Genomic DNA, 144,179 nt, shown 5'->3' with positions numbered 1-144,179 from the left:
AATGCAAGTCATTGGCTTTTGCACTCTAAACGTTATGGGGTAGGTTCTTGAATTCAGCTTGCAACTGAGTTTTCCATAGCACTAAGTACTCTACATGCAATATCTATACATTTCCAAATCACCCCGAGTAGTTATGTACACAGGTTTAACACAAAGTGCATTGAATAAGAAGTAATGCTTTCAGCTCAATGGAGCATAGAGTTCAAATTTACTGAAAACTGCTATGTGCTAACTTTATGTAAACCTTATTAGTTTGCTTCCTATAGGATGTAGAGTAGTCTGCAACCAATTTTATGTGTGTGCTCCCAAAGTTTGTGAAGTTACTTTCAGTAGAATCACCTTTATTACAAACTAGAACTTTAGCGTTTACTGAATGAAAGCAAGTCGTTCGCTGTTGCACGCTAAACGTTATGAAGTAGTTTCCTAAATTCAGCTTGTATTTGAGTATTCCATAGCACTGAGTACGCTACATGCAATATCTATACAGTTCCAAATCACCCCAAGTAGTTATGTAGTGAAACTTAACACTAAATGCATTGAATAGAATGTAATGCATTGAGCTCAATGGAGTGTACAGTTCAATTTTGCTGAAAACTACTAAGTGCTAACTTGATGTCAACCTTCTAAATTTACTCACCCTATGATTTAGAGTAGTCTAAAACCAACTTTATGAGTGTACTGCCAATGCACCAGAAGTTACATTTAGTAACATCACCCTTTCTACACTGTGGAACATTGGCGTTTACTGAACTAAAGCAAGTCATTGGCTGAAAAACTCTACACGTTATGAGGTAGGTTCTTCAATTCAAATTGCAACTGAGTTTTCCATGGCACTAAGTACTCTACATGCAATATCTATACAGTTCTAAATCACCCAGAGTAGTTATGTACACATCTTTAACACAAACTGGATTGAATAAGAAGTAATGCTTTCAGCACAATTGAGCATAGAGATCAAATTTCCTGAAAACTGCTATGTGCTAACTTTAAGTAACCCTTATTAGTTTGCTTCCTATAGGATGTAGAGTAGTCTGCAACCAATTTTATGTGTGTGCTCCCAAAGGTTGTGAAGTTACATTGAGTAGAATCACCTTTTTTACACACTGGATCTATAGCGTTTACTGAATGAAAGCAAGTCATTGGCTGTTGCACGGTAAACGTTATGAGGTAGTTTCCTGAATTCAGCTTGCATTTGAGTATTCCATAGCACTGAGTACTCTACATGCAATATCTATACAGTTCCAAATCACCCCAAGTAGTTATGTAGAGAAACGTAACACTAAATGCATTGAATAGAATGTAATGCATTGAGCTCAATGGAGTGTACAGTTCAATTTTGCTGAAAACTACTAAGTGCTAACTTGATACAAACCTTCTAATTTTCCTCACCCTATGATTTAGACTAGCCTGCAAGCAATTTTATGAGTGTACTACCAATGTAGCAGGTTGCATTCAGTAACATCACCCTTTTAACACAGTGGAACATTGGTGTTTACTGAACTAATGCAAGTCATTGGAAGTAGCACTCTAAACGTTATGGGGTAGCTTCTTGAATTCAGCTCGCAACTGAGTTTTTCATAGCACTAAGTACTCTACATGCAATATCTATACAGTTCCAAATCACCCCGAGTAGTTATGTACACAGCTTTAACACAAAGTGCATTGAATAAGAAGTAATGCTTTCAGCTCAATGGAGCATAGAGTTAAAATTTCCTGAAAACTGCTATGTGCTAACTTTATGTAAACATTATTAGTGTGCTTCCTATAGGATGTAGAGTAGTCTGCAACCAATTTTATGAGTGTGCTCCCAAAGTTTGTGAAGTTACTTTCAGTAGAATCACCTTTATTAGAAACTGGAACTATAGCGTTTACTGAGTGAAAGCAAGTCATTGGCTGTTGCACGCTAAACGTTATGAAGTAGTTTCCTAAATTCAGCTTGTATTTGAGTATTCCATAGCACTGAGTACGCTACATGCAATATCTATACAGTTCCAAATCACCCCAAGTAGTTATGTAGTGAAACTTAACACTAAATGCATTGAATAGAATGTAATGCATTGAGCTCAATGGAGTGTACAGTTCAATTTTGCTGAAAACTACTAAGTGCTAACTTGATGTCAACCTTCTAATTTTACTCACCCTATGATTTAGAGTAGTCTAAAACCAATTTTATGAGTGTACTGCCAATGCACCAGAAGTTACATTTAGTAACATCACCCTTTCTACACTGTGGAACATTGGCGTTTACTGACTAAAGCAAGTCATTGGCTGTTGCACTCTAAACGTTATGAGGTAGGTTCTTGAATTCAGCTTGCAACTGAGTTTTCCATGGCAGTAAGTACTCTACATGCAATATCTATACAGTTCCAAATCACCCCGAGTAGTTATGTACACAGCTTTAACACAAAGTGCATTCAATAAGAAGTAATGCTTTCAGCTCAATGGAGCATAGAGATCAAATTTCCTGAAAACTGCTACGTGCTAACTTTAAGTAACCCTTATTAGTTTGCTTCCTATAGGATGTAGAGTAGTCTGCAACCAATTTTATGTGTGTGCTCCCAAAGGTTGTGAAGTTACATTCAGTAGAATCACCTTTATTACAAACTGGAACTATAGCGTTTACTGAATGAAAGCAAGTCATTGGCTGTTGCACGCTAAACGTTATGAAGTAGTTTCCTAAATTCAGCTTGTATTTGAGTATTCCATAGCACTGAGTACGCTACATGCAATATCTATACAGTTCCAAATCACCCCAAGTAGTTATGTAGTGAAACTTAACACTAAATGCATTGAATAGAATGTAATGCATTGAGCTCAATGGAGTGTACAGTTCAATTTTGCTGAAAACTACTAAGTGCTAACTTGATATCAACCTTCTAATTTTACTCACCCTATGATTTAGAGTAGTCTAAAACCAATTTTATGAGTGTACTGCCAATGCACCATAAGTTACATTTAGTAACATCACCCTTTCTACACTGTGGAACATTGGCGTTTACTGACTAAAGCAAGTCATTGGCTGTTGCACTCTAAACGTTATGAGGTAGGTTCTTGAATTCAGCTTGCAACTGAGTTTTCCATGGCAGTAAGTACTCTACATGCAATATCTATACAGTTCCAAATCACCCCGAGTAGTTATGTACACAGCTTTAACACAAAGTGCATTCAATAAGAAGTAATGGTTTCAGCTCAATGGAGCATAGAGTTCAAATTTCCTGAAAACTGCTATGTGCTAAATTTATGTAACCCTTATTAGTTTGCTTCCTATAGGATGTAGAGTAGTCTGCAACCAATTTTATGAGTGTGCTCCCAAAGGTTGTGAAGTTACTTTCAGTAGAATCACCTTTATTACACAGTCGAACTATAGCGTTTACTGAATGAAAGCAAGTCATTGGCTGTTGCACGGTAAACGTTATGAAGTAGTTTCCTGAATTCAGCTTGCATTTCAGTATTCTATAGCACTGAGTACTCTACATGCAATATCTATACAGTTCCAAATCACCCCAAGTAGTTATGTAGAGAAACGTAACACGAAATGCATTGAATAGAATGTAATGCATTGAGCTCAATGGAGTGTACAGTTCAATTTTGCTGAAAACTACTAAGTGCTAACTTGCTGTAAACCTTCTAATTTTACTCACCCTATGATTTAGACTAGCCTGCAAGCAATTTTATGAGTGTACTACGAATGTAGCAGGTTGCATTCAGTAACATCACCCTTTCTACACAGTGGAACATTGGCGTTTACTGAACTAATGCAAGTCATTGGCTGTGGCACTCTAAACGTTATGGGGTAGGTTCTTGAATTCAGCTTGCAACTGAGTTTTCCATAGCACTAATTACTCTACATGCAATATCTATACATTTCCAAATCACCCCGAGTAGTTATGTACACAGGTTTAACACAAAGTGCATTGAATAAGAAGTAATGCTTTCAGCTCAATGGAGCATAGAGTTCAAATTTCCTGAAAACTGCTATGTGCTAACTTTATATAAACCTTATTAGCTTGCTTCCTATAGGATGTAGAGTAGTCTGCAACCAATTTTATGTGTGTGCTCCCAAAGTTTGTGAAGTTACTTTCAGTAGAATCACCTTTATTACAAACTGGAACTTTAGCGATTACTGAATGAAAGCAAGTCATTGGCTTTTGCACGGTAAACGTTATGAGGTAGTTTCCTGAATTCAGCTTGCATTTGAGTATTCCATAGCACTGAGTACGCTACATGCAATATCTATACAGTTCCAAATCACCCCAAGTAGTTATGTAATGAAACTTAACACTAAATGCATTGAATAGAATGTAATGCATTGAGCTCAATGGAGTGTACAGTTCAATTTTGCTGAAAACTACTAAGTGCTAACTTGCTGTAAACCTTCTAATTTTACTCACCCTATGATTTAGACTAGCCTGCAAGCAATTTTATGAGTGTACTACCAATGTAGCAGGTTGCATTCAGTAACATCACCCTTTCTACACAGTGGAACATTGGCGTTTACTGAACTAATGCAAGTCATTGGCTGTTGCACTCTAAACGTTATTGGGTAGCTTCTTGAATTCAGCTCGCAACTGAGTTTTTCATAGCACTAAGTACTCTACATGCAATATCTATACAGTTCCAAATCACCCCGAGTAGTTATGTACACAGCTTTAACACAAAGTGTATTCAATAAGAAGTAATGCTTTCAGCTCAATGGAGCATAGAGTTCAAATTTCCTGAAAACTGCTATGTGCTAACTTTATGTAACGCTTATTAGTTTGCTTCCTATAGGATGTAGAGTAGTCTGCAACCAATTTTATGAGTGTGCTCCCAAAGGTTGTGAAGTTACTTTCAGTAGAATCACCTTTATTATACAGTCGAACTATAGCGTTTACTGATTGAAAGCAAGTCATTGGCTGTTGCACGCTAAACGTTATGAAGTAGTTTCCTAAATTCAGCTTGTATTTGAGTATTCCATAGCACTGAATTCGCTACATGCAATATCTATACAGTTCCAAATCACCCCAAGTAGTTATGTAGAGAAACTTAACACTAAATGCATTGAATAGAATGTAATGCATTGAGCTCAATGGAGTGTACAGTTCAATTTTGCTGAAAACTACTGTGCTAACTTGATATCAACCTTCTAATTTTACTCACCCTATGATTTAGAGTAGTCTAAAACCAATTTTATGAGTGTACTGCCAATGCACCAGAAGTTACATTTAGTAACATCACCCTTTCTACACTGTGGAACATTGGCGTTTACTGACTAAAGCAAGTCATTGGCTGTTGCACTCTAAACATTATGAGGTAGGTTCTTGAATTCAGCTTGCAACTGAGTTTTCCATGGCAGTAAGTACTCTACATGCAATATCTATACAGTTCCAAATCACCCCGAGTAGTTATGTACACAGCTTTAACACAAAGTGCATTCAATAAGAAGTAATGGTTTCAGCTCAATGGAGCATAGAGTTCAAATTTCCTGAAAACTGCTATGTGCTAAATTTATGTAACCCTTATTAGTTTGCTTCCTATAGGATGTAGAGTAGTCTGCAACCAATTTTATGAGTGTGCTCCCAAAGGTTGTGAAGTTACTTTCAGTAGAATCACCTTTATTACACAGTCGAACTATAGCGTTTACTGAATGAAAGCAAGTCATTGGCTGTTGCACGGTAAACGTTATGAAGTAGTTTCCTGAATTCAGCTTGCATTTCAGTATTCTATAGCACTGAGTACTCTACATGCAATATCTATACAGTTCCAAATCACCCCAAGTAGTTATGTAGAGAAACGTAACACTAAATGCATTGAATAGAATGTAATGCATTGAGCTCAATGGAGTGTAAAGTTCAATTTTGCTGAAAACTACTAAGTGCTAACTTGCTGTAAACCTTCTAATTTTACTCACCCTATGATTTAGACTAGCCTGCAAGCAATTTTATGAGTGTACTACGAATGTAGCAGGTTGCATTCAGTAACATCACCCTTTCTACACAGTGGAACATTGGCGTTTACTGAACTAATGCAAGTCATTGGCTGTGGCACTCTAAACGTTATGGGGTAGGTTCTTGAATTCAGCTTGCAACTGAGTTTTCCATAGCACTAATTACTCTACATGCAATATCTATACATTTCCAAATCACCCCGAGTAGTTATGTACACAGGTTTAACACAAAGTGCATTGAATAAGAAGTAATGCTTTCAGCTCAATGGAGCATAGAGTTCAAATTTCCTGAAAACTGCTATGTGCTAACTTTATGTAAACCTTATTAGCTTGCTTCGTATAGGATGTAGAGTAGTCTGCAACCAATTTTATGTGTGTGCTCCCAAAGTTTGTGAAGTTACTTTCAGTAGAATCACCTTTATTACAAACTGGAACTTTAGCGTTTACTGAATGAAAGCAAGTCATTGGCTTTTGCACGGTAAACGTTATGAGGTAGTTTCCTGAATTCAGCTTGCATTTGAGTATTCCATAGCACTGAGTACGCTACATGCAATATCTATACAGTTCCAAATCACCCCAAGTAGTTATGTAGTGAAACTTAACACTAAATGCATTGAATAGAATGTAATGCATTGAGCTGAATGGAGTGTACAGTTCAATTTTGCTGAAAACTACTAAGTGCTAACTTGCTGTAAACCTTCTAATTTTACTCACCCTATGATTTAGACTAGCCTGCAAGCAATTTTATGAGTGTACTACCAATGTAGCAGGTTGCATTCAGTAACATCACCCTTTCTACACAGTGGAACATTGGCGTTTACTGAACTAATGCAAGTCATTGGCTGTGGCACTCTAAACGTTATGGGGTAGGTTCTTGAATTCAGCTTGCAACTGAGTTTTCCATAGCACTAATTACTCTACATGCAATATCTATACATTTCCAAATCACCCCGAGTAGTTATGTACACAGGTTTAACACAAAGTGCATTGAATAAGAAGTAATGCTTTCAGCTCAATGGAGCATAGAGTTCAAATTTCCTGAAAACTGCTATGTGCTAACTTTATATAAACCTTATTAGCTTGCTTCCTATAGGATGTAGAGTAGTCTGCAACCAATTTTATGTGTGTGCTCCCAAAGTTTGTGAAGTTACTTTCAGTAGAATCACCTTTATTACAAACTGGAACTTTAGCGTTTACTGAATGAAAGCAAGTCATTGGCTTTTGCACGGTAAACGTTATGAGGTAGTTTCCTGAATTCAGCTTGCATTTGAGTATTCCATAGCACTGAGTACGCTACATGCAATATCTATACAGTTCCAAATCACCCCAAGTAGTTATGTAATGAAACTTAACACTAAATGCATTGAATAGAATGTAATGCATTGAGCTCAATGGAGTGTACAGTTCAATTTTGCTGAAAACTACTAAGTGCTAACTTGCTGTAAACCTTCTAATTTTACTCACCCTATGATTTAGACTAGCCTGCAAGCAATTTTATGAGTGTACTACCAATGTAGCAGGTTGCATTCAGTAACATCACCCTTTCTACACTGTGGAACATTGGCGTTTACTGAACTAATGCAAGTCATTGGCTGTTGCACTCTAAACGTTATTGGGTAGCTTCTTGAATTCTGCTCGCAACTGAGTTTTTCATAGCACTAAGTACTCTACATGCAATATCTATACAGTTCCAAATCACCCCGAGTAGTTATGTACACAGCTTTAACACAAAGTGTATTCAATAAGAAGTAATGCTTTCAGCTCAATGGAGCATAGAGTTCAAATTTCCTGAAAACTGCTATGTGCTAACTTTATGTAACCCTTATTAGTTTGCTTCCTATAGGATGTAGAGTAGTCTGCAACCAATTTTATGAGTGTGCTCCCAAAGGTTGTGAAGTTACTTTCAGTAGAATCACCTTTATTATACAGTCGAACTATAGCGTTTACTGATTGAAAGCAAGTCATTGGCTGTTGCACGCTAAACGTTATGAAGTAGTTTCCTAAATTCAGCTTGTATTTGAGTATTCCATAGCACTGAATTCGCTACATGCAATATCTATACAGTTCCAAATCACCCCAAGTAGTTATGTAGAGAAACTTAACACTAAATGCATTGAATAGAATGTAATGCATTGAGCTCAATGGAGTGTACAGTTCAATTTTGCTGAAAACTACTGTGCTAACTTGATATCAACCTTCTAATTTTACTCACCCTATGATTTAGAGTAGTCTAAAACCAATTTTATGAGTGTACTGCCAATGCACCAGAAGTTACATTTAGTAACATCACCCTTTCTACACTGTGGAACATTGGCGTTTACTGACTAAAGCAAGTCATTGGCTGTTGCACTCTAAACGTTATGAGGTAGGTTCTTGAATTCAGCTTGCAACTGAGTTTTCCATGGCAGTAAGTACTCTACATGCAATATCTATACAGTTCCAAATCACCCCGAGTAGTTATGTACACAGCTTTAACACAAAGTGCATTCAATAAGAAGTAATGGTTTCAGCTCAATGGAGCATAGAGTTCAAATTTCCTGAAAACTGCTATGTGCTAAATTTATGTAACCCTTATTAGTTTGCTTCCTATAGGATGTAGAGTAGTCTGCAACCAATTTTATGTGTGTGCTCCCAAAGTTTGTGAAGTTACTTTCAGTAGAATCACCTTTATTACAAACTGGAACTTTAGCGTTTACTGAATGAAAGCAAGTCATTGGCTTTTGCACGGTAAACGTTATGAGGTAGTTTCCTGAATTCAGCTTGCATTTGAGTATTCCATAGCACTGAGTACGCTACATGCAATATCTATACAGTTCCAAATCACCCCAAGTAGTTATGTAGTGAAACTTAACACTAAATGCATTGAATAGAATGTAATGCATTGAGCTCAATGGAGTGTACAGTTCAATTTTGCTGAAAACTACTAAGTGCTAACTTGCTGTAAACCTTCTAATTTTACTCACCCTATGATTTAGACTAGCCTGCAAGCAATTTTATGAGTGTACTACCAATGTAGCAGGTTGCATTCAGTAACATCACCCTTTCTACACAGTGGAACATTGGCGTTTACTGAACTAATGCAAGTCATTGGCTGTTGCACTCTAAACGTTATTGGGTAGCTTCTTGAATTCAGCTCGCAACTGAGTTTTTGATAGCACTAAGTACTCTACATGCAATATCTATACAGTTCCAAATCACCCCGAGTAGTTATGTACACAGCTTTAACACAAAGTTTATTCAATAAGAAGTAATGCTTTCAGCTCAATGGAGCATAGAGTTCAAATTTCCTGAAAACTGCTATGTGCTAACTTTATGTAAACCTTATTAGTTTGCTTCCTATAGGATGTAGAGTAGTCTGCAACCAATTTTATGAGTGTGCTCCCAAAGGTTGTGAAGTTACTTTCAATAGAATCACCTTTATTATACAGTCGAACTATAGCGTTTACTGATTGAAAGCAAGTCATTGGCTGTTGCACGCTAAACGTTATGAAGTAGTTTCCTAAATTCAGCTTGTATTTGAGTATTCCATAGCACTGAATACGCTACATGCAATACCTATACAGTTCCAAATCACCCCAAGTAGTTATGTAGAGAAACTTAACACTAAATGCATTGAATAGAATGTAATGCATTGAGCTCAATGGAGTGTACAGTTCAATTTTGCTGAAAACTACTAAGTGCTAACTTGATATCAACCTTCTAATTTTACTCACCCTATGATTTAGAGTAGTCTAAAACCAATTTTATGAGTGTACTGCCAATGCACCAGAAGTTACATTTAGTAACATCACCCTTTCTACACTGTGGAACATTGGCGTTTACTGACTAAAGCAAGTCATTGCCTGTTGCACTCTAAACGTTATGAGGTAGGTTCTTGAATTCAGCTTGCAACTGAGTTTTCCATGGCAGTAAGTACTCTACATGCAATATCTATACAGTTCCAAATCACCCCGAGTAGTTATCTACACAGCTTTAACACAAAGTGCATTCAATAAGAAGTAATGGTTTCAGCTCAATGGAGCATAGAGTTCAAATTTCCTGAAAACTGCTATGTGCTAAATTTATGTAACCCTTATTAGTTTGCTTCCTATAGGATGTAGAGTAGTCTGCAACCAATTTTATGAGTGTGCTCCCAAAGGTTGTGAAGTTACTTTCAGTAGAATCACCTTTATTACACAGTCGAACTATAGCGTTTACTGAATGAAAGCAAGTCATTGGCTGTTGCACGGTAAACGTTATGAAGTAGTTTCCTGAGTTCAGCTTGCATTTCAGTATTCTATAGCACTGAGTACTCTACATGCAATATCTATACAGTTCCAAATCACCCCAAGTAGTTATGTAGAGAAACGTAACACTAAATGCATTGAATAGAATGTAATGCATTGAGCTCAATGGAGTGTACAGTTCAATTTTGCTGAAAACTACTAAGTGCTAACTTGCTGTAAACCTTCTAATTTTACTCACCCTATGATTTAGACTAGCCTGCAAGCAATTTTATGAGTGTACTACGAATGTAGCAGGTTGCATTCAGTAACATCACCCTTTCTACACAGTGGAACATTGGCGTTTACTGAACTAATGCAAGTCATTGGCTGTTGCACTCTAAACGTTATTGGGTAGCTTCTTGAATTCAGCTCGCAACTGAGTTTTTCATAGCACTAAGTACTCTACATGCAATATCTATACAGTTCCAAATCACCCCTTGTAGTTATGTAGACAGCTTTAACACAAAGTGGATTGAATAAGAAGTAATGCTTTCAGCTCAATGGAGCATAGAGTTCAAACTTCCTGAAAACTGCTATGTGCTAACTTTATGTAACCCTTATTAGTTTGCTTCCTATAGGATGTAGAGTACTCTGCAACCAATTTTATGAGTGTGCTCCCAAATGTTGTGAAGTTACTTTCAGTAGAAACACCTTTTTTACACAATGGAACTATAGCGTTTACTGTGTGAAAGCAAGTCATTGGCTGTTGCACGCTAAACGTTATGAAGTAGTTCCCTAAATTCAGCTGGTATTTGAGTATTCCATAGCACTGAGTACGCTACATGCAATATCTATACAGTTCCAAATCACACCAAGTAGTTATGTAGTGAAACTTAACACTAAATGCATTCAATAGAATGTAATGCATTGAGCTCAATGGAGTGTACAGTTCAATTTTGCTGAAAACTACTAAGTGCTAACTTGATATAAACCTTCTAATTTTACTCACCCTATCATTTAGACTAGCCTGCAAGCAATTTTATGAGTGTACTACCAATGTAGCAGGTTGCATTCAGTAACATCACCCTGTCTACACAGTGGAACATTGGCGTTCACTGAACTAATGCAAGTTATTGGCTGTTGCACTCTAAACCTTATTGGGTAGCTCCTTGAATTCAGCTTGCAACTGAGTTTTTCATAGCACTAAGTACTCTACATGCAATATCTATACAGTTCCAAATTACCCCGAGTCGTTATGTACACAGCTTTAACTCAAAGTGCATTCAATAAGAAGTAATGCTTTCAGCTCAATGGAGCATAGAGTTAATATTTCCTGAAAACTGCTATGTGCTAACTTTATGTAAACCTTATTAGTTTGCTTCCTATAGGATGTAGAGTAGTTTGCAACCAATTTTATGTGTGTGCTCCCAATGTTTGTGAAGTTACTTTCAGTAGAGTCACCTTTATTACAAACTGGAACTATAGCGTTTACTGAATGAAAGCAAGTCATTGGCTGTTGCACCCTAAACGTTATGAAGTAGTTTCCTAAATTCAGCTTGTATTTGAGTATTCCATAGCACTGAGTACGCTACATGCAATATCTATACAGTTCCAAATCACCCCAAGTAGTTATGTAGAGAAACTTAACACTAAATGCATTGAATAGAATGTAATGCATTGAGCTCAATGGAGTGTACAGTTCAATTTTGCTGAAAACTACTAAGTGCTAACTTGATGTAAACCTTCTAATTTTACTCACTATATGATTTAGAGTAGTCTAAAACCAATTTTATGAGTGTACTACCAATGCACCAGAAGTTGCATTCAGTAACATCACCCTTTCTACACAGTGGAACATTGGCGTTTACTGAACTAATGCAAGTCATTGGCTGTTGCACTCTAAACGTTATGGGGTAGGTTCTTGAATTCAGCTTGCAACTGAGTTTTCCATAGCACTAAGTACTCTACATGCAATATCTATACATTTCCAAATCACCCCGAGTAGTTATGTACACAGGTTTAACACAAAGTGCATTGAATAAGAAGTAATGCTTTCAGCTCAATGGAGCATAGAGTTCAAATTTCCTGAAAACTGCTATGTGCTAACTTTATGTAAACCTTATTAGTTTGCTTCCTATAGGATGTAGAGTAGTCTGCAACCAATTTTATGTGTGTGCTCCCAAAGTTTGTGAAGTTACTTTCAGTAGAATCACCTTTATTACAAACTAGAACTTTAGCGTTTACTGAATGAAAGCAAGTCGTTCGCTGTTGCACGCTAAACGTTATGAAGTAGTTTCCTAAATTCAGCTTGTATTTCAGTATTCCATAGCACTGAGTACGCTACATGCAATATCTATACAGTTCCAAATCACCCCAAGTAGTTATGTAGTGAAACTTAACACTAAATGCATTGAATAGAATGTAATGCATTGAGCTCAATGGAGTGTACAGTTGAATTTTGCTGAAAACTACTAAAGCTAACTTGATGTAAACCTTCTAATTTTACTCACCCTATGATTTAGAGTAGTCTAAAACAAATTTTATGAGTGTACTACCAATGTAGCAGGTTGCATTCAGTAACATCACCCTTTCTACACAGTGGAACATTGGCGTTTACTGAACTAAAGCAAGTCATTGGCTGAAACACTCTACACGTTATGAGGTAGGTTCTTCAATTCAAATTGCAACTGAGTTTTCCATGGCACTAAGTACTCTACATGCAATATCTATACATTTCCAAATCACCCAGAGTAGTTATGTACACATCTTTAACACAAACTGGATTGAATAACAAGTAATGCTTTCAGCACAATTGAGCATAGAGATCAAATTTCCTGAAAACTGCTATGTGCTAACTTTAAGTAACCCTTATTAGTTTGCTTCCTATAGGATGTAGAGTAGTCTGCAACCAATTTTATGTGTGTGCTCCCAAAGGTTGTGAAGTTACATTGAGTAGAATCACCTTTTTTACACACTGGATCTATAGCGTTTACTGAATGAAAGCAAGTCATTGGCTGTTGCACGGTAAACGTTATGAGGTAGTTTCCTGAATTCAGCTTGCATTTCAGTATTCCATAGCACTGAGTACTCTACATGCAATATCTATACAGTTCCAAATCACCCCAAGTAGTTATGTAGAGAAACGTAACACTAAATGCATTGAATAGAATGTAATGCATTGAGCTCAATGGAGTGTACAGTTCAATTTTGCTGAAAACTACTAAGTGCTAACTTGATACAAACCTTCTAATTTTCCTCACCCTATGATTTAGACTAGCCTGCAAGCAATTTTATGAGTGTACTACCAATGTAGCAGGTTGCATTCAGTAACATCACCCTTTTAACACAGTGGAACATTGGTGTTTACTGAACTAATGCAAGTCATTGGCTGTAGCACTCTAAACGTTATGGGGTAGCTTCTTGAATTCAGCTCGCAACTGAGTTTTTCATAGCACTAAGTACTCTACATGCAATATCTATACAGTTCCAAACCACCCCGAGTAGTTATGTACACAGCTTTAACACAAAGTGCATTGAATAAGAAGTAATGCTTTCAGCTCAATGGAGCATAGAGTTCAAATTTCCTGAAAACTGCTATGTGCTAACTGTATGTAAACCTTATTAGTTTGTTTCCTATAGGATGTAGAGTAGTCTGCAACCAATTTTATGAGTGTGCTCCCAAAGTTTGTGAAGTTACTTTCAGTAGAATCACCTTTATTAGAAACTGGAACTATAGCGTTTACTGAATGAAAGCAAGTCATTGGCTGTTGCACGCTAAACGTTATGAAGTAGTTTCCTAAATTCAGCTTGTATTTGAGTATTCCATAGCACTGAGTACGCTACATGCAATATCTATACAGTTCCAAATCACCCCAAGTAGTTATGTAGTGAAACTTAACACTAAATGCATTGAATAGAATGTAATGCATTGAGCTCAATGGAGTGTACAGTTCAATTTTGCTGAAAACTACTAAGTGCTAACTTGATGTCAACCTTCTAATTTTACTCACCCTATGATTTAGAGTAGTCTAAAACCAATTTTATGAGTGTACTGCCAATGCACCAGAAGTTACATTTAGTAACATCACCCTTTCTACACTGTGGAACATTGGCGTTTACTGACTAAAGCAAGTCATTGGCTGTTGCACTCTAAACGTTATGAGGTAGGTTCTTGAATTCAGCTTGCAACTGAGTTTTCCATGGCAGTAAGTACTCTACATGCAATATCTATACAGTTCCAAATCACCCCGAGTAGTTATGTACACAGCTTTAACACAAAGTGCATTCAATAAGAAGTAATGCTTTCAGCTCAATGGAGCATAGAGATCAAATTTCCTGAAAACTGCTACGTGCTAACTTTAAGTAACCCTTATTAGTTTGCTTCCTATAGGATGTAGAGTAGTCTGCAACCAATTTTATGTGTGTGCTCCCAAAGGTTGTGAAGTTACATTCAGTAGAATCACCTTTATTACAAACTGGAACTATAGCGTTTACTGAATGAAAGCAAGTCATTGGCTGTTGCACGCTAAACGTTATGAAGTAGTTTCCTAAATTCAGCTTGTATTTGAGTATTCCATAGCACTGAGTACGCTACATGCAATATCTATACAGTTCCAAATCACCCCAAGTAGTTATGTAGTGAAACGTAACACTAAATGCATTGAATAGAATGTAATGCATTGAGCTCAATGGAGTGTACAGTTCAATTTTGCTGAAAACTACTAAGTGCTAACTTGATATCAACCTTCTAATTTTACTCATCCTATGATTTAGAGTAGTCTAAAACCAATTTTATGAGTGTACTGCCAATGCACCAGAAGTTACATTTAGTAACATCACCCTTTCTACACTGTGGAACATTGGCGTTTACTGACTAAAGCAAGTCATTGGCTGTTGCACTCTAAACGTTATGAGGTAGGTTCTTGAATTCTGCTTGCAACTGAGTTTTCCATGGCAGTAAGTACTCTACATGCAATATCTATACAGTTCCAAATCACCCCGAGTAGTTATGTACACAGCTTTAACACAAAGTGCATTCAATAAGAAGTAATGGTTTCAGCTCAATGGAGCATAGAGTTCAAATTTCCTGAAAACTGCTATGTGCTAAATTTATGTAACCCTTATTAGTTTGCTTCCTATAGGATGTAGAGTAGTCTGCAACCAATTTTATGAGTGTGCTCCCAAAGGTTGTGAAGTTACTTTCAGTAGAATCACCTTTATTACACAGTCGAACTATAGCGTTTACTGAATGAAAGCAAGTCATTGGCTGTTGCACGGTAAACGTTATGAAGTAGTTTCCTGAATTCAGCTTGCATTTCAGTATTCTATAGCACTGAGTACTCTACATGCAATATCTATACAGTTCCAAATCACCCCAAGTAGTTATGTAGAGAAACGTAACACTAAATGCATTGAATAGAATGTAATGCATTGAGCTCAATGGAGTGTACAGTTCAATTTTGCTGAAAACTACTAAGTGCTAACTTGCTGTAAACCTTCTAATTTTACTCACCCTATGATTTAGACTAGCCTGCAAGCAATTTTATGAGTGTACTACGAATGTAGCAGGTTGCATTCAGTAACATCACCCTTTCTACACAGTGGAACATTGGCGTTTACTGAACTAATGCAAGTCATTGGCTGTGGCACTCTAAACGTTATGGGGTAGGTTCTTGAATTCAGCTTGCAACTGAGTTTTCCATAGCACTAATTACTCTACATGCAATATCTATACATTTCCAAATCACCCCGAGTAGTTATGTACACAGGTTTAACACAAAGTGCATTGAATAAGAAGTAATGCTTTCAGCTCAATGGAGCATAGAGTTCAAATTTCCTGAAAACTGCTATGTGCTAACTTTATGTAAACCTTATTAGCTTGCTTCCTATAGGATGTAGAGTAGTCTGCAACCAATTTTATGTGTGTGCTCCCAAAGTTTGTGAAGTTACTTTCAGTAGAATCACCTTTATTACAAACTGGAACTTTAGCGTTTACTGAATGAAAGCAAGTCATTGGCTTTTGCACGGTAAACGTTATGAGGTAGTTTCCTGAATTCAGCTTGCATTTGATTATTCCATAGCACTGAGTACGCTACATGCAATATCTATACAGTTCCAAATCACCCCAAGTAGTTATGTAGTGAAACTTAACACTAAATGCATTGAATAGAATGCAATGCATTGAGCTCAATGGAGTGTACAGTTCAATTTTGCTGAAAACTACTAAGTGCTAACTTGCTGTAAACCTTCTAATTTTACTCACCCTATGATTTAGACTAGCCTGCAAGCAATTTTATGAGTGTACTACCAATGTAGCAGGTTGCATTCAGTAACATCACCCTTTCTACACAGTGGAACATTGGCGTTTACTGAACTAATGCAAGTCATTGGCTGTTGCACGCTAAACGTTATGAAGTAGCTTCCTAAATTCAGCTTGTATTTGAGTATTCCATAGCACTGAATACGCTACATGCAATATCTATACAGTTCCAAATCACCCCAAGTAGTTATGTAGAGAAACTTAACACTAAATGCATTGAATAGAATGTAATGCATTGAGCTCAATGGAGTGTACAGTTCAATTTTGCTGAAAACTACTAAGTGCTAACTTGATATCAACCTTCTAATTTTACTCACCCTATGATTTAGAGTAGTCTAAAACCAATTTTATGAGTGTACTGCCAATGCACCAGAAGTTACATTTAGTAACATCACCCTTTCTACACTGTGGAACATTGGCGTTTACTGACTAAAGCAAGTCATTGGCTGTTGCACTCTAAACGTTATGAGGTAGGTTCTTGAATTCAGCTTGCAACTGAGCTTTCCATGGCAGTAAGTACTCTACATGCAATATCTATACAGTTCCAAATCACCCCGAGTAGTTATCTACACCGCTTTAACACAAAGTGCATTCAATAAGAAGTAATGGTTTCAGCTCAATGGAGCATAGAGTTCAAATTTCCTGAAAACTGCTATGTGCTAAATTTATGTAACCCTTATTAGTTTGCTTCCTATAGGATGTAGAGTAGTCTGCAACCAATTTTATGAGTGTGCTCCCAAAGGTTGTGAAGTTACTTTCAGTAGAATCACCTTTATTACACAGTCGAACTATAGCGTTTACTGAATGAAAGCAAGTCATTGGCTGTTGCACGGTAAACGTTATGAAGTAGTTTCCTGAATTCAGCTTGCATTTCAGTATTCTATAGCACTGAGTACTCTACATGCAATATCTATACAGTTCCAAATCACCCCAAGTAGTTATGTAGAGAAACGTAACACTAAATGCATTGAATAGAATGTAATGCATTGAGCTCAATGGAGTGTACAGTTCAATTTTGCTGAAAACTACTAAGTGCTAACTTGCTGTAAACCTTCTAATTTTACTCACCCTATGATTTAGACTAGCCTGCAAGCAATTTTATGAGTGTACTACGAATGTAGCAGGTTGCATTCAGTAACATCACCCTTTCTACACAGTGGAACATTGGCGTTTACTGAACTAATGCAAGTCATTGGCTGTGGCACTCTAAACGTTATGGGGTAGGTTCTTGAATTCAGCTTGCAACTGAGTTTTCCATAGCACTAATTACTCTACATGCAATATCTATACATTTCCAAATCACCCCGAGTAGTTATGTACACAGGTTTAACACAAAGTGCATTGAATAAGAAGTAATGCTTTCAGCTCAATGGAGCATAGAGTTCAAATTTCCTGAAAACTGCTATGTGCTAACTTTATGTAAACCTTATTAGCTTGCTTCCTATAGGATGTAGAGTAGTCTGCAACCAATTTTATGTGTGTGCTCCCAAAGTTTGTGAAGTTACTTTCAGTAGAATCACCTTTATTACAAACTGGAACTTTAGCGTTTACTGAATGAAAGCAAGTCATTGGCTTTTGCACGGTAAACGTTATGAGGTAGTTTCCTGAATTCAGCTTGCATTTGAGTATTCCATAGCACTGAGTACGCTACATGCAATATCTATACAGTTCCAAATCACCCCAAGTAGTTATGTAGTGAAACTTAACACTAAATGCATCGAATAGAATGTAATGCATTGAGCTCAATGGAGTGTACAGTTCAATTTTGCTGAAAACTACTAAGTGCTAACTTGATGTAAACCTTCTAATTTTACTCACCATATGATTTAGAGTAGTCTAAAACCAATTTTATGAGTGTACTACCAATGCACCAGAAGTTACATTCAGTAACATCACCCTTTCTACACTGTGGAACATTGGCGTTTACTGACTAAAGCAAGTCATTGGCTGTTGCACTCTAAACGTTATTGGGTAGCTTCTTGAATTCAGCTCGCAACTGAGTTTTTCATAGCACTAAGTACTCTACATGCAATATCTATACAGTTCCAAATCACCCCGAGTAGTTATGTACACAGCTTTAACACAAAGTGTATTCAATAAGAAGTAATGCTTTCAGCTCAATGGAGCATAGAGTTCAAATTTCCTGAAAACTGCTAAGTGCTAACTTTATGTAACCCTTATTAGTTTGCTTCCTATAGGATGTAGAGTAGTCTGCAACCAATTTTATGAGTGTGCTCCCAAAGGTTGTGAAGTTACTTTCAGTAGAATCACCTTTATTATACAGTCGAACTATAGCGTTTACTGATTGAAAGCAAGTCATTGGCTGTTGCAAGCTAAACGTTATGAAGTAGTTTCCTAAATTCAGCTTGTATTTGAGTATTCCATAGCACTGAATACGCTACATGCAATATCTATACAGTTCCAAATCACCCCAAGTAGTTATGTAGAGAAACGTAACACTAAATGCATTGAATAGAATATAATGCTTTGAGCTCAATGGAGTGTACAGTTCAATTTTGCTGAAAACTACTAAGTGCTAACTTGATGTTAACCTTCTAATTTTACTCACCATATGATTTAGAGTAGTCTAAAACCAATTTTATGAGTGTACTACCAATGCACCAGAAGTTACATTCAGTAACATCACCCTTTCTACACTGTGGAACATTGGCGTTTACTGACTAAAGCAAGTCATTGGCTGTTGCACTCTAAACGTTATGAGGTAGGTTCTTGAATTCAGCTTGCAACTGAGTTTTCCATGGCAGTAAGTACTCTACATGTAATATCTAAACAGTTCCAAATCACCCCGAGTAGTTATGTACACAGCTTTAACACAAAGTGCATTGAATAAGAAGTAATGGTTTCAGCTCAATGGAGCATAGAGTTCAAATTTCCTGAAAACTGCTATGTGCTAAATTTATGTAACCCTTATTAGTTTGCTTCCTATAGGATGTAGAGTAGTCTGCAACCAATTTTATGAGTGTGCTCCCAAAGGTTGTGAAGTTACTTTCAGTAGAATCACCTTTATTACACAGTCGAACTATAGCGTTTACTGAATGAAAGCAAGTCATTGGCTGTTGCACGGTAAACGTTATGAAGTAGTTTCCTGAATTCAGCTTGCATTTCAGTATTCTATAGCACTGAGTACTCTACATGCAATATCTATACAGTTCCAAATCACCCCAAGTAGTTATGTAGAGAAACGTAACACTAAATGCATTGAATAGAATGTAATGCATTGAGCTCAATGGAGTGTACAGTTCAATTTTGCTGAAAACTACTAAGTGCTAACTTGCTGTAAACCTTCTAATTTTACTCACCCTATGATTTAGACTAGCCTGCAAGCAATTTTATGAGTGTACTACGAATGTAGCAGGTTGCATTCAGTAACATCACCCTTTCTACACAGTGGAACATTGGCGTTTACTGAACTAATGCAAGTCATTGGCTGTGGCACTCTAAACGTTATGGGGTAGGTTCTTGAATTCAGCTTGCAACTGAGTTTTCCATAGCACTAATTACTCTACATGCAATATCTATACATTTCCAAATCACCCCGAGTAGTTATGTACACAGGTTTAACACAAAGTGCATTGAATAAGAAGTAATGCTTTCAGCTCAATGGAGCATAGAGTTCAAATTTCCTGAAAACTGCTATGTGCTAACTTTATGTAAACCTTATTAGCTTGCTTCCTATAGGATGTAGAGTAGTCTGCAACCAATTTTATGTGTGTGCTCCCAAAGTTTGTGAAGTTACTTTCAGTAGAATCACCTTTATTACAAACTGGAACTTTAGCGTTTACTGAATGAAAGCAAGTCATTGGCTTTTGCACGGTAAACGTTATGAGGTAGTTTCCTGAATTCAGCTTGCATTTGAGTATTCCATAGCACTGAGTACGCTACATGCAATATCTATACAGTTCCAAATCACCCCAAGTAGTTATGTAGTGAAACTTAACACTAAATGCATTGAATAGAATGTAATGCATTGAGCTCAATGGAGTGTACAGTTCAATTTTGCTGAAAACTACTAAGTGCTAACTTGATGTAAACCTTCTAATTTTACTCACCATATGATTTAGAGTAGTCTAAAACCAATTTTATGAGTGTACTACCAATGCACCAGAAGTTACATTCAGTAACATCACCCTTTCTACACTGTGGAACATTGGCGTTTACTGACTAAAGCAAGTCATTGGCTGTTGCACTCTAAACGTTATTGGGTAGCTTCTTGAATTCAGCTCGCAACTGAGTTTTTCATAGCACTAAGTACTCTACATGCAATATCTATACAGTTCCAAATCACCCCGAGTAGTTATGTACACAGCTTTAACACAAAGTGTATTCAATAAGAAGTAATGCTTTCAGCTCAATGGAGCATAGAGTTCAAATTTCCTGAAAACTGCTAAGTGCTAACTTTATGTAACCCTTATTAGTTTGCTTCCTATAGGATGTAGAGTAGTCTGCAACCAATTTTATGAGTGTGCTCCCAAAGGTTGTGAAGTTACTTTCAGTAGAATCACCTTTATTATACAGTCGAACTATAGCGTTTACTGATTGAAAGCAAGTCATTGGCTGTTGCAAGCTAAACGTTATGAAGTAGTTTCCTAAATTCAGCTTGTATTTGAGTATTCCATAGCACTGAATACGCTACATGCAATATCTATACAGTTCCAAATCACCCCAAGTAGTTATGTAGAGAAACGTAACACTAAATGCATTGAATAGAATATAATGCTTTGAGCTCAATGGAGTGTACAGTTCAATTTTGCTGAAAACTACTAAGTGCTAACTTGATGTTAACCATCTAATTTTACTCACCATATGATTTAGAGTAGTCTAAAACCAATTTTATGAGTGTACTACCAATGCACCAGAAGTTACATTCAGTAACATCACCCTTTCTACACTGTGGAACATTGGCGTTTACTGACTAAAGCAAGTCATTGGCTGTTGCACTCTAAACGTTATGAGGTAGGTTCTTGAATTCAGCTTGCAACTGAGTTTTCCATGGCAGTAGGTACTCTACATGTAATATCTAAACAGTTCCAAATCACCCCGAGTAGTTATGTACACAGCTTTAACACAAAGTGCATTGAATAAGAAGTAATGGTTTCAGCTCAATGGAGCATAGAGTTCAAATTTCCTGAAAACTGCTATGTGCTAAATTTATGTAACCCTTATTAGTTTGCTTCCTATAGGATGTAGAGTAGTCTGCAACCAATTTTATGAGTGTGCTCCCAAAGGTTGTGAAGTTACTTTCAGTAGAATCACCTTTATTACACAGTCGAACTATAGCGTTTACTGAATGAAAGCAAGTCATTGGCTGTTGCACGGTAAACGTTATGAAGTAGTTTCCTGAATTCAGCTTGCATTTCTGTATTCTATAGCACTGAGTACTCTACATGCAATATCTATACAGTTCCAAATCACCCCAAGTAGTTATGTAGAGAAACGTAACACTAAATGCATTGAATAGAATGTAATGCATTGAGCTCAATGGAGTGTACAGTTCAATTTTGCTGAAAACTACTAAGTGCTAACTTGCTGTAAACCTTCTAATTTTACTCACCCTATGATTTAGACTAGCCTGCAAGCAATTTTATGAGTGTACTACGAATGTAGCAGGTTGCACTCAGTAACATCACCCTTTCTACACAGTGGAACATTGGCGTTTACTGAACTAATGCAAGTCATTGGCTGTGGCACTCTAAACGTTATGGGGTAGGTTCTTGAATTCAGCTTGCAACTGAGTTTTCCATAGCACTAATTACTCTACATGCAATATCTATACATTTCCAAATCACCCCGAGTAGTTATGTACACAGGATTAACACAAAGTGCATTGAATAAGAAGTAATGCTTTCAGCTCAATGGAGCATAGAGTTCAAATTTCCTGAAAACTGCTATGTGCCAACATTATGTAAACCTTATTAGCTTGCTTCCTATAGGATGTAGAGCAGTCTGCAACCAATTTTATGAGTGTGCTCCCAAAGGTTGTGAAGTTACTTTCAGTAGAATCACCTTTATTATACAGTCGAACTATAGCGTTTACTGATTGAAAGCAAGTCGTTCGCTGTTGCACGCTAAACGTTATGAAGTAGTTTCCTAAATTCAGCTTGTATTTGAGTATTCCATAGCACTGAGTACGCTACATGCAATATCTATACAGTTCCAAATCACCCCGAGTAGTTATGTAGTGACACTTAACACTAAATGCATTGAATAGAATGTAATGCATTGAGCTCAATGGAGTGTACAGTTCAATTTTGCTGAAAACTACTAAAGCTAACTTGATGTAAACCTTCTAATTTTACTCACCCTATGATTTAGAGTAGTCTAAAACAAATTTTATGAGTGTACTACCAATGCACCAGAAGTTACATTCAGTAACATCATCCTTTCTACACTGTGGAACATTGGCGTTTACTGACTAAAGCAAGTCATTGGCTGTTGCACTCTAAACGTTATGAGGTAGGTTCTTGAATTCATCTTGCAACTGAGTTTTCCATGGCAGTAAGTACTCTACATGCAATATCTATACAGTTCCAAATCACCCCTTGTAGTTATGTAGACAGCTTTAACACAAAGTGCATTCAATAAGAAGTAATGCTTTCAGCTCAATGGAGCATAGAGTTCAAACTTCCTGAAAACTGCTATGTGCTAACTTTATGTAACCCTTATTAGTTTGCTTCCTATAGGATGTAGAGTACTCTGCAACCAATTTTATGAGTGTGCTCCCAAATGTTGTGAAGTTACTTTCAGTAGAATCACCTTTTTTACACAATGGAACTATAGCGTTTACTGAGTGAAAGCAAGTCATTGGCTGTTGCACGCTAAACGTTATGAAGTAGTTTCCTAAATTCAGCTTGTATTTGAGTATTCCATAGCACTGAGTACGCTACATGCAATATCTATACAGTTCCAAATCACACCAAGTAGTTATGTAGTGAAACTTAACACTAAATGCATTGAATAGAATGTAATGCATTGAGCTCAATGGAGTGTACAGTTCAATTTTTCTGAAAACTACTAAGTGCACACTTGATATAAACCTTCTAATTTTACTCACCCTATGATTTAGACTAGCCTGCAAGCAATTTTATGAGTGTACTACCAATGTAGCAGGTTGCATTCAGTAACATCACCCTTTCTACACAGTGGAACATTGGCGTTTACTGAACTAATGCAAGTCATTGGCTGTTGCACTCTAAACGTTATGGGGTAGGTTCTTGAATTCAGCTTGCAACTGAGTTTTCCATAGCACTAAGTACTCTACATGCAATATCTATACATTTCCAAATCACCCCGAGTAGTTATGTACACAGGATTAACACAAAGTGCATTGAATAAGAAGTAATGCTTTCAGCTCAATGGAGCATTGAGTTCAAATTTCCTGAAAACTGCTATGTGCTAACTTTATGTAAACCTTATTAGTTTGCTTCCTATAGGATGTAGAGTACTCTGCAACCAAGTTGATGAGTGTGCTCCCAAATGTTGTGAAGTTACTTTCAGTAGAATCAGCTTTTTTACACACTGGAACTATAGCGTTTACTGAGTGAAAGCAAGTCATTGGCTGTTGCACGCTAAACGTTATAAAGTAGTTTCCTAAATTCAGCTTGTATTTGAGTATTCCATAGCACTGAGTACGCTACCTGCAATATCTATACAGTTCCAAATCATCCCAAGTAGTTATGTAGAGAAACGTAACACTAAATGCATTGAATAGAATGTAATGCATTGAGCTCAATCGAGTGTACAGTTCAATTTTGCTGAAAACTACTAAGTGCTAACTTGATAGAAACCTTCTAATTTTCCTCACCCTATGATTTAGACTAGCCTGCAAGCAATTTTATGAGTGTACTACCAATGTAGCAGGTTGCATTCAGTAACATCACCCTTTCTACACAGTGGAACATTGGTGTTTACTGAACTAATGCAAGTCATTGGACGTTGCACTCTAAACGTTATTGGGTAGCTTCTTGAATTCAGCTCGCAACTGAGTTTTTCATAGCACTAAGTACTCTACATGCAATATCTATACTGTTCCAAATCACCCCGAGTAGTTATGTACTCAGCTTTAACACAAAGTGCATTCAATAAGAAGTAATGCTTTCAGCTCAATGGAGCATAGAGTTAAAATTTCCTGAAAACTGCTATGTGCTAACTTTATGTAAACCTTATTAGTTTCCTTCCTATCGGATGTAGAGTAGTCTGCAACCAATTTTATGAGTGTGCTCCAAAAGGTTGTGAAGTTACTTTCAGTAGAATCACCTTTATTACACAGTCGAACTATAGCGTTTACTGAATGAAAGCAAGTCATTGGCTGTTGCACGGTAAACGTTATGAGGTAGTTTCCTGAATTCAGCTTGTATTTGAGTATTCCATAGCACTGAGTACGCTACATGCAATATCTATACAGTTCCAAATCACACCAAGTAGTTATGTAGTGAAACTTAACACTAAATGCATTCAATAGAATGTAATGCATTGAGCTCAATGGAGTGTACAGTTCAATTTTGCTGAAAACTACTAAGTGCTAACTTGATACAAACCGTCTAATTTTCCTCACCCTATGATTTAGACTAGCCTGCAAGCAATTTTATGAGTGTACTACCAATGTAGCAGGTTGCATTCAGTAACATCACCCTTTCTACACAGTGGAACATTGGTGTTTACTGAACTAATGCAAGTCATTGGCTGTTGCACTCTAAACGTTATGGGGTAGCTTCTTGAATTCAGCTCGCAACAGAGTTTTTCATAGCACTAAGTACTCTACATGCAATATCTATACAGTTCCAAATCACCCCGAGTAGTTATGTACACAGCTTTAACACAAAGTGCATTCAATAAGAAGTAATGCTTTCAGCTCAATGGAGCATAGAGTTAAAATTTCCTGAAAACTGCTATGTGCTAACTTTATGTAAACCTTATTAGTTTGCTTCCTATAGGATGTAGAGTAGTCTGCAACCAATTTTATGAGTGTGCTCCCAAAGTTTGTGAAGTTACTTTCAGTAGAATCACCTTTATTACAAACTGGAACTATAGCGTTTACTGAAAGAAAGCAAGTCATTGGCTGTTGCACGCTAAACGTTATGAAGTAGTTTCCTAAATTCAGCTTGTATTTGAGTATTCCATAGCACTGAGTACGCTACATGCAATATCTATACAGTTGCAAATCACACCAAGTAGTTATGTAGTGAAACTTAACACTAAATGCATTCAATAGAATGTAATGCATTGAGCTCAATGGAGTGTACAGTTCAATTTTGCTGAAAACTACTAAGTGCTAACTTGATATAAACCTTCTAATTTTCCTCACTCTATGATTTAGACTAGCCTGCAAGCAATTTTATGAGTGTACTACAAATGCACCAGAAGTTACAATCAGTAACATCACCCTTTCTACACTGTGGAACATTGGCGTTTACTGACTAAAGCAAGTCATTGGCTGTTGCACTCTAAACGTTATGAGGTAGGTTCTTAAATTCAGCTTGCAACTGAGTTTTCCATGGCAGTAAGTACTCTACATGCAATATGTAAACAGTTCCAAATCACCCCGAGTAGTTATGACCACAGGTTTAACACAAAGTGCATTGAATAAGAAGTAATGGTTTCAGCTCAATGGAGCATAGAGTTAAAATTTCCAGAAAACTGCTATGTGCTAACTTTATGTAACCCTTATTAGTTTGCTTCCTATAGGATGTAGAGTAGTCTGCAACCAATTTTATGTGTGTGCTCCCAAAGTTTCTGAAGTTACTTTCAGTAGAATCACCTGTATTACAAACTGGAACTATAGCGTTTACTGAATGAAAGCAAGTCATTGGCTGTTGCACGCTAAACGTTATGAAGTAGTTTCCTAAATTCAGCTTGTATTTGAGTATTCCATAGCACTGAGTACGCTACATGCAATATCTATACAGTTCCAAATCACCCCAAGTAGTTATGTAGAGAAACTTAACACTAAATGCATTGAATAGAATGTAATGCATTGAGCACAATGGAGTGTACAGTTCAATTTTGCTGAAAACTACTAATGCTAACTTGATGTAAACCTAATTTTACACCCTATGATTTAGAGTAGTCTAAAACCAATTTTATGAGTGTACTACCAATGCACCAGGTTACATTCAGTAACATCATCCTTTCTACACTGTGGAACATTGGCGTTTACTGACTAAAGCAAGTCATTGGCTGTTGCACTCTAAACGTTATGAGGTAGGTTCTTGAATTCATCTTGCAACTGAGTTTTCCATGGCAGTAAGTACTCTACATGCAATATCTATACAGTTCCAAATCACCCCGAGTAGTTATGTAAACAGCTTTAACACAATGTGGATTGAATAAGAAGTAATGCTTTCAGCTCAATGGAGCATAGAGTTCAAACTTCCTGAAAACTGCTATGTGCTAACTTTATGTAACCCTTATTACTTTGCTTCCTATAGGATGTAGAGTACTCTGCAACCAATTTTATGAGTGTGCTCCCAAATGTTGTGAAGTTACTTTCAGTAGAATCACCTTTTTTACACACTGGAACTATAGCGTTTACTGAGTGAAAGCAAGTCATTGGCTGTTGCACGCTAAACGTTATGAAGTAGATTCCTAAATTCAGCTTGTATTTGAGTATTCCATAGCACTGAGTACGCTACCTGCAATATCTATACAGTTCCAAATCACCCCAAGTAGTTATGTAGTGACACTTAACACTAAATGCATTGAATAGAATGTAATGCATTGAGCTCAATGGAGTGTACAGTTCAATTTTGCTGAAAACTACTAAGTGCTAACTTGATGTAAACCTTCTAATTTTACTCACCATATGATTTAGAGTAGTCTAAAACCAATTTTATGAGTGTACTACCAATGCACCAGAAGTTACATTCAGTAACATCACCCTTTCTACACAGTGGAACATTGGCGTTTACTGAACTAATGCAAGTTATTGGCTGTTGCACTCTAAACGTTATTGGGTAGCTCCTTGAATTCAGCTTGCAACTGAGTTTTTCATAGCACTAAGTACTCTACATGCAATATCTATACAGTTCCAAATCACCCCGAGTAGTTATGTGCACAGCTTTAACTCAAAGTGCATTCAATAAGAAGTAATGCTTTCAGCTCAATGGAGCATAGAGTTAATATTTCCAGAAAACTGCTATGTGCTAACTTTATGTAAACCTTATTACTTTGCTTCCTATAGGATGTAGAGTAGTCTGCAACCAATTTTATGAGTGTGCTCCCAAAGTTTGTGAAGTTACTTTCAGTAGAATCACCTTTATTTCAAACTGGAACTATAGCGTTTACTGAATGAAAGCAAGTCATTGGCTGTTGCACGCTAAACGTTATGAAGTAGTTTCCTAAATTCAGCTTGTATTTGAGTATTCCATAGCACTGAGTACGCTACATGCAATATCTATACAGTTCCAAATCACCCCAAGTAGTTATGTAGTGAAACCTAACACTAAATGCATTGAATAGAATGTAATGCATTGAGCTCAATGGAGTGTACAGTTCAATTTTGCTGAAAACTACTAAGTGCTAACTTGATGTAAACCTTCTAATTTTACTCACCCTATGATTTAGACTAGCCTGCAAGCAATTTTATGAGTGTACTACCAATGTAGCAGGTTGCATTCAGTAAAATCACCCTTTCTACACAGTGGAACATTGTTGTTTACTGAACTAATGCAAGTCATTGGCTGTTGCACTCTAAACGTTATTGGGTAGCTTCTTGAATTCAGCTTGCAACTGAGTTTGACATAGCACTAAGTACTCTACACGCAATATCTATACAGTTCCAAATCACCCCGAGTAGTTATGTACACAGCTTTAACACATAGCGCATTCAATAAGAAGTAATGCTTTCAGCTCAATGGAGCATAGAGTTAAAATTTCCTGAAAACTGCTATGTGCTAACTTTATGTAAACCTTATTAGTTTGCTTCCTATAGGATGTAGAGTAGTCTGCAACCAATTTTATGTGTGTGCTCCCAAACGTTGAGAAGTTACTTTCAGTAGAATCACCTTTATTACACAGTCGAACTATAGCGTTCACTGAATGAAAGCAAGTCATTGGCTGTTGCACGGTAAACGTAATGAGGTAGTTTCCTGAATTCAGCTTGCATTTCAGTATTCCATAGCACTGAGTACTCTACATGCAATATCTATACAGTTCCAAATCACCCCAAGTAGTTATGTAGTGAAACTTAACACTAAATGCATTGAATAGAATGTAATGCATTGAGCTCAATGGAGTGCACAGTTCAATTTTGCTGAAAACTACTAAGTGCTAACTTGATGTCAACCTTCTAATTTTACTCACCCTATGATTTAGAGTAGTCTAAAACCAATTTTATGAGTGTACTGCCAATGCACCAGAAGTTACATTCAGTAACATCACCCTTTCTACACAGTGGAACATTGGCATTTACTGAACTAATGCAAGTCATTGGCTGTTGCACTCTAAACGTTATGAATTCTTGAATTCAGCTTGCAACTGAGTTTTCCATAGCACTAAGTACTCTACATGCAATATCTATACAGTTCCAAATCACCCCGAGTAGTTATGTAGTGACACTTAACACTAAATGCATTGAATAGAGTAATGCATTGAGCTCAATGGAGTGTACAGTTCAATTTTGCTGAAAACTACTAAGTGCTAACTTGATGTAAACCGTCTAATTTTACTCACCATATGATTTAGAGTAGTCTAAAACCAATTTTATGAGTGTACTACCAATGCACCAGAAGTTACATTCAGTAACATCACCCTTTCTACACTGTGGAACATTGGCGTGTACTGACTAAAGCAAGTCATTGGCTGTTGCACTCTAAACGTTATGAGGTAGGTTCTTGAATTCAGCTTGCAACTGAGTTTTCCATGGCAGTAAGTACTCTACATGCAATATCTAAACAGTTCCAAATCACCCCGAGTAGTTATGTACACAGGTTTAACACAAAGTGCATTGAATAAGAAGTAATGGTTTCAGCTCAATGGAGCATAGAGTTCAAATTTCCTGAAAACTGCTATGTGCTAACTTTATGTAACCCTTATTAGTTTGCTTCCTATAGGATGTAGAGTAGTCTGCAACCAATTTTATGAGTGTGCTCCCAAAGGTTGTGAAGTTACGTTCAGTAGAATCACCTTTTTTACAGACTGGAACTATAGCGTTTACTGAGTGAAAGCAAGTCATTGGCTGTTGCACGCTAAACGTTATAAGGTAGTTTCCTGAATTCAGCTTGCATTTGAGTATTCCATAGCACTGAGTACTCTACATGCAATATCTATACAGTTCCAAATCACCCCAAGTAGTTATGTAGAGAAACGTAACACTAAATGCATTGAATAGAATGTAATGCATTGAGCTCAATGGAGTGTACAGTTCAATTTTGCTGAAAACTACTAACTGCTAACTTGATATAAACCTTCTAATTTTACTCACCCTATGATTTAGACTAGCCTGCAAGCAATTTTATGAGTGTACTACCAATGTAGCAGGTTGCATTCAGTAACATCACCCTTTCTACACTGTGGAACATTGGCGTTTACTGACTAAAGCAAGTCATTGGCTGTTGCACTCTAAACGTTATTGGGTAGCTTCTTGAATTCAGCTCGCAACTGAGTTTTTCATAGCACTAAGTACTCTACATGCAATAACTATACAGTTCCAAATCACCCCGAGTAGTTACGTACACAGCTTTAACACAAAGTGCATTCAATAAGAAGTAATGCTTTCAGCTCAATGGAGCATATAGTTAAAATTTCCTGAAAACTGCTATGTGCTAACATTATGTAAACCTTATTAGTTTGCTTCCTATAGGATGTAGAGTAGTCTGCAACCAATTTTATGTGTGTGCTCCCAAAGGTTGTGAAGTTACTTTCAGTAGAATCACCTTTATTACACAGTCGAACTATAGCGTTTACTGAATGAAAGCAAGTCATTGGCTGTTGCACGGTAAACGTTATGAGGTAGTTTCCTGAATTCAGCTTGCATTTGAGTATTCCATAGCACTGAGTACTCTACATGCAATATCTATACAGTTCCAAATCACCCCGTAGTTATGTAGAGAAACGTAACACTAAATGCATTGAATAGAATGTAATGCATTGAGCTCAATGGAGTGTACAGTTCAATTTTGCTGAAAACTACTAAGTGCTAACTTGCTGTAAACCTAATTTTACTCACCCTATGATTTAGACTAGCCTGCAAGCAATTTTATGAGTGTACTACCAATGTAGCAGGTTGCATTTAGTAACATCACCCTTTCTACACAGTGGAACATTGGCGTTTACTGAACTAATGCAAGTCATTGGCTGTTGCACTTTAAACGTTATGGGGTAGGTTCTTGAATTCAGCTTGCAACTGAGTTTTCCATAGCACTAAGTGCTCTACATGCAATATCTATACAGTTCCAAATCACCCCGAGTAGTTACGTTCACAGCTTTAACACAAAGTGCATTGAATAATAAGTAATGCTTTCAACTCAATGGAGCATAGAGTTAAAATTTCCTGAAAAATGCTATGTGCTAACTTTATGTAAACCTTATTAGTTTGCTTCCTATAGGATGTAGAGTAGTCTGCAACCAATTTTATGAGTGTGCTCCCAAAGTTTGTGAAGTTACTTTCAGTAGAATCACCTTTATTACAAACTGGAACTATAGCGTTTACTGAATGAAAGCAAGTCATTGGCTGTTGCACGCTAAACGTTATGAAGTAGTTTCCTAAATTCAGCTTGTATTTGAGTATTCCATAGCACTGAGTACGCTACATGCAATATCTATACAGTTCCAAATCACCCCAAGTAGTAATGTAGTGAAACTTAACACTAAATGCATTGAATAGAATGTAATGCATTGAGCTCAATGCAGTGTACAGTTCAATTTTTCTGAAAACTACTAAGTGCTAACTTGATGTCAACCTTCTAATTTTACTAACCCTATGATTTAGAGTAGTCTAAAACCAATTTTATGAGTGTACTGCCAATGCACCAGAAGTTACATTCAGTAACATCACCCTTTCTACACTGTGGAACATTGGCGTTTACTGACTAAAGCAAGTCATTGGCTGTTGCACTCTAAACGTTATGGGGTAGGTTCTTGTATTCAGCTTGCAACTGAGTTTTCCATAGCACTAATTGCTCTACATGCAATATCTATACAGTTCCAAATCACACCGAGTAGTTAAGTACACAGCTTTAACACAAAGTGCATTGAATAATAAGTAATTCTTTCAGCTCAATGGAGCATAGAGTTCAAATTTCCTGAAAACTGCTATGTGCTAATCTTTATGTAAACCTTATTAGTTTGCTTCCTATAGGATGTAGAGTAGTCTGCAACCAATTTTATGAGTGTGCTCCCAAAGTTTGTGAAGTTACTTTCAGTAGAATCACCTTTATTTCAAACTGGAACTATAGCGTTTACTGAAAGAAAGCAAGTCATCGGCTGTTGCACGCTAAACGTTATGAGGTAGTTTCCTGAATTCAGCTTGCATTTGAGTATTCCATAGCACTGAGTAAGCTACATGCAATATCTATACACTTCCAAATCACCCCAAGTTGTTATGTAGAGAAATGTAACACTAAATGCATTGAATAGAATGGAATGCATTGAGCTCAATGCAGTGTACAGTTCAATTTTTCTGAAAACTACTAAGTGCTAACTTGATGTCAACCTTCTAATTTTACTCACCCTATGATTTAGAGTAGTCTAAAACCAATTTTATGAGAGTACTGCCAATGCACCAGAAGTTACATTCAGTAACATTACCCTTTCTACACTGTGGAACATTGGCGTTTACTGACTAAAGCAAGTCATTGGCTGTTGCACTCTAAACGTTATGGGGTAGGTTCTTGAATTCAGCTTGCAACTGAGTTTTCCATGGCAGTAAGTACTCTACATGCAATACCTATACAGTTCCAAATCACTCCGAGTAGTTATGTACATAGCCTTAACACAAAGTGCATTCAATAAGAAGTAATGCTTTCAGCTCTATGGAGCATAGAGTTAAAATTTCCTGAAAACTGCTATGTGCTAACTTTATGTAAACCTTATTAGTTTGCTTCCTATAGGATGTAGAGTAGTCTGCAACCAATTTTATGAGTGTGCTCCCAAAGGTTGTGAAGTTACTTTCAGTAGAATCACCTTTATTACACAGTCGAACTATAGCGTTTACTGAATGAAAGCAAGTCATTGGCTGTTGCACGGTAAACGTTATGAGGTAGTTTCCTGAATTCAGCTTGCATTTCAGAATTCCATAGCACTGAGTACTCTACATGCAATATCTATACAGTTCCAAATCACCCCAAGTAGTTATGTAGAGAAACGTAACACTAAATGCATTGAATAGAATGTAATGCATTGAGCTCAATGGAGTGTACAGTTCAATTTTGCTGAAAACTACTAAGTGCTAACTTGATGTAAACCTTCCAATTTTACTCACCCTATGATTTAGACTAGCCTGCAAGCAATTTTATGAGTGTACTACCAATGTAGCAGGTTGCATTCAGTAAAATCTCCCTTTCTACACAGTGGATCATTGGCGTTTACTGAACTAATGCAAGTCATTGGCTGTTGCACTCTAAACGTTATGGGGTAGGTTCTTGTATTCAGCTTGCAACTGAGTTTTCCATAGCACTAAGTGCTCTACATGCAATATCTATACAGTTCCAAATCACCCCGAGTAGTTAAGTAGAGAAACTTAACACTAAATGCATTGAATAGAATGTAATGCATTGAGCACAATGGAGTGTACAGTTCAATTTTGCTGAAAACTACGAAGTGCTAACTTGATGTAAACGTAATTTTACTCAACCTATGATTTAGAGTAGTCTGCAAGCAATTTTATGAGTGTACTACCAATGTAGCAGAAGTTGCATTCAGTAACATCACCCTTTCTACACAGTGGAACATTGGCGTTTACTGAACTAAAGCAAGTCATTGGCTGAAACACACTAAACGTTATGAGGTAGGTTCTTGAATTCAGCTTGCAACTGAGTTTTCCATGGCACTAAGTACGCTACATGCAATATCTATACAGTTCCACATCACCCCAAGTAGTTATGTAGTGAAACTTAACACTACGTGCATTGAACAGAATGTAATGCCTTGAGCTCAATGGAGTGTACAGTTCAATTTTGCTGAAAACTACTAATGCTAACTTGATGTAAACCTTCTAATTTTACTCACCCTATGATTTAGAGTAGCCTAAAACTAATTTTATGAGTGTACTACCAATGTACCAGAAGTTCCATTCAGTAACATCACCCTTTCTACACTGTGGAATATTGGCGTTTACTGAACTAAAGCAAGTCATTGTCTGAAACACTCTAAACGTTATGAGGTAGGTTCTTGAATTCAGCTTGCAACTGAGTTTTCCATGGCACTAGGTACGCTACATGCAATATCTATACAGTTCCACATCACCCCAAGTAGTTATGTAGTGAAACTTAACACTACGTGCATTGAACAGAATGTAATGAATTGAGCTCAATGGAGTGTACAGTTCAATTTTGCTGAAAACTACTAAGTGCTAACTTGATACAAACCTTCTAATTTTCCTCACCCTATGATTTAGACTAGCCTGCACGCAATTTTATGAGTGTACTACCAATGTAGCAGGTTGCATTCAGTAACATCACCCTTTCTACACAGTGGAACATTGGTGTTTACTGAACTAATGCAAGTCATTGGCTGTTGCACTCTAAACGTTATGAGGTAGGTTCTTGAATTCAGCTTGCAATTGAGTTTTCCATGGCAGTAAGTACTCTACATGCAATATCTATACAGTTCCAAATCACCCCGAGTAGTTACGTACACAGCTTTAACACAAAGTGCATTCAATAAGAAGTAATGCTTTCAGCTCAATGGAGCATAGAGTTCAAATTTCCTGAAAACTGCTATGTGCTAACTTTATGTAAAACTTATTAGTTTGCTTCCTATAGGATGTAGAGTAGTCTGCAACCAATTTTATGTGTGTGCTCCCAAAGTTTGTGAAGTTACTTTCAGTAGAATCACCTTTATTACAAAATAGAACTTTAGCGTTTACTGAATGAAAGCAAATCGTTCGCTGTTGCACGCTAATCGTTATGAAGTAGTTTCCTAAATTCAGCTTGTATTTGAGTATTCCATAGCACTGAGTACGCTACATGCAATATCTATACAGTTCCAAATCACCCCAAGTAGTTATGTAGTGACACTTAACACTAAATGCATTGAATAGAATGTAATGCATTGAGCTCAATGGAGTGTACAGTTCAATTTTGCTGAAAACTACTAATGCTAACTTGATGTAAACCTTCTAATTTTACTCACCCTATGATATAGCGTAGTCTAAAACCAATTTTATGAGTGTACTACCAATGCACCAGAAGTTACATTCAGTAACATCATCCTTTCTACACTGTGGGACATTGACGTTTACTGACTAAACCAAGTCATTGGCTGTTGCACTCTAAACGTTATGAGGTAGGTTCTTGAATTCATCTTGCAACTGAGTTTTCCATGGCAGTAAGTACTCTACATGCAATATCTATACAGTTCCAAATCACCCCGAGTAGTTATGTAGACAGCTTTAACACAAAGTGGATTGAATAAGAAGTAATGCTTTCAGCTCAATGGAGCATAGAGTTCAAACTTCCTGAAAACTGCTATGTGCTAACTTTATGTAACCCTTATTAGTTTGCTTCCTATAGGATGTAGAGTACTCTGCAAACAATTATATGAGTGTGCTCCCAAATGTTGTGAAGTTACTTTCAGTAGAATCACCTTTTTTACGCACTGGAACTATAGCGTTTACTCAGTGAAAGCAAGTCATTGGCTGTTGCACGCTAAACGTTATGAAGTAGTTTCCTAAATTCAGCTTGTATTTGAGTATTCCATAGCACTGAGTACGCTACCTGCAATATCTATACAGTTCCAAATCACCCCAAGTAGTTATGTAGAGAAACGTAACACTAAATGCATTGCATAGAATGTAATGCTTTGAGCTCAATGGAGTGTACAGTTCAATTTTGCTGAAAACTACTAAGTGCTAACTTGATGTCAACCTTCTAATTTTACTCACCCTATGATTTAGAGTAGTCTGCAAGCAATTTTATGAGTGTACTACCAATGTAGCAGGTTGCATTCAGTAACATCACCCTTTCTACACAGAGGAACATTGGTGTTTACTGAACTAATGCAAGTCATTGGCTGTTGCACTCTAAACGTTATTGGGTAGCTTCTTGAATTCAGCTCGCAACTGAGTTTTTCATATCACTAAGTACTCTACATGCAATATCTATACAGTTTCAAATCACCCCGAGTAGTTATGTACACAGCTTTAACACAAAGTGCATTCAATAAGAAGTAATGCTTTCAGCTCAATGGAGCATAGAGTTAAAATTTCCTGAAAACTGCTATGTGCTAACTTTATGTAAACCTGATTAGTTTGCTTCCTATAGGATGTAGAGTAGTCTGAAAATAATTTTATGTGTGTGCTCCCAAAGGTTGTGAAGTTACTTTCAGTAGAATCACCTTTATTACACAGTCGAACTATAGCGTTTACTGAATGAAAGCAAGTCATTGGCTGTTGCACGCTAAACGTTATGAGGTAGTTTCCTAAATTCAGCTTGTATTTGAGTATTCCATAGCACTGAGTACGCTACATGCAATATCTATACAGTTCCAATTCACCCCAAGTAGTTATGTAGTGAAACTTAACACTAAATGCATTGAATAGAATGTAATGCATTGAGCTCAATGGAGTGTACAGTTCAATTTTGCTGAAAACTACTAAGTGCTAACTTGATGTAAACCTTCTAATTTTACTCACCATATGATTTAGAGTAGTCTAAAACCAATTTTATGAGTGTACTAACAATGCACCAGAAGTTACATTCAGTAACATCACCCTTTCTACACTGTGGAACATTGGCGTTTACTGACTAAAGCAAGTCATTGGCTGTTGCACTCTAAACGTTATGAGGTAGGTTCTTGAATTCAGCTTGCAACTGAGTTTTCCATGGCAGTAAGTACTCTACATGCAATATCTATACAGTTCCAAATCACCCCGAGTAGTTATGTACACAGCCTTAACACAAAGTGCATTGAATAAGAAGTAATGCTTTCAGCTCAATGGAGCATAGAGTTAAAATTTCCTGAAAACTGCTATGTGCTAACTTTATGTAAACGTTATTAGTTTGCTTCCTATAGGATGTAGAGTAGTCTGCAACCAATTTTATGAGTGTGCTCCCAAAGGTTGTGAAGTTACTTTCAGTAGAATCACCTTTATTACACAGTCGAACTATAGCGTTTACTGAATGAAAGCAAGTCATTGGCTGTTGCACGCTAAACGTTATGAAGTAGTTTCCTAAATTCAGCTTGTATTTGAGTATTCCATAGCACTGAGTACGCTACATGCAATATCTATACAGTTCCAAATCACCCCAAGTAGTTATGTAGAGAAACGTAACACTAAATGCATTGAATAGAATGTAATGCATTGAGCTCAATGGAGTGTACAGTTCAATTTTGCTGAAAACTACTAATGCTAACTTGATGTAAACCTTCTAATTTTACTCACCCCATGATTTAGAGTAGTCTGCAACCAATTTTCTGAGTGTACTACCAATGTAGCAGAAGTTGCATTCAGTAACATCACCCTTTCTACACTGTGGAACATTGGCGTTTACTGAACTAAAGCAAGTCATTGGCTGAAACACTCTAAACGTTATGGGGTAGGTTCTTGTATTCAGCTTGCAACTGACTTTTCCATAGCACTAAGTGCACTACATGCAATATCTATACAGTTCCAAATCACCCCGAGTAGTTAAGTACACAGCTTTAACACAAAGTGCATTGAATAATAAGTAATTCTTTCAGCTCAATGGAGCATAGAGTTCAAATTTCCTGAAAACTGCTATGTGCTAATCTTTATGTAAACCTTATTAGTTTGCTTCCAATAGGATGTAGAGTAGTCTGCAACCAATTTTATGAGTGTGCTCCCAAAGTTTGTGAAGTTACTTTCAGTAGAATCACCTTTATTACAAACTGGAACTATAGAGTTTACTGAAAGAAAGCAAGTCATTGGCAGTTGCACGCTAAACGTTATGAGGTAGTTTCCTAAATTCAGCTTGTATTTGAGTATTCCATAGCACTGAGTAAGCTACATGCAATATCTATACAGTTCCAAATCACCCCAACTAGTTATGCAGAGAAACGTAACACTAAATGCATTGAATAGAATGTAATGCATTGAGCTCAATGGAGTGTACAGTTCAATTTTGCTGAAAACTACTAAGTGCTAACTTGATACAAACCTTCTAATTTTCCTCACCCTATGATTTAGACTAGCCTGCAAGCAATTTTATGAGTGTACTACCAATGTAGCAGGTTGCATTCAGTAACATCACCCTTTCTACACAGTGGAACATTGGTGTTTACTGAACTAATGCAAGTCATTGGCTGTTGCACTCTAAACGTTATGGGGTAGCTTCTTGAATTCAGCTCGCAACAGAGTTTTTCATAGCACTAAGTACTCTACATGCAATATCTATACAGTTCCAAATCACCCCGAGTAGTTATGTACACAGCTTTAACACAAAGTGCATTCAATAAGAAGTAATGCTTTCAGCTCAATGGAGCATAGAGTTAAAATTTCCTGAAAACTGCTATGTGCTAACTTTATGTAAACCTTATTAGTTTGCTTCCTATAGGATGTAGAGTAGTCTGCAACCAATTTTATGTGTGTGCTCCCAAAGGTTGTGAAGTTACTTTCAGTAGAATCACCTTTTTTACACACTGGAACTATAGCGTTTACTGAATGAAAGCAAGTCATTGGCTGTTGCACGCAAAACGTTATGAGGTAGTTTCCTGAATTCAGCTTGTATTTGAGTATTCCATAGCACTGATTACTCTACATGCAATATCTATACAGTTCCAAATCACCCCAAGTAGTTATGTAGAGAAACTTAACTAAATGCATTGAATAGAATGTAATGCATTGAGCTCAATGGAGTGTACAGTTCAATTTTGCTGAAAACTACTAATGCTAACTTGATGTAAACCTTCTAATTTTACTCACCCTATGATTTAGAGTGGTCTAAAACCAATTTTATGAGTGTACTACCAATGCACCAGAAGTTACTTTCAGTAACATCAACCTTTCTACACTGTGGAACATTGGCGTTTACTGACTAAAGCAAGTCATTGGCTGTTGCACTCTAAACGTTATGAGGTAGGTTCTTGAATTCAGCTTGCAACTGAGTTTTCCATAGCAGTAAGTAGTCTACATGCAATATCTATACAGTTCCAAATCACCCCGTGTAGTTATGTACACAGGTTTAACACAAAGTGCATTGAATAAGAAGTAATGCTTTCAGCTCAATGGAGCATATTCAAACTTCCTGAAAACTGCTATGTGCTAACTTAATGTAACCCTTATTAGTTTGCTTCCTATAGGATGTAGAGTACTCTGCAACCAATTTCATGAGTGTGCTCCCAAATGTTGTGAAGTTACTTTCAGTAGAATCAACATTATTACAAACTGGAACTTTAGCGTTTACTGAATGAAAGCAAGTCATTGGCTGTTGCACTCTAAACGTTATGAAGTAGTTTCCTAAATTCAGCTTGTATTTGAGTATTCCATAGCACTGAGTACGCTACATGCAATATCTATACAGTTCCAAATCACCCCAAGTAGTTATGTAGAGAAACGTAACACTAAATGCATAGAATAGAATTTAATGCATTGAGCTCAATGGAGTGTACAGTTCAATTTTGCTGAAAACTACTAAGTGCTAACGATATAAACCTTCTAATTTTACTCACCCTATGATTTAGACAAGCCTGCAAGCAATTTTATGAGTGTACTACCAATGTAGCAGGTTGCATTCAGTAACATCACCCTTTCTACACTGTGGAACATTGGCGTTTACTGAACCAAAGCAAGTCATTGGCTGAAACACTCTAAACGTTATGAGGTAGGTTCATGAATTCAGCTTGCAACTGAGTTTTCCATGGCACTAAGTAGGCTACATGCAATATCTATACAGTTCCAAATCAACCCGAGTAGTTATGTACACAGCTTTAACACAAAGTGGATTGAAGCAGAAGTAATGCTTTCAGCTCTATGGAGCATAGAGTTCAAACTTCCTGAAAACTGCTATGTGCTAACTTTATGTAACCCTTATTAGTTTGCTTCCTATAGTATGTAGAGTACTCTGCAACCAATTTGATGAGTGTGCTCCCAAAGTTTGTGAAGTTACTTTCAGTAGAATCACGTTTATTACAAACTGGAAATATAGCGTTTACTGAATGAAAGCAAGTCATTGGGTGTTGCACGTTAAACGTTATGAAGTAGTTTCCTAAATTCAGCTTGTATTTGAGTATTCCATAGCACTGAGTACGCGACATGCAATATCTATACAGTTCCAAATCACCCCAAGTAGTTATGTAGTGAAACTTAACTCTAAATGCATTGAATAGAATGTAATGCATTGAGCTCAATGGAGTGTACAGTTCAATTTTGCTGAAAACTACTAAGTGCTAACTTGATGTCAACCTTCTAATTTTACTCACCCTATGATTTAGAGTAGTCTAAAACCAATTTTATGAGTGTACCGCCAATGCGCCAGAATTTACATTCAGTAACATCACCCTTTCTACTCTGTGGAACATTGGCGTTTACTGACTAAAGCAAGTCATTGGCTGTTGCACTCTAAACGTTATGAGGTAGGTTCTTGAATTCAGCTTGCAATTGAGTTTTCCATGGCAGTAAGTACTCTACATGCAATATCTATACAGTTCCAAATCACCCCCAGTAGTTATGTACACAGGTTTAACACAAAGTGCATTGAATAAGAAGTAATGCTTTCAGCTCAATGGAGCATAGAGTTCAAATTTCCTGAAAATTGATATGTGCTAACTTTATGTAACCCTTATTAGTTTGCTTCCTATAGGATGTAGAGTAGTCTGCAACCAATTTTATGAGTGTGCTCCCAAAGTTTGTGAAGATACTTTCAGTAGAATCACCTTTATTACAAACTGGAACTATAGCGTTTACTGAATGAAAGCAAGTCATTGGCTGTTGCACGCTAAACGTTATGAAGTAGTTTCCTGAATTCAGCTTGTATTTGAGTATTCCATAGCACTGAGTACTCTACATGCAATATCTATACAGTTCCAAATCACCCCAAGTAGTTATGTAGAGAAACGTAACACTAAATGCATTGAATAGAATGTAATGCATTGAGCTCAATGGAGTGTACAGTTCAATTTTGCTGAAAACTACTGCTAACTTGATATAAACCTTCTAATTTTACTCACCCTATGATTTAGACTAGCCTGCAATCAATTTTATGAGTGTACTACCAATGTAGCAGGTTGCATTCAGTAACATCACCCTTTCTACACAGTGGAACATTGGCATTCACTGAACTAATGCAAGTCATTGGCTGTTGCACTCTAAACGTTATGCGGTAGGTTCTTGAATTCAGCTTGCAAATGAGTTTTCCATAGCACTAAGTGCTCTACATGCAATATCTATACAGTTCCAAATCACCCCGAGTAGTTATGTACACAGCTTTAACACAAAGTGCATTGAATAATAAGTAATTCTTTCAGCTCAATGGAGCATAGAGTTCAAATTTCCTGAAAACTGCTATGTGCTAATCTTTATGTAAACCTTATTAGTTTGCTTCCTATAGGATGTAGAGTAGTCTGCAACCAATTTTATGAGTGTGCTCCCAAAGTTTGTGAAGTTACTTTCAGTAGAATCACCTTTATTACAAACTGGAACTATAGCGTTTACTGAATGAAAGCAAGTCATTGGCTGTTGCACGCTAAACGTTATGAAGTAGTTTCCTAAATTCAGCTTGTATTTGAGTATTCCATAGCACTGAGTACGCTACATGCAATATCTATACAGTTCCAAATCACCCCAAGTAGTTATGTAGTGAAACTTAACACTAAATGCATTGAATAGAATGTAATGCTTTGAGCTCAATGGAGTGTACAGTTCAATTTTGCTGAAAACTACTAAGTGCTAACTTGATGTCAACCTTCTAATTTTACTCACCCTATGATTTAGAGTAGTCTAAAACCAATTTTATGAGAGTACTGCCAATGCACCAGAAGTTACATTCAGTAACATCACCCTTTCTACACTGTGGAACATTGGCGTTTACTGACTAAAGCAAGTCATTGGCTGTTGCACTCTAAACGTTATGAGGTAGGTTCCTGAATTCAGCTTGCAACTGAGTTTTCCATAGCACTAAGTGCTCTACATGCAATATCTATACAGTTCCAAATCACCCCGAGTAGTTATGTACACAGCTTTAACACAAAGTGCATTGAATAGTAAGTAATTCTTTCAGCTCAATGGAGCATAGAGTTCAAATTTCCTGAAAACTGCTATGTGCTAATCTTTATGTAAACCTTATTAGTTTGCTTCCTATAGGATGTAGAGTACTCTGCAACCAATTTTATGAGTGTGCTCCCAAAGGTTGTGAAGTTACTTTCAGTAGAATCACCTTTATTACAAACTGGAACTATAGCGTTTACTGAATGAAAGCAAGTCATTGGCTGTTGCACGCTAAACGTTATGAAGTAGTTTCCTAAATTCAGCTTGTATTTGAGTATTCCATAGCACTGAGTACGCTACATGCAATATCTATACAGTTCCAAATCAACCCAAGTAGTTATGTAGTGAAACTTAACACTAAATGCATTGAATAGAATGTAATGCTTTGAGCTCAATGGAGTGTACGGTTCAATTTTGCTGAAAACTACTAAGTGCTAACTTGATGTCAACCTTCTAATTTTACTCACCCTATGATTTAGAGTAGTCTAAAACCAATTTTATGAGAGTACTGCCAATGCACCAGAAGTTACATTCAGTAACATCACCCTTTCTACACTGTGGAACATTGGCGTTTACTGACTAAAGCAAGTTATTGGCTGTTGCACTCTAAACGTTATGAGGTAGGTTCCTGAATTCAGCTTGCAACTGAGTTTTCCATAGCACTAAGTGCTCTACATGCAATATCTATACAGTTCCAAATCACCCCGAGTAGTTATGTACACAGCTTTAACACAAAGTGCATTGAATAGTAAGTAATTCTTTCAGCTCAATGGAGCATAGAGTTCAAATTTCCTGAAAACTGCTATGTGCTAATCTTTATGTAAACCTTATTAGTTTGCTTCCTATAGGATGTAGAGTAGTCTGCAACCAATTTTATGAGTGTGCTCCCAAAGTTTGTGAAGTTACTTTCAGTAGAATCACGTTTATTACAAACTGGAACTATAGCTTTTACTGAATGAAAGCAAGTCATTGGCTGTTGCACGCCAAACGTTATGAAATAGTTTCCTAAATTCAGCTTGTATTTGAGTATTCCATAGCACTGAGTACGCTACATGCAATATCTATACAGTTCCAAATCACCCCAAGTAGTTATGTAGTGAAACCTAACACTATATGCATTGAATAGAATGTAATGCATTGAGCTCAATGGAGTGTACAGTTTAATTTTGCTGAAAACTACTAAGTGCTAACTTGATGTCAACCTTCTAATTTTACTCACCCTATGATTTAGAGTAGTCTAAAACCAATTTTATGAGTGTACTGCCAATGCACCAGAAGTTACATTCAGTAACATCACCCTTTCTACACTGTGGAACATTGGCGATTACTGACTAAAGCAAGTCATTGGCTGTTGCACTCCAAACGTTATGAGGTAGGTTCTTGAATTCAGCTTGCAACTGAGTTTTCCATGGCAGTAAGTACTCTACATGCAATATCTATACAGTTCCAAATCACCCCGAGTAGTTATGTACACAGGTTTAACACAAAGTGCATTGAATAAGAAGTAATGCTTTCAGCTCAATGGAGCATATTCAAACTTCCTGAAAACTGCTATGTGCTAACTTTATGTAACCCTTATTAGTTTGCTTCCTATAGGATGTAGAGTACTCTGCAACCAATTTTATGAGTGTGCTCCCAAATGTTGTGAAGTTACTTTCAGTAGAATCACCATTATTACAAACTGGAACTTTAGCGTTTACTGAATGAAAGCAAGTCATTGGCTGTTGCACGCTAAACGTTATGAAGTAGTTTCCTAAATTCAGCTTGTATTTGAGTATTCCATAGCACTGAGTACGCTACATGCAATATCTATACAGTTCCAAATCACCCCAGGTAGTTATGTAGAGAAACGTAACACTAAATGCATTGAATAGAATTTAATGCATTGAGCTCAATGGAGTGTACAGTTCAATTTTGCTGAAAACTACTAAGTGCTAACGATATAAACCTTCTAATTTTACTCACCCTATGATTTAGACTAGCCTGCAAGCAATTTTATGAGTGTACTACCAATGTAGCAGGTTGCATTCAGTAACATCACCCTTTCTACACTGTGGAACATTGGCGTTTACTGAACCAAAGCAAGTCATTGGCTGAAACACTCTAAACGTTATGAGGTAGGTTCTTGAATTCAGCTTGCAACTGAGTTTTCCATGGCACTAAGTACGCTACATGCAATATCTATACAGTTCCAAATCAACCCGAGTAGTTATGTACACAGCTTTAACACAAAGTGGATTGAATAAGAAGTAATGCTTTCAGCTCAATGGAGCATATTCAAACTTCCTGAAAACTGCTATGTGCTAACTTTATGTAACCCTTATTAGTTTGCTTCCTATAGGATGTAGAGTACTCTGCAACCAATTTTATCAGTGTGCTCCCAAAGGTTGTGAAGTTACTTTCAGTAGAATCACCTTTATTACAAACTGGAACTATAGCTTTTACTGAATGAAAGCAAGTCATTGGCTGTTGCACGCCAAACGTTATGAAATAGTTTCCTAAATTCAGCTTGTATTTGAGTATTCCATAGCACTGAGTACGCTACATGCAATATCTATACAGTTCCAAATCACCCCAAGTAGTTATGTAGTGAAACCTAACACTATATGCATTGAATAGAATGTAATGCATTGAGCTCAATGGAGTGTACAGTTCAATTTTGCTGAAAACTACTAAGTGCTAACTTGATGTCAACCTTCTAATTTTACTCACCCTATGATTTAGAGTAGTCTAAAACCAATTTTATGAGTGTACCGCCAATGCGCCAGAATTTACATTCAGTAACATCACCCTTTCTACTCTGTGGAACATTGGTGATAACTGAACTAATGCAAGTCATTGGCTGTTGCACTCTAAACGTTATTGGGTAGCTTCTTGAATTCAGCTTGCAACTGAGTTTTCCATGGCAGTAAGTACTCTACATGCTATATCTATACAGTTCCAAATCACCCCGAGTAGTTATGTACACAGGTTTAACACAAAGTGCATTGAATAAGAAGTAATGGTTTCAGCTCAATGGAGCATAGAGTTCAAATTTCCTGAAAACTGCTATGCGCTAACTTTATGTAACCCTTATTAGTATGCTTCCTATAGGATGTAGAGTAGTCTGCAACCAATTTTATGTGTGTGCTCCCAAAGGTTGTGAAGTTACTTTCAGTAGAATCACCTTTTTTACACACTGGAACTATAGCGTTTACTGAATGAAAGCAAGTCATTGGCTGTTGCACGCTAAACGTTATGAGGTAGTTTCCTGAATTCAGCTTGTATTTGAGTATTCCATAGCACTGATTACTCTACATGCAATATCTATACAATTCCAAATCACCCCAAGTAGTTATGTAGAGAAACTTAACACTAAATGCATTGAATAGAATGTAATGCATTGAGCTCAATGGAGTGTACAGTTCAATTTTGCTGAAAACTACTAATGCTAACTTGATGTAAACCTTCTAATTTTACTCACCCTATGATTTAGAGTAGTCTAAAACCAATTTTATGAGTGTACTACCAATGCACCAGAAGTTACATTTAGTAACATCAACCTTTCTACACTGTGGAACATTGGCGTTTACATACTAAAGCAAGTCATTGGCTGTTGCACTCTAAACGTTATGAGGTAGGTTCTTGAATTCAGCTTGCAACTGAGTTTTCCATGGCACTAAGTACGCTACATGCAATATCTATACAGTTCCAAATCAACCCGAGTAGTTATGTACACAGCTTTAACACAAAGTGGATTGAAGCAGAAGTAATGCTTTCAGCTCTATGGAGCATAGAGTTCAAACTTCCTGAAAACTGCTATGTGCTAACTTTATGTAACCCTTATTAGTTTGCTTCCTATCGGATGTAGAGTACTCTGCAGCCAATTTTATGAGTGTGCTCCCAAAGGTTGTGAAGTTACTTTCAGTAGAATCACCTTTTTTACACACAGGAACTATAGCGTTTACTGAGGGAAAGAAAGTCATTGGCTGTGCACGCTAAACGTTATGAAGTAGTTTCCTAAATTCAGCTTGTATTTGAATATTCCATAGCACTTACGCTACCTGCATATCTATACAGTTCGAAATCACCCCAAGTAGTAATGTAGTGAAACTTAACACGACGTGCATTGAACAGAATGTAATGCATTGAGCTCAATGGAGAGTACAGTTCAATTTTGCTGATAACTACTAACGCTAACTTGATGTAAACCTTCTAATTTTATTCACCCTATGATTTAGAGTAGCCTAAAACCAATTTTATGAGTGTACTACCAATGCACCAGAAGTTACATTCAATAACATCACCCTTTCTACACTGTGGAACATTGGCGTTTACTGAACTAAAGCAAGTCATTGGCTGTTGCACTCTAAACGTTATTGGGTAGCTTCTTGAATTCAGCTTGCAACTGAGTTTTCCATGGCAGTAAGTACTCTACATGCAATATCTATACATTTCCAAATCACCCCGAGTAGTTATGTACACAGGTTTAACACAAAGTGCATTGAATAAGAAGTAATGCTTTCAGCTCAATGGAGCATAGAGTTCAAATTTCCTGAAAACTGCTATGTGCTAACTTTATGTAAACCTTATTAGTTTGTTTCCTATAGGATGTAGAGTAGTCTGCAACCAATTTTATGAGTGTGCTCCCAAAGGTTGTGAAGTTACTTTCAGTAGAATCACCTTTATTACACAGTCGAACTATAGCGTTTACTGAATGAAAGCAAGTCATTGGCTGTTGCACTCTAAACGTTATTGGGTAGCTTCTTGAATTCAGCTTGCAACTGAGTTTTCCATGGCAGTAAGTACTCTACATGCAATATCTATACATTTCCAAATCACCCCGAGTAGTTATGTACACAGGTTTAACACAAAGTGCATTGAATAAGAAGTAATGCTTTCAGCTCAATGGAGCATAGAGTTCAAATTTCCTGAAAACTGCTATGTGCTAACTTTATGTAAACCTTATTAGTTTGTTTCCTATAGGATGTAGAGTAGTCTGCAACCAATTTTATGAGTGTGCTCCCAAAGGTTGTGAAGTTACTTTCAGTAGAATCACCTTTATTACACAGTCGAACTATAGCGTTTACTGAACTAAAGCAAGTCATTGGCTGTTGCACTCTAAACGTTATTGGGTAGCTTCTTGAATTCAGCTTGCAACTGAGTTTTCCATGGCAGTAAGTACTCTACATGCAATATCTATACATTTCCAAATCACCCCGAGTAGTTATGTACACAGGTTTAACACAAAGTGCATTGAATAAGAAGTAATGCTTTCAGCTCAATGGAGCATAGAGTTCAAATTTCCTGAAACCTGCTATGTGCTAACTTTATGTAAACCTTATTAGTTTGTTTCCTATAGGATGTAGAGTAGTCTGCAACCAATTTTATGAGTGTGCTCCCAAAGGTTGTGAAGTTACTTTCAGTAGAATCACCTTTATTACACAGTCGAACTATAGCGTTTACTGAATGAAAGCAAGTCATTGGCTGTTGCACGCTAAACGTTATGAGGTAGTTTCCTGAATTCAGCTTGCATTTGAGTATTCCATAGCACTGAGTACTCTACATGCAATATCTATACATTTCCAAATCACCCCAAGTAGTTATGTAGTGAAACTTAACACTAAATGCATTGAATACAATGTAATGCATTGAGCTCAATGGAGTGTACAGTTCAATTTTGCTGAAAACCACTAAGTGCTAACTTGATGTCAACCTTCTAATTTTACTCACCCTATGATTTAGAGTAGTCTAAACCCAATTTTATGAGTGTACTGCCAATGCACCAGAAGTTACATTCAGTAACATCACCCTTTCTACACTGTGGAACATTGGCGTTTACTGACTAAAGCAAGTCATTGGCTGTTGCACTCTAAACGTTATGAGGTAGGTTCTTGAATTCAGCATGCAACTGAGTTTTCCATGGCAGTAAGTACTCTACATGCAATATCTATACAGTTCCAAATCACCCCGAGTAGTTATGTACACAGGTTTAACACAAAGTGCATTGAATAAGAAGTAATGCTTTCAGCTCAATGGAGCATAGAGTTCAAATTTCCTGAAAACTGCTATGTGCTAACTTTATGTAAACCTTATTAGTTTGTTTCCTATAGGATGTAGAGTAGTCTGCAACCAATTTTATGAGTGTGCTCCGAAAGGTTGTGAAGTTACTTTCAGTAGAATCACCTTTATTACACAGTCGAACTATAGCGTTTACTGAATGAAAGCAAGTCATTGGCTGTTGCACGCTAAACGTTATGAGGTAGTTTCCTGAATTCAGCTTGCATTTGAGTATTCCATAGCAGTGAGTACTCTACATGCAATATGTATACACTTCCAAATCACCACAAGTAGTTATGTAGAGAACTGTAACACTAAGTGCATTGAACAGAATGTAATGCATTGAGCTCAATGGAGTGTACAGTTCAATTTTGCTGAAAACTACTAACGCTAACTTGATGTAAACCTTCTAATTGTACTCACCCTATGATTTAGAGTAGTCTAAAACCAATTTTATGAGTGTACTGCCAATGCACCAGAAGTTACATTCAGTAACATCACCCTTTCTACACTGTGGAACATTGGCGATTACTGACTAAAGCAAGTCATTGGCTGTTGCACTCTGAACGTTATGAGGTAGGTTCTTGAATTCAGCTTGCAACTGAGTTTTCCATGGCAGTAAGTACTCTACATGCAATATCTATACAGTTCCAAATCACCCCGAGTAGTTATGTACACAGGTTTAACACAAAGAGCATTGAATAAGAAGTAATGCTTTCAGCTCAATGGAGCATATTCAAACTTCCTGAAAACTGCTATGTGCTAACTTTATGTAACCCTTATTAGTTTGCTTCCTATAGGATGTAGAGTACTCTGCAACCAATTTTATGAGTGTGCTCCCAAATGTTGTGAAGTTACTTTCAGTAGAATCACCATTATTACAAACTGGAACTTTAGCGTTTACTGAATGAAAGCAAGTCATTGGCTGTTGCACGCTAAACGTTATGAAGTAGTTTCCTAAATTCAGCTTGTATTTGAGTATTCCATAGCACTGAGTACGCTACATGCAATATCTATACAGTTCCAAATCACCCCAAGTAGTTATGTAGAGAAACGTAACACTAAATGCATTGAATAGAATTTAATGCATTGAGCTCAATGGAGTGTACAGTTCAATTTTGCTGAAAACTACTAAGTGCTAACGATATAAACCTTCTAATTTTACTCACCCTATGATTTAGACTAGCCTGCAAGCAATTTTATGAGTGTACTACCAATGTAGCAGGTTGCATTCAGTAACATCACCCTTTCTACACTGTGGAACATTGGCGTTTACTGAACCAAAGCAAGTCATTGGCTGAAACACTCTAAACGTTATGAGGTAGGTTCTTGAATTCAGCTTGCAACTGAGTTTTCCATGGCACTAAGTACGCTACATGCAATATCTACACAGTTTCAAATCAACCCGAGTAGTTATGTACACAGCTTTAACACAAAGTGGATTGAAGCAGAAGTAATGCTTTCAGCTCTATGGAGCATAGAGTTCAAACTTCCTGAAAACTGCTATGTGCTAACTTTATGTAACCCTTATTAGTTTGCTTCCTATCGGATGTAGAGTACTCTGCAACCAATTTTATGAGTGTGCTCCCAAAGGTTGTGAAGTTACTTTCAGTAGAATCACCTTTATTACAAACTGGAACTATAGCGTTCACTGAATGAAAGCAAGTCATTGGCTGTTGCACGCTAAACGTTATGAAGTAGTTTCCTAACTTCAGCTTGTATTTGAGTATTCCATAGCACTGAGTACGCTACATGCAATATCTATACAGTTCCAAATCAACCCAAGTAGTTATGTAGTGAAACTTAACACTAAATGCATTGAATAGAATGTAATGCTTTGAGCTCAATGGAGTGTACAGTTCAATTTTGCTGAAAACTACTAAGTGCTAACTTGATGTCAACCTTCTAATTTTACTCACCCTATGATTTAGAGTAGTCTAAAACCAATTTTATGAGAGTACTGCCAATGCACCAGAAGTTACATTCAGTAACATCACCCTTTCTACACTGTGGAACATTGGCGTTTACTGACTAAAGCAAGTCATTGGCTGTTGCACTCTAAACGTTATGAGGTAGGTTCTTGAATTCAGCTTGCAACTGAGTTTTCCATAGCACTAAGTGCTCTACATGCAATATCTATACAGTTCCAAATCACCCCGAGTAGTTATGTACACAGCTTTAACACAAAGTGCATTGAATAAGAAGTAATGGTTTCAGCTCAATGGAGCATAGAGTTCAAATTTCCTGAAAACTGCTATGTGCTAACTTTATGTAACCCTTATTAGTTTGCTTCCTATAGGATGTAGAGTAGTCTGCAACCAATTTTATGTGTGTGCTCCCAAAGGTTGTGAAGTTACTTTCAGTAGAATCACCTTTTTTACACACTGGAACTATAGCGTTTACTGAATGAAAGCAAGTCATTGGCTGTTGCACGCTAAACGTTATGAGGTAGTTTCCTGAATTCAGCTTGTATTTGAGTATTCCATAGCACTGATTACTCTACATGCAATATCTATACAGTTCCAAATCACCCCAAGTAGTTATGTAGAGAAACTTAACACTAAATGCATTGAATAGAATGTAATGCATTGAGCTCAATGGAGTGTACAGTTCAATTTTGCTGAAAACTACTAATGCTAACTTGATGTAAACCTTCTAATTTTACTCACCCTATGATTTAGAGTAGTCTAAAACCAATTTTATGAGTGTACTACCAATGCACCAGAAGTTACATTTAGTAACATCAACCTTTCTACACTGTGGAACATTGGCGTTTACATACTAAAGCAAGTCATTGGCTGTTGCACTCTAAACGTTATGAGGTAGGTTCTTGAATTCAGCTTGCAACTGAGTTTTCCATGGCAGTAAGTACGCTACATGGAAAATCTATACAGTTCCAAATCAACCCGAGTAGTTATGTACACAGCTTTAACACAAAGTGGATTGAAGCAGAAGTAATGCTTTCAGCTCTATGGAGCATAGAGTTCAAACTTCCTGAATACTGCTATGTGCTAACTTTATGTAACCCTTATTAGTTTGCTTCCTATCGGATGTAGAGTACTCTGCAACCAATTTTATGAGTGTGCTCCCAAAGGTTGTGAAGTTACTTTCAGTAGAATCACCTTTTTTACACACAGGAACTATAGCGTTTACTGAGGGAAAGAAAGTCATTGGCTGTGCACGCTAAACGTTATGAAGTAGTTTCCTAAATTCAGCTTGTATTTGAATATTCCATAGCACTGAGTACGCTACCTGCAATATCTATACAGTTCGAAATCACCCCAAGTAGTAATGTAGTGAAACTTAACACGACGTGCATTGAACAGAATGTAATGCATTGAGCTCAATGGAGTGTACAGTTCAATTTTGCTGATAACTACTAACGCTAACTTGAAGTAAACCTTCTAATTTTACTCACCCTATGATTTAGAGTAGCCTAAAACCAATTTTATGAGTGTACTACCAATGCACCAGAAGTTACATTCAATAACATCACCCTTTCTACACTGTGGAACATTGGCGTTTACTGAACTAAAGCAAGTCATTGGCTGTTGCACTCTAAACGTTATTGGGTAGCTTCTTGAATTCAGCTTGCAACTGAGTTTTCCATGGCAGTAAGTACTCTACATGCAATATCTATACATTTCCAAATCACCCCGAGTAGTTATGTACACAGGTTTAACACAAAGTGCATTGAATAAGAAGTAATGCTTTCAGCTCAATGGAGCATAGAGTTCAAATTTCCTGAAACCTGCTATGTGCTAACTTTATGTAAACCTTATTAGTTTGTTTCCTATAGGATGTAGAGTAGTCTGCAACCAATTTTATGAGTGTGCTCCCAAAGGTTGTGAAGTTACTTTCAGTAGAATCACCTTTATTACACAGTCGAACTATAGCGTTTACTGAATGAAAGCAAGTCATTGGCTGTTGCACGCTAAACGTTATGAGGTAGTTTCCTGAATTCAGCTTGCATTTGAGTATTCCATAGCACTGAGTACTCTACATGCAATATCTATACAGTTCCAAATCACCCCAAGTAGTTATGTAGAGAAACTTAGCACTAAATGCATTGAATAGAATGTAATGCATTGAGCTCAATGGAGTGTACAGTTCAATTTTGCTGAAAACTACGAAGTGCTAACTTGATGTAAACCTTCTAATTTTACTCACCCTATGATTTAGAGTAGTCTAAAACCAATTTTATGAGTGTACTACCAATGCACCAGAAGTTACATTTAGTAACATCAACCTTTCTACACTGTGGAACATTGGCGTTTACATACTAAAGCAAGTCATTGGCTGTTGCACTCTAAACGTTATGAGGTAGGTTCTTGAATTCAGCTTGCAACTGAGTTTTCCATGGCAGTAAGTACGCTACATGGAAAATCTATACAGTTCCAAATCAACCCGAGTAGTTATGTACACAGCTTTAACACAAAGTGGATTGAAGCAGAAGTAATGCTTTCAGCTCTATGGAGCATAGAGTTCAAACTTCCTGAATACTGCTATGTGCTAACTTTATGTAACCCTTATTAGTTTGCTTCCTATCGGATGTAGAGTACTCTGCAACCAATTTTATGAGTGTGCTCCCAAAGGTTGTGAAGTTACTTTCAGTAGAATCACCTTTTTTACACACAGGAACTATAGCGTTTACTGAGGGAAAGAAAGTCATTGGCTGTGCACGCTAAACGTTATGAAGTAGTTTCCTAAATTCAGCTTGTATTTGAATATTCCATAGCACTGAGTACGCTACCTGCAATATCTATACAGTTCGAAATCACCCCAAGTAGTAATGTAGTGAAACTTAACACGACGTGCATTGAACAGAATGTAATGCATTGAGCTCAATGGAGTGTACAGTTCAATTTTGCTGATAACTACTAACGCTAACTTGAAGTAAACCTTCTAATTTTACTCACCCTATGATTTAGAGTAGCCTAAAACCAATTTTATGAGTGTACTACCAATGCACCAGAAGTTACATTCAATAACATCACCCTTTCTACACTGTGGAACATTGGCGTTTACTGAACTAAAGCAAGTCATTGGCTGTTGCACTCTAAACGTTATTGGGTAGCTTCTTGAATTCAGCTTGCAACTGAGTTTTCCATGGCAGTAAGTACTCTACATGCAATATCTATACATTTCCAAATCACCCCGAGTAGTTATGTACACAGGTTTAACACAAAGTGCATTGAATAAGAAGTAATGCTTTCAGCTCAATGGAGCATAGAGTTCAAATTTCCTGAAACCTGCTATGTGCTAACTTTATGTAAACCTTATTAGTTTGTTTCCTATAGGATGTAGAGTAGTCTGCAACCAATTTTATGAGTGTGCTCCCAAAGGTTGTGAAGTTACTTTCAGTAGAATCACCTTTATTACACAGTCGAACTATAGCGTTTACTGAATGAAAGCAAGTCATTGGCTGTTGCACGCTAAACGTTATGAGGTAGTTTCCTGAATTCAGCTTGCATTTGAGTATTCCATAGCACTGAGTACTCTACATGCAATATCTATACATTTCCAAATCACCCCAAGTAGTTATGTAGTGAAACTTAACACTAAATGCATTGAATACAATGTAATGCATTGAGCTCAATGGAGTGTACAGTTCAATTTTGCTGAAAACCACTAAGTGCTAACTTGATGTCAACCTTCTAATTTTACTCACCCTATGATTTAGAGTAGTCTAAACCCAATTTTATGAGTGTACTGCCAATGCACCAGAAGTTACATTCAGTAACATCACCCTTTCTACACTGTGGAACATTGGCGTTTACTGACTAAAGCAAGTCATTGGCTGTTGCACTCTAAACGTTATGAGGTAGGTTCTTGAATTCAGCATGCAACTGAGTTTTCCATGGCAGTAAGTACTCTACATGCAATATCTATACAGTTCCAAATCACCCCGAGTAGTTATGTACACAGGTTTAACACAAAGTGCATTGAATAAGAAGTAATGCTTTCAGCTCAATGGAGCATAGAGTTCAAATTTCCTGAAAACTGCTATGTGCTAACTTTATGTAAACCTTATTAGTTTGTTTCCTATAGGATGTAGAGTAGTCTGCAACCAATTTTATGAGTGTGCTCCGAAAGGTTGTGAAGTTACTTTCAGTAGAATCACCTTTATTACACAGTCGAACTATAGCGTTTACTGAATGAAAGCAAGTCATTGGCTGTTGCACGCTAAACGTTATGAGGTAGTTTCCTGAATTCAGCTTGCATTTGAGTATTCCATAGCAGTGAGTACTCTACATGCAATATGTATACACTTCCAAATCACCACAAGTAGTTATGTAGAGAACTGTAACACTAAGTGCATTGAACAGAATGTAATGCATTGAGCTCAATGGAGTGTACAGTTCAATTTTGCTGAAAACTACTAACGCTAACTTGATGTAAACCTTCTAATTGTACTCACCCTATGATTTAGAGTAGTCTAAAACCAATTTTATGAGTGTACTGCCAATGCACCAGAAGTTACATTCAGTAACATCACCCTTTCTACACTGTGGAACATTGGCGATTACTGACTAAAGCAAGTCATTGGCTGTTGCACTCTAAACGTTATGAGGTAGGTTCTTGAATTCAGCTTGCAACTGAGTTTTCCATGGCAGTAAGTACTCTACATGCAATATCTATACAGTTCCAAATCACCCCGAGTAGTTATGTACACAGCTTTAACACAAAGTGGATTGAAGCAGAAGTAATGCTTTCAGCTCTATGGAGCATAGAGTTCAAACTTCCTGAAAACTGCTATGTGCTAACTTTATGTAACCCTTATTAGTTTGCTTCCTATCGGATGTAGAGTACTCTGTAACCAATTTTATGAGTGTGCTCCCAAAGGTTGTGAAGTTACTTTCAGTAGAATCACCTTTATTACAAACTGGAACTATAGCGTTTACTGAATGAAAGCAAGTCATTGGCTGTTGCACGCTAAACGTTATGAAGTAGTTTCCTAAATTCAGCTTGTATTTGAGTATTCCATAGCACTGAGTACGCTACATGCAATATCTATACAGTTCCAAATCAACCCAAGTAGTTATGTAGTGAAACTTAACACTAAATGCATTGAATAGAATGTAATGCTTTGAGCTCAATGGAGTGTACAGTTCAATTTTGCTGAAAACTACTAAGTGCTAACTTGATGTCAACCTTCTAATTTTACTCACCCTATGATTTAGAGTAGTCTAAAACCAATTTTATGAGAGTACTGCCAATGCAGCAGAAGTTACATTCAGTAACATCACCCTTTCTACACTGTGGAACATTGGCGTTTACTGACTAAAGCAAGTCATTGGCTGTTGCACTCTAAACGTTATGAGGTAGGTTCCTGAATTCAGCTTGCAACTGAGTTTTCCATAGCACTAAGTGCTCTACATGCAATATCTATACAGTTCCAAATCACCCCGAGTAGTTATGTACACAGCTTTAACACAAAGTGCATTGAATAGTAAGTAATTCTTTCAGCTCAATGGAGCATAGAGTTCAAATTTCCTGAAAACTGCTATGTGCTAATCTTTATGTAAACCTTATTAGTTTGCTTCCTATAGGACGTAGAGTAGTGTGCAACCAATTTTATGAGTGTGCTCCCAAAGTTTGTGAAGTTACTTTCAGTAGAATCACGTTTATTACAAACTGGAACTATAGCGTTTACTGAATGAAAGCAAGTCATTGGCTGTTGCACGCTAAACGTTATGAAATAGTTTCCTAAATTCAGCTTGTATTTGAGTATTCCATAGCACTGATTACTCTACATGCAATATCTATACAGTTCCAAATCACCCCAAGTAGTTATGTAGAGAAACTTAACACTAAATGCATTGAATAGAATGTAATGCATTGAGCTCAATGGAGTGTACAGTTCAATTTTGCTGAAAACTACTAATGCTAACTTGATGTAAACCTTCTAATTGTACTCACCCTATGATTTAGAGTAGTCTAAAACCAATTTTATGAGTGTACTACCAATGCACCAGAAGTTACATTCAGTAACATCAACCTTTCTACACTGTGGAACATTGGCGTTGACTGACTAAAGCAAGTCATTGGCTGTTGTACTCTAAACGTTATGAGGTAGGTTCTTGAATTCAGATTGCAACTGAGTTTTCCATGGCAGTAAGTAGTCTACATGCAATATCTATACAGTTCCAAATCAACCCGAGTAGTTATGTACACAGCTTTAACACAAAGTGGATTGAAGCAGAAGTAATGCTTTCAGCTCTATGGAGCATAGAGTTCAAACTTCCTGAAAACTGCTATGTGCTAACTTTATGTAACCCTTATTAGTTTGCTTCCTATCGGATGTAGAGTACTCTGCAGCCAATTTTATGAGTGTGCTCCCAAAGGTTGTGAAGTTACTTTCAGTAGAATCACCTTTTTTACACACAGGAACTATAGCGTTTACTGAGGGAAAGAAAGTCATTGGCTGTGCACGCTAAACGTTATGAAGTAGTTTCCTAAATTCAGCTTGTATTTGAATATTCCATAGCACTGAGTACGCTACCTGCAATATCTATACAGTTCGAAATCACCCCAAGTAGTAATGTAGTGAAACTTAACACGACGTGCATTGAACAGAATGTAATGCATTGAGCTCAATGGAGAGTACAGTTCAATTTTGCTGATAACTACTAACGCTAACTTGATGTAAACCTTCTAATTTTACTCACCCTATGATTTAGAGTAGCCTAAAACCAATTTTATGAGTGTACTACCAATGCACCAGAAGTTACATTCAATAACATCACCCTTTCTACACTGTGGAACATTGGCGTTTACTGAACTAAAGCAAGTCATTGGCTGTTGCACTCTAAACGTTATTGGGTAGCTTCTTGAATTCAGCTTGCAACTGAGTTTTCCATGGCAGTAAGTACTCTACATGCAATATCTATACATTTCCAAATCACCCCGAGTAGTTATGTACACAGGTTTAACACAAAGTGCATTGAATAAGAAGTAATGCTTTCAGCTCAATGGAGCATAGAGTTCAAATTTCCTGAAAACTGCTATGTGCTAACTTTATGTAAACCTTATTAGTTTGTTTCCTATAGGATGTAGAGTAGTCTGCAACCAATTTTATGAGTGTGCTCCCAAAGGTTGTGAAGTTACTTTCAGTAGAATCACCTTTATTACACAGTCGAACTATAGCGTTTACTGAATGAAAGCAAGTCATTGGCTGTTGCACTCTAAACGTTATGAGGTAGGTTCTTGAATTCAGCTTGCAACTGAGTTTTCCATGGCACTAAGTACGCTACATGCAAAATCTATACAGTTCCAAATCAACCCGAGTAGTTATGTACACAGCTTTAACACAAAGTGGATTGAAGCAGAAGTAATGCTTTCAGCTCTATGGAGCATAGAGTTCAAACTTCCTGAAAACTGCTATGTGCTAACTTTATGTAACCCTTATTAGTTTGCTTCCTATCGGATGTAGAGTACTCTGCAACCAATTTTATGAGTGTGCTCCCAAAGGTTGTGAAGTTACTTTCAGTAGAATCACCTTTTTTACACACAGGAACTATAGCGTTTACTGAGGGAAAGAAAGTCATTGGCTGTGCACGCTAAACGTTATGAAGTAGTTTCCTAAATTCAGCTTGTATTTGAATATTCCATAGCACTGAGTACGCTACCTGCAATATCTATACAGTTCGAAATCACCCCAAGTAGTAATGTAGTGAAACTTAACACGACGTGCATTGAACAGAATGTAATGCATTGAGCTCAATGGAGTGTACAGTTCAATTTTGCTGATAACTACTAACGCTAACTTGAAGTAAACCTTCTAATTTTACTCACCCTATGATTTAGAGTAGCGTAAAACCAATTTTATGAGTGTACTACCAATGCACCAGAAGTTACATTCAATAACATCACCCTTTCTACACTGTGGAACATTGGCGTTTACTGAACTAAAGCAAGTCATTGGCTGTTGCACTCTAAACGTTATTGGGTAGCTTCTTGAATTCAGCTTGCAACTGAGTTTTCCATGGCAGTAAGTACTCTACATGCAATATCTATACATTTCCAAATCACCCCGAGTAGTTATGTACACAGGTTTAACACAAAGTGCATTGAATAAGAAGTAATGCTTTCAGCTCAATGGAGCATAGAGTTCAAATTTCCTGAAAACTGCTATGTGCTAACTGTATGTAAACCTTATTAGTTTGTTTCCTATAGGATGTAGAGTAGTCTGCAACCAATTTTATGAGTGTGCTCCCAAAGGTTGTGAAGTTACTTTCAGTAGAATCACCTTTATTACACAGTCGAACTATAGCGTTTACTGAATGAAAGCAAGTCATTGGCTGTTGCACGCTAAACGTTATGAGGTAGTTTCCTGAATTCAGCTTGCATTTGAGTATTCCATAGCACTGAGTACTCTACATGCAATATCTATACATTTCCAAATCACCCCAAGTAGTTATGTAGTGAAACTTAACACTAAATGCATTGAATACAATGTAATGCATTGAGCTCAATGGAGTGTACAGTTCAATTTTGCTGAAAACCACTAAGTGCTAACTTGATGTCAACCTTCTAATTTTACTCACCCTATGATTTAGAGTAGTCTAAACCCAATTTTATGAGTGTACTACCAATGCACCAGAAGTTACATTCAGTAACATCAACCTTTCTACACTGTGGAACATTGGCGTTGACTGACTAAAGCAAGTCATTGGCTGTTGTACTCTAAACGTTATGAGGTAGGTTCTTGAATTCAGATTGCAACTGAGTTTTCCATGGCAGTAAGTAGTCTACATGCAATATCTATACAGTTCCAAATCAACCCGAGTAGTTATGTACACAGCTTTAACACAAAGTGGATTGAAGCAGAAGTAATGCTTTCAGCTCTATGGAGCATAGAGTTCAAACTTCCTGAAAACTGCTATGTGCTAACTTTATGTAACCCTTATTAGTTTGCTTCCTATCGGATGTAGAGTACTCTGCAGCCAATTTTATGAGTGTGCTCCCAAAGGTTGTGAAGTTACTTTCAGTAGAATCACCTTTTTTACACACAGGAACTATAGCGTTTACTGAGGGAAAGAAAGTCATTCGCTGTGCACGCTAAACGTTATGAAGTAGTTTCCTAAATTCAGCTTGTATTTGAATATTCCATAGCACTGAGTACGCTACCTGCAATATCTATACAGTTCGAAATCACCCCAAGTAGTAATGTAGTGAAACTTAACACGACGTGCATTGAACAGAATGTAATGCATTGAGCTCAATGGAGAGTACAGTTCAATTTTGCTGATAACTACTAACGCTAACTTGATGTAAACCTTCTAATTTTACTCACCCTATGATTTAGAGTAGCCTAAAACCAATTTTATGAGTGTACTACCAATGCACCAGAAGTTACATTCAATAACATCACCCTTTCTACACTGTGGAACATTGGCGTTTACTGGACTAAAGCAAGTCATTGGCTGTTGCACTCTAAACGTTATTGGGTAGCTTCTTGAATTCAGCTTGCAACTGAGTTTTCCATGGCAGTAAGTACTCTACATGCAATATCTATACATTTCCAAATCACCCCGAGTAGTTATGTACACAGGTTTAACACAAAGTGCATTGAATAAGAAGTAATGCTTTCAGCTCAATGGAGCATAGAGTTCAAATTTCCTGAAAACTGCTATGTGCTAACTGTATGTAAACCTTATTAGTTTGTTTCCTATAGGATGTAGAGTAGTCTGCAACCAATTTTATGAGTGTGCTCCCAAAGGTTGTGAAGTTACTTTCAGTAGAATCACCTTTATTACACAGTCGAACTATAGCGTTTACTGAATGAAAGCAAGTCATTGGCTGTTGCACGCTAAACGTTATGAGGTAGTTTCCTGAATTCAGCTTGCATTTGAGTATTCCATAGCACTGAGTACTCTACATGCAATATCTATACATTTCCAAATCACCCCAAGTAGTTATGTAGTGAAACTTAACACTAAATGCATTGAATACAATGTAATGCATTGAGCTCAATGGAGTGTACAGTTCAATTTTGCTGAAAACCACTAAGTGCTAACTTGATGTCAACCTTCTAATTTTACTCACCCTATGATTTAGAGTAGTCTAAACCCAATTTTATGAGTGTACTACCAATGCACCAGAAGTTACATTCAGTAACATCAACCTTTCTACACTGTGGAACATTGGCGTTGACTGACTAAAGCAAGTCATTGGCTGTTGTACTCTAAACGTTATGAGGTAGGTTCTTGAATTCAGATTGCAACTGAGTTTTCCATGGCAGTAAGTAGTCTACATGCAATATCTATACAGTTCCAAATCAACCCGAGTAGTTATGTACACAGCTTTAACACAAAGTGGATTGAAGCAGAAGTAATGCTTTCAGCTCTATGGAGCATAGAGTTCAAACTTCCTGAAAACTGCTATGTGCTAACTTTATGTAACCCTTATTAGTTTGCTTCCTATCGGATGTAGAGTACTCTGCAGCCAATTTTATGAGTGTGCTCCCAAAGGTTGTGAAGTTACTTTCAGTAGAATCACCTTTTTTACACACAGGAACTATAGCGTTTACTGAGGGAAAGAAAGTCATTGGCTGTGCACGCTAAACGTTATGAAGTAGTTTCCTAAATTCAGCTTGTATTTGAATATTCCATAGCACTGAGTACGCTACCTGCAATATCTATACAGTTCGAAATCACCCCAAGTAGTAATGTAGTGAAACTTAACACGACGTGCATTGAACAGAATGTAATGCATTGAGCTCAATGGAGAGTACAGTTCAATTTTGCTGATAACTACTAACGCTAACTTGATGTAAACCTTCTAATTTTACTCACCCTATGATTTAGAGTAGCCTAAAACCAATTTTATGAGTGTACTACCAATGCACCAGAAGTTACATTCAATAACATCACCCTTTCTACACTGTGGAACATTGGCGTTTACTGAACTAAAGCAAGTCATTGGCTGTTGCACTCTAAACGTTATTGGGTAGCTTCTTGAATTCAGCTTGCAACTGAGTTTTCCATGGCAGTAAGTACTCTACATGCAATATCTATACATTTCCAAATCACCCCGAGTAGTTATGTACACAGGTTTAACACAAAGTGCATTGAATAAGAAGTAATGCTTTCAGCTCAATGGAGCATAGAGTTCAAATTTCCTGAAAACTGCTATGTGCTAACTTTATGTAAACCTTATTAGTTTGTTTCCTATAGGATGTAGAGTAGTCTGCAACCAATTTTATGAGTGTGCTCCCAAAGGTTATGAAGTTACTTTCAGTAGAATCACCTTTATTACACAGTCGAACTATAGCGTTTACTGAATGAAAGCAAGTCATTGGCTGTTGCACTCTAAACGTTATGAGGTAGGTTCTTGAATTCAGCTTGCAACTGAGTTTTCCATGGCACTAAGTACGCTACATGCAAAATCTATACAGTTCCAAATCAACCCGAGTAGTTATGTACACAGCTTTAACACAAAGTGGATTGAAGCAGAAGTAATGCTTTCAGCTCTATGGAGCATAGAGTTCAAACTTCCTGAAAACTGCTATGTGCTAACTTTATGTAACCCTTATTAGTTTGCTTCCTATCGGATGTAGAGTACTCTGCAACCAATTTTATGAGTGTGCTCCCAAAGGTTGTGAAGTTACTTTCAGTAGAATCACCTTTTTTACACACAGGAACTATAGCGTTTACTGAGGGAAAGAAAGTCATTGGCTGTGCACGCTAAACGTTATGAAGTAGTTTCCTAAATTCAGCTTGTATTTGAATATTCCATAGCACTGAGTACGCTACCTGCAATATCTATACAGTTCGAAATCACCCCAAGTAGTAATGTAGTGAAACTTAACACGACGTGCATTGAACAGAATGTAATGCATTGAGCTCAATGGAGTGTACAGTTCAATTTTGCTGATAACTACTAACGCTAACTTGAAGTAAACCTTCTAATTTTACTCACCCTATGATTTAGAGTAGCCTAAAACCAATTTTATGAGTGTACTACCAATGCACCAGAAGTTACATTCAATAACATCACCCTTTCTACACTGTGGAACATTGGCGTTTACTGAACTAAAGCAAGTCATTGGCTGTTGCACTCTAAACGTTATTGGGTAGCTTCTTGAATTCAGCTTGCAACTGAGTTTTCCATGGCAGTAAGTACTCTACATGCAATATCTATACATTTCCAAATCACCCCGAGTAGTTATGTACACAGGTTTAACACAAAGTGCATTGAATAAGAAGTAATGCTTTCAGCTCAATGGAGCATAGAGTTCAAATTTCCTGAAAACTGCTATGTGCTAACTGTATGTAAACCTTATTAGTTTGTTTCCTATAGGATGTAGAGTAGTCTGCAACCAATTTTATGAGTGTGCTCCCAAAGGTTGTGAAGTTACTTTCAGTAGAATCACCTTTATTACACAGTCGAACTATAGCGTTTACTGAATGAAAGCAAGTCATTGGCTGTTGCACGCTAAACGTTATGAGGTAGTTTCCTGAATTCAGCTTGCATTTGAGTATTCCATAGCACTGAGTACTCTACATGCAATATCTATACATTTCCAAATCACCCCAAGTAGTTATGTAGTGAAACTTAACACTAAATGCATTGAATACAATGTAATGCATTGAGCTCAATGGAGTGTACAGTTCAATTTTGCTGAAAACCACTAAGTGCTAACTTGATGTCAACCTTCTAATTTTACTCACCCTATGATTTAGAGTAGTCTAAACCCAATTTTATGAGTGTACTGCCAATGCACCAGAAGTTACATTCAGTAACATCACCCTTTCTACACTGTGGAACATTGGCGTTTACTGACTAAAGCAAGTCATTGGCTGTTGCACTCTAAACGTTATGAGGTAGGTTCTTGAATTCAGCATGCAACTGAGTTTTCCATGGCAGTAAGTACTCTACATGCAATATCTATACAGTTCCAAATCACCCCGAGTAGTTATGTACACAGGTTTAACACAAAGTGCATTGAATAAGAAGTAATGCTTTCAGCTCAATGGAGCATAGAGTTCAAATTTCCTGAAAACTGCTATGTGCTAACTTTATGTAAACCTTATTAGTTTGTTTCCTATAGGATGTAGAGTAGTCTGCAACCAATTTTATGAGTGTGCTCCGAAAGGTTGTGAAGTTACTTTCAGTAGAATCACCTTTATTACACAGTCGAACTATAGCGTTTACTGAATGAAAGCAAGTCATTGGCTGTTGCACTCTAAACGTTATGAGGTAGGTTCTTGAATTCAGCTTGCAACTGAGTTTTCCATGGCACTAAGTACGCTACATGCAAAATCTATACAGTTCCAAATCAACCCGAGTAGTTATGTACACAGCTTTAACACAAAGTGGATTGAAGCAGAAGTAATGCTTTCAGCTCTATGGAGCATAGAGTTCAAACTTCCTGAAAACTGCTATGTGCTAACTTTATGTAACCCTTATTAGTTTGCTTCCTATCGGATGTAGAGTACTCTGCAACCAATTTTATGAGTGTGCTCCCAAAGGTTGTGAAGTTACTTTCAGTAGAATCACCTTTTTTACACACAGGAACTATAGCGTTTACTGAGGGAAAGAAAGTCATTGGCTGTGCACGCTAAACGTTATGAAGTAGTTTCCTAAATTCAGCTTGTATTTGAATATTCCATAGCACTGAGTACGCTACCTGCAATATCTATACAGTTCGAAATCACCCCAAGTAGTAATGTAGTGAAACTTAACACGACGTGCATTGAACAGAATGTAATGCATTGAGCTCAATGGAGTGTACAGTTCAATTTTGCTGATAACTACTAACGCTAACTTGAAGTAAACCTTCTAATTTTACTCACCCTATGATTTAGAGTAGCCTAAAACCAATTTTATGAGTGTACTACCAATGCACCAGAAGTTACATTCAATAACATCACCCTTTCTACACTGTGGAACATTGGCGTTTACTGAACTAAAGCAAGTCATTGGCTGTTGCACTCTAAACGTTATTGGGTAGCTTCTTGAATTCAGCTTGCAACTGAGTTTTCCATGGCAGTAAGTACTCTACATGCAATATCTATACATTTCCAAATCACCCCGAGTAGTTATGTACACAGGTTTAACACAAAGTGCATTGAATAAGAAGTAATGCTTTCAGCTCAATGGAGCATAGAGTTCAAATTTCCTGAAAACTGCTATGTGCTAACTGTATGTAAACCTTATTAGTTTGTTTCCTATAGGATGTAGAGTAGTCTGCAACCAATTTTATGAGTGTGCTCCCAAAGGTTGTGAAGTTACTTTCAGTAGAATCACCTTTATTACACAGTCGAACTATAGCGTTTACTGAATGAAAGCAAGTCATTGGCTGTTGCACGCTAAACGTTATGAGGTAGTTTCCTGAATTCAGCTTGCATTTGAGTATTCCATAGCACTGAGTACTCTACATGCAATATCTATACATTTCCAAATCACCCCAAGTAGTTATGTAGTGAAACTTAACACTAAATGCATTGAATACAATGTAATGCATTGAGCTCAATGGAGTGTACAGTTCAATTTTGCTGAAAACCACTAAGTGCTAACTTGATGTCAACCTTCTAATTTTACTCACCCTATGATTTAGAGTAGTCTAAACCCAATTTTATGAGTGTACTGCCAATGCACCAGAAGTTACATTCAGTAACATCACCCTTTCTACACTGTGGAACATTGGCGTTTACTGACTAAAGCAAGTCATTGGCTGTTGCACTCTAAACGTTATGAGGTAGGTTCTTGAATTCAGCATGCAACTGAGTTTTCCATGGCAGTAAGTACTCTACATGCAATATCTATACAGTTCCAAATCACCCCGAGTAGTTATGTACACAGGTTTAACACAAAGTGCATTGAATAAGAAGTAATGCTTTCAGCTCAATGGAGCATAGAGTTCAAATTTCCTGAAAACTGCTATGTGCTAACTTTATGTAAACCTTATTAGTTTGTTTCCTATAGGATGTAGAGTAGTCTGCAACCAATTTTATGAGTGTGCTCCGAAAGGTTGTGAAGTTACTTTCAGTAGAATCACCTTTATTACACAGTCGAACTACAGCGTTTACTGAATGAAAGCAAGTCATTGGCTGTTGCACGCTAAACGTTATGAGGTAGTTTCCTGAATTCAGCTTGCATTTGAGTATTCCATAGCAGTGAGTACTCTACATGCAATATGTATACACTTCCAAATCACCACAAGTAGTTATGCAGAGAACTGTAACACTAAGTGCATTGAACAGAATGTAATGCATTGAGCTCAATGGAGTGTACAGTTCAATTTTGCTGAAAACTACTAACGCTAACTTGATGTAAACCTTCTAATTGTACTCACCCTATGATTTAGAGTAGTCTAAAACCAATTTTATGAGTGTACTGCCAATGCACCAGAAGTTACATTCAGTAACATCACCCTTTCTACACTGTGGAACATTGGCGATTACTGACTAAAGCAAGTCATTGGCTGTTGCACTCTAAACGTTATGAGGTAGGTTCTTGAATTCAGCTTGCAACTGAGTTTTCCATGGCAGTAAGTACTCTACATGCAATATCTATACAGTTCCAAATCACCCCGAGTAGTTATGTACACAGGTTTAACACAAAGAGCATTGAATAAGAAGTAATGCTTTCAGCTCAATGGAGCATATTCAAACTTCCTGAAAACTGCTATGTGCTAACTTTATGTAACCCTTATTAGTTTGCTTCCTATAGGATGTAGAGTACTCTGCAACCAATTTTATGAGTGTGCTCCCAAATGTTGTGAAGTTACTTTCAGTAGAATCACCATTATTACAAACTGGAACTTTAGCGTTTACTGAATGAAAGCAAGTCATTGGCTGTTGCACGCTAAACGTTATGAAGTAGTTTCCTAAATTCAGCTTGTATTTGAGTATTCCATAGCACTGAGTACGCTACATGCAATATCTATACAGTTCCAAATCACTCCAAGTAGTTATGTAGAGAAACGTAACACTAAATGCATTGAATAGAATTTAATGCATTGAGCTCAATGGAGTGTACAGTTCAATTTTGCTGAAAACTACTAAGTGCTAACGATATAAACCTTCTAATTTTACTCACCCTATGATTTAGACTAGCCTGCAAGCAATTTTATGAGTGTACTACCAATGTAGCAGGTTGCATTCAGTAACATCACCCTTTCTACACTGTGGAACATTGGCGTTTACTGAACCAAAGCAAGTCATTGGCTGAAACACTCTAAACGTTATGAGGTAGGTTCTTGAATTCAGCTTGCAACTGAGTTTTCCATGGCACTAAGTACGCTACATGCAATATCTACACAGTTTCAAATCAACCCGAGTAGTTATGTACACAGCTTTAACACAAAGTGGATTGAAGCAGAAGTAATGCTTTCAGCTCTATGGAGCATAGAGTTCAAACTTCCTGAAAACTGCTATGTGCTAACTTTATGTAACCCTTATTAGTTTGCTTCCTATCGGATGTAGAGTACTCTGCAACCAATTTTATGAGTGTGCTCCCAAAGGTTGTGAAGTTACTTTCAGTAGAATCACCTTTATTACAAACTGGAAGTATAGCGTTTACTGAATGAAAGCAAGTCATTGGCTGTTGCACGCTAAACGTTATGAAGTAGTTTCCTAAATTCAGCTTGTATTTGAGTATTCCATAGCACTGAGTACGCTACATGCAATATCTATACAGTTCCAAATCAACCCAAGTAGTTATGTAGTGAAACTTAACACTAAATGCATTGAATAGAATGTAATGCTTTGAGCTCAATGGAGTGTACAGTTCAATTTTGCTGAAAACTACTAAGTGCTAACTTGATGTCAACCTTCTAATTTTACTCACCCTATGATTTAGAGTAGTCTAAAACCAATTTTATGAGAGTACTGCCAATGCACCAGAAGTTACATTCAGTAACATCACCCTTTCTACACTGTGGAACATTGGCGTTTACTGACTAAAGCAAGTCATTGGCTGTTGCACTCTAAACGTTATGAGGTAGGTTCCTGAATTCAGCTTGCAACTGAGTTTTCCATAGCACTAAGTGCTCTACATGCAATATCTATACAGTTCCAAATCACCCCGAGTAGTTATGTACACAGCTTTAACACAAAGTGCATTGAATAAGAAGTAATGGTTTCAGCTCAATGGAGCATAGAGTTCAAATTTCCTGAAAACTGCTATGTGCTAACTTTATGTAACCCTTATTAGTTTGCTTCCTATAGGATGTAGAGTAGTCTGCAACCAATTTTATGTGTGTGCTCCCAAAGGTTGTGAAGTTACTTTCAGTAGAATCACCTTTTTTACACACTGGAACTATAGCGTTTACTGAATGAAAGCAAGTCATTGGCTGTTGCACGCTAAACGTTATGAGGTAGTTTCCTGAATTCAGCTTATATTTGAGTATTCCATAGCACTGATTACTCTACATGCAATATCTATACAGTTCCAAATCACCCCAAGTAGAGAAACTTAACAATAAATGCATTGAATAGAATGTAATGCATTGAGCTCAATGGAGTGTACAGTTCAATTTTGCTGAAAACTACTAATGCTAACTTGATGTAAACCTTCTAATTTTACTCACCCTATGATTTAGAGTAGTCTAAAACCAATTTTATGAGTGTACTACCAATGCACCAGAAGTTACATTTAGTAACATCAACCTTTCTACACTGTGGAACATTGGCGTTTACATACTAAAGCAAGTCATTGGCTGTTGCACTCTAAACGTTATGAGGTAGGTTCTTGAATTCAGCTTGCAACTGAGTTTTCCATGGCACTAAGTACGCTACATGCAATATCTATACAGTTCCAAATCAACCCGAGTAGTTATGTACACAGCTTTAACACAAAGTGGATTGAAGCAGAAGTAATGCTTTCAGCTCTATGGAGCATAGAGTTCAAACTTCCTGAAAACTGCTATGTGCTAACTTTATGTAACCCTTATTAGTTTGCTTCCTATCGGATGTAGAGTACTCTGCAGCCAATTTTATGAGTGTGCTCCCAAAGGTTGTGAAGTTACTTTCAGTAGAATCACCTTTTTTACACACAGGAACTATAGCGTTTACTGAGGGAAAGAAAGTCATTGGCTGTGCACGCTAAACGTTATGAAGTAGTTTCCTAAATTCAGCTTGTATTTGAATATTCCATAGCACTGAGTACGCTACCTGCAATATCTATACAGTTCGAAATCACCCCAAGTAGTAATGTAGTGAAACTTAACACGACGTGCATTGAACAGAATGTAATGCATTGAGCTGAATGGAGAGTACAGTTCAATTTTGCTGATAACTACTAACGCTAACTTGATGTAAACATTCTAATTTTACTCACCCTATGATTTAGAGTAGCCTAAAACCAATTTTATGAGTGTACTACCAATGCACCAGAAGTTACATTCAATAACATCACCCTTTCTACACTGTGGAACATTGGCGTTTACTGAACTAAAGCAAGTCATTGGCTGTTGCACTCTAAACGTTATTGGGTAGCTTCTTGAATTCAGCTTGCAACTGAGTTTTCCATGGCAGTAAGTACTCTACATGCAATATCTATACATTTCCAAATCACCCCGAGTAGTTATGTACACAGGTTTAACACAAAGTGCATTGAATAAGAAGTAATGCTTTCAGCTCAATGGAGCATAGAGTTCAAATTTCCTGAAAACTGCTATGTGCTAACTTTATGTAAACCTTATTAGTTTGTTTCCTATAGGATGTAGAGTAGTCTGCAACCAATTTTATGAGTGTGCTCCCAAAGGTTGTGAAGTTACTTTCAGTAGAATCACCTTTATTACACAGTCGAACTATAGCGTTTACTGAATGAAAGCAAGTCATTGGCTGTTGCACTCTAAACGTTATGAGGTAGGTTCTTGAATTCAGCTTGCAACTGAGTTTTCCATGGCACTAAGTACGCTACATGCAAAATCTATACAGTTCCAAATCAACCCGAGTAGTTATGTACACAGCTTTAACACAAAGTGGATTGAAGCAGAAGTAATGCTTTCAGCTCTATGGAGCATAGAGTTCAAACTTCCTGAAAACTGCTATGTGCTAACTTTATGTAACCCTTATTAGTTTGCTTCCTATCGGATGTAGAGTACTCTGCAACCAATTTTATGAGTGTGCTCCCAAAGGTTGTGAAGTTACTTTCAGTAGAATCACCTTTTTTACACACAGGAACTATAGCGTTTACTGAGGGAAAGAAAGTCATTGGCTGTGCACGCTAAATGTTATGAAGTAGTTTCCTAAATTCAGCTTGTATTTGAATATTCCATAGCACTGAGTACGCTACCTGCAATATCTATACAGTTCGAAATCACCCCAAGTAGTAATGTAGTGAAACTTAACACGACGTGCATTGAACAGAATGTAATGCATTGAGCTCAATGGAGTGTACAGTTCAATTTTGCTGATAACTACTAACGCTAACTTGAAGTAAACCTTCTAATTTTACTCACCCTATGATTTAGAGTAGCCTAAAACCAATTTTATGAGTGTACTACCAATGCACCAGAAGTTACATTCAATAACATCACCCTTTCTACACTGTGGAACATTGGCGTTTACTGAACTAAAGCAAGTCATTGGCTGTTGCACTCTAAACGTTATTGGGTAGCTTCTTGAATTCAGCTTGCAACTGAGTTTTCCATGGCAGTAAGTACTCTACATGCAATATCTATACATTTCCAAATCACCCCGAGTAGTTATGTACACAGGTTTAACACAAAGTGCATTGAATAAGAAGTAATGCTTTCAGCTCAATGGAGCATAGAGTTCAAATTTCCTGAAAACTGCTATGTGCTAACTGTATGTAAACCTTATTAGTTTGTTTCCTATAGGATGTAGAGTAGTCTGCAACCAATTTTATGAGTGTGCTCCCAAAGGTTGTGTAGTTACTTTCAGTAGAATCACCTTTATTACACAGTCGAACTATAGCGTTTACTGAATGAAAGCAAGTCATTGGCTGTTGCACGCTAAACGTTATGAGGTAGTTTCCTGAATTCAGCTTGCATTTGAGTATTCCATAGCACTGAGTACTCTACATGCAATATCTATACATTTCCAAATCACCCCAAGTAGTTATGTAGTGAAACTTAACACTAAATGCATTGAATACAATGTAATGCATTGAGCTCAATGGAGTGTACAGTTCAATTTTGCTGAAAACCACTAAGTGCTAACTTGATGTCAACCTTCTAATTTTACTCACCCTATGATTTAGAGTAGTCTAAACCCAATTTTATGAGTGTACTGCCAATGCACCAGAAGTTACATTCAGTAACATCACCCTTTCTACACTGTGGAACATTGGCGTTTACTGACTAAAGCAAGTCATTGGCTGTTGCACTCTAAACGTTATGAGGTAGGTTCTTGAATTCAGCATGCAACTGAGTTTTCCATGGCAGTAAGTACTCTACATGCAATATCTATACAGTTCCAAATCACCCCGAGTAGTTATGTACACAGGTTTAACACAAAGTGCATTGAATAAGAAGTAATGCTTTCAGCTCAATGGAGCATAGAGTTCAAATTTCCTGAAAACTGCTATGTGCTAACTTTATGTAAACCTTATTAGTTTGTTTCCTATAGGATGTAGAGTAGTCTGCAACCAATTTTATGAGTGTGCTCCGAAAGGTTGTGAAGTTACTTTCAGTAGAATCACCTTTATTACACAGTCGAACTACAGCGTTTACTGAATGAAAGCAAGTCATTGGCTGTTGCACGCTAAACGTTATGAGGTAGTTTCCTGAATTCAGCTTGCATTTGAGTATTCCATAGCAGTGAGTACTCTACATGCAATATGTATACACTTCCAAATCACCACAAGTAGTTATGTAGAGAACTGTAACACTAAGTGCATTGAACAGAATGTAATGCATTGAGCTCAATGGAGTGTACAGTTCAATTTTGCTGAAAACTACTAACGCTAACTTGATGTAAACCTTCTAATTGTACTCACCCTATGATTTAGAGTAGTCTAAAACCAATTTTATGAGTGTACTGCCAATGCACCAGAAGTTACATTCAGTAACATCACCCTTTCTACACTGTGGAACATTGGCGATTACTGACTAAAGCAAGTCATTGGCTGTTGCACTCTAAACGTTATGAGGTAGGTTCTTGAATTCAGCTTGCAACTGAGTTTTCCATGGCAGTAAGTACTCTACATGCAATATCTATACAGTTCCAAATCACCCCGAGTAGTTATGTACACAGGTTTAACACAAAGAGCATTAAATAAGAAGTAATGCTTTCAGCTCAATGGAGCATATTCAAACTTCCTGAAAACTGCTATGTGCTAACTTTATGTAACCCTTATTAGTTTGCTTCCTATAGGATGTAGAGTACTCTGCAACCAATTTTATGAGTGTGCTCCCAAATGTTGTGAAGTTACTTTCAGTAGAATCACCATTATTACAAACTGGAACTTTAGCGTTTACTGAATGAAAGCAAGTCATTGGCTGTTGCACGCTAAACGTTATGAAGTAGTTTCCTAAATTCAGCTTGTATTTGAGTATTCCATAGCACTGAGTACGCTACATGCAATATCTATACAGTTCCAAATCACCCCAAGTAGTTATGTAGAGAAACGTAACACTAAATGCATTGAATAGAATTTAATGCATTGAGAATGGAGTGTACAGTTCAATTTTGCTGAAAACTACTAAGTGCTAACGATATAAACCTTCTAATTTTACTCACCCTATGATTTAGACTAGCCTGCAAGCAATTTTATGAGTGTACTACCAATGTAGCAGGTTGCATTCAGTAACATCACCCTTTCTACACTGTGGAACATTGGCGTTTACTGAACCAAAGCAAGTCATTGGCTGAAACACTCTAAACGTTATGAGGTAGGTTCTTGAATTCAGCTTGCAACTGAGTTTTCCATGGCACTAAGTACGCTACATGCAATATCTACACAGTTTCAAATCAACCCGAGTAGTTATGTACACAGCTTTAACACAAAGTGGATTGAAGCAGAAGTAATGCTTTCAGCTCTATGGAGCATAGAGTTCAAACTTCCTGAAAACTGCTATGTGCTAACTTTATGTAACCCTTATTAGTTTGCTTCCTATCGGATGTAGAGTACTCTGCAGCCAATTTTATGAGTGTGCTCCCAAAGGTTGTGAAGTTACTTTCAGTAGAATCACCTTTTTTACACACAGGAACTATAGCGTTTACTGAGGGAAAGAAAGTCATTGGCTGTGCACGCTAAACGTTATGAAGTAGTTTCCTAAATTCAGCTTGTATTTGAATATTCCATAGCACTGAGTACGCTACCTGCAATATCTATACAGTTCGAAATCACCCCAAGTAGTAATGTAGTGAAACTTAACACGACGTGCATTGAACAGAATGTAATGCATTGAGCTCAATGGAGAGTACAGTTCAATTTTGCTGATAACTACTAACGCTAACTTGATGTAAACCTAATTTTACTCACCCTATGATTTAGAGTAGCCTAAAACCAATTTTATGAGTGTACTACCAATGCACCAGAAGTTACATTCAATAACATCACCCTTTCTACACTGTGGAACATTGGCGTTTACTGAACTAAAGCAAGTCATTGGCTGTTGCACTCTAAACGTTATTGGGTAGCTTCTTGAATTCAGCTTGCAACTGAGTTTTCCATGGCAGTAAGTACTCTACATGCAATATCTATACATTTCCAAATCACCCCGAGTAGTTATGTACACAGGTTTAACACAAAGTGCATTGAATAAGAAGTAATGCTTTCAGCTCAATGGAGCATAGAGTTCAAATTTCCTGAAAACTGCTATGTGCTAACTTTATGTAAACCTTATTAGTTTGTTTCCTATAGGATGTAGAGTAGTCTGCAACCAATTTTATGAGTGTGCTCCCAAAGGTTGTGAAGTTACTTTCAGTAGAATCACCTTTATTACACAGTCGAACTATAGCGTTTACTGAATGAAAGCAAGTCATTGGCTGTTGCACTCTAAACGTTATGAGGTAGGTTCTTGAATTCAGCTTGCAACTGAGTTTTCCATGGCACTAAGTACGCTACATGCAAAATCTATACAGTTCCAAATCAACCCGAGTAGTTATGTACACAGCTTTAACACAAAGTGGATTGAAGCAGAAGTAATGCTTTCAGCTCTATGGAGCATAGAGTTCAAACTTCCTGAAAACTGCTATGTGCTAACTTTATGTAACCCTTATTAGTTTGCTTCCTATCGGATGTAGAGTACTCTGCAACCAATTTTATGAGTGTGCTCCCAAAGGTTGTGAAGTTACTTTCAGTAGAATCACCTTTTTTACACACAGGAACTATAGCGTTTACTGAGGGAAAGAAAGTCATTGGCTGTGCACGCTAAACGTTATGAAGTAGTTTCCTAAATTCAGCTTGTATTTGAATATTCCATAGCACTGAGTACGCTACCTGCAATATCTATACAGTTCGAAATCACCCCTAGTAGTAATGTAGTGAAACTTAACACGACGTGCATTGAACAGAATGTAATGCATTGAGCTCAATGGAGTGTACAGTTCAATTTTGCTGATAACTACTAACGCTAACTTGAAGTAAACCTTCTAATTTTACTCACCCTATGATTTAGAGTAGCCTAAAACCAATTTTATGAGTGTACTACCAATGCACCAGAAGTTACATTCAATAACATCACCCTTTCTACACTGTGGAACATTGGCGTTTACTGAACTAAAGCAAGTCATTGGCTGTTGCACTCTAAACGTTATTGGGTAGCTTCTTGAATTCAGCTTGCAACTGAGTTTTCCATGGCAGTAAGTACTCTACATGCAATATCTATACATTTCCAAATCACCCCGAGTAGTTATGTACACAGGTTTAACACAAAGTGCATTGAATAAGAAGTAATGCTTTCAGCTCAATGGAGCATAGAGTTCAAATTTCCTGAAAACTGCTATGTGCTAACTGTATGTAAACCTTATTAGTTTGTTTCCTATAGGATGTAGAGTAGTCTGCAACCAATTTTATGAGTGTGCTCCCAAAGGTTGTGAAGTTACTTTCAGTAGAATCACCTTTATTACACAGTCGAACTATAGCGTTTACTGAATGAAAGCAAGTCATTGGCTGTTGCACGCTAAACGTTATGAAGTAGTTTCCTAAATTCAGCTTGTATTTGACTATTCCATAGCACTGAGTACGCTACATGCAATATCTATACAGTTCCAAATCAACCCAAGTAGTTATGTAGTGAAACTTAACACTAAATGCATTGAATAGAATGTAATGCTTTGAGCTCAATGGAGTGTACAGTTCAATTTTGCTGAAAACTACTAAGTGCTAACTTGATGTCAACCTTCTAATTTTACTCACCCTATGATTTAGAGTAGTCTAAAACCAATTTTATGAGTGTACTACCAATGCACCAGAAGTTACATTTAGTAACATCAACCTTTCTACACTGTGGAACATTGGCGTTTACATACTAAAGCAAGTCATTGGCTGTTGCACTCTAAACGTTATGAGGTAGGTTCTTGAATTCAGCTTGCAACTGAGTTTTCCATGGCACTAAGTACGCTACATGGAAAATCTATACAGTTCCAAATCAACCCGAGTAGTTATGTACACAGCTTTAACACAAAGTGGATTGAAGCAGAAGTAATGCTTTCAGCTCTATGGAGCATAGAGTTCAAACTTCCTGAATACTGCTATGTGCTAACTTTATGTAACCCTTATTAGTTTGCTTCCTATCGGATGTAGAGTACTCTGCAACCAATTTTATGAGTGTGCTCCCAAAGGTTGTGAAGTTACTTTCAGTAGAATCACCTTTTTTACACACAGGAACGATAGCGTTTACTGAGGGAAAGAAAGTCATTGGCTGTGCACGCTAAACGTTATGAAGTAGTTTCCTAAATTCAGCTTGTATTTGAATATTCCATAGCACTGAGTACGCTACCTGCAATATCTATACAGTTCGAAATCACCCCAAGTAGTAATGTAGTGAAACTTAACACGACGTGCATTGAACAGAATGTAATGCATTGAGCTCAATGGAGTGTACAGTTCAATTTTGCTGATAACTACTAACGCTAACTTGAAGTAAACCTTCTAATTTTACTCACCCTATGATTTAGAGTAGCCTAAAACCAATTTTATGAGTGTACTACCAATGCACCAGAAGTTACATTCAATAACATCACCCTTTCTACACTGTGGAACATTGGCGTTTACTGAACTAAAGCAAGTCATTGGCTGTTGCACTCTAAACGTTATTGGGTAGCTTCTTGAATTCAGCTTGCAACTGAGTTTTCCATGGCAGTAAGTACTCTACATGCAATATCTATACATTTCCAAATCACCCCGAGTAGTTATGTACACAGGTTTAACACAAAGTGCATTGAATAAGAAGTAATGCTTTCAGCTCAATGGAGCATAGAGTTCAAATTTCCTGAAAACCGCTATGTGCTAACTTTATGTAAACCTTATTAGTTTGTTTCCTATAGGATGTAGAGTAGTCTGCAACCAATTTTATGAGTGTGCTCCCAAAGGTTGTGAAGTTACTTTCAGTAGAATCACCTTTATTACACAGTCGAACTATAGCGTTTACTGAATGAAAGCAAGTCATTGGCTGTTGCACGCTAAACGTTATGAGGTAGTTTCCTGAATTCAGCTTGCATTTGAGTATTCCATAGCACTGAGTACTCTACATGCAATATCTATACATTTCCAAATCACCCCAAGTAGTTATGTAGTGAAACTTAACACTAAATGCATTGAATACAATGTAATGCATTGAGCTCAATGGAGTGTACAGTTCAATTTTGCTGAAAACCACTAAGTGCTAACTTGATGTCAACCTTCTAATTTTACTCACCCTATGATTTAGAGTAGTCTAAACCCAATTTTATGAGTGTACTGCCAATGCACCAGAAGTTACATTCAGTAACATCACCCTTTCTACACTGTGGAACATTGGCGTTTACTGACTAAAGCAAGTCATTGGCTGTTGCACTCTAAACGTTATGAGGTAGGTTCTTGAATTCAGCTTGCAACTGAGTTTTCCATGGCAGTAAGTACTCTACATGCAATATCTATACAGTTCCAAATCACCCCGAGTAGTTATGTACACAGGTTTAACACAAAGTGCATTGAATAAGAAGTAATGCTTTCAGCTCAATGGAGCATAGAGTTCAAATTTCCTGAAAACTGCTATGTGCTAACATAATGTAAACCTTATTAGTTTGTTTCCTATAGGATGTAGAGTAGTCTGCAACCAATTTTATGAGTGTGCTCCCAAAGGTTGTGAAGTTACTTTCAGTAGAATCACCTTTATTACACAGTCGAACTATAGCGTTTACTGAATGAAAGCAAGTCATTGGCTGTTGCACGCTAAACGTTATGAGGTAGTTTCCTGAATTCAGCTTGCATTTGAGTATTGCATAGCAGTGAGTACTCTACATGCAATATGTATACACTTCCAAATCACCACAAGTAGTTATATAGAGAACTGTAACACTAAGTGCATTGAACAGAATGTAATGCATTGAGCTCAATGGAGTGTACAGTTCAATTTTGCTGAAAACTACTAACGCTAACTTGATGTAAACCTTCTAATTGTACTCACCCTATGATTTAGAGTAGTCTAAAACCAATTTTATGAGTGTACTACCAATGCACCAGAAGTTACATTCAGTAACATCAACCTTTCTACACTGTGGAACATTGGCGTTGACTGACTAAAGCAAGTCATTGGCTGTTGTACTCTAAACGTTATGAGGTAGGTTCTTGAATTCAGATTGCAACTGAGTTTTCCATGGCAGTAAGTAGTCTACATGCAATATCTATACAGTTCCAAATCAACCCGAGTAGTTATGTACACAGCTTTAACACAAAGTGGATTGAAGCAGAAGTAATGCTTTCAGCTCAATGGAGCATAGAGTTCAAATTTCCTGAAAACCGCTATGTGCTAACTTTATGTAACCCTTATTAGTTTGCTTCCTATCGGATGTAGAGTACTCTGTAACCAATTTTATGAGTGTGCTCCCAAAGGTTGTGAAGTTACTTTCAGTAGAATCACCTTTATTACAAACTGGAACTATAGCGTTTACTGAATGAAAGCAAGTCATTGGCTGTTGCACGCTAAACGTTATGAAGTAGTTTCCTAAATTCAGCTTGTATTTGAGTATTCCATAGCACTGAGTACGCTACATGCAATATCTATACAGTTCCAAATCAACCCAAGTAGTTATGTAGTGAAACTTAACACTAAATGCATTGAATAGAATGTAATGCTTTGAGCTCAATGGAGTGTACAGTTCAATTTTGCTGAAAACTACTAAGTGCTAACTTGATGTCAACCTTCTAATTTTACTCACCCTATGATTTAGAGTAGTCTAAAACCAATTTTATGAGAGTACTGCCAATGCAGCAGAAGTTACATTCAGTAACATCACCCTTTCTACACTGTGGAACATTGGCGTTTACTGACTAAAGCAAGTCATTGGCTGTTGCACTCTAAACGTTATGAGGTAGGTTCCTGAATTCAGCTTGCAACTGAGTTTTCCATAGCACTAAGTGCTCTACATGCAATATCTATACAGTTCCAAATCACCCCGAGTAGTTATGTACACAGCTTTAACACAAAGTGCATTGAATAGTAAGTAATTCTTTCAGCTCAATGGAGCATAGAGTTCAAATTTCCTGAAAACTGCTATGTGCTAATCTTTATGTAAACCTTATTAGTTTGCTTCCTATAGGACGTAGAGTAGTGTGCAACCAATTTTATGAGTGTGCTCCCAAAGTTTGTGAAGTTACTTTCAGTAGAATCACGTTTATTACAAACTGGAACTATAGCTTTTACTGAATGAAAGCAAGTCATTGGCTGTTGCACGCCAAACGTTATGAAATAGTTTCCTAAATTCAGCTTGTATTTGAGTATTCCATAGCACTGAGTACGCTACATGCAATATCTATACAGTTCCAAATCACCCCAAGTAGTTATGTAGTGAAACCTAACACTATATGCATTGAATAGAATGTAATGCATTGAGCTCAATGGAGTGTACAGTTCAATTTTGCTGAAAACTACTAAGTGCTAACTTGATGTCAACCTTCTAATTTTACTCACCCTATGATTTAGAGTAGTCTAAAACCAATTTTATGTGTGTACTGCCAATGCACCAGAAGTTACATTCAGTAACATCACCCTTTCTACACTGTGGAACATTGGCGATTACTGACTAAAGCAAGTCATTGGCTGTTGCACTCTAAACGTTATGAGGTAGGTTCTTGAATTCAGCTTGCAACTGAGTTTTCCATGGCAGTAAGTACTCTACATGCAATATCTATACAGTTCCAAATCACCCCGAGTAGTTATGTACACAGGTTTAACACAAAGTGCATTGAATAAGAAGTAATGGTTTCAGCTCAATGGAGCATAGAGTTCAAATTTCCTGAAAACTGCTATGTGCTAACTTTATGTAACCCTTATTAGTTTGCTTCCTATAGGATGTAGAGTAGTCTGCAACCAATTTTATGTGTGTGCTCCCAAAGGTTGTGAAGTTACTTTCAGTAGAATCACCTTTTTTACACACTGGAACTATAGCGTTTACTGAATGAAAGCAAGTCATTGGCTGTTGCACGCTAAACGTTATGAAGTAGTTTCCTAAATTCAGCTTGTATTTGAGTATTCCATAGCACTGAGTACGCTACATGCAATATCTATACAGTTCCAAATCACCCCAAGTAGTTATGTAGAGAAACGTAACACTAAATGCATTGAATAGAATTTAATGCATTGAGCTCAATGGAGTGTACAGTTCAATTTTGCTGAAAACTACTAAGTGCTAACGATATAAACCTTCTAATTTTACTCACCCTATGATTTAGACTAGCCTGCAAGCAATTTTATGAGTGTACTACCAATGTAGCAGGTTGCATTCAGTAACATCACCCTTTCTACACTGTGGAACATTGGCGTTTACTGAACCAAAGCAAGTCATTGGCTGAAACACTCTAAACGTTATGAGGTAGGTTCTTGAATTCAGCTTGCAACTGAGTTTTCCATGGCACTAAGTACGCTACATGCAAAATCTATACAGTTCCAAATCAACCCGAGTAGTTATGTACACAGCTTTAACACAAAGTGGATTGAAGCAGAAGTAATGCTTTCAGCTCTATGGAGCATAGAGTTCAAACTTCCTGAATACTGCTATGTGCTAACTTTATGTAACCCTTATTAGTTTGCTTCCTATCGGATGTAGAGTACTCTGCAACCAATTTTATGAGTGTGCTCCCAAAGGTTGTGAAGTTACTTTCAGTAGAATCACCTTTTTTACACACAGGAACTATAGCGTTTACTGAGGGAAAGAAAGTCATTGGCTGTGCACGCTAAACGTTATGAAGTAGTTTCCTAAATTCAGCTTGTATTTGAATATTCCATAGCACTGAGTACGCTACCTGCAATATCTATACAGTTCGAAATCACCCCAAGTAGTAATGTAGTGAAACTTAACACGACGTGCATTGAACAGAATGTAATGCATTGAGCTCAATGGAGTGTACAGTTCAATTTTGCTGATAACTACTAACGCTAACTTGAAGTAAACCTTCTAATTTTACTCACCCTATGATTTAGAGTAGCCTAAAACCAATTTTATGAGTGTACTACCAATGCACCAGAAGTTACATTCAATAACATCACCCTTTCTACACTGTGGAACATTGGCGTTTACTGAACTAAAGCAAGTCATTGGCTGTTGCACTCTAAACGTTATTGGGTAGCTTCTTGAATTCAGCTTGCAACTGAGTTTTCCATGGCAGTAAGTACTCTACATGCAATATCTATACATTTCCAAATCACCCCGAGTAGTTATGTACACAGGTTTAACACAAAGTGCATTGAATAAGAAGTAATGCTTTCAGCTCAATGGAGCATAGAGTTCAAATTTCCTGAAAACCGCTATGTGCTAACTTTATGTAAACCTTATTAGTTTGTTTCCTATAGGATGTAGAGTAGTCTGCAACCAATTTTATGAGTGTGCTCCCGAAGGTTGTGAAGTTACTTTCAGTAGAATCACCTTTATTACACAGTCGAACTATAGCGTTTACTGAATGAAAGCAAGTCATTGGCTGTTGCACGCAAAACGTTATGAGGTAGTTTCCTGAATTCAGCTTGCATTTGAGTATTCCATAGCACTGAGTACTCTACATGCAATATCTATACATTTCCAAATCACCCCAAGTAGTTATGTAGTGAAACTTAACACTAAATGCATTGAATACAATGTAATGCATTGAGCTCAATGGAGTGTACAGTTCAATTTTGCTGAAAACCACTAAGTGCTAACTTGATGTCAACCTTCTAATTTTACTCACCCTATGATTTAGAGTAGTCTAAACCCAATTTTATGAGTGTACTGCCAATGCACCAGAAGTTACATTCAGTAACATCACCCTTTCTACACTGTGGAACATTGGCGTTTACTGACTAAAGCAAGTCATTGGCTGTTGCACTCTAAACGTTATGAGGTAGGTTCTTGAATTCAGCTTGCAACTGAGTTTTCCATGGCAGTAAGTACTCTACATGCAATATCTATACAGTTCCAAATCACCCCGAGTAGTTATGTACACAGGTTTAACACAAAGTGCATTGAATAAGAAGTAATGCTTTCAGCTCAATGGAGCATAGAGTTCAAATTTCCTGAAAACTGCTATGTGCTAACATAATGTAAACCTTATTAGTTTGTTTCCTATAGGATGTAGAGTAGTCTGCAACCAATTTTATGAGTGTGCTCCCAAAGGTTGTGAAGTTACTTTCAGTAGAATCACCTTTATTACACAGTCGAACTATAGCGTTTACTGAATGAAAGCAAGTCATTGGCTGTTGCACGCTAAACGTTATGAGGTAGTTTCCTGAATTCAGCTTGCATTTGAGTATTGCTTAGCAGTGAGTACTCTACATGCAATATGTATACACTTCCAAATCACCACAAGTAGTTATATAGAGAACTGTAACACTAAGTGCATTGAACAGAATGTAATGCATTGAGCTCAATGGAGTGTACAGTTCAATTTTGCTGAAAACTACTAACGCTAACTTGATGTAAACCTTCTAATTGTACTCACCCTATGATTTAGAGTAGTCTAAAACCAATTTTATGAGTGTACTACCAATGCACCAGAAGTTACATTCAGTAACATCAACCTTTCTACACTGTGGAACATTGGCGTTGACTGACTAAAGCAAGTCATTGGCTGTTGTACTCTAAACGTTATGAGGTAGGTTCTTGAATTCAGATTGCAACTGAGTTTTCCATGGCAGTAAGTAGTCTACATGCAATATCTATACAGTTCCAAATCACCCCGAGTAGTTATGTACACAGGTTTAACACAAAGTGCATTGAATAAGAAGTAATGGTTTCAGCTCAATGTAGCATAGAGTTCAAATTTCCTGAAAACTGCTATGTGCTAACTTTATGTAACCCTTATTAGTTTGCTTCCTATAGGATGTAGAGTAGTCTGCAACCAATTTTATGTGTGTGCTCCCAAAGGTTGTGAAGTTACTTTCAGTAGAATCACCTTTTTTACACACTGGAACTATAGCGTTTACTGAATGAAAGCAAGTCATTGGCTGTTGCACGCTAAACGTTATGAGGTAGTTTCCTGAATTCAGCTTGTATTTGAGTATTCCATAGCACTGATTACTCTACATGCAATATCTATACTGTTCCAAATCACCCCAAGTAGTTATGTAGAGAAACTTAACACTAAATGCATTGAATAGAATGTAATGCATTGAGCTCAATGGAGTGTACAGTTCAATTTTGCTGAAAACTACTAATGCTAACTTGATGTAAACCTTCTAATTTTACTCACCCTATGATTTAGCGTAGTCTAAAACCAATTTTATGAGTGTACTACCAATGCACCAGAAGTTACATTTAGTAACATCAACCTTTCTACACTGTGGAACATTGGCGTTTACATACTAAAGCAAGTCATTGGCTGTTGCACTCTAAACGTTATGAGGTAGGTTCTTGAATTCAGCTTGCAACTGAGTTTTCCATGGCACTAAGTACGCTACATGCAAAATCTATACAGTTCCAAATCAACCCGAGTAGTTATGTACACAGCTTTAACACAAAGTGGATTGAAGCAGAAGTGATGCTTTCAGCTCTATGGAGCATAGAGTTCAAACTTCCTGAAAACTGCTATGTGCTAACTTTATGTAACCCTTATTAGTTTGCTTCCTATCGGATGTAGAGTACTCTGCAACCAATTTTATGAGTGTGCTCCCAAAGGTTGTGAAGTTACTTTCAGTAGAATCACCTTTTTTACACACAGGAACTATAGCGTTTACTGAGGGAAAGAAAGTCATTGGCTGTGCACGCTAAACGTTATGAAGTAGTTTCCTAAATTCAGCTTGTATTTGAATATTCCATAGCACTGAGTACGCTACCTGCAATATCTATACAGTTCGAAATCACCCCAAGTAGTAATGTAGTGAAATTTAACACGACGTGCATTGAACAGAATGTAATGCATTGAGCTCAATGGAGTGTACAGTTCAATTTTGCTGATAACTACTAACGCTAACTTGAAGTAAACCTTCTAATTTTACTCACCCTATGATTTAGAGTAGCCTAAAACCAATTTTATGAGTGTACTACCAATGCACCAGAAGTTACATTCAATAACATCACCCTTTCTACACTGTGGAACATTGGCGTTTACTGAACTAAAGCAAGTCATTGGCTGTTGCACTCTAAACGTTATTGGGTAGCTTCTTGAATTCAGCTTGCAACTGAGTTTTCCATGGCAGTAAGTACTCTACATGCAATATCTATACATTTCCAAATCACCCCGAGTAGTTATGTACACAGGTTTAACACAAAGTGCATTGAATAAGAAGTAATGCTTTCAGCTCAATGGAGCATAGAGTTCAAATTTCCTGAAAACTGCTATGTGCTAACTTTATGTAAACCTTATTAGTTTGTTTCCTATAGGATGTAGAGTAGTCTGCAACCAATTTTATGAGTGTGCTCCCAAAGGTTGTGAAGTTACTTTCAGTATAGTCACCTTTATTACACAGTCGAACTATAGCGTTTACTGAATGAAAGCAAGTCATTGGCTGTTGCACGCTAAACGTTATGAGGTAGTTTCCTGAATTCAGCTTGCATTTGAGTATTCCATAGCACTGAGTACTCTACATGCAATATCTATACATTTCCAAATCACCCCAAGTAGTTATGTAGTGAAACTTAACACTAAATGCATTGAATACAATGTAATGCATTGAGCTCAATGGAGTGTACAGTTCAATTTTGCTGAAAACCACTAAGTGCTAACTTGATGTCAACCTTCTAATTTTACTCACCCTATGATTTAGAGTAGTCTAAACCCAATTTTATGAGTGTACTGCCAATGCACCAGAAGTTACATTCAGTAACATCACCCTTTCTACACTGTGGAACATTGGCGTTTACTGACTAAAGCAAGTCATTGGCTGTTGCACTCTAAACGTTATGAGGTAGGTTCTTGAATTCAGCTTGCAACTGAGTTTTCCATGGCAGTAAGTACTCTACATGCAATATCTATACAGTACCAAATCACCCCGAGTAGTTATGTACACAGGTTTAACACAAAGTGCATTGAATAAGAAGTAATGCTTTCAGCTCAATGGAGCATAGAGTTCAAATTTCCTGAAAACTGCTATGTGCTAACTTTATGTAAAGCTTATTAGTTTGTTTCCTATAGGATGTAGAGTAGTCTGCAACCAATTTTATGAGTGTGCTCCCAAAGGTTGTGAAGTTACTTTCAGTAGAATCACCTTTATTACACAGTCGAACTATAGCGTTTACTGAATGAAAGCAAGTCATTGGCTGTTGCACGCTAAACGTTATGAGGTAGTTTCCTGAATTCAGCTTGCATTTGAGTATTCCATAGCAGTGAGTACTCTACATGCAATATGTATACACTTCCAAATCACCACAAGTAGTTATGTAGAGAACTGTAACACTAAGTGCATTGAACAGAATGTAATGCATTGAGCTCAATGGAGTGTACAGTTCAATTTTGCTGAAAACTACTAACGCTACCTTGATGTAAACCTTCTAATTGTACTCACCCTATGATTTAGAGTAGTCTAAAACCAATTTTATGAGTGTACTACCAATGCACCAGAAGTTACATTCAGTAACATCAACCTTTCTACACTGTGGAACATTGGCGTTGACTGACTAAAGCAAGTCATTGGCTGTTGTACTCTAAACGTTATGAGGTAGGTTCTTGAATTCAGATTGCAACTGAGTTTTCCATGGCAGTAAGTAGTCTACATGCAATATCTATACAGTTCCAAATCAACCCGAGTAGTTATGTACACAGCTTTAACACAAAGTGGATTGAAGCAGAAGTAATGCTTTCAGCTCTATGGAGCATAGAGTTCAAACTTCCTGAAAACTGCTATGTGCTAACTTTATGTAACCCTTATTAGTTTGCTTCCTATCGGATGTAGAGTACTCTGTAACCAATTTTATGAGTGTGCTCCCAAAGGTTGTGAAGTTACTTTCAGTAGAATAACCTTTATTACAAACTGGAACTATAGCGTTTACTGAATGAAAGCAAGTCATTGGCTGTTGCACGCTAAACGTTATGAAGTAGTTTCCTAAATTCAGCTTGTATTTGAGTATTCCATAGCACTGAGTACGCTACATGCAATATCTATACAGTTCCAAATCAACCCAAGTAGTTATGTAGTGAAACTTAACACTAAATGCATTGAATAGAATGTAATGCTTTGAGCTCAATGGAGTGTACAGTTCAATTTTGCTGAAAACTACTAAGTGCTAACTTGATGTCAACCTTCTAATTTTACTCACCCTATGATTTAGAGTAGTCTAAAACCAATTTTATGAGAGTACTGCCAATGCAGCAGAAGTTACATTCAGTAACATCACCCTTTCTACACTGTGGAACATTGGCGTTTACTGACTAAAGCAAGTCATTGGCTGTTGCACTCTAAACGTTATGAGGTAGGTTCCTGAATTCAGCTTGCAACTGAGTTTTCCATAGCACTAAGTGCTCTACATGCAATATCTATACAGTTCCAAATCACCCCGAGTAGTTATGTACACAGCTTTAACACAAAGTGCATTGAATAGTAAGTAATTCTTTCAGCTCAATGGAGCATAGAGTTCAAATTTCCTGAAAACTGCTATGTGCTAATCTTTATGTAAACCTTATTAGTTTGCTTCCTATAGGACGTAGAGTAGTGTGCAACCAATTTTATGAGTGTGCTCCCAAAGTTTGTGAAGTTACTTTCAGTAGAATCACGTTTATTACAAACTGGAACTATAGCTTTTACTGAATGAAAGCAAGTCATTGGCTGTTGCACGCCAAACGTTATGAAATAGTTTCCTAAATTCAGCTTGTATTTGAGTATTCCATAGCACTGAGTACGCTACATGCAATATCTATACAGTTCCAAATCACCCCAAGTAGTTATGTAGTGAAACCTAACACTATATGCATTGAATAGAATGTAATGCATTGAGCTCAATGGAGTGTACAGTTCAATTTTGCTGAAAACTACTAAGTGCTAACTTGATGTCAACCTTCTAATTTTACTCACCCTATGATTTAGAGTAGTCTAAAACCAATTTTATGTGTGTACTGCCAATGCACCAGAAGTTACATTCAGTAACATCACCCTTTCTACACTGTGGAACATTGGCGATTACTGACTAAAGCAAGTCATTGGCTGTTGCACTCTAAACGTTATGAGGTAGGTTCTTGAATTCAGCTTGCAACTGAGTTTTCCATGGCAGTAAGTACTCTACATGCAATATCTATACAGTTCCAAATCACCCCGAGTAGTTATGTACACAGGTTTAACACAAAGTGCATTGAATAAGAAGTAATGGTTTCAGCTCAATGTAGCATAGAGTTCAAATTTCCTGAAAACTGCTATGTGCTAACTTTATGTAACCCTTATTAGTTTGCTTCCTATAGGATGTAGAGTAGTCTGCAACCAATTTTATGTGTGTGCTCCCAAAGGTTGTGAAGTTACTTTCAGTAGAATCACCTTTTTTACACACTGGAACTATAGCGTTTACTGAATGAAAGCAAGTCATTGGCTGTTGCACGCTAAACGTTATGAGGTAGTTTCCTGAATTCAGCTTGTATTTGAGTATTCCATAGCACTGATTACTCTACATGCAATATCTATACTGTTCCAAATCACCCCAAGTAGTTATGTAGAGAAACTTAACACTAAATGCATTGAATAGAATGTAATGCATTGAGCTCAATGGAGTGTACAGTTCAATTTTGCTGAAAACTACTAATGCTAACTTGATGTAAACCTTCTAATTTTACTCACCCTATGATTTAGCGTAGTCTAAAACCAATTTTATGAGTGTACTACCAATGCACCAGAAGTTACATTTAGTAACATCAACCTTTCTACACTGTGGAACATTGGCGTTTACATACTAAAGCAAGTCATTGGCTGTTGCACTCTAAACGTTATGAGGTAGGTTCTTGAATTCAGCTTGCAACTGAGTTTTCCATGGCACTAAGTACGCTACATGCAAAATCTATACAGTTCCAAATCAACCCGAGTAGTTATGTACACAGCTTTAACACAAAGTGGATTGAAGCAGAAGTGATGCTTTCAGCTCTATGGAGCATAGAGTTCAAACTTCCTGAAAACTGCTATGTGCTAACTTTATGTAACCCTTATTAGTTTGCTTCCTATCGGATGTAGAGTACTCTGCAACCAATTTTATGAGTGTGCTCCCAAAGGTTGTGAAGTTACTTTCAGTAGAATCACCTTTTTTACACACAGGAACTATAGCGTTTACTGAGGGAAAGAAAGTCATTGGCTGTGCACGCTAAACGTTATGAAGTAGTTTCCTAAATTCAGCTTGTATTTGAATATTCCATAGCACTGAGTACGCTACCTGCAATATCTATACAGTTCGAAATCACCCCAAGTAGTAATGTAGTGAAACTTAACACGACGTGCATTGAACAGAATGTAATGCATTGAGCTCAATGGAGTGTACAGTTCAATTTTGCTGATAACTACTAACGCTAACTTGAAGTAAACCTTCTAATTTTACTCACCCTATGATTTAGAGTAGCCTAAAACCAATTTTATGAGTGTACTACCAATGCACCAGAAGTTACATTCAATAACATCACCCTTTCTACACTGTGGAACATTGGCGTTTACTGAACTAAAGCAAGTCATTGGCTGTTGCACTCTAAACGTTATTGGGTAGCTTCTTGAATTCAGCTTGCAACTGAGTTTTCCATGGCAGTAAGTACTCTACATGCAATATCTATACATTTCCAAATCACCCCGAGTAGTTATGTACACAGGTTTAACACAAAGTGCATTGAATAAGAAGTAATGCTTTCAGCTCAATGGAGCATAGAGTTCAAATTTCCTGAAAACTGCTATGTGCTAACTTTATGTAAACCTTATTAGTTTGTTTCCTATAGGATGTAGAGTAGTCTGCAACCAATTTTATGAGTGTGCTCCCAAAGGTTGTGAAGTTACTTTCAGTATAGTCACCTTTATTACACAGTCGAACTATAGCGTTTACTGAATGAAAGCAAGTCATTGGCTGTTGCACGCTAAACGTTATGAGGTAGTTTCCTGAATTCAGCTTGCATTTGAGTATTCCATAGCACTGAGTACTCTACATGCAATATCTATACATTTCCAAATCACCCCAAGTAGTTATGTAGTGAAACTTAACACTAAATGCATTGAATACAATGTAATGCATTGAGCTCAATGGAGTGTACAGTTCAATTTTGCTGAAAACCACTAAGTGCTAACTTGATGTCAACCTTCTAATTTTACTCACCCTATGATTTAGAGTAGTCTAAACCCAATTTTATGAGTGTACTGCCAATGCACCAGAAGTTACATTCAGTAACATCACCCTTTCTATACTGTGGAACATTGGCGTTTACTGACTAAAGCAAGTCATTGGCTGTTGCACTCTAAACGTTATGAGGTAGGTTCTTGAATTCAGCTTGCAACTGAGTTTTCCATGGCAGTAAGTACTCTACATGCAATATCTATACAGTACCAAATCACCCCGAGTAGTTATGTACACAGGTTTAACACAAAGTGCATTGAATAAGAAGTAATGCTTTCAGCTCAATGGAGCATAGAGTTCAAATTTCCTGAAAACTGCTATGTGCTAACTTTATGTAAAGCTTATTAGTTTGTTTCCTATAGGATGTAGAGTAGTCTGCAACCAATTTTATGAGTGTGCTCCCAAAGGTTGTGAAGTTACTTTCAGTAGAATCACCTTTATTACACAGTCGAACTATAGCGTTTACTGAATGAAAGCAAGTCATTGGCTGTTGCACGCTAAACGTTATGAGGTAGTTTCCTGAATTCAGCTTGCATTTGAGTATTCCATAGCAGTGAGTACTCTACATGCAATATGTATACACTTCCAAATCACCACAAGTAGTTATGTAGAGAACTGTAACACTAAGTGCATTGAACAGAATGTAATGCATTGAGCTCAATGGAGTGTACAGTTCAATTTTGCTGAAAACTACTAACGCTAACTTGATGTAAACCTTCTAATTGTACTCACCCTATGATTTAGAGTAGTCTAAAACCAATTTTATGAGTGTACTACCAATGCACCAGAAGTTACATTCAGTAATATCAACCTTTCTACACTGTGGAGCATTGGCGTTGACTGACTAAAGCAAGTCATTGGCTGTTGTACTCTAAACGTTACGAGGTAGGTTCTTGAATTCAGATTGCCACTGAGTTTTCCATGGCAGTAAGTAGTCTACATGCAATATCTATACAGTTCCAAATCACCCCGTGTAGTTATGTACACAGGTTTAACACAAAGTGCATTGAATAAGAAGTAATGGTTTCAGCTCAATGGAGCATAGAGTTCAAATTTCCTGAAAACTAGTATGTGCTAACTTTATGTAAACCTTATTAGTTTGCTTCCTATAGGATGTAGAGTAGTCTGCAACCAATTTTATGAGTGTGCTCCCAAAGGTTGTGAAGTTACTTTCAGTAGAATCACCTTTATTACAAACTGGAACTATAGCTTTTACTGAATGAAAGCAAGTCATTGGCTGTTGCACTCTAAACGTTATGAGGTAGGTTCTTGAATTCAGCTTGCAACTGAGTTTTCCATGGCAGTAAGTACTCTACATGCAATATCTATACAGTACCAAATCACCCCGAGTAGTTATTTACACAGGTTTAACACAAAGTGCATTGAATAAGAAGTAATGCTTTCAGCTCAATGGAGCATAGAGTTCAAATTTCCTGAAAACTGCTATGTGCTAACTTTATGTAAACCTTATTAGTTTGTTTCCTATAGGATGTAGAGTAGTCTGCAACCAATTTTATGAGTGTGCTCCCAAAGGTTGTGAAGTTACTTTCAGTAGAATCACCTTTATTACACAGTCGAACTATAGCGTTTACTGAATGAAAGCAAGTCATTGGCAGTTGCACGCTAAACGTTATGAGGTAGTTTCCTGAATTCAGCTTGCATTTGAGTATTCCATAGCAGTGAGTACTCTACATGCAATATGTATACACTTCCAAATCACCACAAGTAGTTATGTAGAGAACTGTAACACTAAGTGCATTGAACAGAATGTAATGCATTGAGCTCAATGGAGTGTACAGTTCAATTTTGCTGAAAACTACTAACGCTAACTTGATGTAAACCTTCTAATTGTACTCACCCTATGATTTAGAGTAGTCTAAAACCAATTTTATGAGTGTACTACCAATGCACCAGAAGTTACATTCAGTAATATCAACCTTTCTACACTGTGGAGCATTGGCGTTGACTGACTAAAGCAAGTCATTGGCTGTTGTACTCTAAACGTTATGAGGTAGGTTCTTGAATTCAGATTGCCACTGAGTTTTCCATGGCAGTAAGTAGTCTACATGCAATATCTATACAGTTCCAAATCACCCCGTGTAGTTATGTACACAGGTTTAACACAAAGTGCATTGAATAAGAAGTAATGGTTTCAGCTCAATGGAGCATAGAGTTCAAATTTCCTGAAAACTAGTATGTGCTAACTTTATGTAAACCTTATTAGTTTGCATCCTATAGGATGTAGAGTAGTCTGCAACCAATTTTATGAGTGTGCTCCCAAAGGTTGTGAAGTTACTTTCAGTAGAATCACCTTTATTACAAACTGGAACTATAGCTTTTACTGAATGAAAGCAAGTCATTGGCTGTTGCACGCTAAACGTTACGAAGTAGTTTCCTAAACTCAGCTTGTATTTGAGTATTCCATAGCACTGAGTACGCTACATGCAATATCTATACAGTTCCAAATCACCCCAAGTAGTTATGTAGTGAAACTTAACACTAAATGCATTGAATAGAATGTAATGCATTGAGCTCAATGGAGTGTACAGTCCAATTTTGCTGAAAACTACTAAGTGCTAACTTGATGTAAACCTTCTAATTTTACTCACCCTATGATTTAGACTAGCCTGCAAGCAATTTTATGAGTGTACTATCAATGTAGCAGGTTGCATTCAGTAACATCACCCTTTCTACACAGTGGAACATTGGCGTTTACTGAACTAATGCAAGTCATTGGCTGTTGCACTCTAAACGTTATGGGGTAGGTTCTTGAATTCAGCTTGCAACTGAGTTTTCCATAGGACTAATTGCTCTAAATGCAATATCTATACAGTTCCAAATCACCCCGAGTAGTTATGTACACAGCTTTAACACAAAGTGCATTGAATAATAAGTAATTCTTTCAGCTCATTGGAGCATAGAGTTCAAATTTCCTGAAAACTGCTATGTGCTAATCTTTATGTAAACCTTATTAGTTTGCTTCCTATAGGATGTAGAGTAGTCGGCAACCAATTTTATGAGTGTGCTCCCAAAGTTTGTGAAGTTACTTTCAGTAGAATCACGTTTATTACACAGTCGAACTATAGCGTTTACTGAATGAAAGTAATGCAAGTCATTGGCTGTTGCACGGTAAACGTTATGAGGTAGTTTCCTGAATTCAGCTTGCATTTGAGTATTCCATAGCACTGAGTACTCTACATGCAATATCTATACAGTTCCAAATCACACCAAGTAGTTATGTAGAGAAACGTAACACTAAATGCATTGAATAGAATGTAATGCATTGAGCTCAATGGAGTGTACAGTCCAATTTTGCTGAAAACTACTAAGTGCTAACTTGATGTAAACCTTCTAATTTTACTCACCCTATGATTTAGACTAGCCTGCAAGCAATTTTATGAGTGTACTACCAATGTAGCAGGTTGCATTCAGTAACATCACCCTTTCTACACAGTGGAACATTGGCGTTTACTGAACTAATGCAAGTCATTGGCTGTTGCACTCTAAACGTTATGGGGTAGGTTCTTGAATTCAGCTTGCAACTGAGTTTTCCATAGGACTAATTGCTCTAAATGCAATATCTATACAGTTCCAAATCACCCCGAGTAGTTATGTACACAGCTTTAACACAAAGTGCATTGAATAATAAGTAATTCTTTCAGCTCATTGGAGCATAGAGTTCAAATTTCCTGAAAACTGCTATGTGCTAACTTTATGTAACCCTTATTAGTTTGCTTCCTATCGGATGTAGAGTACTCTGCAACCAATTTTATGAGTGTGCTCCCAGAGGTTGTGAAGTTACTTTCAGTAGAATCACCTTTATTACACAGTCGAACTATAGCGTTTACTGAATGAAAGCAAGTCATTGGCTGTTGCACGCTAAACGTTATGAGATAGTTTCCTGAATTCAGCTTGCATTTGAGTATTCCATAGCACTGAGTACTCTACATGCAATATCTATACACTTCCAAATCACCACAAGTAGTTATGTAGAGAACTGTAACACTAAATGCATTGAATGGAATGTAATGCATTGAGCTCAAAAGCGTGTACAGTTGAATTTTGCTGAAAACTACTAAGTGCTAACTTGATGTAAACCTTCTAATTTTACTCACCCTATGATTTAGAGTAGTCTAAAACCAATTCTATGAGTGTACTACCAATGCACCAGAAGTTACATTCAGTAACATCAACCTTTCTACACTGTGGAAAATTGGCGTTTACTGACTAAAGCAAGTCATTGGCTGTTGCACGCTAAACGTTATGAAGTAGTTTCCTAAATTCAGCTTGTATTTGAGTATTCCATAGCACTGAGTACGCTACCTGCAATATCTACACAGTTCCAAATTACCCCAAGTAGTTATGTAGAGAAATGTAACACTAAATGCATTGAATGGAATGTAATGCATTGAGCTCAAATGCGTGTACAGCTGAATTTTGTTGAAAACTACTAAGTGCTAACTTGATGTAAACCTTCTAATTTTACTCACCCTATGATTTAGAGTAGTCTGCAACCAATTTTATGAGTGTACTACCAATGTACCAGAAGTTGCATTGAGTAACATCACCCTTTCTACACTGTGGAACATTGGCGTTTACTGAACTAAAGCAAGTCATTGGCTGAAACACTCTAAACGTTATGAGGTAGGTTCTTGAATTCAGCTTGCAACTGAGTTTTCCATGGCAGTAAGTATACATGCAATATCTATACATTTCTAAATCACCCCGAGTAGTTATGTACAGAGCTTTAACACAAAGTGCATTGAATAAGAAGTAATGCTTTCAGCTCAATGGAGCATAGAGTTCAAATTTCCTGAAAACTGCTATGTGCTAACTTTATGTAAACCTTATTAGTTTGCTTCCTATAGGATGTAGAGTAGTCTGCAACCAATTTTATGAGTGTGCTCCCAAAGGTTGTGAAGTTACTTTCAGTAGAATCACCTTTATTACACAGTCGAACTATAGCGTTTACTGAATGAAAGCAAGTCATTGGCTGTTGCACGCTAAACGTTATGAGATAGTTTCCTGAATTCAGCTTGCATGTGAGTATTCCATAGCACTGGGTACTCTACATGCAATATCTATACACTTCCAAATCACCACAAGTAGTTATGTAGAGAACTGTAACACTAAATGCATTGAATGGAATGTAATGCATTGAGCTCAAAAGCGTGTACAGTTGAATTTTGCTGAAAACTACTAAGTGCTAACTTGATGTAAACCTTCTAATTTTACTCACCCTATGATTTAGAGTAGTCTAAAACCAATTCTATGAGTGTACTACCAATGCACCAGAAGTTACATTCAGTAACATCAACCTTTCTACACTGTGGAACATTGGCGTTTACTGACTAAAGCAAGTCATTGGCTGTTGCACTCTAAACGTTATGAGGTAGGTTCTTGAATTCAGCTTGCAACTGAGTTTTCCATGGCACTAAGTACGCTAAATGCAATGTCTATACAGTTCCAAATCAAACCGAGTAGTTATGTACACAGCTTTAACACAAAGTGGATTGAAGCAGAAGTAATGCTTTCAGCTCAATGGAGCATAGAGTTCAAACTTCCTGAAAACTGCTATGTGCTAACTTTATGTAACCCTTATTAGTTTGCTTCCTATCGGATGTAGAGTAGTCTGCAACCAATTTTATGAGTGTGCTCCCAGAGGTTGTGAAGTTACTTTCAGTAGAATCACCTTTATTACACAGTCGAACTATAGCGTTTACTGAATGAAAGCAAGTCATTGGCTGTGCACGCTAAACGTTTTGAAGTAGTTTCCTAAATTCAGCTTGTATTTGAATATTCCATAGGTTATTCCATACACTACCTGCAATATCTATACAGTTCCAAATCACCCCAAGTAGTTATGTAGAGAAACTTAACACTAAATGCATTGAATAGAATGTAATGCATTGAGCTCAATGGAGTGTACAGTTCAATTTTGCTGAAAACTACGAAGTGCTAGCTTGATGTAAACCTTCTAATTTTACTCACCCTGTGATTTACAGTAGTCTAAAACCAATTTTATGAGTGTACTACCAATGCACCAGAAGTTACATTCAGTATCATCACCCTTTCTACACTGTGGAACATTGGCGTTTACTGACTAAAGCAAGTCATTGGCTGTTGCACTCTAAACGTTATGAGGTAGGTTCTTGAATTCAGCTTGCAACTGAGTTTTCCATGGCAGTAAGTACTCTACATGCAATATCTATACATTTCCAAATCACCCCGAGTAGTTATGTACACACGTTTAACACAAAGTGCATTGAATAAGAAGTAATGCTTTCAGCTCAATGGAGCATAGAGTTCAAATTTCCTGAAAACTGCTATGTGCTAACTTTATGTAAACCTTATTAGTTTGCTTCCTATAGGATGTAGAGTAGTCTGCAACCAATTTTATGAGTGTGCTCCCAGAGGTTGTGAAGTTACTTTCAGTAGAATCACCTTTATTACACAGTCGAACTATAGCGTTTACTGAATGAAAGCAAGTCATTGGCTGTTGCACGCTAAACGTTATGAGATAGTTTCCTGAATTCAGCTTGCATTTGAGTATTCCAAAGCACTGAGAACTCTACATGCAATATCTATACACTTCCTAATCACCACAAGTAGTTATGTAGAGAACTGTAACACTAAGTGCATTGAATAGAATGTAATGCATTGAGCTCAATGGAGTGTACAGTTCAATTTTGCTGAAAACTACTAATGCTAACTTGATGTAACCGTTCTAATTTTACTCACCCTATGATTTAGAGTAGTCTAAAACCAATTTTATGAGTGTACTACCAATGCACCAGAAGTTACATTCAGTAACATCAACCTTTCTACACTGTGGAACATTGGCGTTTACTGTCTAAAGCAAGTCATTGGCTGAAACACTCTAAACGTTATGAGGTAGGTTCTTGAATTCAGCTTGCAACTGAGTTTTCCATGGCAGTAAGTACTCTACATGCAATATCTATACATTTCCAAATCACCCCGAGTAGTTATGTACAGAGCTTTAACACAAAGTGCATTGAATAAGAAGTAATGCTTTCAGCTCAATGGAGCATAGAGTTCAAATTTCCTGAAAACTGCTATGTGCTAACTTTATGTAAACCTTATTAGTTTGCTTCCTATAGGATGTAGAGTAGTCTGCAACCAATTTTATGAGTGTGCTCCCAAAGGTTGTGAAGTTACTTTCAGTAGAATCACCTTTATTACACAGTCGAACTATAGCGTTTACTGAATGAAAGCAAGTCATTGGCTGTTGCACGCTAAACGTTATGAGATAGTTTCCTGAATTCAGCTTGCATTTGAGTATTCCATAGCACTGAGTACTCTACATGCAATATCTATACACTTCCAAATCACCACAAGTAGTTATGTAGAGAACTGTAACACTAAATGCATTGAATGGAATGTAATGCATTGAGCTCAAAAGCGTGTACAGTTGAATTTTGCTGAAAACTACTAAGTGCTAACTTGATGTAAACCTTCTAATTTTACTCACCCTATGATTTAGAGTAGTCTAAAACCAATTCTATGAGTGTACTACCAATGCACCAGAAGTTACATTCAGTAACATCAACCTTTCTACACTGTGGAACATTGGCGTTTACTGACTAAAGCAAGTCATTGGCTGTTGCACTCTAAACGTTATGAGGTAGGTTCTTGAATTCAGCTTGCAACTGAGTTTTCCATGGCACTAAGTACGCTAAATGCAATGTCTATACAGTTCCAAATCAAATCGAGTAGTTATGTACACAGCTTTAACACAAAGTGGATTGAAGCAGAAGTAATGCTTTCAGCTCAATGGAGCATAGAGTTCAAACTTCCTGAAAACTGCTATGTGCTAACTTTATGTAACCCTTATTAGTTTGCTTCCTATCGGATGTAGAGTAGTCTGCAACCAATTTTATGAGTGTGCTCCCAGAGGTTGTGAAGTTACTTTCAGTAGAATCACCTTTATTACACAGTCGAACTATAGCGTTTACTGAATGAAAGCAAGTCATTGGCTGTGCACGCTAAACGTTTTGAAGTAGTTTCCTAAATTCAGCTTGTATTTGAATATTCCATAGGTTATTCCATACACTACCTGCAATATCTATACAGTTCCAAATCACCCCAAGTAGTTATGTAGAGAAACTTAACACTAAATGCATTGAATAGAATGTAATGCATTGAGCTCAATGGAGTGTACAGTTCAATTTTGCTGAAAACTACGAAGTGCTAGCTTGATGTAAACCTTCTAATTTTACTCACCCTGTGATTTACAGTAGTCTAAAACCAATTTTATGAGTGTACTACCAATGCACCAGAAGTTACATTCAGTATCATCACCCTTTCTACACTGTGGAACATTGGCGTTTACTGACAAAAGCAAGTCATTGGCTGTTGCACTCTAAACGTTATGAGGTAGGTTCTTGAATTCAGCTTGCAACTGAGTTTTCCATGGCAGTAAGTACTCTACATGCAATATCTATACATTTCCAAATCACCCCGAGTAGTTATGTACACACGTTTAACACAAAGTGCATTGAATAAGAAGTAATGCTTTCAGCTCAATGGAGCATAGAGTTCAAATTTCCTGAAAACTGCTATGTGCTAACTTTATGTAAACCTTATTAGTTTGCTTCCTATAGGATGTAGAGTAGTCTGCAACCAATTTTATGAGTGTGCTCCCAAAGGTTGTGAAGTTACTTTCAGTAGAATCACCTTGATCACACAGTCGAACTATAGCGTTTACTGAATGAAAGCAAGTCATTGGCTGTTGCACGCTAAACGTTATGAGATAGTTTCCTGAATTCAGCTTGCATTTGAGTATTCCAAAGCACTGAGAACTCTACATGCAATATCTATACACTTCCTAATCACCACAAGTAGTTATGTAGAGAACTGTAACACTAAGTGCATTGAATAGAATGTAATGCATTGAGCTCAATGGAGTGTACAGTTCAATTTTGCTGAAAACTACTAATGCTAACTTGATGTAACCGTTCTAATTTTACTCACCCTATGATTTAGAGTAGTCTAAAACCAATTTTATGAGTGTACTACCAATGCACCAGAAGTTACATTCAGTAACATCAACCTTTCTACACTGTGGAACATTGGCGTTTACTGTCTAAAGCAAGTCATTGGCTGAAACACTCTAAACGTTATGAGGTAGGTTCTTGAATTCAGCTTGCAACTGAGTTTTCCATGGCAGTAAGTACTCTACATGCAATATCTATACAGTTCCAAATCACCCCGAGTAGTTATGTACACAGGTTTAACTCAAAGTGCATTGAATAATAAGTAATTCTTTCAGCTCATTGGAGCATAGAGTTCAAATTTCCTGAAAACTGCTATGTGCTAATCTTTATGTAAACCTTATTAGTTTGCTTCCTATAGGATGTAGAGTAGTCGGCAACCAATTTTATGAGTGTGCTCCCAAAGTTTGTGATGTTACTTTCAGTAGAATCACGTTTATTACACAGTCGAACTATAGCGTTTACTGAATGAAAGTAATGCAAGTCATTGGCTGTTGCACGGTAAACGTTATGAGGTAGTTTCCTGAATTCAGCTTGCATTTGAGTATTCCATAGCACTGAGTACTCTACATGCAATATCTATACAGTTCCAAATCACACCAAGTAGTTATGTAGAGAAACGTAACACTAAATGCATTGAATAGAATGTAATGCATTGAGCTCAATGGAGTGTACAGTCCAATTTTGCTGAAAACTACTAAGTGCTAACTTGATGTAAACCTTCTAATTTTACTCACCCTATGATTTAGACTAGCCTGCAAGCAATTTTATGAGTGTACTACCAATGTAGCAGGTTGCATTCAGTAACATCACCCTTTCTACACAGTGGAACATTGGCGTTTACTGAACTAATGCAAGTCATTGGCTGTTGCACTCTAAACGTTATGGGGTAGGTTCTTGAATTCAGCTTGCAACTGAGTTTTCCATAGGACTAATTGCTCTAAATGCAATATCTATACAGTTCCAAATCACCCCGAGTAGTTATGTACACAGCTTTAACACAAAGTGCATTGAATAATAAGTAATTCTTTCAGCTCATTGGAGCATAGAGTTCAAATTTCCTGAAAACTGCTATGTGCTAACTTTATGTAACCCTTATTAGTTTGCTTCCTATCGGATGTAGAGTACTCTGCAACCAATTTTATGAGTGTGCTCCCAGAGGTTGTGAAGTTACTTTCAGTAGAATCACCTTTATTACACAGTCGAACTATAGCGTTTACTGAATGAAAGCAAGTCATTGGCTGTTGCACGCTAAACGTTATGAGATAGTTTCCTGAATTCAGCTTGCATTTGAGTATTCCATAGCACTGAGTACTCTACATGCAATATCTATACACTTCCAAATCACCACAAGTAGTTATGTAGAGAACTGTAACACTAAATGCATTGAATGGAATGTAATGCATTGAGCTCAAAAGCGTGTACAGTTGAATTTTGCTGAAAACTACTAAGTGCTAACTTGATGTAAACCTTCTAATTTTACTCACCCTATGATTTAGAGTAGTCTAAAACCAATTCTATGAGTGTACTACCAATGCACCAGAAGTTACATTCAGTAACATCAACCTTTCTACACTGTGGAAAATTGGCGTTTACTGACTAAAGCAAGTCATTGGCTGTTGCACGCTAAACGTTATGAAGTAGTTTCCTAAATTCAGCTTGTATTTGAGTATTCCATAGCACTGAGTACGCTACCTGCAATATCTACACAGTTCCAAATTACCCCAAGTAGTTATGTAGAGAAATGTAACACTAAATGCATTGAATGGAATGTAATGCATTGAGCTCAAATGCGTGTACAGCTGAATTTTGTTGAAAACTACTAAGTGCAAACTTGATGTAAACCTTCTAATTTTACTCACCCTATGATTTAGAGTAGTCTGCAACCAATTTTATGAGTGTACTACCAATGTACCAGAAGTTGCATTGAGTAACATCACCCTTTCTACACTGTGGAACATTGGCGTTTACTGAACTAAAGCAAGTCATTGGCTGAAACACTCTAAACGTTATGAGGTAGGTTCTTGAATTCAGCTTGCAACTGAGTTTTCCATGGCAGTAAGTATACATGCAATATCTATACATTTCTAAATCACCCCGAGTAGTTATGTACAGAGCTTTAACACAAAGTGCATTGAATAAGAAGTAATGCTTTCAGCTCAATGGAGCATAGAGTTCAAATTTCCTGAAAACTGCTATGTGCTAACTTTATGTAAACCTTATTAGTTTGCTTCCTATAGGATGTAGAGTAGTCTGCAACCAATTTTATGAGTGTGCTCCCAAAGGTTGTGAAGTTACTTTCAGTAGAATCACCTTTATTACACAGTCGAACTATAGCGTTTACTGAATGAAAGCAAGTCATTGGCTGTTGCACGCTAAACGTTATGAGATAGTTTCCTGAATTCAGCTTGCATGTGAGTATTCCATAGCACTGAGTACTCTACATGCAATATCTATACACTTCCAAATCACCACAAGTAGTTATGTAGAGAACTGTAACACTAAATGCATTGAATGGAATGTAATGCATTGAGCTCAAAAGCGTGTACAGTTGAATTTTGCTGAAAACTACTAAGTGCTAACTTGATGTAAACCTTCTAATTTTACTCACCCTATGATTTAGAGTAGTCTAAAACCAATTCTATGAGTGTACTACCAATGCACCAGAAGTTACATTCAGTAACATCAACCTTTCTACACTGTGGAACATTGGCGTTTACTGACTAAAGCAAGTCATTGGCTGTTGCACTCTAAACGTTATGAGGTAGGTTCTTGAATTCAGCTTGCAACTGAGTTTTCCATGGCACTAAGTACGCTAAATGCAATGTCTATACAGTTCCAACTCAAACCGAGTAGTTATGTACACAGCTTTAACACAAAGTGGATTGAAGCAGAAGTAATGCTTTCAGCTCAATGGAGCATAGAGTTCAAACTTCCTGAAAACTGCTATGTGCTAACTTTATGTAACCCTTATTAGTTTGCTTCCTATCGGATGTAGAGTAGTCTGCAACCAATTTTATGAGTGTGCTCCCAGAGGTTGTGAAGTTACTTTCAGTAGAATCACCTTTATTACACAGTCGAACTATAGCGTTTACTGAATGAAAGCAAGTCATTGGCTGTGCACGCTAAACGTTTTGAAGTAGTTTCCTAAATTCAGCTTGTATTTGAATATTCCATAGGTTATTCCATACACTACCTGCAATATCTATACAGTTCCAAATCACCCCAAGTAGTTATGTAGAGAAACTTAACACTAAATGCATTGAATAGAATGTAATGCATTGAGCTCAATGGAGTGTACAGTTCAATTTTGCTGAAAACTACGAAGTGCTAGCTTGATGTAAACCTTCTAATTTTACTCACCCTGTGATTTACAGTAGTCTAAAACCAATTTTATGAGTGTACTACCAATGCACCAGAAGTTACATTCAGTATCATCACCCTTTCTACACTGTGGAACATTGGCGTTTACTGACTAAAGCAAGTCATTGGCTGTTGCACTCTAAACGTTATGAGGTAGGTTCTTGAATTCAGCTTGCAACTGAGTTTTCCATGGCAGTAAGTACTCTACATGCAATATCTATACATTTCCAAATCACCCCGAGTAGTTATGTACACACGTTTAACACAAAGTGCATTGAATAAGAAGTAATGCTTTCAGCTCAATGGAGCATAGAGTTCAAATTTCCTGAAAACTGCTATGTGCTAACTTTATGTAAACCTTATTAGTTTGCTTCCTATAGGATGTAGAGTAGTCTGCAACCAATTTTATGAGTGTGCTCCCAGAGGTTGTGAAGTTACTTTCAGTAGAATCACCTTTATTACACAGTCGAACTATAGCGTTTACTGAATGAAAGCAAGTCATTGGCTGTTGCACGCTAAACGTTATGAGATAGTTTCCTGAATTCAGCTTGCATTTGAGTATTCCAAAGCACTGAGAACTCTACATGCAATATCTATACACTTCCTAATCACCACAAGTAGTTATGTAGAGAACTGTAACACTAAGTGCATTGAATAGAATGTAATGCATTGAGCTCAATGGAGTGTACAGTTCAATTTTGCTGAAAACTACTAATGCTAACTTGATGTAACCGTTCTAATTTTACTCACCCTATGATTTAGAGTAGTCTAAAACCAATTTTATGAGTGTACTACCAATGCACCAGAAGTTACATTCAGTAACATCAACCTTTCTACACTGTGGAACATTGGCGTTTACTGTCTAAAGCAAGTCATTGGCTGAAACACTCTAAACGTTATGAGGTAGGTTCTTGAATTCAGCTTGCAACTGAGTTTTCCATGGCAGTAAGTACTCTACATGCAATATCTATACATTTCCAAATCACCCCGAGTAGTTATGTACAGAGCTTTAACACAAAGTGCATTGAATAAGAAGTAATGCTTTCAGCTCAATGGAGCATAGAGTTCAAATTTCCTGAAAACTGCTATGTGCTAACTTTATGTAAACCTTATTAGTTTGCTTCCTATAGGATGTAGAGTAGTCTGCAACCAATTTTATGAGTGTGCTCCCAAAGGTTGTGAAGTTACTTTCAGTAGAATCACCTTTATTACACAGTCGAACTATAGCGTTTACTGAATGAAAGCAAGTCATTGGCTGTTGCACGCTAAACGTTATGAGATAGTTTCCTGAATTCAGCTTGCATTTGAGTATTCCATAGCACTGAGTACTCTACATGCAATATCTATACACTTCCAAATCACCACAAGTAGTTATGTAGAGAACTGTAACACTAAATGCATTGAATGGAATGTAATGCATTGAGCTCAAAAGCGTGTACAGTTGAATTTTGCTGAAAACTACTAAGTGCTAACTTGATGTAAACCTTCTAATTTTACTCACCCTATGATTTAGAGTAGTCTAAAACCAATTCTATGAGTGTACTACCAATGCACCAGAAGTTACATTCAGTAACATCAACCTTTCTACACTGTGGAACATTGGCGTTTACTGACTAAAGCAAGTCATTGGCTGTTGCACTCTAAACGTTATGAGGTAGGTTCTTGAATTCAGCTTGCAACTGAGTTTTCCATGGCACTAAGTACGCTAAATGCAATGTCTATACAGTTCCAAATCAAACCGAGTAGTTATGTACACAGCTTTAACACAAAGTGGATTGAAGCAGAAGTAATGCTTTCAGCTCAATGGAGCATAGAGTTCAAACTTCCTGAAAACTGCTATGTGCTAACTTTATGTAACCCTTATTAGTTTGCTTCCTATCGGATGTAGAGTAGTCTGCAACCAATTTTATGAGTGTGCTCCCAGAGGTTGTGAAGTTACTTTCAGTAGAATCACCTTTATTACACAGTCGAACTATAGCGTTTACTGAATGAAAGCAAGTCATTGGCTGTGCACGCTAAACGTTTTGAAGTAGTTTCCTAAATTCAGCTTGTATTTGAATATTCCATAGGTTATTCCATACACTACCTGCAATATCTATACAGTTCCAAATCACCCCAAATAGTTATGTAGAGAAACTTAACACTAAATGCATTGAATAGAATGTAATGCATTGAGCTCAATGGAGTGTACAGTTCAATTTTGCTGAAAACTACGAAGTGCTAGCTTGATGTAAACCTTCTAATTTTACTCACCCTGTGATTTACAGTAGTCTAAAACCAATTTTATGAGTGTACTACCAATGCACCAGAAGTTACATTCAGTATCATCACCCTTTCTACACTGTGGAACATTGGCGTTTACTGACAAAAGCAAGTCATTGGCTGTTGCACTCTAAACGTTATGAGGTAGGTTCTTGAATTCAGCTTGCAACTGAGTTTTCCATGGCAGTAAGTACTCTACATGCAATATCTATACATTTCCAAATCACCCCGAGTAGTTATGTACACACGTTTAACACAAAGTGCATTGAATAAGAAGTAATGCTTTCAGCTCAATGGAGCATAGAGTTCAAATTTCCTGAAAACTGCTATGTGCTAACTTTATGTAAACCTTATTAGTTTGCTTCCTATAGGATGTAGAGTAGTCTGCAACCAATTTTATGAGTGTGCTCCCAAAGGTTGTGAAGTTACTTTCAGTAGAATCACCTTGATCACACAGTCGAACTATAGCGTTTACTGAATGAAAGCAAGTCATTGGCTGTTGCACGCTAAACGTTATGAGATAGTTTCCTGAATTCAGCTTGCATTTGAGTATTCCAAAGCACTGAGAACTCTACATGCAATATCTATACACTTCCTAATCACCACAAGTAGTTATGTAGAGAACTGTAACACTAAGTGCATTGAATAGAATGTAATGCATTGAGCTCAATGGAGTGTACAGTTCAATTTTGCTGAAAACTACTAATGCTAACTTGATGTAACCGTTCTAATTTTACTCACCCTATGATTTAGAGTAGTCTAAAACCAATTTTATGAGTGTACTACCAATGCACCAGAAGTTACATTCAGTAACATCAACCTTTCTACACTGTGGAACATTGGCGTTTACTGTCTAAAGCAAGTCATTGGCTGAAACACTCTAAACGTTATGAGGTAGGTTCTTGAATTCAGCTTGCAACTGAGTTTTCCATGGCAGTAAGTACTCTACATGCAATATCTATACAGTTCCAAATCACCCCGAGTAGTTATGTACACAGGTTTAACTCAAAGTGCATTGAATAAGAAGTAATGCTTTCAGCTCAATGGAGCATAGAGTTCAAATTTCCTGAAAACTGCTATGTGCTAACTTTATGTAACCCTTATTAGTTTGCTTCCTATCGGATGTAGAGTACTCTGCAACCAATGTTATGAGTGTGCTCCCAAAGGTTGTGAAGTTACTTTCAGTAGAATCACCTTTTTTACACACAGGACCTATAGCGTTTACTGAGGGAAAGCAAGTCATTGGCTGTGCACGCTAAACGTTATGAAGTAGTTTCCTAAATTCAGCTTGTATTTGAATATTCCATAGGTTATTCCATGCGCTACCTGCAATATCTATACAGTTCCAAATCACCCCAAGTAGTTATGTAGAGAAACTTAACACTAAATGCATTGAATAGAATGTAATGTATTGAGCTCAATGGAGTGTACAGTTCAATTTTGCTGAAAACTACGAAGTGCTAGCTTGATGTAAACCTTCTAATTTTACTCACCCTATGATTTAGAGTAGTCTAAAACCAATTTTATGAGTGTACTACCAATGCACCAGAAGTTACATTCAGTAACATCACCCTTTCTACACTGTGGAACATTGGCGTTTACTGACTAAAGCAAGTCATTGGCTGTTGCACTCTAAACGTTATGAGGTAGGTTCTTGAATTCAGCTTGCAACTGAGTTTTCCATGGCAGTAAGTACTCTACATGCAATATCTATACATTTCCAAATCACCCCGAGTAGTTATGTACACAGGTTTAACACAAAGTGCATTGAATAAGAAGTAATGCTTTCAGCTCAATGGAGCATAGAGTTCAAATTTCCTGAAAACTGCTATGTGCTAACTTTATGTAAACCTTATTAGTTTGCTTCCTATAGGATGTAGAGTAGTCTGCAACCAATTTTATGAGTGTGCTCCCAAAGGTTCTGAAGTTACTTTCAGTAGAATCACCTTTATTACACAGTCGAACTATAGCGTTTACTGAATGAAAGCAAGTCATTGGCTGTTGCACGCTAAACGTTATGAGATAGTTTCCTGAATTCAGCTTGCATTTGAGTATTCCATAGCACTGAGTACTCTACATGCAATATCTATACACTTCCAAATCACCCCAAGTAGTTATGTAGAGAACTGTAACACTAAATGCATTGAATAGAATGTAATGCATTGAGCTCAAAAGCGTGTACAGTTGAATTTTGCTGAAAACTACTAAGTGCTAACTTGATGTAAACCTTCTAATTTTACTCACCCTATGATTTAGAGTAGTCTGCAACCAATTTTATGAGTGTACTACCAATGTACCAGAAGTTGCATTCAGTAACATCACCCTTTCTACACGGTGGAATATTGGAGTTTACTGAACTAAAGCAAGTCATTGGCTGAAACACTCTAAACGTTATGAGTTAGGTTCTTGAATTCAGCTTGCAACTGAGTTTTCCATGGCACTAAGTACGCTACATGCAATATCTATACAGTTCCAAATCACCCCGAGTAGTTATGTACACAGCTTTAACACAAAGTGGATTGAATAAGAAGTAATGCTTTCAGCTCAGAGCATAGAGTTCAAACTTCCTGAAAACTGCTATGTGCTAACTTTATGTAACCCTTATTAGTTTGCTTCCTATAGGATGTAGAGTACTCTGCAACCAATTTTATGAGTGTGCTCCCAAATGTTGTGAAGTTACTTTCAGTAGAATCACCTTTTTTACACACTGGAACTATAGCGTTTACTGAGTGAAAGCAAGTCATTGGCTGTTGCACGCTAAACTTTATGAAGTAGTTTCCTAAATTCAGCTTGTATTTGAGTATTCCATAGCACTGAGTACGCTACCTGCAATATCTATACAGTTCCAAATCACCCCAAGTAGTTATGTAGTGAAACTTAACACTAAATGCATTGAACAGAATGTAATGCATTGAGCTCAATGGAGTGTACAGTTCAATTTTGTTGAAAACTACTAATGCTAACTTGATGTAAACCTTCTAATTTTACTCACCCTATGATTTAGAGTAGTCTAAAACCAATTTTATGAGTGTACTACCAATCCACCAGAAGTTACATTAAATAACATCACCCTTTCTACATTGTGGAACATTGGCGTTTACTGAACTAAAGCAAGTCATTGGCTGAAACACTCTAAACGTTATGAGGTAGGTTCTTGAATTCAGCTTGCAACTGAGTTTTCCATGGCAGTAAGTACTCTACATGCAATATCTATACAGTTCCAAATCACCCCGAGTAGTTATGTACACAGGTTTAACTCAAAGTGCATTGAATAAGAAGTAATGCTTTCAGCTCAATGGAGCATAAAGTTCAAATTTCCTGAAAACTGCTATGTGCTAACTTTATGTAACCCTTATTAGTTTGCTTCCTATCGGATGTAGAGTACTCTGCAACCAATGTTATGAGTGTGCTCCCAAAGGTTGTGAAGTTACTTTCAGTAGAATCACCTTTTTTACACACAGGAACTATAGCGTTTACTGAGGGAAAGCAAGTCATTGGCTGTGCACGCTAAACGTTATGAAGTAGTTTCCTAAATTCAGCTTGTATTTGAATATTCCATAGGTTATTCCATGCGCTACCTGCAATATCTATACAGTTCCAAATCACCCCAAGTAGTTATGTAGAGAAACTTAACACTAAATGCATTGAATAGAATGTAATGTATTGAGCTCAATGGAGTGTACAGTTCAATTTTGCTGAAAACTACGAAGTGCTAGCTTGATGTAAACCTTCTAATTTTACTCACCCTATGATTTAGAGTAGTCTAAAACCAATTTTATGAGTGTACTACCAATGCACCAGAAGTTACATTCAGTAACATCACCCTTTCTACACTGTGGAACATTGGCGTTTACTGACTAAAGCAAGTCATTGGCTGTTGCACTCTAAACGTTATGAGGTAGGTTCTTGAATTCAGCTTGCAACTGAGTTTTCCATGGCACTAAGTACGCTACATGCAATATCTATACAGTTCCAAATCACCCCGAGTAGTTATGTACACAGGTTTAACACAAAGTGCATTCAATAAGAAGTAATGCTTTCAGCTCAATGGAGCATAGAGTTCAAACTTCCTGAAAACTGCTATGTGCTAACTTTATGTAAACCTTATTAGTTTGCTTCCTATAGGATGTAGAGTAGTCTGCAACCAATTTTATGAGTGTGCTCCCAAAGCTTCTGAAGTTACTTTCAATAGAATCACCTTAATTACACAGTCGAACTATAGCGTTTACTGAATGAAAGCAAGTCATTGGCTGTTGCACGCTAAACGTTATGAGATAGTTTCCTGAATTCAGCTTGCATTTGAGTATTCCATATTACTGAGTACTCTACATGCAATATCTATACACTTCCAAATCACCACAAGTAGTTATGTAGAGAACTGTAACACTAAGTGCATTGAACAGAATGTAATGCATTGAGCTCAATGGAGTATAGAGTTCAATTTTGCTGAAAACTACTAATGCTAACTTGATGTAAACGTTCTAACTTTACTCACCCTATGATTTAGAGTAGTCTAAAACCAATTTTATGATTGTACTACCAATGCACCAGAAGTTACATTCAGTAACATCAACCTTTCTACAGTGTGGAACATTGGCGTTTACTGACTAAAGCAAGTCATTGGCTGTTGCACTCTGAACGTTATGAGGTAGGTTCTTGAATTCAGCTTGCAACTGAGTTTTCCATGGCAGTAAGTAGTCTACATGCAATATCTATACAGTTCCAAATCACCCCGAGTAGTTATGTACACAGGTTTAACACAAAGTGCATTGAATAAGAAGTAATGCTTTCAGCTCAATGGAGCATAGAGTTCAAATTTCCTGAAAACTGCTATGTGCTAACTTTATGTAAACCTTATTGGTTTGCTTCCTATAGGATGTAGAGTAGTCTGCAACCAGTTTTATGAGTGTGCTCCCAAAGGTTGTGAAGTTACTTTCAGTAGAATCACCTTTATTACACACTGGAACTATAGCGTTTACTGAGTGAAAGCAAGTCATTGGCTGTTGCACGCTAAACTTTATGAAGTAGTTTCCTAAATTCAGCTTGTATTTGAGTATTCCATAGCACTGAGTACGCTACCTGCAATATCTATACAGTTCCAAATCACCCCAAGTAGTTATGTAGTGAAACTTAACACTAAATGCATTGAACAGAATGTAATGCATTGAGCTCAATGGAGTGTACAGTTCAATTTTGTTGAAAACTACTAATGCTAACTTGATGTAAACCTTCTAATTTTACTCACCCTATGATTTAGAGTAATCTAAAACCAATTTTATGAGTGTACTACCAATCCACCAGAAGTTACATTAAATAACATCACCCTTTCTACATTGTGGAACATTGGCGTTTACTGAACTAAAGCAAGTCATTGGCTGAAACACTCTAAACGTTATGAGGTAGGTTCTTGAATTCAGCTTGCAACTGAGTTTTCCATGGCAGTAAGTACTCTACATGCAATATCTATACAGTTCCAAATCACCCCGAGTAGTTATGTACACAGGTTTAACTCAAAGTGCATTGAATAAGAAGTAATGCTTTCAGCTCAATGGAGCATAAAGTTCAAATTTCCTGAAAACTGCTATGTGCTAACTTTATGTAACCCTTATTAGTTTGCTTCCTATCGGATGTAGAGTACTCTGCAACCAATGTTATGAGTGTGCTCCCAAAGGTTGTGAAGTTACTTTCAGTAGAATCACCTTTTTTACACACAGGAACTATAGCGTTTACTGAGGGAAAGCAAGTCATTGGCTGTGCACGCTAAACGTTATGAAGTAGTTTCCTAAATTCAGCTTGTATTTGAATATTCCATAGGTTATTCCATGCGCTACCTGCAATATCTATACAGTTCCAAATCACCCCAAGTAGTTATGTAGAGAAACTTAACACTAAATGCATTGAATAGAATGTAATGTATTGAGCTCAATGGAGTGTACAGTTCAATTTTGCTGAAAACTACGAAGTGCTAGCTTGATGTAAACCTTCTAATTTTACTCACCCTATGATTTAGAGTAGTCTAAAACCAATTTTATGAGTGTACTACCAATGCACCAGAAGTTACATTCAGTAACATCACCCTTTCTACACTGTGGAACATTGGCGTTTACTGACTAAAGCAAGTCATTGGCTGTTGCACTCTAAACGTTATGAGGTAGGTTCTTGAATTCAGCTTGCAACTGAGTTTTCCATGGCACTAAGTACGCTACATGCAATATCTATACAGTTCCAAATCACCCCGAGTAGTTATGTACACAGGTTTAACACAAAGTGCATTCAATAAGAAGTAATGCTTTCAGCTCAATGGAGCATAGAGTTCAAACTTCCTGAAAACTGCTATGTGCTAACTTTATGTAAACCTTATTAGTTTGCTTCCTATAGGATGTAGAGTAGTCTGCAACCAATTTTATGAGTGTGCTCCCAAAGCTTCTGAAGTTACTTTCAATAGAATCACCTTTATTACACAGTCGAACTATAGCGTTTACTGAATGAAAGCAAGTCATTGGCTGTTGCACGCTAAACGTTATGAGATAGTTTCCTGAATTCAGCTTGCATTTGAGTATTCCATATTACTGAGTACTCTACATGCAATATCTATACACTTCCAAATCACCACAAGTAGTTATGTAGAGAACTGTAACACTAAGTGCATTGAACAGAATGTAATGCATTGAGCTCAATGGAGTATAGAGTTCAATTTTGCTGAAAACTACTAATGCTAACTTGATGTAAACGTTCTAACTTTACTCACCCTATGATTTAGAGTAGTCTAAAACCAATTTTATGATTGTACTACCAATGCACCAGAAGTTACATTCAGTAACATCAACCTTTCTACAGTGTGGAACATTGGCGTTTACTGACTAAAGCAAGTCATTGGCTGTTGCACTCTGAACGTTATGAGGTAGGTTCTTGAATTCAGCTTGCAACTGAGTTTTCCATGGCAGTAAGTAGTCTACATGCAATATGTATACAGTTCCAAATCACCCCGAGTAGTTATGTACACAGGTTTAACACAAAGTGCATTGAATAAGAAGTAATGCTTTCAGCTCAATGGAGCATAGAGTTCAAATTTCCTGAAAACTGCTATGTGCTAACTTTATGTAAACCTTATTGGTTTGCTTCCTATAGGATGTAGAGTAGTCTGCAACCAATTTTATGAGTGTGCTCCCAAAGGTTGTGAAGTTACTTTCAGTAGAATCACCTTTATTACACAGTCGAACTATAGCGTTTACTGAATGAAAGCAAGTCATTGGCTGTTGCACGCTAAACGTTATGAGGTAGTTTCCTGAATTCAGCTTGCATTTGAGTATTCCATAGCACTGAGTACTCTACATGCAATATCTATACACTTCCAAATCACCCCAAGTAGTTATGTAGAGAACTGTAACACTAAATGCATTGAATAGAATGTAATGCATTGAGCTCAAAAGCGTGTACAGTTGAATTTTGCTGAAAACTACTAAGTGCTAACTTGATGTAAACCTTCTAATTTTACTCACCCTATGATTTAGAGTAGTCTGCAACCAATTTTATGAGTGTACTACCAATGTACCAGAAGTTGCATTCAGTAACATCACCCTTTCTACACGGTGGAATATTGGAGTTTACTGAACTAAAGCAAGTCATTGGCTGAAACACTCTAAACGTTATGAGTTAGGTTCTTGAATTCAGCTTGCAACTGAGTTTTCCATGGCACTAAGTACGCTACATGCAATATCTATACAGTTCCAAATCACCCCGAGTAGTTATGTACACAGCTTTAACACAAAGTGGATTGAATAAGAAGTAATGCTTTCAGCTCAGAGCATAGAGTTCAAACTTCCTGAAAACTGCTATGTGCTAACTTTATGTAACCCTTATTAGTTTGCTTCCTATAGGATGTAGAGTACTCTGCAACCAATTTTATGAGTGTGCTCCCAAATGTTGTGAAGTTACTTTCAGTAGAATCACCTTTTTTACACACTGGAACTATAGCGTTTACTGAGTGAAAGCAAGTCATTGGCTGTTGCACGCTAAACTTTATGAAGTAGTTTCCTAAATTCAGCTTGTATTTGAGTATTCCATAGCACTGAGTACGCTACCTGCAATATCTATACAGTTCCAAATCACCCCAAGTAGTTATGTAGTGAAACTTAACACTAAATGCATTGAACAGAATGTAATGCATTGAGCTCAATGGAGTGTACAGTTCAATTTTGTTGAAAACTACTAATGCTAACTTGATGTAAACCTTCTAATTTTACTCACCCTATGATTTAGAGTAGTCTAAAACCAATTTTATGAGTGTACTACCAATCCACCAGAAGTTACATTAAATAACATCACCCTTTCTACATTGTGGAACATTGGCGTTTACTGAACTAAAGCAAGTCATTGGCTGAAACACTCTAAACGTTATGAGGTAGGTTCTTGAATTCAGCTTGCAACTGAGTTTTCCATGGCAGTAAGTACTCTACATGCAATATCTATACAGTTCCAAATCACCCCGAGTAGTTATGTACACAGGTTTAACTCAAAGTGCATTGAATAAGAAGTAATGCTTTCAGCTCAATGGAGCATAAAGTTCAAATTTCCTGAAAACTGCTATGTGCTAACTTTATGTAACCCTTATTAGTTTGCTTCCTATCGGATGTAGAATACTCTGCAACCAATGTTATGAGTGTGCTCCCAAAGGTTGTGAAGTTACTTTCAGTAGAATCACCTTTTTTACACACAGGAACTATAGCGTTTACTGAGGGAAAGCAAGTCATTGGCTGTGCACGCTAAACGTTATGAAGTAGTTTCCTAAATTCAGCTTGTATTTGAATATTCCATAGGTTATTCCATGCGCTACCTGCAATATCTATACAGTTCCAAATCACCCCAAGTAGTTATGTAGAGAAACTTAACACTAAATGCATTGAATAGAATGTAATGTATTGAGCTCAATGGAGTGTACAGTTCAATTTTGCTGAAAACTACGAAGTGCTAGCTTGATGTAAACCTTCTAATTTTACTCACCCTATGATTTAGAGTAGTCTAAAACCAATTTTATGAGTGTACTACCAATGCACCAGAAGTTACATTCAGTAACATCACCCTTTCTACACTGTGGAACATTGGCGTTTACTGACTAAAGCAAGTCATTGGCTGTTGCACTCTAAACGTTATGAGGTAGGTTCTTGAATTCAGCTTGCAACTGAGTTTTCCATGGCACTAAGTACGCTACATGCAATATCTATACAGTTCCAAATCACCCCGAGTAGTTATGTACACAGGTTTAACACAAAGTGCATTCAATAAGAAGTAATGCTTTCAGCTCAATGGAGCATAGAGTTCAAACTTCCTGAAAACTGCTATGTGCTAACTTTATGTAAACCTTATTAGTTTGCTTCCTATAGGATGTAGAGTAGTCTGCAACCAATTTTATGAGTGTGCTCCCAAAGGTTCTGAAGTTACTTTCAATAGAATCACCTTTATTACACAGTCGAACTATAGCGTTTACTGAATGAAAGCAAGTCATTGGCTGTTGCACGCTAAACGTTATGAGATAGTTTCCTGAATTCAGCTTGCATTTGAGTATTCCATATTACTGAGTACTCTACATGCAATATCTATACACTTCCAAATCACCACAAGTAGTTATGTAGAGAACTGTAACACTAAGTGCATTGAACAGAATGTAATGCATTGAGCTCAATGGAGTATACAGTTCAATTTTGCTGAAAACTGCTAATGCTAACTTGATGTAAACGTTCTAACTTTACTCACCCTATGATTTAGAGTAGTCTAAAACCAATTTTATGATTGTACTACCAATGCACCAGAAGTTACATTCAGTAACATCAACCTTTCTACAGTGTGGAACATTGGCGTTTACTGACTAAAGCAAGTCATTGGCTGTTGCACTCTGAACGTTATGAGGTAGGTTCTTGAATTCAGCTTGCAACTGAGTTTTCCATGGCAGTAAGTAGTCTACATGCAATATCTATACAGTTCCAAATCACCCCGAGTAGTTATGTACACAGGTTTAACACAAAGTGCATTGAATAAGAAGTAATGCTTTCAGCTCAATGGAGCATAGAGTTCAAATTTCCTGAAAACTGCTATGTGCTAACTTTATGTAAACCTTATTGGTTTGCTTCCTATAGGATGTAGAGTAGTCTGCAACCAGTTTTATGAGTGTGCTCCCAAAGGTTGTGAAGTTACTTTCAGTAGAATCACCTTTATTACACATTCGAAATATAGCGTTTACTGAATGAAAGCAAGTCATTGGCTGTTGCACGCTAAACGTTATGAGGTAGTTTCCTGAATTCAGCTTGCATTTGAGTATTCCATAGCACTATACATGCTATATCTATACACTTCCAAATCACCCCGAGTAGTTATGTACACAGGTTTAACACAAAGTGCATTGAATAAGAAGTAATGCTTTCAGCTCAATGGAGCATAGAGTTCAAATTTCCTGAAAACTGCTATGTGCTAACATAATGTAAACCTTATTAGTTTGCTTCCTATAGGATGTAGAGTAGTCTGCAACCAATTTTATGAGTGTGCTCCCAAAGGTTGTGAAGTTACTTTCAGTAGAATCACCTTTATTACACAGTCGAACTATAGCGTTTACTGAATGAAAGCAAGTCATTGGCTGTTGTACGCTAAACGTTTTGAGGTAGTTCCCTGAATTCAGCTTGCATTTGAGTATTCCATAGCACTGAGTACGCTACCTGCAATATCTATAGTTCCAAATCACCCCAAGTAGTTATGTAGTGAACTGTAGCACTAAATGCATTGAACAGAATGTAATGCATTGAGCTCAATGGAGTGTACAGTTCAATTTTGCTGAAAACTACTAATGCTAACTTGATGTAAACCTTCTAATTTTACTCACCTTATGATTTAGAGTAGTCTAAAACCAATTTTATGAGTGTACTACCAATGCACCAGAAGTTACATTCAATAACATCACCCTTTCTACAGTGGAACATTGGCGTTTACTGAACTAAAGCAAGTCATTGGCTGAAACACTCTAAACGTTATTGGGTAGCTTCTTGAATTCAGCTTGCAACTGAGTTTTCCATAGCACTAAGTACTCTACATGCAATATCTATACAGTTCCAAATCACCCCGAGTAGTTATGTACACAGCTTTAACACAAAGTGCATTGAATAAGAAGTAATGCTTTCAGCTCAATGGAGCATAGAGTTCAAATTTCCTGAAAACTGCTATGTGCTAACTTTATGTAAACCTTATTAGTTTGCTTCCTATAGGATGTAGAGTAGTCTGCAACCAATTTTATGAGTGTGCTCCCAAATGTTGTGAAGTTACTTTCAGTAGAATCACCTTTTTTACACACTGGAACTATAGCGTTTACTGAGTGAAAGCAAGTCATTGGCTGTTGCACACTAAACGTTATGAGGTAGTTTCCTAAATTCAGCTTGTATTTGAGTATTCCATAGCACTGAGTACGCTACCTGCAATATCTATACAGTTCCAAATCACCCCAAGTAGTTATGTAGTGAACCTTAACACTAAATGCATTGAACAGAATGTAATGCATTGAGCTCAATGGAGTGTACAGTTCAATTTTGCTGAAAACTACTAATGCTAACTTGATGTAAACCTTCTAATTTTACTCACCCTATGATTTAGAGTAGTCTAAAACCAATTTTATGAGTGTACTACCAATGCACCAGAAGTTACATTCAGTAACATCACCCTTTCTACACTGTGGAACATTGGCGTTTACTGACTAAAACAAGTCATTGGCTGTTGCACTCTAAACGTTATGAGGTAGGTTCTTGAATTCAGCTTGCAACTGAGTTTTCCATGGCAGTAAGTACTCTACATGCAATATCTATACATTTCCAAATCACCCCGAGTAGTTATGTACACAGGTTTAACACAAAGTGCATTGAATAAGAAGTAATGCTTTCAGCTCAATGGAGCATAGAGTTCAAATTTCCTGAAAACTGCTATGTGCTAACTTTATGTAACCCTTATTAGTTTGCTTCCTATAGGATGTAGAGTACTCTGCAACCAATTTTATGAGTGTGCTCCCAAATGTTGTGAAGTTACTTTCAGTAGAATCACCATTTTTACACAGTCGAACTATAGCGTTTACTGAGTGAAAGCAAGTCATTGGCTATTGCACGCTAAACGTTATGAAGTAGTTTCCTAAATTCAGCTTGTATCTGAGTATTCCATAGCACTGAGTACGCTACCTGCAATATCTATACAGTTCCAAATCACCCCAAGTAGTTATGTAGTGAACCTTAACACTAAATGCATTGAACAGAATGTAATGCATTGAGCTCAATGGAGTGTAAAGTTCAATTTTGCTGAAAACTACTAATGCTAACTTGATGTAAACCTAATTTTACTCACCCTATGATTTAGAGTAGTCTAAAACCAATTTTATGAGTGTTCTACAAATGCACCAGAAGTTACATTCAAAAACATCACCCTTTCTACAGTGGAACATTGGCGTTTACTGAACTAAAGCAAGTCATTGGCTGAAACACTCTAAACGTTATTGGGTAGCTTCTTGAATTCAGCTTGCAACTGAGTTTTCCATAGCACTAAGTACTCTACATGCAATATCTATACAGTTCCAAATCACCCCGAGTAGTTATGTACACAGCTTTAACACAAAGTGCATTGAATAAGAAGTAATGCTTTCAGCTCAATGGAGCATAGAGTTCAAATTTCCTGAAAACTGCTATGTGCTAACTTTATGTAACCCTTATTAGTTTGCTTCCTATAGGATGTAGAGTACTCTGCAACCAATTTTATGAGTGTGCTCCCAAATGTTGTGAAGTTACTTTCAGTAGAATCACCTTTTTTACACACTGGAACTATAGCGTTTACTGAGTGAAAGCAAGTCATTGGCTGTTGCACGCTAAACGTTATGAAGTAGTTTCCTAAATTCAGCTTGTATTTGAGTATTCCATAGCACTGAGTACGCTACCTGCAATATCTATACAGTTCCAAATCACCCCAAGTAGTTATGTAGTGAAACTTAACACTAAATGCATTGAACAGAATGTAATGCATTGAGCTCAATGGAGTGTACAGTTTAATTTTGCTGAAAACTACTAATGCTAACTTGATGTAAACCTTCTAATTTTACTCACCCTATGATTTAGAGTAGTCTAAAACCAATTTTATGAGTGTACTACCAATGCACCAGAAGTTACATTCAATAACATCACCCTTTCTACAGTGGAAGATTGGCGTTTACTGAACTAAAGCAAGTCATTGGCTGAAACACTCTAAACGTTATTGGGTAGCTTCTTGAATTCAGCTTGCAACTGAGTTTTCCATAGCACTAAGTACTCTACATGCAATATCTATACAGTTCCAAATCACCCCGAGTAGTTATGTACACAGGTTTAACACAAAGTGCATTGAATAAGAAGTAATGCTTTCAGCTCAATGGAGCATAGCGTTCAAATTTCCTGAAAACTGCTCTGTGCTAACTTTATGTAAACCTTATTACTTTGCTTCCTATAGGATGTAGAGTAGTCTGCAACCAATTTTATGAGTGTGCTCCCAAATGTTGTGAAGTTACTTTCAGTAGAATCACCTTTTTTACACACTGGAACTATAGCGTTTACTGAGTGAAAGCAAGTCATTGGCTGTTGCACGCTAAACGTTATGAAGTAGTTTCCTAAATTCAGCTTGTATTTGAGTATTCCATAGCACTGAGTACGCTACCTGCAATATCTATACAGTTCCAAATCACCCCAAGTAGTTATGTAGTGAACCTTAACACTAAATGCATTGAACAGAATGTAATGCATTGAGCTCAATGGAGTGTACAGTTCAATTTTGCTGAAAACTACTAATGCTAACTTGATGTAAACCTTCTAATTTTACTCACCTTATGATTTAGAGTAGTCTAAAACCAATTTTATGAGTGTACTACCAATGCACCAGAAGTTACATTCAATAACATCACCCTTTCTACAGTGGAACATTGGCGTTTACTGAACTAAAGCAAGTCATTGGCTGAAACACTCTAAACGTTATTGGGTAGCTTCTTGAATTCAGCTTGCAACTGAGTTTTCCATAGCACTAAGTACTCTACATGCAATATCTATACAGTTCCAAATCACCCCGAGTAGTTATGTAAACAGCTTTAACACAAAGTGCATTTAATAAGAAGTAATGCTTTCAGCTCAATGGAGCATAGAGTTCAAATTTCCTGAAAACTGCTATGTGCTAACTTTATGTAAACCTTATTAGTTTGCTTCCTATAGGATGTAGAGTAGTCTGCAACCAATTTTATGAGTGTGCTCCCAAATGTTGTGAAGTTACTTTCAGTAGAATCACCTTTTTTACACACTGGAACTATAGCGTTTACTGAGTGAAAGCAAGTCATTGGCTGTTGCACACTAAACGTTATGAGGTAGTTTCCTAAATTCAGCTTGTATTTGAGTATTCCATAGCACTGAGTACGCTACCTGCAATATCTATACAGTTCCAAATCACCCCAAGTAGTTATGTAGTGAACCTTAACACTAAATGCATTGAACAGAATGTAATGCATTGAGCTCAATGGAGTGTACAGTTCAATTTTGCTGAAAACTACTAATGCTAACTTGATGTAAACCTTCTAATTTTACTCACCCTATGATTTAGAGTAGTCTAAAACCAATTTTATGAGTGTACTACCAATGCACCAGAAGTTACATTCAGTAACATCACCCTTTCTACACTGTGGAACATTGGCGTTTACTGACTAAAACAAGTCATTGGCTGTTGCACTCTAAACGTTATGAGGTAGGTTCTTGAATTCAGCTTGCAACTGAGTTTTCCATGGCAGTAAGTACTCTACATGCAATATCTATACATTTCCAAATCACCCCGAGTAGTTATGTACACAGGTTTAACACAAAGTGCATTGAATAAGAAGTAATGCTTTCAGCTCAATGGAGCATAGAGTTCAAATTTCCTGAAAACTGCTATGTGCTAACTTTATGTAACCCTTATTAGTTTGCTTCCTATAGGATGTAGAGTACTCTGCAACCAATTTTATGAGTGTGCTCCCAAATGTTGTGAAGTTACTTTCAGTAGAATCACCATTTTTACACAGTCGAACTATAGCGTTTACTGAGTGAAAGCAAGTCATTGGCTATTGCACGCTAAACGTTATGAAGTAGTTTCCTAAATTCAGCTTGTATTTGAGTATTCCATAGCACTGAGTACGCTACCTGCAATATCTATACAGTTCCAAATCACCCCAAGTAGTTATGTAGTGAACCTTAACACTAAATGCTTTGAACAGAATGTAATGCATTGAGCTCAATGGAGTGTAAAGTTCAATTTTGCTGAAAACTACTAATGCTAACTTGATGTAAACCTAATTTTACTCACCCTATGATTTAGAGTAGTCTAAAACCAATTTTATGAGTGTACTACCAATGCACCAGAAGTTACATTCAAAAACATCACCCTTTCTACAGTGGAACATTGGCGTTTACTGAACTAAAGCAAGTCATTGGCTGAAACACTCTAAACGTTATTGGGTAGCTTCTTGAATTCAGCTTGCAACTGAGTTTTCCATAGCACTAAGTACTCTACATGCAATATCTATACAGTTCCAAATCACCCCGAGTAGTTATGTACACAGCTTTAACACAAAGTGCATTGAATAAGAAGTAATGCTTTCAGCTCAATGGAGCATAGAGTTCAAATTTCCTGAAAACTGCTATGTGCTAACTTTATGTAAACCTTATTAGTTTGCTTCCTATAGGATGTAGAGTAGTCTGGAACCAATTTTATGAGTGTGCTCCCAAAGGTTGTGAAGTTACTTTCAGTAGAATCTCCTTTTTTACACACTGGAACTATAGCGTTTACTGAATGAAAGCAAGTCATTGGCTGTTGCACGCTAAACGTTATGAGGTAATTTCCTGAATTCAGATTGTATTTGAGTATTCCATAGCACTGATTACTCTACATGCAATATCTATACAGTTCCAAATCACCCCAAGTAGTTATGTAGAGAAACTTAACACTAAATGCATTGAATAGAATGTAATGCATTGAGCTCAATGGAGTGTACAGTTCAATTTTGCTGAAAACTACGAAGTGCTAACTTGATGTAAACATTCTAATTTTACTCACCCTATGATTTAGAGTAGTCTAAAACCAATTTTATGAGTGTACTACCAATGCACCAGAAGTTACATTCAGTAACATCACCCTTTCTACACTGTGGAACATTGGCGTTTACTGACTAAAGCAAGTCATTGGCTGTTGCACTCTAAACGTTATGAGGTAGGTTCTTGAATTCAGCTTGCAACTGAGTTTTCCATGGCAGTAAGTACTCTACATGCAATATCTATACATTTCCAAATCACCCCGAGTAGTTATGTACACAGGTTTAACACAAAGTGCATTGAATAAGAAGTAATGCTTTCAGCTCAATGGAGCATAGAGTTCAAATTTCCTGAAAACTGCTATGTGCTAACTTTATGTAAACCTTATTAGTTTGCTTCCTATAGGATGTAGAGTAGTCTGCAACCAATTTCATGAGTGTGCTCCCAAAGGTTGTGGTTACTTTCAGTAGAATCACCTTTATTACACAGTCGAACTATAGCGTTTACTGAATGAAAGCAAGTCATTGGCTGTTGCACGCTAAACGTTATGAGGTAGTTTCCTGAATTCAGCTTGCATTTGAGTATTCCAGAGCACTGAGTACTCTACATGCAATATCTATACACTTCCAAATCACCCCAAGTAGTTATGTAGAGAACTGTAACACTAAATGCATTGAATAGAATGTAATGCATTGAGCTCAAAAGCGTGTACAGTTGAATTTTGCTGAAAACTACTAAGTGCTAACTTGATGTAAACCTTCTAATTTTACTCACCCTATGATTTAGAGTAGTCTGCAACCAATTTTATGAGTGTACTACCAATGTACCAGAAGTTGCATTCATTAACATCACCCTTTCTACACTGTGGAATATTGGCGTTTACTGAACTAAAGCAAGTCATTGGCTGAAACACTCTAAACGTTATGAGGTAGGTTCTTGAATTCAGCTTGCAACTGAGTTTTCCATGGCACTAAGTACGCTACATGCAATATCTATACAGTTCCAAATCACCCCGAGTAGTTATGTACACAGCTTTAACACAAAGTGGATTGAATAAGAAGTAGTGCTTTCAGCTCAATGGAGCATAGAGTTCAAACTTCCTGAAAACTGCTATGTGCTAACTTTATGTAACCCTTATTAGTTTGCTTCCTATAGGATGTAGAGTACTCTGCAACCAATTTTATGAGTGTGCTCCCAAATGTTGTGAAGTTACTTTCAGTAGAATCACCTTTTTTACACACTGGAACTATAGCGTTTACTGAGTGAAAGCAAGTCATTGGCTGTTGCACGCTAAACGTTATGAAGTAGTTTCCTAAATTCAGCTTGTATTTGAGTATTCCATAGCACTGAGTACGCTACCTGCAATATCTATACAGTTCCAAATCACCCCAAGTAGTTATGTAGTGAAACTTAACACTAAATGCATTGAACAGAATGTAATGCATTGAGCTCAATGGAGTGTACAGTTTAATTTTGCTGAAAACTACTAATGCTAACTTGATGTAAACCTTCTAATTTTACTCACCCTATGATTTAGAGTAGTCTAAAACCAATTTTATGAGTGTACTACCAATGCACCAGAAGTTACATTCAATAACATCACCCTTTCTACAGTGGAAGATTGGTGTTTACTGAACTAAAGCAAGTCATTGGCTGAAACACTCTAAACGTTATTGGGTAGCTTCTTGAATTCAGCTTGCAACTGAGTTTTCCATAGCACTAAGTACTCTACATGCAATATCTATACAGTTCCAAATCACCCCGAGTAGTTATGTACACAGCTTTAACACAAAGTGCATTGAATAAGAAGTAATGCTTTCAGCTCAATGGAGCATAGAGTTCAAATTTCCTGAAAACTGCTATGTGCTAACTTTATGTAAACCTTATTAGTTTGCTTCCTATAGGATGTAGAGTAGTCTGCAACCAATTTTATGAGTCTGCTCCCAAATGTTGTGAAGTTACTTTCAGTAGAATCACCTTTTTTACACACTGGAACTATAGCGTTTACTGAGTGAAAGCAAGTCATTGGCTGTTGCACGCTAAACGTTATGAGGTAGTTTCCTAAATTCAGCTTGTATTTGAGTATTCCATAGCACTGAGTACGCTACCTGCAATATCTATACAGTTCCAAATCACCCCAAGTAGTTATGTAGTGAACCTTAACACTAAATGCATTGAACAGAATGTAATGCATTGAGCTCAATGGAGTGTACAGTTCAATTTTGCTGAAAACTACTAATGCTAACTTGATGTAAACCTTCTAATTTTACTCACCCTATGATTTAGAGTAGTCTAAAACCAATTTTATGAGTGTACTACCAATGCACCAGAAGTTACATTCAGTAACATCACCCTTTCTACACTGTGGAACATTGGCGTTTACTGAATAAAGCAAGTCATTGGCTGTTGCACTCTAAACGTTATGAGGTAGGTTCTTGAATTCAGCTTGCAACTGAGTTTTCCATGGCAGTAAGTACTCTACATGCAATATCTATACATTTCCAAATCACCCCGAGTAGTTATGTACACAGGTTTAACACAAAGTGCATTGAATAAGAAGTAATGCTTTCAGCTCAATGGAGCATAGAGTTCAAATTTCCTGAAAACTGCTATGTGCTAACTTTATGTAAACCTTATTAGTTTGCTTCCTATAGGATGTAGAGTAGTCTGCAACCAATTTCATGAGTGTGCTCCCAAAGGTTGTGGTTACTTTCAGTAGAATCACCTTTATTACACAGTCGAACTATAGCGTTTACTGAATGAAAGCAAGTCATTGGCTGTTGCACGCTAAACGTTATGAGGTAGTTTCCTGAATTCAGCTTGCATTTGAGTATTCCAGAGCACTGAGTACTCTACATGCAATATCTATACAGTTCCAAATCACCCCAAGTAGTTATGTAGTGAAACTTAACACTAAATGCATTGAACAGAATGTAATGCATTGAGCTCAATGGAGTGTACAGTTTAATTTTGCTGAAAACTACTAATGCTAACTTGATGTAAACCTTCTAATTTTACTCACCCTATGATTTAGAGTAGTCTAAAACCAATTTTATGAGTGTACTACCAATGCACCAGAAGTTACATTCAATAACATCACCCTTTCTACAGTGGAAGATTGGTGTTTACTGAACTAAAGCAAGTCATTGGCTGAAACACTCTAAACGTTATTGGGTAGCTTCTTGAATTCAGCTTGCAACTGAGTTTTCCATAGCACTAAGTACTCTACATGCAATATCTATACAGTTCCAAATCACCCCGAGTAGTTATGTACACAGGTTTAACACAAAGTGCATTGAATAAGAAGTAATGCTTTCAGCTCAATGGAGAATAGCGTTCAAATTTCCTGAAAACTGCTATGTGCTAACTTTATGTAAACCTTATTACTTTGCTTCCTATAGGATGTAGAGTAGTCTGGAACCAATTTTATGAGTGTGCTCCCAAAGGTTGTGAAGTTACTTTCAGTAGAATCTCCTTTTTTACACACTGGAACTATAGCGTTTACTGAATGAAAGCAAGTCATTGGCTGTTGCACGCTAAACGTTATGAGGTAATTTCCTGAATTCAGATTGTATTTGAGTATTCCATAGCACTGATTACTCTACATGCAATATCTATACAGTTCCAAATCACCCCAAGTAGTTATGTAGTGAACCTTAACACTAAATGCATTGAACAGAATGTAATGCATTGAGCTCAATGGAGTGTACAGTTCAATTTTGCTGAAAACTACTAACGCTAACTTGATGTAAACCTTCTAATTTTACTCACCCTATGATTTAGAGTAGTCTAAAACCAATTTTATGAGTGTACTACCAATGCACCAGAAGTTACATTCAATAACATCACCCTTTCTACAGTGGAACATTGGCGTTTACTGAACTAAAGCAAGTCATTGGCTGAAACACTCTAAACGTTATTGGGTAGCTTCTTGAATTCAGCTTGCAACTGAGTTTTCCATAGCACTAAGTACTCTACATGCAATATTTATACAGTTCCAAATCATCCCGAGTAGTTATGTACACAGGTTTAACACAAAGTGCATTGAATAAGAAGTAATGCTTTCAGCTCAATGGAGCATAGAGTTCAAATTTCCTGAAAACTGCTATGTGCTAACTTTATGTAAACCTTATTAGTTTGCTTCCTATAGGATGTAGAGTAGTCTGGAACCAATTTTATGAGTGTGCTCCCAAAGGTTGTGAAGTTACTTTCAGTAGAATCTCCTTTTTTACACACTGGAACTATAGCGTTTACTGAATGAAAGCAAGTCATTGGCTGTTGCACGCTAAACGTTATGAGGTAATTTCCTGAATTCAGATTGTATTTGAGTATTCCATAGCACTGATTACTCTACATGCAATATCTATACAGTTCCAAATCACCCCAAGTAGTTATGTAGAGAAACTTAACACTAAATGCATTGAATAGAATGTAATGCATTGAGCTCAATGGAGTGTACAGTTCAATTTTGCTGAAAACTACGAAGTGCTAACTTGATGTAAACATTCTAATTTTACTCACCCTATGATTTGGAGTAGTCTAAAACCAATTTTATGAGTGTACTACCAATGCACCAGAAGTTACATTCAGTAACATCACCCTTTCTACACTGTGGAACATTGGCGTTTACTGACTAAAGCAAGTCATTGGCTGTTGCACTCTAAACGTTATGAGGTAGGTTCTTGAATTCAGCTTGCAACTGAGTTTTCCATGGCAGTAAGTACTCTACATGCAATATCTATACATTTCCAAATCACCCCGAGTAGTTATGTACACAGGTTTAACACAAAGTGCATTGAATAAGAAGTAATGCTTTCAGCTCAATGGAGCATAGAGTTCAAATTTCCTGAAAACTGCTATGTGCTAACTTTATGTAAACCTTATTAGTTTGCTTCCTATAGGATGTAGAGTAGTCTGCAACCAATTTCATGAGTGTGCTCCCAAAGGTTGTGGTTACTTTCAGTAGAATCACCTTTATTACACAGTCGAACTATAGCGTTTACTGAATGAAAGCAAGTCATTGGCTGTTGCACGCTAAACGTTATGAGGTAGTTTCCTGAATTCAGCTTGCATTTGAGTATTCCAGAGCACTGAGTACTCTACATGCAATATCTATACACTTCCAAATCACCCCAAGTAGTTATGTAGAGAACTGTAACACTAAATGCATTGAATAGAATGTAATGCATTGAGCTCAAAAGCGTGTACAGTTGAATTTTGCTGAAAACTACTAAGTGCTAACTTGATGTAAACCTTCTAATTTTACTCACCCTATGATTTAGAGTAGTCTGCAACCAATTTTATGAGTGTACTACCAATGTACCAGAAGTTGCATTCATTAACATCACCCTTTCTACACTGTGGAATATTGGCGTTTACTGAACTAAAGCAAGTCATTGGCTGAAACACTCTAAACGTTATGAGGTAGGTTCTTGAATTCAGCTTGCAACTGAGTTTTCCATGGCACTAAGTACGCTACATGCAATATCTATACAGTTCCAAATCACCCCGAGTAGTTATGTACACAGCTTTAACACAAAGTGGATTGAATAAGAAGTAGTGCTTTCAGCTCAATGGAGCATAGAGTTCAAACTTCCTGAAAACTGCTATGTGCTAACTTTATGTAACCCTTATTAGTTTGCTTCCTATAGGATGTAGAGTACTCTGCAACCAATTTTATGAGTGTGCTCCCAAATGTTGTGAAGTTACTTTCAGTAGAATCACCTTTTTTACACACTGGAACTATAGCGTTTACTGAGTGAAAGCAAGTCATTGGCTGTTGCACGCTAAACGTTATGAAGTAGTTTCCTAAATTCAGCTTGTATTTGAGTATTCCATAGCACTGAGTACGCTACCTGCAATATCTATACAGTTCCAAATCACCCCAAGTAGTTATGTAGTGAAACTTAACACTAAATGCATTGAACAGAATGTAATGCATTGAGCTCAATGGAGTGTACAGTTTAATTTTGCTGAAAACTACTAATGCTAACTTGATGTAAACCTTCTAATTTTACTCACCCTATGATTTAGAGTAGTCTAAAACCAATTTCATGAGTGTACTACCAATGCACCAGAAGTTACATTCAATAACATCACCCTTTCTACAGTGGAAGATTGGTGTTTACTGAACTAAAGCAAGTCATTGGATGAAACACTCTAAACGTTATTGGGTAGCTTCTTGAATTCAGCTTGCAACTGAGTTTTCCATAGCACTAAGTACTCTACATGCAATATCTATACAGTTCCAAATCACCCCGAGTAGTTATGTACACAGCTTTAACACAAAGTGCATTGAATAAGAAGTAATGCTTTCAGCTCAATGGAGCATAGAGTTCAAATTTCCTGAAAACTGCTATGTGCTAACTTTATGTAAACCTTATTAGTTTGCTTCCTATAGGATGTAGAGTAGTCTGCAACCAATTTTATGAGTCTGCTCCCAAATGTTGTGAAGTTACTTTCAGTAGAATCACCTTTTTTACACACTGGAACTATAGCGTTTACTGAGTGAAAGCAAGTCATTGGCTGTTGCACGCTAAACGTTATGAGGTAGTTTCCTAAATTCAGCTTGTATTTGAGTATTCCATAGCACTGAGTACGCTACCTGCAATATCTATACAGTTCCAAATCACCCCAAGTAGTTATGTAGTGAACCTTAACACTAAATGCATTGAACAGAATGTAATGCATTGAGCTCAATGGAGTGTACAGTTCAATTTTGCTGAAAACTACTAATGCTAACTTGATGTAAACCTTCTAATTTTACTCACCCTATGATTTAGAGTAGTCTAAAACCAATTTTATGAGTGTACTACCAATGCACCAGAAGTTACATTCAGTAACATCACCCTTTCTACACTGTGGAACATTGGCGTTTACTGAATAAAGCAAGTCATTGGCTGTTGCACTCTAAACGTTATGAGGTAGGTTCTTGAATTCAGCTTGCAACTGAGTTTTCCATGGCAGTAAGTACTCTACATGCAATATCTATACATTTCCAAATCACCCCGAGTAGTTATGTACACAGGTTTAACACAAAGTGCATTGAATAAGAAGTAATGCTTTCAGCTCAATGGAGCATAGAGTTCAAATTTCCTGAAAACTGCTATGTGCTAACTTTATGTAAACCTTATTAGTTTGCTTCCTATAGGATGTAGAGTAGTCTGCAACCAATTTCATGAGTGTGCTCCCAAAGGTTGTGGTTACTTTCAGTAGAATCACCTTTATTACACAGTCGAACTATAGCGTTTACTGAATGAAAGCAAGTCATTGGCTGTTGCACGCTAAACGTTATGAGGTAGTTTCCTGAATTCAGCTTGCATTTGAGTATTCCAGAGCACTGAGTACTCTACATGCAATATCTATACAGTTCCAAATCACCCCAAGTAGTTATGTAGTGAAACTTAACACTAAATGCATTGAACAGAATGTAATGCATTGAGCTCAATGGAGTGTACAGTTTAATTTTGCTGAAAACTACTAATGCTAACTTGATGTAAACCTTCTAATTTTACTCACCCTATGATTTAGAGTAGTCTAAAACCAATTTTATGAGTGTACTACCAATGCACCAGAAGTTACATTCAATAACATCACCCTTTCTACAGTGGAAGATTGGTGTTTACTGAACTAAAGCAAGTCATTGGCTGAAACACTCTAAACGTTATTGGGTAGCTTCTTGAATTCAGCTTGCAACTGAGTTTTCCATAGCACTAAGTACTCTACATGCAATATCTATACAGTTCCAAATCACCCCGAGTAGTTATGTACACAGGTTTAACACAAAGTGCATTGAATAAGAAGTAATGCTTTCAGCTCAATGGAGAATAGCGTTCAAATTTCCTGAAAACTGCTATGTGCTAACTTTATGTAAACCTTATTACTTTGCTTCCTATAGGATGTAGAGTAGTCTGCAACCAATTTTATGAGTGTGCTCCCAAATGTTGTGAAGTTACTTTCAGTAGAATCACCTTTTTTACACACTGGAACTATAGCGTTTACTGAGTGAAAGCAAGTCATTGGCTGTTGCACGCTAAACGTTATGAGGTAGTTTCCTAAATTCAGCTTGTATTTGAGTATTCCATAGCACTGAGTACGCTACCTGCAATATCTATACAGTTCCAAATCACCCCAAGTAGTTATGTAGTGAACCTTAACACTAAATGCATTGAACAGAATGTAATGCATTGAGCTCAATGGAGTGTACAGTTCAATTTTGCTGAAAACTACTAACGCTAACTTGATGTAAACCTTCTAATTTTACTCACCCTATGATTTAGAGTAGTCTAAAACCAATTTTATGAGTGTACTACCAATGCACCAGAAGTTACATTCAATAACATCACCCTTTCTACAGTGGAACATTGGCGTTTACTGAACTAAAGCAAGTCATTGGCTGAAACACTCTAAACGTTATTGGGTAGCTTCTTGAATTCAGCTTGCAACTGAGTTTTCCATAGCACTAAGTACTCTACATGCAATATTTATACAGTTCCAAATCATCCCGAGTAGTTATGTACACAGGTTTAACACAAAGTGCATTGAATAAGAAGTAATGCTTTCAGCTCAATGGAGCATAGAGTTCAAATTTCCTGAAAACTGCTATGTGCTAACTTTATGTAAACCTTATTAGTTTGCTTCCTATAGGATGTAGAGTAGTCTGCAACCAATTTTATGAGTGTGCTCCCAAAGGTTGTGAAGTTACTTTCAGTAGAATCACCTTTTTTACACACTGGAACTATAGCGTTTACTGAATGAAAGCAAGTCATTGGCTGTTGCACGCTAAACGTTATGAGGTAGTTTCCTAAATTCAGCTTGTATTTGAGTATTGCATAGCACTGATTACTCTACATGCAATATCTATACAGTTCCAAATCACCCCAAGTAGTTATGTAGCGAAACTTAACACTAAATGCATTGAATAGAATGTAATGCATTGAGATCAATGGAGTGTACAGTTCAATTTTGCTGAAAACTACGAAGTGCTAACTTGCTGTAAACCTTCTAATTTTACACACCCTATGATTTAGAGTAGTCTAAAACCAATTTTATGAGTGTACTACCAATGCACCAGAAGTTACATTCAGTAACATCACCCTTTCTACACTGTGGAACATTGGCGTTTACTGACTAAAGCAAGTCATTGGCTGTTGCACTCTAAACGTTATGAGGTAGGTTCTTGAATTCAGCTTGCAACTGAGTTTTCCATGGCAGTAAGTACTCTACATGCAATATCTATACATTTCCAAATCACCCCGAGTAGTTATGTACACAGGTTTAACACAAAGTGCATTGAATAAGAAGCAATGCTTTCAGCTCAATGGAGCATAGAGTTCAAATTTCCTGAAAACTGCTATGTGCTAACTTTATGTAAACCTTATTAGTTTGCTTCCTATAGGATGTAGAGTAGTCTGCAACCAATTTTATGAGTGTGCTCCCAAAGGTTGTGGTTACTTTCAGTAGAATCACCTTTATTACACAGTCGAACTATAGCGTTTACTGAATGAAAGCAAGTCATTGGCTGTTGCACGCTAAACGTTATGAGGTAGTTTCCTGAATTCAGCTTGCATTTGAGTATTCCATAGCACTGAGTACTCTACATGCAATATCTATACACTTCCAAATCACCCCAAGTAGTTATGTAGAGAACTGTAACACTAAATGCATTGATTAGAATGTAATGCATTGAGCTCAAAAGCGTGTACAGTGAATTTTGCTGAAAACTACTAAGTGCTAACTTGATGTAAACCTTCTAATTTTACTCACCCTATGATTTAGAGTAGTCTAAAACCAATTTTATGAGTGTACTACCAATGCACCAGAAGTTACATTCAGTAACATCACCCTTTCTACACTGTGGAACATTGGCGTTTACTGAACTAAAGCAAGTCATTGGCTGAAACACTCTAAACGTTATTGGGTAGTTTCTTGAATTCAGCTTGCAACTGAGTTTTCCATAGCACTAAGTACTCTACATGCAATATCTATACAGTTCCAAATCACCCCGAGTAGTTATGTACACAGCTTTAACACAAAGTGCATTGAATAAGAAGTAATGCTTTCAGCTCAATGGAGCATAGAGTTCAAATTTCCTGAAAACTGCTATGAGCTAACTTTATGTAAACCTTATTAGTTTGCTTCCTATAGGATGTAGAGTAGTCGGCAACCAATTTTATGAGTGTGCTCCCAAAGGTTGTGAAGTTACTTTCAGTAGAATCACCTTTTTTACACACTGGAACTATAGCGTTTACTGAATGAAAGCAAGTCATTGGCTGTTGCACGCTAAACGTTATGAGGTAGTTTCCTAAATTCAGCTTGTATTTGAGTATTCCATAGCACTGATTACTCTACATGCAATATCTATACAGTTCCAAATCACCCCAAGTAGTTATGTAGAGAAACTTAACACTAAATGCATTGAATAGAATGTAATGCATTGAGCTCAATGGAGTGTACAGTTCAATTTTGCTGAAAACTACGAAGTGCTAACTTGATGTAAACCTTCTAATTTTACTCACCCTATGATTTAGAGTAGTCTAAAACCAATTTTATGAGTGTACTACCAATGCACCAGAAGTTACATTCAGTAACATCACCCTTTCTACACTGTGGAACATTGGCGTTTACTGACTAAAGCAAGTCATTGGCTGTTGCACTCTAAACGTTATGAGGTAGGTTTTTGAATTCAGCTTGCAACTGAGTTTTCCATGGCAGTAAGTACTCTACATGCAATATCTATACATTTCCAAATCACCCCGAGTAGTTATGTACACAGGTTTAACACAAAGTGCATTGAATAAGAAGTAATGCTTTCAGCTCAATGGAGCATAGAGTTCAAATTTCCTGAAAACTGCTATGTGCTAACTTTATGTAAACCTTATTAGTTTGCTTCCTATAGCATGTAGAGTAGTCTGCAACCAATTTTATGAGTGTGCTCCCAAAGGTTTTGGTTACTTTCAGTAGAATCACCTTTATTACACAGTCGAACTATAGCGTTTACTGAATGAAAGCAAGTCATTGGCTGTTGCACGCTAAACGTTATGAGGTAGTTTCCTGAATTCAGCTTGCATTTGAGTATTCCATAGCACTGAGTACTCTACCTGCAATATCTATACAGTTCCAAATCACCCCAAGTAGTTATGTAGTGAAACTTAACACTAAATGCATTGAACATAATGTAATGCATTGAGCTCAATGGAGTGTACAGTTCAATTTTGCTGAAAACTACTAATGCTAACTTGATGTAAACCTTCTAATTTTACTCACCCTATGATTTAGAGTAGTCTAAAACCAATTTTATGAGTGTACTACCAATGCACCAGAAGTTACATTCAATAACATCACCCTTTCTACACTGTGGAACATTGGCGTTTACTGAACTAAAGCAAGTCATTGGCTGAAACACTCTAAACGTTATTGGGTAGCTTCTTGAATTCAGCTTGCAACTGAGTTTTCCATAGCACTAAGTACTCTACATGCAATATCTATACAGTTCCAAATCACCCCGAGTAGTTATGTACACAGCTTTAACACAAAGTGCATTGAATAAGAAGTAATGCTTTCAGCTTAATGGAGCATAGAGTTCAAATTTCCTGAAAACTGCTATGTGCTAACTTTATGTAAACCTTATTAGTTTGCTTCCTATAGGAAGTAGAGTAGTCTGCAACCAATTTTATGAGTGTGCTCCCAAAGTTTGTGAAGTTACTTTCAGTAGAATCACCTTTATTACACAGTCGAACTATAGCGTTTACTGAATGAAAGCTAGTCATTGGCTGTTGCACGCTAAACGTTATGAGGTAGTTTCCTGAATTCAGCTTGCATTTGAGTATTCCATAGCACTGAGTACTCTACATGCAATATCTATACACTTCCAAATCACCCCAAGTAGTTATGTAGAGAACTGTAACACTAAATGCATTGAACAGAATGTAATGCATTGAGCTCAATGGAGTGTACAGTTCAATTCTGCTGAAAACTACGAAGTGCTAACTTGATGTAAACCTTCTAATTTTACTCACCCTATGATTTAGAGTAGTTTAAAACCAATTTTATGAGTGTACCACCAATGCACCAGAAGTTGCTTTCAGTAACATCACCCTTTCTACACTGTGGAATATTGGCGTTTACTGAACTCAAGCAAGTCATTGGCTGAAACACTCTAAACGTTATGAGGTAGGTTCTTGAATTCAGCTTGCAACTGAGTTTTCCATGGCACTAAGTGCGCTACATGCAATATCTATACAGTTCCAAATCACCCCGAGTAGTTATGCACACAGCTTTAACACAAAGTGCATTGAATAAGAAGTAATGCTTTCAGCTCAATGGAGCATAGAGTTCAAACTTCCTGAAAACTGCTATGTGCTAACTTTATGTAACCCTTATTAGTTTGCTTCCTATAGGATGTAGAGTACTCTGCAACCAATTTTATGAGTGTGCTCCCAAATGTTGTGAAGTTACTTTCAGTAGAATCACCTTTTTTACACACTGGAACTATAGCGTTTACTGAATGAAAGCAAGTCATTGGCTGTTGCACGCTAAACGTTATGAGGTAGGTTTTTGAATTCAGCTTGCAACTGAGTTTTCCATGGCAGTAAGTACTCTACATGCAATATCTATACATTTCCAAATCACCCCGAGTAGTTATGTACACAGGTTTAACACAAAGTGCATTGAATAAGAAGTAATGCTTTCAGCTCAATGGAGCATAGAGTTCAAACTTCCTGAAAACTGCTATGTGCTAACTTTATGTAACCCTTATTAGTTTGCTTCCTATAGCATGTAGAGTAGTCTGCAACCAATTTTATGAGTGTGCTCCCAAAGGGTTTGGTTACTTTCAGTAGAATCACCTTTATTACACAGTCGAACTATAGCGTTTACTGAATGAAAGCAAGTCATTGGCTGTTGCACGCTAAACGTTATGAGGTAGTTTCCTGAATTCAGCTTGCATTTGAGTATTCCATAGCACTGAGTACTCTACCTGCAATATCTATACAGTTCCAAATCACCCCAAGTAGTTATGTAGTGAAACTTAACACTAAATGCATTGAACATAATGTAATGCATTGAGCTCAATGGAGTGTACAGTTCAATTTTGCTGAAAACTACTAATGCTAACTTGATGTAAACCTTCTAATTTTACTCACCCTATGATTTAGAGTAGTCTAAAACCAATTTTATGAGTGTACTACCAATGCACCAGAAGTTACATTCAATAACATCACCCTTTCTACACTGTGGAACATTGGCGTTTACTGAACTAAAGCAAGTCATTGGCTGAAACACTCTAAACGTTATTGGGTAGCTTCTTGAATTCAGCTTGCAACTGAGTTTTCCATAGCACTAAGTACTCTACATGCAATATCTATACAGTTCCAAATCACCCCGAGTAGTTATGTACACAGCTTTAACACAAAGTGCATTGAATAAGAAGTAATGCTTTCAGCTCAATGGAGCATAGAGTTCAAATTTCCTGAAAACTGCTATGTGCTAACTTTATGTAAACCTTATTAGTTTGCTTCCTATAGGAAGTAGAGTAGTCTGCAACCAATTTTATGAGTGTGCTCCCAAAGTTTGTGAAGTTACTTTCAGTAGAATCACCTTTATTACACAGTCGAACTATAGCGTTTACTGAATGAAAGCTAGTCATTGGCTGTTGCACGCTAAACGTTATGAGGTAGTTTCCTGAATTCAGCTTGCATTTGAGTATTCCATAGCACTGAGTACTCTACATGCAATATCTATACACTTCCAAATCACCCCAAGTAGTTATGTAGAGAACTGTAACACTAAATGCATTGAATAGAATGTAATGCATTGAGCTCAAAAGCGTGTACAGTTGAATTTTGCTGAAAACTACTAAGTGCTAACTTGATGTAAACCTTCTAATTCTACTCACCCTATGATTTAGAGTAGTCTAAAACCAATTTTATGAGTGTACTACCAATGTACCAGAAGTAGCATTCAGTAACATCACCCTTTCTACACTGTGGAATATTGGCGTTTACTGAACTAAAGCAAGTCATTGGCTGAAACACTCTAAACGTTATGAGGTAGGTTCTTGAATTCAGCTTGCAACTGAGTTTTCCATGGCACTAAGTGCGCTACATGCAATCTCTATACAGTTCCAAATCACCCCGAGTAGTTATGTACACAGCTTTAACACAAAGTGGATTGAATAAGAAGTAATGCTTTCAGCTCAATGGAGCATAGAGTTCAAACTTGCTGAAAACTGCTATGTGCTAACTTTATGTAACCCTTATTAGTTTGCTTCCTATCGGATGTAGAGTACTCTGCAACCAATTTTATGAGTGTGCTCCCAAAGGTTGTGAAGTTACTTTCAGTAGAATCACCTTTTTTACACACAGGAACTATACCGTTTACTGAGGGAAAGCAAGTCATTGGCTGTGCACGCTAAACGTTATGAAGTAGTTTCCTAAATTCAGCTTGTATTTGAATATTCCATAGCACTGAGTACGCTACCTGCAATATCTATACAGTTCCAAATCACCCCAAGTAGTTATGTAGTGAAACTTAACACTACGTGCATTGAACAGAATGTAATGCATTGAGCTCAATGGAGTGTACAGTTCAATTCTGCTGAAAACTACGAAGTGCTAACTTGATGTAAACCTTCTAATTTTACTCACCCTATGATTTAGAGTAGTTTAAAACCAATTTTATGAGTGTACCACCAATGCACTAGAAGTTGCTTTCAGTAACATCACCCTTTCTACACTGTGGAATATTGGCGTTTACTGAACTCAAGCAAGTCATTGGCTGAAACACTCTAAACGTTATGAGGTAGGTTCTTGAATTCAGCTTGCAACTGAGTTTTCCATGGCACTAAGTGCGCTACATGCAATATCTATACAGTTCAAAATCACCCCGAGTAGTTATGCACACAGCTTTAACACAAAGTGCATTGAATAAGAAGTAATGCTTTCAGCTCAATGGAGCATAGAGTTCAAACTTCCTGAAAACTGCTATGTGCTAACTTTATGTAACCCTTATTAGTTTGCTTCCTATAGGATGTAGAGTACTCTGCAAACAATTTTATGAGTGTGCTCCCAAATGTTGTGAAGTTACTTTCAGTAGAATCACCTTTTTTACACACTGGAACTATAGCGTTTACTGAATGAAAGCAAGTCATTGGCTGTTGCACGCTAAACGTTATGAGGTAGGTTTTTGAATTCAGCTTGCAACTGAGTTTTCCATGGCAGTAAGTACTCTACATGCAATATCTATACAGTTCCAAATCACCCGAAGTAGTTATGTAGAGAAACTTAACACTAAATGCATTGAATAGAATGTAATGCATTGAGCTCAATGGAGTGTACAGTTCAATTTTGCTGAAAACTACGAAGTGCTAACTTGATGTAAACCTTCTAATTTTACTCACCCTATGATTTAGAGTAGTCTAAAACCAATTTTATGAGTGTACTACCAATGCACCAGAAGTTACATTCAGTAACATCACCCTTTCTACACTGTGGAACATTGGCGTTTACTGACTAAAGCAAGTCATTGGCTGTTGCACTCTAAACTTTATGAGGTAGGTTCTTGAATTCAGCTTGCAACTGAGTTTTCCATGGCACTAAGTACTCGACATGCAATATCTATACAGTTCCAAATCACCCCGAGTAGTTATGTACTCAGGTTTAACACAAAGTGCATTGAATAAGAAGTAATGCTTTCAGCTCAATGGAGCATAGAGTTCAAATTTCCTGAAAACTGCTATGTGCTAACTTTATGTAAACCTTATTAGTTTGTTTCCTATCGGATGTACTCTGCAACCAATTTTATGAGTGTGCTCCCAAAGGTTGTGAAGTTACTTTCAGTAGAATCACCTTTTTTACACAGAGGAACTATAGCGTTTACTGAGGGAAAGCAAGTCATTGGCTGTGCACGCTAAACGTTATGAAGTAGTTTCCTAAATTCAGCTTGTATTTGAATATTCCATAGCACTGAGTACGCTACCTCCAATATCTATACATTTCCAAATCACCCCAAGTAGTTATGTAGTGAAACTTAACACTACGTGCATTGAACAGAATGTAATGCATTGAGCTCAATGGAGTGTACAGTTCAACTTTGCTGAAAACTACTAATGCTAACTTGATGTAAACCTTCTAATTTTACTCACCCTATGATTTGGAGTAGCCTAAAACCAATTTTATGAGTGTACTACCAATGCACCAGAAGTTACATTCAATAACATCACCCTTTCTACACTGTGGAACATTGGCGTTTACTGAACTAAAGCAAGTCATTGGCTGTTGCACTCTAAACGTTATTGGGTAGCTTCTTGAATTCAGCTTGCAACTGAGTTTTCCATAGCACTAAGTACTCTACATGCAATATCTATACAGTTCCAAATCACCCCGAGTAGTTATGTACACAGCTTTAACACAAAGTGCATTGAATAAGAAGTAATGCTTTCAGCTCAATGGAGCATAGAGTTCAAATTTCCTGAAAACTGCTATGTGCTAACTTTATGTAAACCTTATTACTTTGCTTCCTATAGCATGTAGAGTAGTCTGCAACCAATTTTATGAGTGTACTACCAATGCACCAGAAGTTACATTCAATAACATCACCCTTTCTACACTGTGGAACATTGGCGTTTACTGAACTAAAGCAAGTCATTGGCTGTTGCACTCTAAACGTTATTGGGTAGCTTCTTGAATTCAGCTTGCAACTGAGTTTTCCATAGCACTAAGTACTCTACATGCAATATCTATACAGTTCCAAATCACCCCGAGTAGTTATGTACACAGCTTTAACACAAAGTGCATTGAATAAGAAGTAATGCTTTCAGCTCAATGGAGCATAGAGTTCAAATTTCCTGAAAACTGCTATGTGCTAACTTTATGTAAACCTTATTAGTTTGCTTCCTATAGCATGTAGAGTAGTCTGCAACCAATTTTATGAGTGTGCTCCCAAAGTTTGTGAAGTTACTTTCAGTAGAATCACCTTTATTACACAGTCGAACTATAGCGTTTACTGAATGAAAGCAAGTCATTGGCTGTTGCACGCTAAACGTTATGAGGTAGTTTCCTGAATTCAGCTTGCATTTGAGTATTCCATAGCACTGAGTACTCTACATGCAATATCTATACACTTCCAAATCACCCCAAGTAGTTATGTAGAGAAATGTAACACTAAATGCATTGAATAGAATTTAATGCATTGAGCTCAAAGGCGTGTACAGTTGAATTTTGCTGAAAAATACTAAGTGCTAACTTGATGTAAACCTTCTAATTTTACTCACCCTATGATTTAGAGTAGTCTGCAACCAATTTTATGAGTGTACTACCAATGTACCAGAAGTTGCATTCAGTAACATCACCCTTTCTACACTGTGGAACATTGGCGTTGACTGAACTAAAGCAAGTCATTGGCTGAAACACTCTAAACGTTATGAGGTAGGTTCTTGAATTCAGCTTGCAACTGAGTTTTCCATGGCACTAAGTACGCTACATGCAATATCTATACAGTTCCAAATCACCCAAGTAGTTATGTACACAGTTTTAACACAAAGTGGATTGAAGCAGAAGTAATGCTTTCAGCTCAATGGAGCATATAGTTCAAACTTCCTGAAAACTGTTATGTGCTAACTTTATGTAACCCTTATTAGTTTGTTTCCTATCGGATGTACTCTGCAACCAATTTTATGAGTGTGCTCCCAAAGGTTGTGAAGTTACTTTCAGTAGAATCACCTTTTTTACACACAGGAACTATAGCGTTTACTGAGGGAAAGCAAGTCATTGGCTGTGCACGCTAAACGTTATGAAGTAGTTTCCTAAATTCAGCTTGTATTTGAATATTCCATAGCACTCAGTACGCTACCTCCAATATCTATACATTTCCAAATCACCCCAAGTAGTTCTGTAGTGAAACGTAACACTACGTGCATTGAACAGAATGTAATGCATTGAGCTCAATGGAGTGTACAGTTCAATTTTGCTGAAAACTACTAATGCTAACTTGATGTAAACCTTCTAATTTTACTCACCCTATGATTTAGAGTAGCCTAAAACCAATTTTATGAGTGTACTACCAATGCACCAGAAGTTACATTCAATAACATCACCCTTTCTACACTGTGGAACATTGGCGTTTACTAACTAAAGCAAGTCATTGGCTGTTGCACTCTAAACGTTATGAGGTAGTTTCTTGAATTCAGCTTGCAACTGAGTTTTCCATGGCAGTAAGTACTCTACATGCAATATCTATACATTTCCAAATCACCCCGAGTAGTTATGTACACAGGTTTAACACAAAGTGCATTGAATAAGAAGTAATGCTTTCAGCTCAATGGAGCATAGAGTTCAAATTTCCTGAAAACTGCTATGCGCTAACTTTATGTAAACCTTATTAGTTTGCTTCCTATAGGATGTAGAGTAGTCTGCAACCTATTTTATGAGTGTGCTCCCAAAGTTTGTGAAGTTACTTTCAGTAGAATCACCTTTATTACACAGTCGAACTATAGCGTTTACTGAATGAAAGCAAGTCATTGGCTGTTGCACGCTAAACGTTATGAGGTAGTTTCCTGAATTCAGCTTGCATTTGAGTATTCCATAGCACTGAGTACTCTACATGCAATATCTATACACTTCCAAATCACCCCAAGTAGTTATGTAGAGAACTGTAACACTAAATGCATTGAATAGAATGTAATGCATTGAGCTCAAAAGCGTGTACAGTTGAATTTTGCTGAAAACTACTAAGTGCTAACTTGATGTAAACCTTCTAATTCTACTCACCCTATGATTTAGAGTAGTCTAAAACCAATTTTATGAGTGTACTACCAATGTACCAGAAGTAGCATTCAGTAACATCACCCTTTCTACACTGTGGAATATTGGCGTTTACTGAACTAAAGCAAGTCATTGGCTGAAACACTCTAAACGTTATGAGGTAGGTTCTTGAATTCAGCTTGCAACTGAGTTTTCCATGGCACTAAGTGCCCTACATGCAATATCTATACAGTTCCAAATCATCCCGAGTAGTTATGTACACAGCTTTAACACAAAGTGGATTGAATAAGAAGTAATGCTTTCAGCTCAATGGAGCATAGAGTTCAAACTTGCTGAAAACTGCTATGTGCTAACTTTATGTAACCCTTATTAGTTTGCTTCCTATCGGATGTAGAGTACTCTGCAACCAATTTTATGAGTGTGCTCCCAAAGGTTGTGAAGTTACTTTCAGTAGAATCACCTTTATTTCACAGTCGAACTATAGCGTTTACTGAGTGAAAGCAAGTCATTGGCTGTTGCACGCTAAACTTTATGAAGTAGTTTCCTAAATTCAGCTTGTATTTGAGTATTCCATAGCACTGAGTACGCTACCTGCAATATCTATACAGTTCCAAATCACCCCAAGTAGTTATGTAGTGAACCTTAACACTAAATGCATTGAACAAAATGTAATGCAATGAGCTCAATGGAGTGTACAGTTCAATTTTGCTGAAAACTACTAATGCTAACTTGATGTAAACCTTCTAATTTTACTCACCCTATGATTTAGAGTAGTCTAAAACCAATTTTATGAGTGTACTACCAATGCACCAGAAGTTACATTCAGTAACATCACCCTTTCTACACTGTGGAACATTGGAGTTTACTGACTAAAGCAAGTCATTGGCTGTTGCACTCTAAACGTTATGAGGTAGGTTCTTGAATTCAGCTTGCAACTGAGTTTTCCATGGCACTAAGTACTCTACATGCAATATCTATACAATTCCAAATCACCCCGAGTAGTTATGTACAGAGCTTTAACACAAAGTGGATTGAATAAGAAGTAATGCTTTCAGCTCAATGGAGTATATAGTTCAAACTTCCTGAAAACTGTTATGTGCTAACTTTATGTAACCCTTATTAGTTTGTTTCCTATCGGATGTACTCTGCAACCAATTTTATGAGTGTGCTCCCAAAGGTTGTGAAGTTACTTTCAGTAGAATCAACTTTTTTACACACAGGAACTATAGCGTTTACTGAGGGAAAGCAAGTCATTGGCTGTGCACGCTAAACGTTATGAAGTAGTTTCCTAAATTCAGCTTGTATTTGAATATTCCATAGCACTCAGTACGCTACCTCCAATATCTATACATTTCCAAATCACCCCAAGTAGTTCTGTAGTGAAACGTAACACTACGTGCATTGAACAGAATGTAATGCATTGAGCTCAATGGAGTGTACAGTTCAATTTTGCTGAAAACTACTAATGCTAACTTGATGTAAACCTTCTAATTTTACTCACCCTATGATTTAGAGTAGCCTAAAACCAATTTTATGAGTGTACTACCAATGCACCAGAAGTTACATTCAATAACATCACCCTTTCTACACTGTGGAACATTGGCGTTTACTATCTAAAGCAAGTCATTGGCTGTTGCACTCTAAACGTTATGAGGTAGTTTCTTGAATTCAGCTTGCAACTGAGTTTTCCATGGCAGTAAGTACTCTACATGCAATATCTATACAGTTCCAAATCACCCCGAGTAGTTATGTACACAGCTTTAACACAAAGTGGATTGAATAAGAAGTAATGCTTTCAGCTCAATGGAGCATAGAGTTCAAACTTGCTGAAAACTGCTATGTGCTAACTTTATGTAACCCTTATTAGTTTGCTTCCTATCGGATGTAGAGTACTCTGCAACCAATTTTATGAGTGTGCTCCCAAAGGTTGTGAAGTTACTTTCAGTAGAATCACCTTTATTTCACAGTCGAACTATAGCGTTTACTGAGTGAAAGCAAGTCATTGGCTGTTGCACGCTAAACGTTATGAAGTAGTTTCCTAAATTCAGCTTGTATTTGAGTATTCCATAGCACTGAGTACGCTACCTGCAATATCTATACAGTTCCAAATCACCCCAAGTAGTTATGTAGTGAACCTTAACACTAAATGCATTGAACAAAATGTAATGCATTGAGCTCAATGGAGTGTACAGTTCAATTTTGCTGAAAACTACTAATGCTAACTTGATGTAAACCTTCTAATTTTACTCACCCTATGATTTAGAGTAGTCTGCAACCAATTTTATGAGTGTACTACCAATGCACCAGAAGTTACATTCAGTAACATCACCCTTTCTACACTGTGGAACATTGGTGTTTACTGACTAAAGCAAGTCATTGGCTGTTGCACTCTAAACGTTATGAGGTAGGTTCTTGAATTCAGCTTGCAACTGAGTTTTCCATGGCACTAAGTACTCTACATGCAATATCTATACAATTCCAAATCACCCCGAGTAGTTATGTACAGAGCTTTAACACAAAGTGGATTGAATAAGAAGTAATGCTTTCAGCTCAATGGAGCATATAGTTCAAACTTCCTGAAAACTGTTATGTGCTAACTTTATGTAACCCTTATTAGTTTGTTTCCTATCGGATGTACTCTGCAACCAATTTTATGAGTGTGCTCCCAAAGGTTGTGAAGTTACTTTCAGTAGAATCACCTTTTTTACACACAGGAACTATAGCGTTTACTGAGGGAAAGCAAGTCATTGGCTGTGCACGCTAAACGTTATGAAGTAGTTTCCTAAATTCAGCTTGTATTTGAATATTCCATAGCACTCAGTACGCTACCTCCAATATCTATACATTTCCAAATCACCCCAAGTAGTTCTGTAGTGAAACGTAACACTACGTGCATTGAACAGAATGTAATGCATTGAGCTCAATGGAGTGTACAGTTCAATTTTGCTGAAAACTACTAATGCTAACTTGATGTAAACCTTCTAATTTTACTCACCCTATGATTTAGAGTAGCCTAAAACCAATTTTATGAGTGTACTACCAATGCACCAGAAGTTACATTCAATAACATCACCCTTTCTACACTGTGGAACATTGGCGTTTACTAACTAAAGCAAGTCATTGGCTGTTGCACTCTAAACGTTATGAGGTAGTTTCTTGAATTCAGCTTGCAACTGAGTTTTCCATGGCAGTAAGTACTCTACATGCAATATCTATACAGTTCCAAATCACCCCGAGTAGTTATGTACACAGCTTTAACACAAAGTGCATTGAATAAGAAGTAATGCTTTCAGCTCAATGGAGCATAGAGTTCAAATTTCCTGAAAACTGCTATGTGCTAACTTTATGTAAACCTTATTAGTTTGCTTCCTATAGCATGTAGAGTAGTCTGCAACCAATTTTATGAGTGTGCTCCCAAAGTTTGTGAAGTTACTTTCAGTAGAATCACCTTTATTACACAGTCGAACTATAGCGTTTACTGAATGAAAGCAAGTCATTGGCTGTTGCACGCTAAACGTTATGAGGTAGTTTCCTGAATTCAGCTTGCATTTGAGTATTCCATAGCACTGAGTACTCTACATGCAATATCTATACACTTCCAAATCACCCCAAGTAGTTATGTACAGAAATGTAACACTAAATGCATTGAATAGAATGTAATGCATTGAGCTCAAAGGCGTGTACAGTTGAATTTTGCTGAAAAATACTAAGTGCTAACTTGATGTAAACCTTCTAATTTTACTCACCCTATGATTTAGAGTAGTCTGCAACCAATTTTATGAGTGTACTACCAATGTACCAGAAGTTGCATTCAGTAACATCACCCTTTCTACACTGTGGAACATTGGCGTTGACTGAACTAAAGCAAGTCATTGGCTGAAACACTCTAAACGTTATGAGGTAGGTTCTTGAATTCAGCTTGCAACTGAGTTTTCCATGGCACTAAGTACGCTACATGCAATATCTATACAGTTCCAAATCACCCAAGTAGTTATGTACACAGTTTTAACACAAAGTGGATTGAAGCAGAAGTAATGCTTTCAGCTCAATGGAGCATATAGTTCAAACTTCCTGAAAACTGTTATGTGCTAACTTTATGTAACCCTTATTAGTTTGTTTCCTATCGGATGTACTCTGCAACCAATTTGATGAGTGTGCTCCCAAAGGTTGTGAAGTTACTTTCAGTAGAATCACCTTTTTTACACACAGGAACTATAGCGTTTACTGAGGGAAAGCAAGTCATTGGCTGTGCACGCTAAACGTTATGAAGTAGTTTCCTAAATTCAGCTTGTATTTGAATATTCCATAGCACTCAGTACGCTACCTCCAATATCTATACATTTCCAAGTCACCCCAAGTAGTTCTGTAGTGAAACGTAACACTACGTGCATTGAACAGAATGTAATGCATTGAGCTCAATGGAGTGTACAGTTCAATTTTGCTGAAAACTACTAATGCTAACTTGATGTAAACCTTCTAATTTTACTCACCCTATGATTTAGAGTAGCCTAAAACCAATTTTATGAGTGTACTACCAATGCACCAGAAGTTACATTCAATAACATCACCCTTTCTACACTGTGGAACATTGGCGTTTACTAACTAAAGCAAGACATTGGCTGTTGCACTCTAAACGTTATGAGGTAGTTTCTTGAATTCAGCTTGCAACTGAGTTTTCCATGGCAGTAAGTACTCTACATGCAATATCTATACATTTCCAAATCACCCCGAGTAGTTATGTACACAGGTTTAACACAAAGTGCATTGAATAAGAAGTAATGCTTTCAGCTCAATGGAGCATAGAGTTCAAATTTCCTGAAAACTGCTATGCGCTAACTTTATGTAAACCTTATTAGTTTGCTTCCTATAGGATGTAGAGTAGTCTGCAACCTATTTTATGAGTGTGCTCCCAAAGTTTGTGAAGTTACTTTCAGTAGAATCACCTTTATTACACAGTCGAACTATAGCGTTTACTGAATGAAAGCAAGTCATTGGCTGTTGCACGCTAAACTTTATGAAGTAGTTTCCTAAATTCAGCTTGTATTTGAGTATTCCATAGCACTGAGTACGCTACCTGCAATATCTATACAGTTCCAAATCACCCCAAGTAGTTATGTAGTGAACCTTAACACTAAATGCATTGAACAAAATGTAATGCATTGAGCTCAATGGAGTGTACAGTTCAATTTTGCTGAAAACTACTAATGCTAACTTGATGTAAACCTTCTAATTTTACTCACCCTATGATTTAGAGTAGCCTAAAACCAATTTTATGAGTGTACTACCAATGCACCAGATGTTACATTCAATAACATCACCCTTTCTACACTGTGGAACATTGGCGTTTACTAACTAAAGCAAGTCATTGGCTGTTGCACTCTAAACGTTATGAGGTAGTTTCTTGAATTCAGCTTGCAACTGAGTTTTCCATGGCAGTAAGTACTCTACATGCAATATCTATACAGTTCCAAATCACCCCGAGTAGTTATGTACACAGCTTTAACACAAAGTGGATTGAATAAGAAGTAATGCTTTCAGCTCAATGGAGCATAGAGTTCAAACTTGCTGATAACTGCTATGTGCTAACTTTATGTAACCCTTATTAGTTTGCTTCCTATCGGATGTAGAGTACTCTGCAACCAATTTTATGAGTGTGCTCCCAAAGGTTGTGAAGTTACTTTCAGTAGAATCACCTTTACTTCACAGTCGAACTATAGCGTTTACTGAGTGAAAGCAAGTCATTGGCTGTTGCACGCTAAACGTTATGAAGTAGTTTCCTAAATTCAGCTTGTATTTGAGTATTCCATAGCACTGAGTACGCTACCTGCAATATCTATACAGTTCCAAATCACCCCAAGTAGTTATGTAGTGAACCTTAACACTAAATGCATTGAACAAAATGTAATGCATTGAGCTCAATGGAGTGTACAGTTCAATTTTGCTGAAAACTACTAATGCTAACTTGATGTAAACCTTCTAATTTTACTCACCCTATGATTTAGAGTAGTCTAAAACCAATTTTATGAGTGTACTACCAATGCACCAGAAGTTACATTCAGTAACATCACCCTTTCTACACTGTGGAACATTGGTGTTTACTGACTAAAGCAAGTCATTGGCTGTTGCACTCTAAACGTTATGAGGTAGGTTCTTGAATTCAGCTTGCAACTGAGTTTTCCATGGCACTAAGTACTCTACATGCAATATCTATACAATTCCAAATCACCCCGAGTAGTTATGTACAGAGCTTTAACACAAAGTGGATTGAATAAGAAGTAATGCTTTCAGCTCAATGGAGCATATAGTTCAAACTTCCTGAAAACTGTTATGTGCTAACTTTATGTAACCCTTATTAGTTTGTTTCCTATCGGATGTACTCTGCAACCAATTTTATGAGTGTGCTCCCAAAGGTTGTGAAGTTACTTTCAGTAGAATCACCTTTTTTACACACAGGAACTATAGCGTTTACTGAGGGAAAGCAAGTCATTGGCTGTGCACGCTAAACGTTATGAAGTAGTTTCCTAAATTCAGCTTGTATTTGAATATTCCATAGCACTCAGTACGCTACCTCCAATATCTATACATTTCCAAATCACCCCAAGTAGTTCTGTAGTGAAACGTAACACTACGTGCATTGAACAGAATGTAATGCATTGAGCTCAATGGAGTGTACAGTTCAATTTTGCTGAAAACTACTAATGCTAACTTGATGTAAACCTTCTAATTTTACTCACCCTATGATTTAGAGTAGCCTACAACCAATTTTATGAGTGTACTACCAATGCACCAGAAGTTACATTCAATAACATCACCCTTTCTACACTGTGGAACATTGGCGTTTACTAACTAAAGCAAGTCATTGGCTGTTGCACTCTAAACGTTATGAGGTAGTTTCTTGAATTCAGCTTGCAACTGAGTTTTCCATGGCAGTAAGTACTCTACATGCAATATCTATACAGTTCCAAATCACCCCGAGTAGTTATGTACACAGCTTTAACACAAAGTGGATTGAATAAGAAGTAATGCTTTCAGCTCAATGGAGCATAGAGTTCAAACTTGCTGA

This window comes from Hypanus sabinus, chromosome 27 (assembly GCF_030144855.1).
Source record: "Hypanus sabinus isolate sHypSab1 chromosome 27, sHypSab1.hap1, whole genome shotgun sequence".
Lineage (NCBI taxonomy): Eukaryota > Metazoa > Chordata > Chondrichthyes > Myliobatiformes > Dasyatidae > Hypanus > Hypanus sabinus.
This window is presented reverse-complemented; position numbering follows the sequence as displayed.